A 123333-nucleotide genomic window follows, 5' to 3' on the forward strand; every position below is an offset into this window, starting at 1 on the left:
TTTGACTTTATAATTCCTCGATGGCCAGTCACATCACATTATTCTTAGTATAATAAACTTTAGTGTGCGTTTTAGATTTTTTAAAGTTTTAAATATAACTCAGTTCTGATTATCCCGTCCCAACACATCACAATGTGATCTTATTTTAAGATATTTTTAATATAATTGTTGCAGTGAGATTTAACGTTAATTTTTGTAAGTTTGTTTTATTTTGTTCGTGAATTATGGAATGTTTGTACCCCTTGTTTTTACTGTTCCTATGGTATCATTATAATTATAAGAAACGAACGACCAACTTGTTTCTTGTTATATTTATTTATATTTATATACAATGGCAGTACCTACTTTAAGGGATACGTGGGAATGTACGGGCAATGTGAATGATATGCTCACTCATACAAATGAATCTAGTCACAAATATCAATACTTACTTAATATAATTTGTAAATACTTATTGTTCAAAATATTAATTGATGTTTAAAATTATAAAATAAAAATTGTCTAAAACCTCTATTTTACTCATTTATCTACACTAATCGACCTTAATAAACGTGTTATAGTATGAATTATCTGAGATGATTTTTTCGGGCTCGGGCCCTAGTCTATTAAACAAAAGGTATTGTTTCCTTTATGGAGTGTGTTAGTCGTCCTCGTCTAATACGTGACAGCGTGATAAAACGGTGTCCGTCACTTTCTGTCCCGCTGTGTTAAAAAGTGACAGTTATTTTATCACGTGGATAAAACTATCCATAATACGCCTGCTGACTTTCCCTATAACAGTAGGTGAGGTAAAATGTGGAATAATTACAAACAAAGATTTAGTTTGCCATTTATTTATAAACGCTAATACATAAAATTTATAAATTATAACGCAATGCATTATCATTATTTACACAATTCTGAAACTGTCCGTAAGCCAAAGTTTACAGTAATACAAACGTTACAATTTGCGTTATATTTGTTATGATACACTTGGTGCCTTAATCTAATTTTTTTTACATAGACTACATCTGAACCTCATATCTCACCAATTTCATTCTAAAAGCTACCTTACTGAGCACCAAATACCGTCCACAATCCAACACAATGTGAGGTGAGGTACGAGGTTAAGAATTAGGTTTCTACGTCACATGGGAAAATTTGGATATGAACGGTAACTATGACCAAAACTGTGTTACTTGTGTTTCGGCGGTTCCTTGGCAACCTGTCGAGCCTACTCCAGAGAAAACGACTCAACGAAACCACGCCGTTTTCAGTTTTATTCGGTTATTTAGATAAAGTTTATGTAGTGGTCATAATTAAACCCTCATGTCAAATTTTCCCAAAGAAATGGTCAGTTCAGTTTCGAAATAGTTATTTACATGAAATAGACATCGAAAAATAGATCTGGAGATGTTCTGTTTAATAGTTCTGAGAAGTTAACAACTAGGTTTTGGTTAAAATAATACTTTCTTAAACTATACATTGGTGAATAAAAAAACTATTACTTAAAACATTACTTCGACAAATAAATCAAAAATGACTATTTAAAAAAATGTTTGGCCCTTTAAAGAACGTCATTGGCCCCATTTTTGTAGGAAAGCCATTCATTGGAGAGGGGCCATAATTGGTATAATAAGTTGGCTTACTTTCGTTATACTAAAGGTACAGAACCAATTAAATTTTATACGAAGTAAGGCCTTAAGTACATATTTTAGATGGTTATTTTTGTAAACTATACATATAAATACCTACTTATCAATTTGAAGTCAGTTCTAAGATACTAGATTTGGATATGTTAGTATCCAAACTCACTGTAATAGTTGCCTAGGTATTTGGTTTTGAAGACTGGTAAACTTATTTACGAGGAGTATGTTTTCCGTAATACAACAAAAAAATATTCACATGCAAACTGGTGATTGTTGATTTATTTACCGCCCGTACTGTTTTAAAATATTTACTACAGAATCCATAATAACTGTATGGCCACAGGTATGGCATTTAAAGTAAAATTTATATGAAACTATGACGTTTTTAATATAATGAGTATAATGGCACTCTCATTCTGTTCTGTTCAAGTTAGCTTTGTTAGACAAACTTTACGAACACAAATATTCGCCATCGAAGTCATAAAAGAAATAATTGTAAAAGTAAAAAAATGCCTTTCTATGGATGTTTTAAACAGACTTTCGCTTCGTCAAGTGGTAAATGATTATAATAATATATGTCTCTAATCTCTATATAGCAAAGACAAACGACTATATACCATTTGCATTCATAGCTAACAGATATATATTGGTATAGAGCTAATTAAAAATTTAACACTATCTTAAGCCCAATTCAATTTTTACCCCATTTATAAGGATGCACAGCCGCCACGAATGTTCGATATACAAAAATCCTTAGCTAAATTTATTTATGTTAAATTGACATATCAAGGCACGGACATAGTGCAACGCAAATTATAAAAACTTAACATAATTGACCATCATTTTCTATTTTTTTTAATTAAAAAATTTACGTTTGTTGCTAGGCCATTCAATTACAAAAGTTTCCATTGTGTTACGGAAGTTACTCAGTTTTACAAGAATATTTTACGTTACACAATGGAATCAATTGTCTATAGATAAGGCCTTAAATTAGGTAATAAAATGTACTTTATAATTCAAAATACTGCTAAAATATAAAGTAAGTATAGATCATATTAATGAAAAAATAACTTACGTCCTTATATATCTATGCCTTATTTGTCAACTGTAATTATTAAATAATGCAAACCGCTTTTTTACGCATTGCATTGTCAAAATACATATAGGCTGTCTCCTGTAACAGGAGCAATAAATTAACTATAGGCTGTACTCCTCAAACTAACCAACATTTGTTCAGCTAGTTTTAGAAATAACTTATTTTTTGATTTTTATTACACTTTAAAGTTTATTCTTAGACGCAATGTAGGTATTGCAAATTTTGTTATGTTTAAAGCGTGAGAGGGAATGTCAAACACACTGATGTCCGCGTACATTGAAGGCAATATTTATTTTGTATGAAAAAGAGGAAGTCTAAAGCTAAAGGCTTCATAATTTTTAAAAGTTGTTTAACAAAAGTTTTATAGTTTGAGGAGAATAACATATATATGTTTTAATTATTTGCTCGTGTTACAGGCAACACCCTTTATAACTAAATATTTAGTACATGTAACACCTAATAGCAGTCTATTTATGTACCTACATCGATTTGACGTAATTAAGAAAATATAAAATTGAATACCATTCCGAATACGTCCCCTAATCTTCTCAACTTATGCAACCTATCATAAGAATCGAGACAAATTTTCATTGACGTGCCATCAATGAAAAGTCATAGAATGCTCTAAGTAATATAGTTTTGTTTTCAACATAACTGCCTCATCATCACACAAAGCCTGAGAATTATCGAGTATACAATCGCCATTATACATATCTATACTATAGGCTCAAAAACATCTGAACACGCATTATTAAGGCAAAGCCGTGTACAGATGACTATGAGTAATCTTATTCGCTTTGTATAATGGTCACTGTACAAAAGACATGACACAACATTTTGTGAATCAGCTCTTCTTTTGAGGGCATTCCAAAAAGAATAATTTTGTCGGGGACGTGATCTGCAAAGCTTTATCAGAATGGTTTATAAAATTAGCGTCACGTACTTACCCAACACTTATCTGGAATGCCCCGAAACCTAATTTCAGAATAGGCTCAGAATATATTACAAAAAAATTGGCCTGTTTCTACCTAAGAAGACAAACAATATGTTCAATATTATTGTACATGTGTTGATAAAGCTAAATAATCGCCTAACAATAGCTTTAATTAAGACTAGTTTATACACAACATTAGTTTACCAGTCGAGCCCAAATCAAATCATAAAAAACTACGTGATTTTAAATTAGTTATTATTGGAAAAAACACTGTTTTCCACAAAAAAAAAAGATTAAAATGTAATATTACATAAAAATTAAACATTATAGAATACTATTAATAATATCATAGGGATAATATCATATATTTTATGTCAATATTATCATTAAATCTACATTATGATACATTAGCCCATTTTATAGGATGTCAAATTTACAAGGAAATTACAAAGACGTATATATAAATACTAAATATTATTAAAGTATTCTGTCATACTAGGTACAACAAATTGGTCTTTAGAATTTTCTTGTTTTCCATTAAAATACTTACAAATTTGTCTAGTACATAAACTAAACATAATATTGGGAGTAAAGTGACGCAAGGGCGTATTACAACTGTCTAAATTTAAAAATGTGCAATCGTCTTTAAAAAATTTTAAAGCATCTTAAGAAATACATAGAAATCCGGAACTGAATTACTTAAGTTTTATTAGTTACATGCATGTCACTCAATAAAATTCGATCTGATTTTGAATGAATTTTCGTGTTGCATTATAATTTTTTTATTCCATTGCGTAACGAAGCTACATATTTAAAACATGTTTCACCAACTTTCGTTACACAATGGAACCAATTAAATTGTCAAACAATTAAAACCTTTGGCATTGATGCCAGTAGGTATATTTAAATAAAATCTATTAATTTTGCGTCACTTTACTACGAATTTTAATTAACTACTTACATCGTACTTTTAGCAACTCTGCACTTCCTCGCCAAAAGCGATGCGTTAGGTCAGCTGTGAATCCTGATATGTCCCTCTTTGCAATACTTTAGAGAATACATATAACCCACTGCATCTTGCAGATCTTGCTATCAATAACCAATTGTTAATCTTATGGTATTTTACCCAAAAAGATCTTCTGAACACATATTTGTCCTACTCTAGTGTAAAATTAGGTACCTAGATGACAGGTTAAATCTGCACATTTAAATCGTAGTTAGGGTAAAACCGCCTAACACGTACCTGGTAAAGTAAGTACCTATCGTACATTATACATCTCGTTGGTGGTTTTGCATAGTGCGGGTGCCGTGCAGTTTCGCCTCCACCCGTAGAGTCTTGAAGTTTTACATCAGGGGCCCGTTTCTCAAAAGCTTGTAATTTGTAATACAAGCGGATGTCACTTTTTGACAGCTTTTGTTAGAAAGGGACTTCAACTAGTATTACAAGTTACTAGCTTTTGAGAAACGGGCCCCTGGTACCTATGGGTCCGGATCAGCCATCCAAGCAGGTGCAGAGTTACCTCTCACAAACATCGTTAAATTATCTACATTTCATTACAGAGCGGGTTTAAACTGTAGATTATCTAGGTACATCTAATTGGTGAGCGTGTGTAGAATAGCTACATGTCATCAATGAGCGGGTGTAGAGAATCTACACCTCATTAGGTGTACCTGATGAGCATTTCTTTTAATTTTTGCCATTTTTATATATTGTGAGTTGTGACCTTTTTTGCCACTTTTGTGTTATTTCTACTCAGAATCACGAGCTCTTTCGATCCTAATGGGATATAAAAGTATCCCAGTTTTTTTCCATTGTGTTACCATTTCCCCATATACTTTGAATGGCAGTAACAAAAAGGAAAGTTAGAAAAATGAATGGAAATCTTAGAGGACACTTTTTTTTCTCTTAAAAGGATGAAAAGGGCTCGCGATCTTGACCTGAAATAACACAGTGGCAAAAAAGGTCACAATATATAAAAATAGCAAAAAATAAAAGAAACGCTCACCTAATGTATCTACAACTCATTAGGTGTAATGTGTCTACACTTCTACAGCTCATTGGGTGTGAGTATCTACATCTCATTGGGTGTCATTTGGGTGTAATGTGTCTACAGCTCATTGGGTGTAATTTATCTACAGCTCATTGGGTGTGAGTATCTACATCTCATTGGTGAGCGGGTTGACGGACCCGCTGGTGTGCGCGCGCGGCTCCTCGTCTAGACTGCCGTAGGTGCCGTAGCGCCGGGACACGCGCCAGCGGCCCCGCCGGTTTCGGGTTATGCCTATAAACACTCGCCGTTGTAATCACGCTGAATAGGTTTCAAAAATGTACATAGTTGACGACTTTCATTCGTCCGTGTAAATGCCTACCATACCAATACGATCTCGATATAGCAGTTATCTTTGAAATTAAGGATTTTATATTTTTTATTAATTGGTCCTTAAATAATCCAATTGTCTAATAAGTATTAGTAAGCAATTTAATGCAAACTAACAACATAAAGTCTTACTCCGTGTAGCAGCGCGTTTATGATTCCCATGGGATGGGTTAATCAACCCCCTTCGGTTAATACTTTAAAGATCTGGTATATCGAGATTTTCTAAGTAGTTATAGTAGGTAGGTGCCTCAATGATACAAATTTTTGCAGCTAGGCACATGATGATACTGCCATGTTTAGGTCGGAATGGCACTTGTCAGCTTTACTTAGATACAGTCAAGTTCATAAATATGTATACATTTCACTACGAAGCTAGAATCTGTGCGGAAAGAGAAGAGTCGTGGAATATATAAGGGAACCAATACATTCTACGATTTCTACGCCTCTTCTTTCCGCACAGACTCCATTTGATAGAATAAAATAGGTACCTACAGATATATATTTCAAATTGAATTAAACTATAATCTGATATAATTACTTTCATTACGTAAGTAAAACTTTCAAGTGTGAAGTGTGATAAATGATTACCATGACCATGATTACCTAATACTTACCAAAATTCAGCTATGGTATAAGTATACCCACCATACTTATCGACCGACTGACGGATCTAAATCTAAGTATACATAATTACGAGTATAAGCAGTTATATTATGAATCAGTACCATAAAATAAGCTTTTTGATGAGTATAAACAGTAGCGGAGTACCTACGTGACCAGCTATGATTAATAGAAAATATGTTGGGATGTAGAGGCAATATAAGTAAATGAGATCAGGTGTCAGAATCATATTTAAGAATTTGTTACGGTTTTGATCTTATTTTGATACGACCTTGAAGATCGCTCACGCTGATTGGTGCATGCGAAATGAACTAAAACTCGTGTGTGAGATGCGCGCCAATAGGGAGTATTACAGCAATGTTCTGCCGCAAGAGTGCAGCACTAGCACCCATCGTAAACCATAAAGTAACTTTGCCTTAAACTGTTTTTGACAAGTTTTCACAGACAATAAAATATGTCATTGATAAAAAGGCCGTTTGTTTACAAAGGGCCTATATACCGGGAATCGCCAAAATAAAAACTCAGCTAACTGCCTCTTTGTCGCTCGAATATGCAAGTGACAGAATGGATAACAATTTTTCGACTTTCTCGTTTGACCCTCAGATTGTGAGTAATTGTGGTAGTGGCGCCCCCTACTCAGAGTTTCGCGTAATATTCCCTATTACCAAGACGATCGTCAAAGACGTATCAAAACCAGTTCAAACCTTTATAGCAAATTGTTAAATTATAAGACCTGTGGGTAAGGTAATTGCAAAGACTATATTTCAAATACAAACACCCTTTTCAATAAAGTAAAATAATATATTTTTTCAATATATCTCAATCATGTACCTAAGTACTTAGGTACCTACTCATATTTAAAGTAGTGTTGGTTGGACCATAATATTCGTGTTCATCTGTTCATACCAATACTTAATTAAAACGCCTATTTATAAGAAACAATATTGAAATCTGAGGGATGTTTATTCTGTATTTGAACAGACAAAAAAAATTAGCTAAAATAAGCCTTTACATTTACCTTTTTGTACCCAGTTGCTTGTACCATCAGACCATCACGCTCCGCGATGTTTGAGCCATTTAGGGTCCTAACTAAATTTGGTGTTCAATACTTACGCTATGGAAAGTCCGATTTAGCTAGAACCCTAAATGGCATAACAAGTCACGGAGCGTGACTGACTGACTGTACGTCCATTTTAAATTAACCTCAATGATCTGCCATGACTCAACCTGAAATGTGAATATGAATCCCATTTCATATAAAGATCATGAATGGGTTGAACCAGATTTTTATTTCCCTTTATGCTAGAATAATGATACTATATTTTATCAGCATCATCAAGCACATTTTACTAGTAGCTTTACAGGTAAAGAACAGCTTTACTATGTACCTATAAGCAAGCTACACTCCGAGATTTTGAAAAAAAATCTGAAATTTTTCGATTATTCCACAATTTTTGTGCACTTTATAACAAATTTGAGATCAGTGCAATCAGACTTGTATTGCAAAAACGATACATAATACCTTGTAATAAAGTGCACAACTTGAGTTTTGCCCATTTACTGTGCCATTTGGGCAGATTTTTATTTTGTCGTCGAAATTTTTTTTCGTCAGATTTCGATAAAATTTGGTGGAAAAAGTTTTCTATTATTTACAATATAAGCGTTATTTTACGTAAGGAAATTCTAGAAAATTCTTCCAATGAGGTACGAAAAAGTATGCCTAACTATTTTCAAAACTCAACGAAAAATTGCATATTTTTTGGGACAAGTTGTGATTTCTTATTTATCCCGCCCGGAACGAGCTCTTTAAACCAGCCAAATTTTATCTAAATGTAACGGAAAAAAAATCGACAAAAAATTAAAATCGGCCCATTTTGTACTATTCGTGGTCTTTCCGTGTATGCGATCTACTGTGACCTTGCTTTATATATTTTATAACGATCTTACGTTGCTTGGCCCCGGACTCGAAATTAGAGGTTCCTTCAAGAAAAAATCTTTCATTAATATAATACTTATATTTTGGACCTTGTTCTCCAAACTTATGATATATGAGTGACATGGTTTTGGCATTTGATGTGGCAATCCCATGCAACCGCTATAGGAAAGTCTAAATCATGATTCCGATGCAGTAAATTTTACAGAAACTCTCGCTTGCTCGTTATGCGAGTCAATCTCTTGGTTTTATTATGACCCCATCAGATAGATTTTGACTCCGCCATAGTAACACTGATGTCACATGCAAGGTGCTAAAATAAAAAATGAAACAAAACAAAATAAGAAAAACATAATTTATTGCTATCACAATATAAACTGTGGGTCGGTACATCATATTACCACTACCTTTGGACATTGCGGAAAAAATCCCTCTAAATTAAGTACTAGTTTTAAGTAGGAGATTCCAGTGTTTGATGAAATTCTCTAAAACAGCAACATTTGCTATATTTCCTAATTATAATAGGAACTTAGAGGGCGCCAACTAGAATAAATCAAAAAAACAATCTCATATAAACTCAAAGTTGTGGATATAATACATTGTAAAGTGATGACTAATAATTAAGAATTTGTTCATAATTTCCACGAGGTTAGAGTCGAACCTGCAAAGAGATGCTCCACTTTAAATTAACGTTACTGAACGGAGCCCGACCACCTTAAGTTTGCAACCCATTTCGCCAACAAGACAAATATCTCTTGACACCGACTATTCATATTATACTTCATGTTTTTTAGCATTAAAAATAACTCCATTGAAGTTAGGATCCTAGCTAAATTGGTTGTTCCATACTAACGCTATGAAATCTAAATGGCGTAACAATCACGGAGCGTGACTGTAGGTACATATAAAGTAATCTTACAAACATAATGTACATAAAGACTTATTTTCTGTTTGTGTGCATTGCAACTAAAAAATTACTTCAGGTGTTTTGGAATGGAGCGTAAAAAGTTACCTCTTATAAATATTTGGATTTATTAAGTAAGTACCTAATGATTAATCCATGGTACTTGGCACCTTCATGGTGTACGACAAATTGTCAGTGTCAAATGACAATTGTCATGCAAGAGAAATATAGGCTTAGTTAGTTCTACTCTCATGTACCCTTTGTTAGTTACTTAGGAAAATAATTAAAATATAAATTAATACAATGTGCACAGCAATAAAGCTTAATTATAAATTTAAACGTGCAAAGAAATTGACAATAAATTAAAACCTAATATTATGAAAATGATGTCAACGGTCATCCGAGCGAACGTGTCCTAAAAACCGCATGTAAGACCTAATAGGTATTTTATTCGGGAAAAAATATATCCAAATGTATAACCTACTCGCGTATTTCTATAAAAAAAAAGACAAAGCGTTGGTTTCAAATCGATTATTAGTAATATTTCTTTTGTATCTTGATATTTTAGAAAATGTCCGCTTAGATAGTAATAACGATGACTCCTTCTCCTCCTAGCACATTATCATTTATCGCGCGCTTATCTCTTTTGCACTCCACAGTATCTATTAAGTTAGAAAAGGACAGACTGCACACGATAAACGCTTAAGTGTTATGGTAGAATGACTTAAGGATATTGCACTACAAAAATTGGTCCTAGTAATCGACATGGCCATTCTGAGTCCTAATCCAACTCTATTGTGACCTAGGTAGTTAAAAAATTCTAATCCTGTCGACACCAATGGCCAATCTACTAATATTAATTCCTTTATATATAGCTTATAAATTTTCACTTTTTAAAAGTGGGATACCTAAATCCAAAACTAAAAAAAATAATATATATATTTATTTCAGGAGTAAAGTTACTCGTATAAGATTAAGGAAACTACAATTTGGTAAACATTCATAGCAAAAAGATTCTAATTTATTTCATTATTAGTCCATTTCTCGCTTTCTTTGGCAGTTAGGACTTCCTAACATTTACCAATACCAATACTTTTGTATATAAATTAAAGCACCTAAATAACTATCTATAGCAAGTTATGTTTCATATACATATACTTTTTGCATAATGTTTGGGCAGCCATTTTGTAAATGCACGAATGCTAAAAATGGCTGTCTGATAAATATTTGTATTGTGAATAAATAAATGTCTAATCTAACTGCAGATATTCATAATGAATATCGAAGGAAAGTGCACGACACTATTAACATAAAGCAAAATAAATTAATCTCGTTTGCCAGCGAGAATCATGTCTCAAACACGACATAATAATTACAATAGTCGGAATATGTTTAATAAAAATTCTAAAAAGCTTGAAGCCTAACATATACTATCATGGGGTCACCTACGTGCTTCTATCTACATACAGCCTTGGCGATGTTTTTATAATCTCGATTTTGTTTTATATGATAAGAAAAATACTACAAAAAACAAAGAAAACTTAGCACAAAATATAGTTTTTCAATGAATAAAATATTTTCATTTCTTATTATTGCCAATAAAATTGATTAGGTAGGCATATAATTACGTTTTATAAAATAAAAAAGGAACTAGTTTGAGCGTGGTCAAGGCTGTATGTCCTTAGCACGCGATGAGTGACCGACCACCTTTATTAAATATTTATCGTCTACATAATTATTAATTATTCCGTTGTCCACTGCCCTATATCCACACAATCTTAAGTACCGTCCAATACGTTTAAGTACCGCAAAAGTGCAAAAAAATCAAGGCAGTGTCAAGCACGCACGCAACATCCAGTACATAAAAATAACTTAAATTCGAAAAACAAATAGGAATGATCGTCATCTATACACATCTAAAACGATCGGTACATGCATTACAATAAAAAAAATGTGTTTATTATACATAGTAAAAAAGGAGGCCCGTGAACCATTCTTTGGTTAAACACCGTACCCGCAAGGAGAATTCACAATTTTAGAAACCAAATTTCGAATTGAATTGTGAATACTACTTTACACATAAATGCTTCAGAATATAATGTTATTGGGAAGAAAACCGCTTTCCCAGGCGATATACCTAGTAGGAAATAAAATATTTCACGTATGAAATACTTTATTTTCTTGTTACATTAGGACCAGCTCCGATTGGATGGTAGAATCCATCGTTTCAAAGGCACTGATCCTATTATGTGGGTTTGTCTATGAGAAGCGTTACCAGGCACTGAATTAACACAAGTATGGCGGAAGCAAGATTGTTACAAAGCTTTGTTAGTTGGAAATAACTACGTTAATTCACTTTTTTATTTAACGTTATATTGCACGGACAATACTGTTCAATTCTCTTTACAAATCACTCTAGATTTTACCTTCTAATATCAACATAAATAAGCCAGCTTAGGTAAAAGCTAGCATTCCATCTTTCGCCTCTAAGTTTACAATAATTTCTATCCAAATACTTAGTTATTTCAGTGTCCACCACACTTGTAGCAAAAAGAAAAAATATTTATGAATTACGATCAAGTCCGTTTACAGAACAAAAGTTTAAACTTAGAATTTTTATAAATCTACAAAGTCAGCCCGCCATTTCGTGTTTAGAATACGTGTGCTAAACAAAATGGCCGCCAACTTAAACATTAATGACATTATTCATAAACGACTGTCAAGTCTTATAAGCCGTTGATAATCGTTTGTCTCTGTCATTTTGACATTTGTGTTTGTTAAAAAGGGTACAACATTTAACAGAGGTTTGCTAAGTTTTATAAATAAGGAGGTAAGACTTTATAAGGCAGAGGGAATTCTCACAGTGAATTTGAACTTCATTATAAAGTGATAGGGTTCAATTTCGCATAAATTCTGTCACTCTTATTCGTAACTTTTTGGCTTATCAAATGCCTTTTTAAAACTATAGAAATGTTTAATTCCCTAGATAGAAATGTTTATTTAATTTTATGCACGTTTCGAAACGAAATAAGGTGCACTATTGAATTCAAATGTCATATTATAAATTATAAATAGCCAGTTAAATGTTTAAAAATCACGTAAACGGACCTCAATCAAGGTTTTTTTTCTTTTTGCCGCTCAGAGCCGGGCTTACGCCAGAAGCGTATCAAAATTATAGAGTCTAGCGGTGGGTCCTCCCCCACTTACTCTCGTGAGCGACGTCTCGGCCACCGCCTCCTTGCCGCGCTGCATCTGGTTGGCTAGCTTCTGCTTGTTGACGGGGGACCCTGGAAATTACAGCCCGTTCAACCTGCCTGACTTTGTCAAGTTAAAGTTCTAGGATAGAAGTCAATCAAGTTTTTTTTTATATTATAAATGGTCTTACTCATGGCCACAGACTAGCCGAGGCGAAGACGTGGCCTACGATGGAGCGAGCCTGCCCAAAAGGTGCCTGTTCACCCTTGATTTGAAGGTTGCCGGGTTATATGAGCTCGGAAATATAGACGCCGGCAAGGAATTCCATTCCTTGGCAGTGCGCATAAGAAAAGAGGAAGCAAAGCGCTTCGTGCGAAGTTTTTGTACGTCACGGTTAATCTATGTGTAAGTTACATGAAAACGGACGGATTTGTTGTAGTTTGGACGACAGGTACTCAACAGACAGCTATTATTATTTGACAGTTGATAAACGAGCGGGGATTGAACCCGTGATCTTGCACCACATAACTGTACTGTGTAGGTACTACGCCACAATGTCAAATCAAAGACAACAATTGCCAGTAGAAATAATTTAACCTCCCAAGACCCAGAGTCATACTCGTATTTGCAGTTTTGAATTCGGAACCTTTTATTTCATTATAGTTTCAAATTTGATTCGATTGTGTCCTTGTTTTCGGAATTAGGGACTTAGGACGATAAGTTTTACGATTGAATTTAGTTTTCAAAAAAATCTGGATTCGCTTCTAGCTAATAGACTTCTGACTTTCTCTGGGCCTGTTTGTAATGTATTTATGGTTTAATAACTTACTGTATCTAATGCTATACTAGAACTAAAACATTATTCTCAACTAAACCTACATCTAACATCATATCGCAAAAAGTACATATATTAACGACATTTAAATAAATTATATACTTTACCTTTATAATGAATTAGTACACTAATGATGAGTTACACAAAAAATGCGCATGGTTAAAATAAAACGTCAAAAGTCGAAAAAAAATCGAGAATCAGACTGACATAAACATGTAAACTTCTAATTCAAACTATTCTTTGGCAACACTACTTCTAAAATGCGTAAAAAAAACTAAAGTTCTACTAAGTTTGCTTAAATAACAGAATCCAGTGAAACATACATTTATCTCGACGTTTTGGGATATTTGTGTCTCACGCCGCCCATGGTATCGAAGGGATCCTTCGATTTAATTGATAATAAAAAAAAACGTGAAAAATAAGTTTAATTCGGTAGGAAAGTAAGACTGTCCAAAGTAACTTTCTTGATTAACCTTAGAACATAGACTAGGAATCCTCTAGACTGAGTTTAGAGCAAATATTTCATGAAACCGATGCTGCCAAAAATACGGGGGTGCGGGGGGACGAGGTGAGCGAATCCCGTGCCGTGATTGGTCCGTTCAAAGACACGGACCAATCACGGCACGGGATTGACTCGAAGATGGAGTAAAACTACCGTATAAGTGGCAGAGGGGGTAGCGATACTATGCTCAGTCTAGAGTCTTGTCTGTCCCTTAGAATAAATTTAATACCATCGATCGCAGACGTTTCTGCTTGTTAAAAATTAATAACTTTCTTGATTATTTAGAAGTTCACCAGTTTATTGCCAGCCTATAAAATATCATACACGAATCAGAGAACAAGGTCCAATATACAAGCAAGAAAAAATGTGCAAAATCATAGCATGAACGCATGCAAGGCGACTCTTCAAGATAAAAATTGGCCAAAAAAAGTGTAAAAATAAGTGAAGCCAATCCATTTGTGTCTCGATTTAAAATTAAATAAATGTGCTTTGGAATAAACTATTTTTTTATACTACCCCACAACATAAACGTAATGAAACGCCCAATCATATTTAAGAAAAATCGAAAACGAAACACAACACAAAAGAATACTTGTTAAACAGATCATAAAGACGTCTTAAAATATATCGGAAGCATTTGAATATTAGGATACTAAATGGCTGTTTGTTAAAAGCGAAAAACGTTAATGTAATATACTATACAGTCATTGTTCGGGTACATGAATTTATAACTAAAGTGGACAGTACATAAAAAGCCTGCTTTAGAATAATCAAACTAAACAATTGGAAGTATTTTCATTGTGGAATTAACCACTAATTTTGGTAATATTTTGACCTGACAATATGTCCATATAGTTACTTGTGTGACCAAGACCAGTCGTGGCTCACTCCGCGATTTCGTCGCTTTGCTACAGGTAGCTAAAAGTACATCCGTTTCGCCCCAATTTTGGGGAAAGCCATAAGCCGCGCGTGGCGCTGTCGCCACCTAGCGGCCATATCTGTGCTGATCGTAACAGACGCGTTTTGTTAGAGAGTGAGTCTTCTGTACTTAGTACTATTATTTATTCTGTGCCAAGACACAGTTTTTAGATTAGATGCTCTCTTTCGGACCTCTTTGACCTATGACGCCGGTAATGATGTTTAATGCTGGCTGATTTGTTATCATAAAAATAACTGTCCGCTTCAAGTATATGTTCTTGTTCAGAAAATAACATTTTACCCGAACAATGACCTAAACGTGTATAGACTAGGTGTTATATTTATGTGTATTGTACTCACCTATATAGCTGAGCATGACGGGCAGAAATATGAGTCCGTGCGCCGCGCCGAACAGAACGATGCCCAGGTACATACGGAAGTAGAACACCTGAGGAAAGGATATACTGTATTGTAATAACAACTTTTTGAACTTTTTTCTGTGAGCTGGGAGTTGTTTTCTTATGTAATGTAATGTATATTATGCTTGTGTGCTTTAGATTCCGAAATACGGTATTCTACTATGGGGTTACACAGTAGTAAGTAGTAAAGTAGATAATTTAATTAGTTCTTAGAGTAGAAGGTACTTTCTATCAGAATTGCTATTGGAATTTCAGATGAAAACATCCTTATTGCACTTTGATCATAAGGTCATTTTTGGGTGGAAAGCCACATTTACCGAGTTACACGCGAACAAGGTGATGGACATGCTGGATATGCTGGATTACCTGGAATATCTGACTGTTGGCGGTGGCCAGCACGATGATGCCGCCGAACTTGGTGAGCGTGATGCCGCTGAGCACGGAGGAGCCCATGCGCGTGAGCGCGGCGCTGGCGCGCGCCACGCGCGACGCGCCCGGCGACACGCTGAAGCTGTGCACCAGGTGCGAGCAGAACTCCACGCTATACCCACCGCCATCAGCTGAGATATTACCTGGAATATCTGACTGTTGGCGGTGGCCAGCACGATGATGCCGCCGAACTTGGTGAGCGTGATGCCGCTGAGCACGGAGGAGCCCATGCGCGTGAGCGCGGCGCTGGCGCGCGCCACGCGCGACGCGCCCGGCGACACGCTGAAGCTGTGCACCAGGTGCGAGCAGAACTCCACGCTATACCCACCGCCATCAGCTGAGAGATTACCTGGAATATCTGACTGTTGGCGGTGGCCAGCACGATGATGCCGCCGAACTTGGTGAGCGTGATGCCGCTGAGCACGGAGGAGCCCATGCGCGTGAGCGCGGCGCTGGCGCGCGCCACGCGCGACGCGCCCGGCGACACGCTGAAGCTGTGCACCAGGTGCGAGCAGAACTCCACGCTATACCCACCGCCATCAGCTGAGAGATTACCTGGAATATCTGACTGTTGGCGGTGGCCAGCACGATGATGCCGCCGAACTTGGTGAGCGTGATGCCGCTGAGCACGGAGGAGCCCATGCGCGTGAGCGCGGCGCTGGCGCGCGCCACGCGCGACGCGCCCGGCGACACGCTGAAGCTGTGCACCAGGTGCGAGCAGAACTCCACGCTATACCCACCGCCATCAGCTGAGAGATTACCTGGAATATCTGACTGTTGGCGGTGGCCAGCACGATGATGCCGCCGAACTTGGTGAGCGTGATGCCGCTGAGCACGGAGGAGCCCATGCGCGTGAGCGCGGCGCTGGCGCGCGCCACGCGCGACGCGCCCGGCGACACGCTGAAGCTGTGCACCAGGTGCGAGCAGAACTCCACGCTATACCCACCGCCATCAGCTGAGAGATTACCTGGAATATCTGACTGTTGGCGGTGGCCAGCACGATGATGCCGCCGAACTTGGTGAGCGTGATGCCGCTGAGCACGGAGGAGCCCATGCGCGTGAGCGCGGCGCTGGCGCGCGCCACGCGCGACGCGCCCGGCGACACGCTGAAGCTGTGCACCAGGTGCGAGCAGAACTCCACGCTATACCCACCGCCATCAGCTGAGAGATTACCTGGAATATCTGACTGTTGGCGGTGGCCAGCACGATGATGCCGCCGAACTTGGTGAGCGTGATGCCGCTGAGCACGGAGGAGCCCATGCGCGTGAGCGCGGCGCTGGCGCGCGCCACGCGCGACGCGCCCGGCGACACGCTGAAGCTGTGCACCAGGTGCGAGCAGAACTCCACGCTATACCCACCGCCATCAGCTGAGAGATTACCTGGAATATCTGACTGTTGGCGGTGGCCAGCACGATGATGCCGCCGAACTTGGTGAGCGTGATGCCGCTGAGCACGGAGGAGCCCATGCGCGTGAGCGCGGCGCTGGCGCGCGCCACGCGCGACGCGCCCGGCGACACGCTGAAGCTGTGCACCAGGTGCGAGCAGAACTCCACGCTATACCCACCGCCATCAGCTGAGAGATTACCTGGAATATCTGACTGTTGGCGGTGGCCAGCACGATGATGCCGCCGAACTTGGTGAGCGTGATGCCGCTGAGCACGGAGGAGCCCATGCGCGTGAGCGCGGCGCTGGCGCGCGCCACGCGCGACGCGCCCGGCGACACGCTGAAGCTGTGCACCAGGTGCGAGCAGAACTCCACGCTATACCCACCGCCATCAGCTGAGAGATTACCTGGAATATCTGACTGTTGGCGGTGGCCAGCACGATGATGCCGCCGAACTTGGTGAGCGTGATGCCGCTGAGCACGGAGGAGCCCATGCGCGTGAGCGCGGCGCTGGCGCGCGCCACGCGCGACGCGCCCGGCGACACGCTGAAGCTGTGCACCAGGTGCGAGCAGAACTCCACCGCTATACCCACCGCCATCACCTGCGGAACACGAACGTAGCAGTTATATTATCACTTCAGATAGGTTATACCCAGCTAGGCGTTCCTAAATTATACTAATGGGGCATTTCATATGAAGCGGACAGGAAAAAAAAGTGAGGTATACATACATATAGCAGCTGTTTAGCTTATAATTCTTATTGTAAAATAATAAAAATTATGAAATAAACTGGTTAGAATTGTTGACTTTCTTATTTCATTATGTTATGATTAGAATTTACCAGCAGTCTTACTGAATACATGTTCTTATAAGTAAAACAGCTGCTATATGTATGTATACCAGTACGGTACGTCGCACTCAGGGCGACATGTATGTACATTTATTGACCTATTGACTTAACCAATGGAGATCCCATTCTGCAACTTCTAGTGTATTTTGTACATACTTAGAGCTATATTTTGAGATAAAAATAAATAAAAAAAGTTTTCGAAAAATGGTTTCGAAAAGTTTACTTCCGGTTTTAACCATTATTTTTTATTTATTATTCAAAATTGATTTCTTCGCTAAAAAGATCATTAAAAATTCTATACAAAACGCTTGGTTTTATAATAAGTTATATATTTTAATTATTCGATATCCGAGTTTAAAAAAATCGGAATTTCAATTACGGTAATTTTTGAAAAGCTCATAATTTTTAAAATAAACGTCATATATAAAAAATATTTGGCGTCCGGTTTTATACCTACTAGAAGAAGAACTAAACCAAATATAAACAAATTCGGGAACCTCACTTTTTTTTCCTGTCCGCTTCATATGACATACATACATACATACATACATATAATCACGCCTATTTCCCGGAGGGGTAGGCAGAGACCACGGATATGAAATGCCCCAAATTGGACATTTGCTCTTTAGTCGCGCCGAGGTAAGTTATAACTGCGAATGGCTAACAAGCTCCCGCATGCCAAAAGAGACAAGCTTATGTTCAAACGTCAATTTACAAAATTGACGCTTTTATCGCCGACTACACATTACTGAGATTGAACACAGAAACAGAACGATTTTTTTTTAATTTACTGCTTTCATAAAAGTGTAATGAATATGCATGATGTATAGATGAAAGTGACTTACCAAATTGACTAGTGACACTGCATTCAAACTAATACCCCACCAGTACATAAGGCCACCTATATTGACTACGATCATTGTGATCGTTATTACTACCACCTGAAACAAAAAACACAACATTCAGGATTTACGGACCGCATCGCCTAGCAAGTGTGATGAAATAGTATTACACATCTAGTAGGCAGTAAAGCAAGAAATTTGTTCATATTTAATGGCCGAGGTTCAGTCAGCAGCAATAGTTGCTAAGCGGGCGAGGTGTTCAAAATGATCTTGACGCGACTTTATTGTTAAGAGAATAAGAGCACGTCAAGGTAATTTTGAACACCTCGCCCGCTTAGCAACTTCTGCTGCTGACTGTATGTATACTATTTTTCTGCTCAACGGAGCTGGTAAGTGGCAATTTCGGTTAGAGTAGCGGGCCGAAAGTGGACGATTTCATATAACTCATCCAGTCAAAGCTAATGACTTTAAAAAATGCATTTTGTATATTGCTTGCAAACGTCTGTCAAATATCTGGTTACAACAACATAAAAAATAACAAATTTAATGATTACGAAAGTCCTATGGCGTTATACATAAACGGCTGCTAACTTAATCAGTTGATGATCCTCGTTTGTCCCTATTTGTCGTTATGCCATAGAGAGGGACAAACGACGATCATCAGCTGATTCACTTAGTAGACGTTTATGATTAAGGCGGTTAATGAATAACTGAATTGGTAATCCGGTACTAAAGAATACAGGTTAACTAAATATAAAATTTGTTACATCAAGTCCTATTTCCACTACAATCAGGCGTGGCTCACTCCGCGATTTCGTCGCTTTGTTACAGGTAGCTAAAAGTACATCCGTTCGGCCCCAATTTTGGGGAAAGCCATAAGCGGCGCGTGGCGCTGTCGCCACCTAGCGGCCATATCTGTGCTGATCGTAACAGACGCGTTTTGTTAGAGAGTGAGTCTTCTGTACTTAGTACTATTATTTATTCTGTGCTACAATCTATTAACAATAAACAATCAGTACTCACCAAAGCCGAGAACAGGTCGAATCCCATCAAAATGAACGTGACAATAAATATAGACAGCACGCTAATGCCCATACTCTTCAACGTATCCGGCCACATCGTCAAATACTGCTCGTAGAACACGTAGAACACGGAATACGGAAACACATTCACCGTCGTGTCCTTCCCTTGTTCTTTTAGTCTAGAATTAATTGTGTATGTAAGGTTGGCAGCTACGTTCCTAGCCGCTTTTAGGGCCGAGTAGTAGTCTGAGCTCGTTTTTAGGACTGTGTGGTAGGTCTGGTAGTATGTAGCGCCTACTTCGCTAGATTCTGTCTTGTTTATGATTGTTGTTTTGTAGTTAACCGCTTGGGCGTAAGCCGCGTGACCGGCTTTAGGGCAGTCGCTGTCAGGGTTGTCGCGGAGGAAGAAAGAGACATAGCGGTCGAAGTCGGTAGGGCTGGGGCGTTGCTCTGGTGGTACTAGCGGTATATTGCACGGTTCGCAGTTGCCCGTCTCTGAAATTAAATATTACATTCGCGTTAGATTACCTATCCTCCTAAGGCCCAGCCATAGAAGAAAAAAAAATATGACAGTGAAATTCGAATTTATTCATGTAGGAAATATAGTTGATTTTGTTCCAAATTAACATGTTTAAAATTTCATCGAAAGGACCGTGAGCCTTAAGGAGGATTAAGTATGTAAATAACCCTAGTTTGTAAACATTTGATTTACTACTTTAACACAAACAGAATAAAGTCGAATTTAGACACGAATCTCGACACGTTTGTAGTCACTACATAGTATAAAACAATGTCGCTTCCCGCTGTCTGTCTGTCCCTATATACGCATACGCTTAGATCTTTAAAACTACGCAACGGATTTCATCCGGTTTTTAGGGTTCCGTAGCCAAATGGCAAAAAACGGAACCCTTATAGATTCGTCATGTCTGTCTGTCCGTCTGTCTGTCCGTCCGTATGTCACAGCCACTTTTCTCCGAAACTATAAGAACTATACTGTTGAAACTTGGTAAGTAGATGTATTCTGTGAACCGCATTAAGATTTTCACACAAAAATAGAAAAAAAACAACAAATTTTTGGGGTTCCCCATACTTCGAACTGAAACTCAAAATTTTTTTTTTTTTATCAAACCCATACGTGTGGGGTATCTATGGATAGGTCTTCAAAAATGATATTGAGGTTTCTAATATCATTTTTTTCTAAACTGAATAGTTTGCGCGAGAGACACTTCCAAAGTGGTAAAATGTGTGTCCCCCCCCCCCCAACTTCTAAAATAAGAGAATGATAAAACTAAAAAAAATATATGATGTACATTACCATGTAAACTTCCACCGAAAATTGGTTTGAACGAGATCTAGCAAGTAGTTTTTTTTTAATACGTTATAAATCGCCTAAATACGGAACCCTTCATGGGCGAGTCCGACTCGCACTTGGCCGCTTTTTTTTATAGATAGTGATTCAAGAGGAAGGTTTATGTATAATTTGTTAACCCGTGCGCAACCGGGGCGGGTCGCTAGTTATCAATAAAACGTAGAGAATGGAATTTATGATATAATTATACCAAGCCAAGTTGGCAGCGATTTTGATAGCCCAGACTGTGAAAAAATTATTTAAACGTCGTAACTTCATATAACACTTGTGCAGTCTGGCCTATGAAATTCGCTGCCAACTTAGGTCTTATTAGTGTTCCGTATAAAACTTTGTTCACGGAACACTAATGGGATCACTCTGGTCTTGCAAATCGGTTAAATGTGTTTTTCTCAGAGACCGTTTGACGTAGATTGATAAAATTTGGAACAGTTATAGCAATTACCACCACTAACATTATTGATAAGTCAAAACCGCTTATTTATTATCTAAGGCCCAGCCATACAAACGAAACATCCAATATTTGCCACTGAAACTTGAACCTATTTAGGTAGTTAGGTATTTGGGCTACGATTTTGTAGGAAATAGAGTTGAATTTGCGTTGTTTGAAAATTGAACGAAGCAAAGCAAAAGCGACTCTGTTCCAATTGAACATGGTTTAAATGATGATAAATTTCAAAATGTATATATTTTCAATGTAAAGTTTAGTAGTTTCAAACGACTGACCTTGAAGTGTATTAATGGGCTTTAATTAGATAGTTATTAGTTAACTCTAAGTGCACTTTTAGTTTGTTATTATTGTAACTTCAATTTCATTTCAACTTTGAAATCTATTTAGTTTAGTACTACTTATATAAGTTATATGGTTAATATATATTCTATTTAAGGAAACTGTAGGTCTATAAGTCTGATAACCCTTCATTGTAATAATGTATTACTATAAGAGACTGTTTGTTTCTAAATAAAGAAAATTAAATTAAAAAATTAAATTACATCGAACTGAATAGGTAGGTACTATAGGTAGGACCTTGGGCCTTAGGAGGTTAGAGAATAAATGCTCGTATACTCACGTATGGCGACGTCGTGCGGACAGAAGCTGCCGTTGTTGTATCTGAAGCAGCACTTGTCGCCGCCCGACCAGTCAAACAAGTCGTCGAGCCACGAGTTGGCCGGCTGGCCGACGTAAGTCTCGTTATGTGTGCGGTACGCTGCAATAAATGCTCGTATACTCACGTATGGCGACGTCGTGCGGACAGAAGCTGCCGTTGTTGTATCTGAAGCAGCACTTGTCGCCGCCCGACCAGTCAAACAAGTCGTCGAGCCACGAGTTGGCCGGCTGGCCGACGTAAGTCTCGTTATGTGTGCGGTACGCTGCAATAAATGCTCGTATACTCACGTATGGCGACGTCGTGCGGACAGAAGCTGCCGTTGTTGTATCTGAAGCAGCACTTGTCGCCGCCCGACCAGTCAAACAAGTCGTCGAGCCACGAGTTGGCCGGCTGGCCGACGTAAGTCTCGTTATGTGTGCGGTACGCTGCAATAAATGCTCGTATACTCACGTATGGCGACGTCGTGCGGACAGAAGCTGCCGTTGTTGTATCTGAAGCAGCACTTGTCGCCGCCCGACCAGTCAAACAAGTCGTCGAGCCACGAGTTGGCCGGCTGGCCGACGTAAGTCTCGTTATGTGTGCGGTACGCTGCAATAAATGCTCGTATACTCACGTATGGCGACGTCGTGCGGACAGAAGCTGCCGTTGTTGTATCTGAAGCAGCACTTGTCGCCGCCCGACCAGTCAAACAAGTCGTCGAGCCACGAGTTGGCCGGCTGGCCGACGTAAGTCTCGTTATGTGTGCGGTACGCTGCAATAAATGCTCGTATACTCACGTATGGCGACGTCGTGCGGACAGAAGCTGCCGTTGTTGTATCTGAAGCAGCACTTGTCGCCGCCCGACCAGTCAAACAAGTCGTCGAGCCACGAGTTGGCCGGCTGGCCGACGTAAGTCTCGTTATGTGTGCGGTACGCTGCAATAAATGCTCGTATACTCACGTATGGCGACGTCGTGCGGACAGAAGCTGCCGTTGTTGTATCTGAAGCAGCACTTGTCGCCGCCCGACCAGTCAAACAAGTCGTCGAGCCACGAGTTGGCCGGCTGGCCGACGTAAGTCTCGTTATGTGTGCGGTACGCTGCAATAAATGCTCGTATACTCACGTATGGCGACGTCGTGCGGACAGAAGCTGCCGTTGTTGTATCTGAAGCAGCACTTGTCGCCGCCCGACCAGTCAAACAAGTCGTCGAGCCACGAGTTGGCCGGCTGGCCGACGTAAGTCTCGTTATGTGTGCGGTACGCTGCAATAAATGCTCGTATACTCACGTATGGCGACGTCGTGCGGACAGAAGCTGCCGTTGTTGTATCTGAAGCAGCACTTGTCGCCGCCCGACCAGTCAAACAAGTCGTCGAGCCACGAGTTGGCCGGCTGGCCGACGTAAGTCTCGTTATGTGTGCGGTACGCTGCAATAAATGCTCGTATACTCACGTATGGCGACGTCGTGCGGACAGAAGCTGCCGTTGTTGTATCTGAAGCAGCACTTGTCGCCGCTCGACCAGTCAAACAAGTCGTCGAGCCACGAGTTGGCCGGCTGGCCGACGTAAGTCTCGTTTTGTGTGCGGTACGCTGCAATACAAACAACTCGTCAAGTATTACGCAAGACTCTGCGTAGGGGGCGCCACTAGCACAGAGGGCCTACCGCGAAACACGAAAATGGAAAGTTCGTTATCTGCCTCTGTATCACTCTTGCGCATAGATAGGATCCTAATAGATGTGGTATACGCGTGCGTCCGTGAGGGACAAAACATACGCAATGCGACACTATGATTGGTCGAATTTATTTGTTGCCCACCATAACCCATACTAATTTATGGTGGGGAATAAAAAAAATGTGAGACTGTGACAAGGACAAACAATAATAGCGCTTTCGCTGCTACTCCTACTGAAAGATACATAAGACTATCCCGTTCGGTCATTAAAAAAATTCTAGATTCATGCTCTTGCGTATTCGAGCGATACAGAGGAAGATAACGAAATATGTGCTAGTGCTGCACTCTAGCGCAGAACATTGCAGTAACTACCAGAGGTGCAATAAATAGATAGCTGTTGGAAATATTTCATACTAACCTGAATATATCTGCATAGAAACACTGTCATCGTTACAGAACCTAGTGCCGCATATCATGTTCTGTACATCCTTGTCGGAATAATCTATGCCGTTGGTCCCTTCAGTGACCACGAAGTATACTGGTGGCCCGATGTTGAGATATTTATTGAGGTGTTGGAAGTATTTCGTTTGGAAACTGTCGTGAGGCATGGATAGTTCCTGGTCGAGACCAATTTCTATGTGAGGTGCGACCTGGGGAAGAAGATAGAATATGATAATGACGGATATGTTCTTTTCACCTCAGCAGCTCGAACAAGGGTACTTTGCTACTTAAAAACAGTGAGCAAAATCGCATTTTGCTCACTGAGTGAGACAAAATGAGCAAAATGCGATTTTGCTCACTGTTTTTAAGTAGCAAAGTACCCTTGTTCGAGCTGCTGAGGTGAAAATTTAATTGTTGGTATATCTTAAGAAAACATGAGTAAATAGAGGTAAGTGATGAAGAAGGAATAAATTTTTCGGGTTCTCTAATATGTTCTCACTGCTGAGGTGAAAAATGTTGTGTACTACACGAGATCAAAGTTATTTACATCTCGTGCGCTTTTGAGTCCCTTACTACGCTCAAGATTCTAAATTAGATTCACTCGCTACGCTCGTGAATCTATTATAGAATCTTTCCCTTGCACGGGACTCAAAATAAGCACTCGAAGAAATATCAAACTTTGATCTCTTGTTGTACAAATAACTATTTATGCTATATGGATGAAGAAACAAGGAAGAATCGTCAATAGAATGAGTCTAAGCTAACTTCTGCACCACTTTGAAGTACCGTAAAATGGGGTGAGTAGGGTCAAAACTGAAATTCAAACCTCGATAACATTTTATTTTTACATATGAAAACTGAATGGTGTATATAATAAGTGTTCCGGACGTTTGTATTTTATTTTGGATAGTTCCATTACATAACTTTGACGATAAAGAGAAAAACCCACCTCACCCCGTAGTGCCTCGTATTTGGGGTGAGAGGGGTTTTCATACAAAGGTGATTTTGGAAGATTGTTGATCCGATTTTTTTTTATTATGCGTATTACTATAGTTCCATTTTAAATTGGAATACATTATTTTTGTAGCAGTAGCCTTAAAATCCCTTCTCACCCCCCTTTCAAACCTTCTCTCCCCATTCATAACCCACCTCTCCCCGCGAAACCTACTCACCCCGTTTTACGGTAATAGGGTATTTGACATTTTTTTATGAATGGTATCGGTCGATCAGGGGCCGATTGCATAACAACTTGTAACTAATAATATTAACGGAAGTATCTTTTCCGTTCCTTTGATTAGAAAGAGACTTTCGCTAATATTATTAGTTACAAGTTGTTATGCAATCGGCCCCAGGTTTGTTTTGAGGATCAACGTATGGACCCATTGTCTTAAAGCAATACAAAAGTCACAAATGATGGTCAAATTCTGGCACCCGCACTTTACTCACGAAACGCTTCTAACAAAATGGCAATACATCGTGACGTCATCATGTAACGTTAGAAGCCCTTTCGATGTATGGAAAACAAGAAAATTGCGATTTTGTCGGTGAAATATTGCGTTTATGTATATTGTTGAAGCCACACATGATCATGACCGAGGCTCGGACCTCTCGCTTCATGATGAAAGGCACGTAGACATGTTTGAACAAGTTGTACAGAAGTCCGTCGTATGCGTCTGGCATGTCCACCTTGTATATTAATTTTATATACTCACAGCTACAGACGAACAGAGCCAAGCGAAGAATATAATCATGACCGAGGCTCGGACCTCTCGCTTCATGATGAAAGGCACGTAGACATGTTTGAACAAGTTGTACAGAAGTCTGTCGTATGCGTCTGGCATGTCCACCTTGTATATTCATTTTATATACTCACAGCTACAGACGAACAGAGCCACGCGAAGAATATAATCATGACCGAGGCTCGGACCTCTCGCTTCATGATGAAAGGCACGTAGACGTGTTTGAACAAGTTGTACAGAAGTCCGTCGTATGCGTCTGGCATGTCCACCTTGCTGCCTTGCACGCAGCAGAACACGTCGTATCTGAAACAGAAAGAGGTTAATTAAACAATATAAACTTAAAAAAATATACAAACTTATTTTGGAACCTATCTGATGGTATACAAAAACTGCATTGTTATCACAATAATAGAACATAAATTTTAATACAACGAAGATGGCAAACTATCACGTGTCCCACTTGATGGTAAGCGGTCACCGGAGCCTATGGAAGCCTGTCCCCCACGGATGTTACTTACATGCGCGTTGTCGACCCTTTAAAAGCCTGTAACTTTGTGGAAGAACTCCATACCACAGAATAAATAATAGTAATAGGTAGTCTGTTCGGAAAGAGAAGGTTCACTCTCTAACAAAACGCGTCTATTACGACAGATATGACCGCAAGGTGGCGCAAGCGCGAGCAGGCGTCCGTTCCGTAGCAGTGTTCTGCAACTACTACTGCTAGACACCAAAAATGGTGTGGACCGCATGTACATGTAGCGACGCGACGAAATCGCGGAGTGAGCCACGCCTGCCCATACTGTAGTCGCTCGAGAAAACCAAGGCCCTTCTCTCACGAGACTATTCAAAAGCTACGCGACTGAGATACAAACCATGATCGCCTAATGGTATGCTACTCGTTTCCGCACACGGTGCTACGCAAATTAGACTATTTTGTATCATTTGCGGAACAACATTCGTACGACAATGTCTAGTGACTCCAGCGATGAAGACAATCTTCTTCTGTATTCTCAATTCTTTATTCGTCCAATTAATGTGTATACATTTAATTGAAATAAAAATATAATTCCTGACCTGACAAATTGTTTTTTTTTTCCAATCTCAAGCCACGCCTTTTTTGACACATCTTTTCTTACATAATCAGGCAGCTTATAATTATATAAACATGATTATTTTTCACCTCTTGAACGAAATTTATATTAAAAACTTGTTCCGCCGCCATCTTGTCGACTCGAGTCGCGTGCGACCAGTAAGGCAGTAGCGTGCGACTGATATCAAACGCGTCGTCGACGCGTCTCGTCGTGTGCGAAACGTAGGAAATAAATATGGCGGGTACTCACAAGCGACGCGTAGGATACGCGTACCAAACACAAATCGCTTGAGAGTAGCCTCGTGAGAGAAGGGCCCAAGGTGTTGAAGTGCACCGACCTGTTGTCGTTCTGTCTCCTGGTGTCGATGGCCATGAGGGCCACGAAGCAGGTGACCTGCAGCAGGAAGTCGACCAGCAGCGCCACGGCGGCGTACAGCGCAAACGCGCGCACGGCCGGCATGTCGCTCAGCGCTCCCAGGAAGAAGCACACCGATTCTGAGATGGATGTCAGGAACATTGAGGGGCCGACTTGTCCCAGTCTGCAGGGAAAAAAGTGTAATTAATTGTGACGTTATCTCTGAAAAGGGACCTCATTGTCGATGGCGCTTACGCCATTATTAACGATGCTCCGATATAAATACAATGCCGCGCGAAGCTGTGCGGCGTAAGCGCCATCGACAATAAGGTCCCTTTTCATAGATAATGCCCCAATTACACAAAGGAAAATCTTACACACGTCCAACAACCATTAAGCAAAGTTGTACTGTCGCTTGTCGAAAGCTTTCAGTCGAATGCCATGTTTAGACCACAGTTTGCTAAGTGGCCTAATTAAGGTACAAGATTGAAAAGCTTGATTATATTATATCACTATTGTATACAATATTGTCTATGATTTAACTGAAATAATACAACCTCAGGGAAGTCTCTCAGTAAATAAAAGGATAGAACAATGATACTGATGATGATATCTTAAGTCTACCATAAAGTTCAAGGTCGTTCAAATGGGGTTGGCAGCTGTCAAAGGTTTGCATAGATGGCGCCATCATAGCTTGCCCTTGCAGTCTCGTCCTGTCTCCTCGGCTCGCGCTGAGCAGTTTGCACCAGTATGAATATATTATCCACTCCGACAGCCAGTACGAGGAACGGTATGACTCGACTTCGATCCCGGTGCCACACGATTTTAGTTTCTATATACCCACAACAAGGTTTAGAATCTACTTACGTCCTCCCAATATGTTGAGCCGCGGTCTCATCCTGTCTCCTCGGCTCGCGCTGAGCAGTTTGCACCAGGATGAATATATTGTCCACGCCGACAGCCAGTACGAGGAACGGTATGACTCGACTTCGATCCCGATGCCACACGATTTTAGTCTCTATATACCTACAACAAGATTAAGAATCTACTTACGTCCTCCCAATATGTTGAGCCGCGGTCTCATCCTGTCTCCTCGGCTCGCGCTGAGCAGTTTCCACCAGTATGAATATATTATCCACTCCGACAGCAGGTACGAGGAACGGTATGACTCGACTTCGATCCCGGTGCCACACGATTTTAGTCTCTATATACCTACAACAAGGTTTAGAATCTACTTACGTCCTCCCAATATGTTGAGCTGCAGTCTCGTCCTGTCTCCTCGGCTCGCGCTGAGCCGTTTGCACCAGTATGAATATATTGTCCACTCCAACGGATAGTAGGAGGAACGGTATGACTCGACTTCGATCCCGGTGCCACACGATTTTAGTTTCTATATACCTACAACAAGGTTTAGAATCTACTTACGTCCTCCCAATATGTTGAGCCGCGGTCTCATCCTGTCTCCTCGGCTCGCGCTGAGCAGTTTGCACCAGGATGAATATATTATCCACTCCAACAGCAGGTACGAGGAACGGTATGACTCGGCTTCGATCCCGGTGCCACACGATTTTAGTCTCTATATACCTACAACAAGGTTTAGAATCTACTTACGTCCTCCCAATATGTTGAGCTGCAGTCTCGTCCTGTCTCCTCGGCTCGTGCTGAGCAGTTTGCACCAGGATGAATATATTGTCCACTCCGACAGCAGGTACGAGGAACGGTATGACTCGACTTCGATCCCGTTGCCACACGATTTTAGACTCTACATACCTACAACAAGGTTTAGAATCTACTTACGTCCTCCCAATATGTTGAGCCGCGGTCTCATCCTGTCTCCTCGGCTCGCGCTGAGCAGTTTGCACCAGGATGAATATATTGTTCACTCCGACAGCAGGTACGAGGAACGGTATGACTCGACTTCGATCCCGGTGCCACACGATTTTAGTCTCTATATACCTACAACAAGGTTTAGAATCTACTTACGTCCTCCCAATATGTTGAGCCGCAGTCTCATCCTGTCTCCTCGGCTCGCGCTGAGCAGTTTGCACCAGGATGAATATATTGTCCACTTCAACGGATAGTAGGAGGAACGGTATGACTCGACTTCGATCCCGTTGCCACACGATTTTAGTCTCTATATACCTACAAGGTTTAGAATCTACTTACGTCCTCCCAATATGTTGAGCCGCAGTCTCATCCTGTCTCCTCGGCTCGCGCTGAGCTGTTTGCACCAGGATGAATATATTATCCACTCCAACAGCCAGTACGAGGAACGGTATTACTTCTACGATAATGAGTGTGGCTGCCACACCGATGTAACCGAAAAGACCGATGGAACACACCACGGATACCAGGACTATGAGGACGCCTGTGGAAAAAAAGTGTATTTATTATTTGGCTTTGAGATGTTCACAGTACTTAATAATGGTTGGTAATTATTTGCCCTAAAACGGCCAAGACACATATTTTGACTAAGGTGTAGTTTGTGAAGTTAAAACTTGTGGAGCTAGGGCGGGCGTGTAGAGTTAGACGCTTGAGCCATATTATGGTCTCGTTTTGGCAACATTTTACATGAAAATGTTATTGGTGGGATCTAACATTTTTAAAAGAACTCACCTCCAAGTCCAAGAGTGACTTTGCTGTCAATCAGCAACCTCGCACACGTAGTGAAGCGTCCGAGCGAGATAGCAATATACGCGAACATGATAAAGTAAGACACCAGTATGGTGGACACGTCCGATTGTGATTCCTTGTATAGTTCGTCTTCTATCGTTCCTATTTCCAGTCTATATAAGCCAGCATTGTGTGCATAATCATTAATAAAATATTTACAAAATCTTACCTCCAAGTCCAAGAGTGACTTTGCTGTCAATCAGCAACCTCGCACACGTGGTGAAGCGTCCGAGCGAGATAGCAATATACGCGAACATGATAAAGTAAGACACCAGTATGGTGGACACGTCCGATTGTGATTCCTTGTATAGTTCGTCTTCTATCGAACGCTCGGAGGTGTAAGCGATGTCCATGTATGCTGGCATCTCGTTTTTGGTGTAGTGGGTCATGAACGTGATGAAGTCTTTCTCCCATTCGAGCGCTGGGCCCAACTGAAAAGAAAAAAGAATTAAAAATATCCTAAAATATCCATATGTTCATATTTCGTAAGAACTAGAGAACTGAGAATAAGAAACCATTTATTCCAACACAAAAAGCATATATACAGGTTACAAAACATAAAAAAAAAATTGTGCGGCAAAAGGAACGGGCTCAGCATACGCTGCGTCAGTCATTTCATTACAAATTGCCTGCGCAGCGCTGATTTTCAATCCGTCCCCTTCACTGAACCACATTGACATTTATGCGGGTTAAAGGAAATTTTCCAAACAAAAAACAACCACAAAGATACTGAACTGAAGGCATGCCATGTAATATTGCATTGGCAACAGCATCAAATATAAACAGCAGAGTAGAAAACATAATATTTCTCTTTTTATCAAGTAATGTCGCTGATTGTCTAAAGCTTTGGTTTCCTCCGATAGCGGTGCCGTCATATAGCGGCCGTCTCCATACAAATACTACGACATCCATATTTAGCCGTATTATTTAGTATGGAGACGGCCGCTATATGACGGCACCGCTATCCTAGGAAAACCGATCTTAAGGAAGGAACTCGCCCGTCGTAATGCGGGGCCTCTGTGGATAGACATACCTTGTAGTGGCATTTATTAACGACTTACCTTGGCTTTGTCGTGTTTGTTGTTGACCAGGAAGGTCAGAATGAGGGCTGTGGCCTCATTGAAGCGAGACTGCGAGGTGAGCTGTTCCTTTGTAGCCAGGAACCCGCCTAGAGCGACCGCCGGTAACACAGGGCCGTTGTACGTCGAGAGGCAGTCAGGGTCGTATGCGTTTCTGTATGTATGTGGGTAGACGACATACCTTGGCCCTGTCGTGTTTGTTGTTGACCAGGAAGGTCAGAATGAGGGCAGTGGCCTCATTGAAGCGAGACTGCGAGGTGAGCTGTTCCTTTGTAGCCAGGAACCCGCCTAGAGCGACCGCCGGTAACACAGGGCCGTTGTACGTCGAGAGGCAGTCAGGGTCGTATGCGTTTCTGTATGTATGTGGGTAGACGACATACCTTGGCCTTGTCGTGTTTGTTGTTGACCAGGAAGGTCAGAATGAGGGCTGTGGCCTCATTGAAACGGGATTTCGAGGTGAGCTGCTCCCTTGTAGCTAGGAAACCGCCTAGAGCGACCGCCGGTAACACAGGGCCGTTGTACGTCGAGAGGCAGTCAGGGTCGTATGCGTTTCTGTATGTATGTGGGTAGACGACATACCTTGGCCTTGTCGTGTTTGTTGTTGACCAGGAAGGTCAGAATGAGGGCTGTGGCCTCATTGAAGCGAGACTGCGAGGTTAGCTGTTCCCCGGGAGCTAGGAAACCGCCTAGAGCGACCGCCGGTAACACAGGGCCGTTGTACGTCGAGAGGCAGTCAGGGTCGTATGCGTTTCTGTAACAACAGTGTGTTTTAAGTATTCCGTCTGCTATATCGTCAAATTAGAACCAATCTATTTTACAGTACAGCACCATATGTGGTGCTCTCAGATCATAGAAGTAAGGAGATTTATAACGAAGCATAATTTCAACGAGACTCGGTGTCTCCGACTGTGCCCCACCACATCATTGAGGGCGTGGCCAGACAACCAACTCACGCGCTGTGATTGGCCGAACCGCGCGGGGTAAAGGACAAGAGCGGCGACGCTAGAGAGTAGGACAAGTCGATAAATTTACAACAGCTATCGATATTTTGTATTATGTTCTAAACATTATTGTTTTGGCATTAAAATATTTTAAGTAATAATTGCCATTGACTTAATTTATATACCTTTAAACATTTGACCTTATTTGCGAGCTAAGATTTTTAAGGTACGATTAAGGTAAGTACCTACCTATAATATTATTCGGTCCATAAAGTTCTGTCACAAAGGTTTCGACTGATAGAATGTAATACAAAGCTTTTAATAAAAAAATAGCAATAATTCGAAAGCTTGTTATATGTTTATCAAAACGTACCTACCTAACATAATTTGTACTTATAAAATTTAGTAACGATTTTATTTACTGTTTGTTTATATTGTTTACTTTGGGATTGTCGTTAGACGCGAGCAGTCGCCTGGATTGTGAAAAATTAAACTCCACAAAAAGGAGTAAAAATCAGTGTTAAATTAATAAAATAGTTACAATTTTATTTTTTAATGAACCTAATTTATTATAGCATATTTCGTCACCCGAATCCGAATATTAGGTACATAGAGCTATGAAGAACTGCGAAAGAAAATATGTTAAATTATATTGTAAGTTAGGTATGCACCATTATATAAGCTTTAAAATCATATACGAATAATAATAAACACTCTATACCTATATTTTTTTTATTAGTAAAAATCTTTGTGATAGAACTTATGGACCGACTAAGTATTTAATATACTATTATTTAAACTTATTTTTTCTACTCCAGCACTTAAATGTGTCAATTAAATGACTGACAGTGATATCTAAAGCAATGTCATTTGAATGATTTGTCTATAGGCTCATAAGATGACTGCTAGCAGTCATCTTATGAGTATAATACAACTGCTTTATTTTTTTTAAAGATACAAGTTCCGATCATCTTGATTGAAAGAGGTATGTTTTCATTTACAATAATAACTCTTTTTTTTTTAAATAATAACTCAATTTTTTTTAAATAATAACTCTTTTTTTTAATAATTTTTTTTTTTATTTTTTTTTTGCTGCAGCTGTCATAGAAAAAGTAATGTATGCAACAGCTCATAATTGGTTCTTAAAATTCTCGGGTCTTTTTTTACAAAACTCGACTACGTCTCGTTTTGTAACTTCGACCCTTGAATTTTGAGAACCCTTATTATATCACTGTTGCATAAACTACTATATATTCACTCGTCATATAAATGAGGAGGGGTAAAAAGTGTGTCAAGGATAATATATTTGACAAGCATGAACATATTTGATCATACCTAGTGCAGTTATTTAAATCGTTGCTAAGAACCTAACTTTAATACCTATACTTATAGGTATAAACTACAATGTAATAAATAATATTTAAAACAGTTTTTTCTTTAACGTACCTACCTACTGCATTTTTATCAAAAATTTATAGGTATACTAATAAAAGGTAAAATAATAGTAAAATTTTAATTGAAAAATAATTACATCCATACACACTACATCCAGATATTTTTATCGATAACGCTTAAACCTCAATTATGTACGAGCGCCACTCTAGTTCCTTGCGGAAAGAAGGGAACCGGTCGTACAAGAAACAATAATGCCGTTGTGGATATCGTTAGCGGCATAATGCATTGCGCCGTTGCCTAGCACACTACAAATAGTTTTCCATGCTAAGCCGTCAATGTAGAATGCATATTCAAATTGCCACGCGTTTGTTTGGCAAAATGGTCCGACTCAGTAAAATCATATGTCACTGGATTTATTTGTTAAAATGTGTTGTTTTATTGACTAATACGTAAAAAAAATGTACTCACATGTGGTATGTAACTCCATGATCCCTAAGCACTCCTATTTCTACACGAAACAACGCTACAAACCGGCATTTTACGTAAATTGACGAGCACATTTTTTAACCGCCTTCAAAAAAAAAGGAGGTTCTCAGTTTGACCCGTATGTATGTATGTATGTATGTATGTATGTATGTATGTATGTATGTATGTATGTATGTATATTTGTTCGCGATTATCTCGCGTTTGGCTGAACCGATTTTGATGCGGTTTTCAGAAAAGTGTTTCTTACATTCTGGAGAAGGTTTTAGTATACATAGATCTGAGCTGATGCTGAACCCTGGCTGTAGCTAGTGGAACTCAGGTTTGGTGCAACATAGGCTCACGCTGTTTTGGTCATCCGACACGCCTTGATGAGCACTTGGGAGAGCAGTACTCAAGATAGAGCTGATGCTGAACCCTGGATGTACCTAGTGGAACTCGAGAATCTCGAGATGTACCTAGTGGAACTCAGGTTTGGTGCAACATAGGCCCACGCTGTTTTGGTCATCCGTCTCATCTTGATGAGCACTTGGGAGAGCAGTGCCCAAGATAGAGCTGATGCTGAACCCTGGCTGTACCTAGTGGAACTCAGGTTTGGTGCAACATAGGCCAACGCTATTTTGGCCATCCGTCACATCTTGATGAGCACTTGGGAGAGCAGTACCCAAGATAGAGCTGATGCACCAAACCACCCTGGCTGGCAGGGTTCACCCTGGCTGTACCTAGTGGAACTCAAGTTTGGTGCAACATAGGCCCACGCTATTTTGGTCATCCGTCACATCTTGATGAGCACTTGGGAGAGCAGTACCCAAGATAGAGCTGATGCTGAACCCGGCTGTACCTAGTGTAACTCAGGTTTGGTGCAACATAGGCCCACGCTATTTTAGTCATCCATCACATCATGATCAGCACTTGGGAGAGCAGTACCCAAGATAGAGCTGATGCTGAACCCTGGCTGTACCTAGTGGAACTCAAGTTTGGTGCAACATAGGCCCACGCTATTTTGGTCATCCGTCACATCTTGATGAGCACTTGGGAGAGCAGTACCCAAGATAGAGCTGATGCTGAACCCTTGCTGTACCTAGTGGAACTTAGGTTTGGTGCAACATAGGCACACTTTGTTTTGGTTAACCGACTTGTCGTCGTGTGCCTATGTTGCGGAGTTCCACTAGGTGGGTCGATGAACTTTTTTCTAACTGCCTTTAAAAAAAGGACGTTCTCAGTTTGACCCGTATGTATGTACGTATGTATGTTCTTCGTGATTATCTCGCGTTTGGCTGAACCGATTTTGATGCGGTTTTCAGAAAAGTGTTTGTTACATTCTGGAGAAGGTTTTAGTGTACAGTTCATGGATGGTTTGAAAAACCAATTGGACCCGGTAGGTGGCCATGCTATCGGTATACCTACCAACAAATTTATGTTGCTAAAACCGATTTAGATAAAATAGTGGGAGTGGGAGTCGGACTCGGACTGGGACTGGGAATGGGAGTGGAAGTGGGAGCAATATACATACAAATCGTTTAGCACCAAAACGTCATATTATGTTGTGTCGCGATTATCATCGAGTTAGGCCATCACCAACATTAGTAGACTAAATGGAGAGCCTAACAAACTAGTATTTTAGTCCAAAACCTAAAATAAATAAAGTATCTACCTATCACTAAAAAGTAAAAAATAAAATAAAATTAATAAAAAATAATTAAAAAATTAAAAATAAACAAAAATAAAACCAAAATAAAATAACTTAATATAATATCTTTTTTTAAAAAAGGGAACCGCCTTCAAAAAACCAACTGAAAAGTACAAAATAATTTTTATATGGCACCCCTTTACGTGTCCAGTCCCTATCCCAAGGCGTAAAGCAATTTTTTGCCAAAAAGTAATTAATACGTAATAATAAGAAAATTAATAATCATCCTGGTAATTACTTAGTTTTTGAAGGCGGTGCCAAACCAACAAAAACAGTCTTTATTACCAATCAGAAAAACAATACGAGTACGTAGTACCTACAAGAACTAAATTAATGGGTAAACTAAGTATGTCTTTATAATGCAAGTAAGTACAGCGTTCTTCGTTGTCTAAAATATCGGTTCTCAAAAATGTTGGTTTGGCACCGACTTCAAAAACTAAGTAATTATCCGGATGATTATTAATTTTCTTATTATTACGTATTAATTACTTTTTGGCAAAAAATTGCTTTACGCCTTGGGATAGGGACTGGACACGTAAAGGGGTGCCATATAAAAATTATTTTGTACTTTTCAGTTGGTTTTTTGAAGGCGGTTCCCTTTTTTAAAAAAAGATATTATATTAAGTTATTTTATTTTGGTTTTATTTTCTACGACAGCTAAATTGCGACTGTCTTACCGGTCTTACGGCGGACCATGTTGCGGCGACACGCGCCACGCCTCCGTCAGATATCTAGTACCTTCTATGATCTGAGGTGGTGCTAATTTAAAGCACTAGTGGATAATTAGCACATTACGTAACTATGCCAAAAACATAAAAGGTCATATGTACTGTAAAACGTTGTACGATACTTGTGCTTTCCTCCCTCCCTCCCTTCGGTCGTGTTTTAATTTATCGCCACTCGTTTCTAATTTCCTATTTTGCGCACTTGTACCGTAATGTACCTACTATTACAGCACACTCTTAACAGCGTTTTCAGAATTGCATATAATATGAAAAATTTCGGTCGATGCCAAAATACAGTGTGTAAATCCAATACGGGCGAAAATTTAAACGGTGGTTAGCACAGGACCTAAGAAGTATATTGAGATAGATTTTACTTAGAAATACAATGAATTTTTTAACCATACAAAATAATTCGGCCCGCAATGTAATACACTACACAAGTTACGGGATACGAGCTTTTTAAAGTAACTGTGAACGCTTGTTGGCAGTTACAATAAAAAGCTCGTATCTCGTAATGTCATGTCATCTTATGTTTCTTAATGTTTGCAGTACATTGCTGCTCGGTACATCGGAAAAAAAATAATTACGGGGTCATAATTAAGTGTAACTTAAAAAAACTTCTTAATTACTGATTAGACGTGTAAATTCTATATCTGGTTTAGTTTATTGCCCGTATTGGACTTACACACTGTATACATCATTTTCGGAATCGGAATTGCGCCCCGAAAACCTCGAAATCGAGTACCATGTCGATTTTCAACAAATTAAATCTATTTTCAGTGTTTCAACTTACTGCGTGCACTTCAAGATCTTTCCCAAGTAGGCGTTGTCCTCAGTGTCAAAGTTGTCCTCTGGATCGTTCTGGAACCACCCCCACACGCTCTGGATGGCGCACTTGTCCACGGTCACGGTGGGGTTGATCGCGGACGCGAGCGGCGCGAAGCACACGTTCTCGAGGCGAGATGTGTTGCCGAGGTCTGTAACAGGTTTCATTGATACGTTTTGGAAAAAAAAGCCTTGGATATAAGATTTCATCGTCAACTTTACCTATCTTCAATCCCTTTGAATGTCAAAACTCTCTAAATGACAGGGCTTGCAAGTAATTATCAACCGACAGAATCGAGGACAGATCTGGGGCCGATTGCATAGCAACTCGTAACTATTTATATCAGCGAAAGTCTCTTTCTAACCAAAGGAATTGGAAAGAGACTTCCACTAATATTATTAGTTACAAGTTGCTATTCAATCGGCCCCTGATAGTAATCAATTTTCTCACTTAGGTAATGTATTGTGCTTTATTTAATGCGTTTAAATACCACCTAATAATCAACCTAAAAGTTCGCGGTCATAAATTGCATTGTAGAGTCAATGGAATGTATGGGGTCCAATACATTTCACGACTCTTCTCTTTCCGCACAGACTTTAACAGTATATTCACCAATTAATTTTTGCCTCTTTTTTGCCTGGCCATAACACAAAGGGAAAATACGAAAAAAACCGGCCAAGTGCGAGTCGGACTCGCGCACGGAGGATTCCGCACCATCAACAAAAAATAGAGCAAAAAAATCGTGTTTGTTGTATGGGAGCCCCCCTTAAATATTTATTTTATTTTATTTTTAGTATTTGTTGTTATAGCGGCAACAGAGATACATCATTTGTGAAAATTTCAACAGCCTGGTGACAGACGGACGGACGGACGGACAGCGAAGTCTTAGTAATAGGGTCCCGTTTTTTACCCTTTGGGTACGGAACCCTAAAAACAACATGGCGGTACATGAAACTCACCCATAATCCTCTTCTGCAACGCAAACACCTCCAGCATGAAGGTGGAATTGAACACCGCGCCAAATGTCGTGGTCTCGTTAAATTCATCCGTGTATTCTATCTTCGGGAGGCCTTTGGCGCTGGGAGCGAAAACAAAAATATATAGTGCGTCAAGCAAATCTTGTCAGTAGCAATGTACTGCAAATTAAAGTAGGGTAACACCATGTAACACTCAAAGAGCAGAATTGCGCTAACATAAGCAGCAATGTACATCGAACCAAAACGTGTTTATTTTTCCGCCCTTCATACGTCAGTTCGAGTGAATTATCATAACCTCAAATTTTAGTAATGTTTACCGTCAACGAGCATGATTGTACATTGTAGGCACCTTAGCTTTGCTTGAGGTCATGCATAATCTTGGTATTTAATGGTGACAGCAGAAATTTCTCTTGAAATAGAAACGATTCAGAATGTAAACAATAAGATGATGGCTGTCATTCACGATCCACATTCCCCAGATAACACACAGATGACACGCGATTTTGGAATTATTCGAACACAGTGTTGCTAACCCGCGATTTTTCAAATTTGCCGCCTTTTACTACTGACAAGATTTGGTTGATCCAGTATAGTTAAGCTATGTATATCACAGTGGTACTAAAATAAAAGTTCGGCATTTATAGACGGGTCTATCGCGAAATTTATTTTATTCGCGGCTAATTGATGTCCCAGCAAAATGTCAAAACAGACATCACACACATTTGACATTTTGCTGGGATATCAGTTAGCCGCGACCACGACCAGTGAAACCTGTGTCAAAACGTCGGTAAATAAAGGTAATAAAATAAATTTTGCGATAGGATAGACCCCGTCTATAAATGTGAGATACTGTGTTCAAAACGCGGATGTTTTAAATATTATAACATTTCGGCTCCGTAAATCTGGTAGTTATAAGGTTCTCGTGACAAAAAACATTTTCAACTGTCACACTCGGGGCAAGATAACGGCTGTTTGGTAAGGATCTTGACTGAATTTTTCAGTCAGATTTATAAGTGAGCGGAATTACTAAGAATAGGTAGATAAATTATATGTAAATACCTGATGATAACCATCTCAGTGCGGTAGAACGGCTCGAAGTGTGAGTCGAAGTATTCTCTCTCGATACGAGAGCGGGATGTGGGCGAGGCCCAGAGCTCGACGGGGTTGGTTGTCACTTGCATGTAGTGAATGCCGTGGCCGAGACCCACGACCACGCAGAGACCTTGAGGAAATCATTTGTTTATGTATATGAAGACAGATATACACAAATGAAGAGAGGCTTTTTACATGTGCTAGCCCGGCTGTAGGGTTTAAAAAAACGCATTAAATAATTGATTGACTTTAACAACTATTACTGTTGAAATTCATTTGTAAAGGTACATGTTTTTTTTTTTAGTTTAGTTCCAAATTCGGTGAGCCGTTCGGTAAAAGTCGTAAGGGTTGCTGGGTCGCAACAGATTTCAAATATACACAATACTCAAGAAGGAATTAAATCTCTTGTAGACTAATTAAAGTAACAGTACTGGTATGTTGATTTATGTCGCAATTTATTTTAAGAACGTATGACAAAAGTTTATTAATTCTCATTCTTTCTTGTCCTAAAAACCCTAAGCTTTTGCAAAAAGACATATTTTATGCCATCCATTTGGATGAATACATCGCCAATACTAGTACAGCTGGCGTCGGTGTATAAACTTACCCGCAAACAGCACGATCCAAGGTTTAGAGGCCATATGGTAGCCCCACCACTGGAAGAAGTCCTCCAATTTGGTTTCCGTGTCCGCCCCCAGCCTCTCGAAGAAGGTGGCTTCTTGTAGACCATCAGGTTGGTCGATGGAGCGAGGGTTGGTGGCCATCTCTTGCTCATTGTCTGAAGCCACACCTACGCATTGTGGAAAAGTTATTTTGGCTTAGGGCCAGTTGCACCAACCACGTTTGACAGACTGATCAAAGTCAACCGGCGCGCCCCGGCGCTTTACTATGAAAATTTCCATACATAAAAATTTTGCGAATTCAACGGTACGAACAGTTTGGTGCAACCGACCCTAAGGCCCAGTTGCAACGATCACAGTTGACGGACTGGTCAACTTCAATCAACAGTGAACTACCTTTTTTTGTGAGGCACGGTTTGGTGCAACCGATCCTAAGTATTGTAGCTTTATAGCTTCGTATGTTTATATTATAACTATTTTATTCTAGTACCTATTCAATAATTAATGGGTAAAGTTGTTCGTGTATTTAAAATTATTGTTTTTGTGCAGCTTGAACTATACGAACAAATCAACATGATTGCTCCAAGAACAGGAATTTCAAGTTTTTTTCTCGTAATAGAGCTAGTGCATATTGTTATGGATAAAAATAAGAGCCATGCTATTAGTATTTGTCCAAAATAAACATTTGGATAGCGTTGACCAGCGATAGTTATGTATTCATATAAATATATTTTTTATTCAATCATGCATTGACGTGGGTTAGACTTTCAGTTTGTTTAATCACATACAGATTAACTTATCATCTGCTTTGTTTTTCTTTTTTTTTAATTACTGAAACAATTGACAGCAAACTGAACGTCAAACCAATGTCATACTCCACAACCAAAGTAGTTCGATGATATTTCCCCCTTCTTTCCTTTATGAATATAAAATGTTACTAAGTAGAAAATGATAATATAAAATAAATTTTCCCATAAAAATAAAGACTGACGACTTTCGACTTAAAAATAATTTTACAGTCAATAAATTGTAGTACCTAATCGATAAGGTCCTAGGTTACCTTAAACTCCTTGAGACCAATATATGTAAATTTACCAGCCAAAAAACGACCTCGAAATTTTTATTGCCGTTGCTTACCTTTACTAACTTTATCCCTTATCAAAAAAGAATAGGGTCATTGTGGGCAAGATATTCGCTAGGTGCACGACTGGTGCTGCCCTCATTTTGTGGGTTTTTCTACGTTAAATCTTATGGAATAAAATTAGTTCCAACGGCTGCCGCTAGCATTAATGTGCGACATTCCACAACAAGCTTACACACATACAAGTAATACACACTCCTGTTTCTTTCCTAATTCCTATTCTTATGTTTAATATAATTATAAATTTTATTGACATGATATGATATGACTCCCGCGATACAGGTCATGCCTAGTGCGGGGTTCACTGTAACGTGCCTGTTAAACTTTTATTGTCAATAAAAATATTGTTATATTGTTATTATTGTGTATTTGTGACAATCGGCGCCACTTCTCCCTCTACCGACTTCGCATCTTGACAATACCTACTACTCATAGACTAGGAATGCTCTAGACTGAGTTTAGAGCAATTATTTCATAAAACCGATGCTGCCAAAAATACGGGGGTGCGGGGGACGAGGTGAGCGAATCCCGTGCCGTGATTGGTCCGTTCAAAGACACGGACCAATCACGGCACGGGATTGACTCGAAGATGGAGTAAAACTACCGTACAAGTGGCAGAGGGGGTAGCGTTACTATGCTCAGTCTAGAGGATTCCTAGTCTATGCCTACTATTATTTGAGTTTCGACGTAAAAAGAAGGAGGAAATATATGTAGTGTGTTTGTGTGTGTGTGTTATACGTACTAGATCTGTGGCTGTGTAGTGGGCTGGTCTCCGGGCCGCCACCGCGCCGCTCGCCGCGCCACCCGTCTGCCCCACAAGCACCGAGTTAGCACATGCCACCATACCACTTATTGACTAGTGCATAACCACAGTGTAAAAACTAACAATGAACCGACGTCTTTGATGTTTGCATAAATGCCGACAGCGGACAAGAACCCAGTAGGTTGTCACAGACTTTTACACAACTACCCAAAAATTACAAACATTTCAAATAAGACACGCTAGCCCTGTAAGTAGTACCGAGCTACTAACAATGGCGATGTATGCAGCTCGGGTGCGTGCGACTCATCAATAATTTTCAATTAATAAGAAAATAACGGTCCCTATTTAAAAAGTCCTCACCTATGGAATGCACTAGTTAATAACTGTTAAATTGCTTTGCAGATTCCCACACCGTTTCATGACAAAAGAAACGTTATGGATATAAATACATAATATGATTACTCATCTTGCAAACAATTTTGAATCTTAGCGTGTTGGCGTAAGCTTCAAAATGTGTGCACGATAAAACCTTCACCCTACGAAACATAACACAAGGTTTCATGCAAATAGAATGACGGAAGCGGTGACAAAATAAACCTTGTGCGCAGTTAAATTGATATTACACTGCATAATTCAACAAAAATGTATAAAGGGTGTAAACGCATATGTTTGTATCGCCTCTATTTCTAGTTTTAATTCTATTTTTATAGGAATAAAGATATTAAAGAGTTAAATATTTGTGTTATGATTAGAACATAATTATTATGCAGTGTATAGAACGAACGTGTATTTGTCTTCAGCAAATTAAATCATACATTTATCATATATGTATTTATCACATATCATTCAATTATAGAAAGACATGATACTATTCGTGAAGGTGCAGAGCAAAAGGGTAAAACTTGTCCATAGGGCGCATTTTTTCTTAACCTCGTGCCACCATACAAAATTATAGCCAAGGAAGTTAGAATCTTGTTGTATTTTCAATAAAGTTGAATTTCATTTGTTCGAAAATTTTACGAGACAAGTGAAATGCTACCCACTTTGTTTTTAATTACGGTTGACATTCCATCGAAACTGAGTGTACATCCTAATGTACATTGGGCGGCACGAGGCTAAGAATCCGATCTAAAATCGTCCATATGACAATCAACATAGTGTATATATTACTCTGCACCAACACGTTTAAGGCAAGGTAGACCCAGGTTAATTCGTGATGAAGCAATCGGGATGGGTATACATTACCTTAATAAATAGTAGGTATAGATTTAGTGTTAATAACTTAAAGAATTTATCCGTCACCACGTAACTACATATTTAAATATCTAGGTATAACCTTACTTTGTCATATTTGGTGTTGTAATGAAAAGCGAACTTTATGTCTTATAGAATAAGATTTATTATGAATGTGCAATTGTAAAATGTTCAGCTAAGCGCGCGTGTCAAAACTCGTGTTTAAAACTGCATAAAAAACCAGTCACGTTCGATATTGAGCTTTGTTTGTTTGTGATTAAAGTCTATTTTAGAGTGATGAATTATCTTATCTCTGTGTATGATTACTGATTAGTCATGTTATTGTTTAGAAATGATTTAACTTCGTCTAAATTGAAATGATATTGAAAGTATTTTATACTGTGTCAGTATAACAAAACCAATAATTGGACTATATGTATGTGGATATCAGTGTCAAAGGGCGGGTGCCCTTACCAGGTGGTAACGTTCAGCAGGTACTAATAAAACTACAACCAATGATAAAAGACCTTTAGAGCTACCGATTGGACTGGATTGTTGGTCTTTTGAGTCTAAATTTGAATAACTCTATTCGTTTTTGAGACTGCATTTAAAAAACTTTCAAGTTTTTAACTCCGCGCAAATCTAAAGTACTCGAGTATCCGAATAAAGACTCAATAATTTTATAGGATTTAATATAAAATGAATTCGAGTTGCAACATAATTACAAACTGTGTGATGTGTGCAATAAAGAGTATTGTATTTATAAGTCTGAAAAACTGAGCCAAGTCTTAAAAATACAAAATCGATTATTTATCCGAAACATACATAGGCGTCAAATCGGTAGCTTTCGAGGTTTATCACTGGGCCCCGTTTCTCAAAAGCTTGTAACTTGTAATACAAGCGGATGTCACTTTTGACAGCTTTTGTTAGAAAGGGACTTCCACTTGTAAATATTACAAGTTATAATCTTTTGAGAAACGGGCCACTGTGCACTGGTCTTCGTTTGATCCACGACGATATGTATACCATCATAGCATCCATTTTTACGAACTCACCAACAGTATTCTCCTGCTGATTGCAACAATAGACTCCGCTGAGGAACAGCGACGTGAAAATGACGAACACGATAGCCATAATCACGGCGTAGCCGTCAGCGCCGTGGATACTGAAGGGCTTGGGCGGCGCGGGGGTCGGGCGCGGCGCGGGGCACGCGTCGTCGCAGTCTAGGCAGGAACATCCCGGGGTATCCTGTAGTGTTTTTGTAAATTAGACTTTATGTAAGAGCGGTAAGGCTCAATTTCGAATAACGAGTTGTCCAGGCGTTCGGTGGCGCGAGACATGCGGCATCGCACTGTTTCTATGGCAGTGATTGTTAGTTGTTAATTAAACACTAACGTTAGAGTGATAAGGTTTAATTTTGAAAAACCAAAGACACTAAAAAATCTTAGTCGTCTCGACACTTTCACAAATGGAGCGAGTTGTAAGTAGCCATATGATTTAATTTTTAAGTGATGCGTGATCTGAGGCTTCTGGTCGCAATGACCTTTCCGCCAAAATGCCGCCAATAGGCTACATGACTAATTTTCATTTATGGTATCAATCGATCGGGTTTGTTTTTAGGATCAAATGTCTATATGGGACCCAATTGCATTAAAGTAACACAAAAGTCAGAAATTGTAGTCAAAGGCAGACAGTCGCACTTCACTCGCGAAACGCTCTATACAAAACGGCCAGGGGCCGTGACGTCATCGCCCATCTTGTAGTATGGACAAAACAAGAAAATTGCGTTTTTGTCGGTGAAATATTGCGTTTATGTATATAGTTGCTATACAATATTTTTTTGGATGAAATGTAAGGAATCGAATGGTACCCTTACTTTTATCGTTTTTGGAAGTTAAAAAAAATTAAATTTTGAAACTTCAGGTCTTGTATTTTTGTAATTTTTCAATATTTTATTTTAATATCCACATTATTGTGATAAACTGCTCGTTTGCTATCTATTTTACTAGATTTTGTTATAAAATTCAACATGTGGCATCATCCCTATTCTGGTTGATGTCACCGCTTCTTCCATAATGGCGCCCCTCTGTGCCCTAGGACCGCCCCTGATGACACTCGTCTCCGCACATTTCGAACGCATCATCTCAAAAGATTTTGTTTAGAAGCAACAAAAATGAATTGTCTTACTCGACACAGCGGGGAAGTGTCCGGATTGAATAACTTGTAATCATCGTTGGGCACAGGCTAAAGTTAGTTAACTAACAGGGATGTTGCGAACATCCGCATCCGCATCCGCAACCGCGGAACTTCCGCATTATTTTCAACATCCGCATCTGCATCCGCATCCGCATAAAATCGATGCGGAGCTTATGCGGATGCGGATGTCGAACAAGTCGGTACAGGAACGTCTTAGCGGCGGCGTAAGTGCTAGGTAATTTCGTCATTACCTATAACGAAATCGTCTATATCCAGAAAAGTCGGCGAAGTTACTGTTTATTAAATATAACGCACCTATATTCTTGCTCAAATACTAAACGTTTCGTTTTTTTTAATAAAAAAAAATACTAAAAATGTAATATTTGACGTTTTCTAAGTACCCACAAGTACCTAATCTTGACATCCGCATCCGCATCCGCATCCGCGGATGTGAGCCTTTAAATATCCGCATCCGCATCCGCATCCGCGGATGTCAAAAAATCTGCATCCGCAACATCCCTGTTAACTAAACCTCAAACAACCCTTCGCTGTGTTTTGGTTTTGTGGGTATCGTCTTGGGTTGTCCCATTCGTTTTTCGTCAAGTTCTTAAATTAGTCCTATTCTGCTTTCGTCACCCATTCTACATTCGTCACAATCGTCGGTGGCTTTAAATGTAGAATGCGTGACGAAAGCAGAATAGGACTAATTTAAGAACTTGACGAAAAACAAATGGGACGACCTAAGACGATACCGTTTTGTGTGACCATGCTATAAAACTGTCTTACCTTAGTTAGGCCGACACTGCAGGGAAGGGTGGGCGGATTGAACAAGGTGTAGTTATTATTGGGCACAGACTCGATGTAGTTTATCTGGAAGGGCACAAACGGGCCCTTGGTGCCCATGAACTCGAACCAGCGCTGCGCCGTGCAACGCTGAGCGCCGTACTTCAGGCACAGAAAGTCCATTGCTAATTTGTTCGCTGACGGCATTTGGACCTGGAAAGGAGGTTTTGTGTTATAGAATAGAATAGAATAGAGAGCGTTTATTCGTGACAAAAAATAAAAGAGAACAACAAGTAACATAAAACAACATAATAGTCACGAAATGGTCCCGACTCAGCATGGTGCTAGCCTGGCTAGGCTAGCGCTGGTCTTCCGTCGGGGCCATGATCTTTTACAGCACGAAGTTATAAAAAAAGCACACATTATAAAAAAGAAAAATTTAAAGACACCATTATTATAACATTAACAAAACACAACAAATTTTAGATTACAAAATTGAGATAAGCTTTCATCACCGTCTGTTCAGTCAATGGATTTGATTTCTGTGACTTCGTAACTTTGTCACAGTGACAATCGATGTGTAAAGCAACAAGTACCTTTAGTACGTTTGGCACTCTTGAGGTAAACGTGTCACTATCGTATTGATTGAATCAAAATATTGTACGCCTTTGCCTTTGCAAGAAAAAATACGTAACTTTAGATTAGTAACTTGTATTTCCACCACCAGGGACGCCGAAGATCGGGCAAAGTGGACACGAAGGAGTCTGAAGGCGGACCCCGGGTCCTCGCGCCCCGCGCGGGTGCACAGCTGGGATTGACGCCAGGATGATGATGATGATGAGATTAGTAACTTGTATTTACCTGTTTGCACGAGTTATATGTGGCCTCCTTGTATGTAGCTGACAGGTAGTAGTCCAACTCCACAACGTTGAGCGCAGTGCCTGATGACAAATACAACCAAATTAATGTATTATACAGTGTCACATCAATATTGTATAGAATTTCACGTCAATCGGTACATAACAAGGTCAAAACTTGAAAACAGAACCACTTTTTAGGATACTGAATGCTAAATGCGTCTTTTAAGCAGTGGCGGATTTGCCCTAAGGCCGAGTAGACCCGGGCCTAGAGCGGCCAGATATTTGGGGCGGCAGTATATGAAGGGGGCTGAGAAAGGGGCGGCTAGTGCTTACTGCAGGGCCTGGGGCCTAGGGCGGCAAAGACTGTAAATCCGCCACTGCTTTTAAGACTTAAGGGTCGATAACACCGCTGCTTAAAAATGGTGACGGTACGGAATCGCAGTGACGTGCCGTAAGCGTACCGTTTTTATCGCATGATCTACACACCGCTGCTCAAAACATGCTGACGGTGCGAAATCGCAGTGCGGAATTGTGAGTCGACTTTCTTGATCCACGAGTTCCACGACTACTCTTCTACTTTACTCTTCTTCTTGATTTTGTCGGCGGATTACCAATATCTTAGTATCAACTTACCAGTGTTGGTGGGGCGACAAGTCGCTCTGCCGCGGCGAGCACGTGATGGCGCAGAAGTATTTCAAGAAGTTGTTGAAACACGTGGGACAACTCGACATTAACTGCTAGCCAGTCTACCGGTGTAGTTATCAATCAGTTTGTATCAACTTACCATTCTTGGTGGGGGCGACGGTCTTAGCGACCATGAAGTCGCTCTGCTGCGGCGAGCACGTGATGGCGCAGATGTGTTTCAAGAAGTTGTTGAAACACGTGGGACATCTCGACACCAACTGCTCGGCTGTTTTGATCTTGTTGGAGAAGTCCTTCAGCTGATCATTGTTGCAGCAGACGTTGCCGCCGAGGTATTCGGGGCAGTATTTCTCCAGGACCCACTGGAAAGAAAAAAAGAAAAGTTAATTAAATTATATACCGAAAGATGTCATATACTATTCAAAAAGTGGCGTAGCGTAGCCTGGTAGTGGCTCGAGACCGGATTTAAACCGACGTCTTCAGCTTTCGCGACTAACGCCATAATCTCTAGGTCACAGCGGTATCCGTCGCTATTGATTGAACTAAAAGTATTATCAATCAAGATAAACCCAATTCTATTGACATAATTGTTTTATGACTCGGAAGCCAGGCATATTTTTAAAAGTAACATTTCCCTTATTAACATTTAAAATGCATATACTTTAGAAAGTTCACAAATCGCTCAATGTTAACTTTATGTCACAAAATCCTTTTTGTAGAGACTACGCGAGTGTTATCTTATCTGTACTCGTTATCGGCCAAAGACAATAAAATTGCATTCCTAACAGATTGCACAATCGACAACGCAAAGTCGATATTCATTCATTCATTTTTTCAGGATATTAACGCACGTTTTTATTACTGTGATAATGAAGATAATTTGTGTAAATCCCGCATGATTTATATATTTATAGTTAAATGATTCCTTTTTCGCGTAAAACCCTTTTGAGTCATTCCAATGCAAAATCACATCTAGGCGCAATACAGGAAATCTTCAATTTCAACAGGGTCCTAAATAGCTACATTTCATTATCCTTTTCTCTGCATTTAAGCTATTTTAACTATTAACCCCCATATATATCGATATATTTGTTCACCTTGTATACTGTGTCAGCAACTTACTACTTTCATTCACTTTGTTGTCCGACCGGTAGCCTAAACCACGTTATGTTATCACTCATATCACAATGTTTTGCCTCGTCTGTTCGTCTACAATAACAAACAAGTACGTTTTTGTTTTACATATGAGGTTATCTCCTACCTCCTACCGGATATTTCATAGTTTCGATAAATAACTTTTGATCTGTTTTATTTATATTTCGATCAGGTTTAATAAATGTTTACTTATTGACTAGGTATTTCAACCATACTAAAAGCAATTGGTTTTGGATTGACCCTGTGTCAGATCTAATATGAAGGTACTACATAACTCGGTATATATTACCTATATATATACTCGTAAATATTCATGGTCTACGATGAGTCATTGTTAACCCCGAGACCTATTCATGCTTAACTTGGTTGTCCGTCTCATTTAACATTATCTTAATAAATAAAGACAAAGCGGTTACTGACTCACGTCTACAGTTTTAGAGCAACTTAACTAATAGGTATATATGTATTGCGTATGCTAGCTTGCTCATACGAATAGATAACTAATGATTGCACAAGAAATAAATGTAAAGTGTAAGTGTGTGTGTGCCTACCAGGGATGTTGCGGATGCAGATTTTTTGACATCCGCGGATGCGGATGCGGATGCGGATATTTAAAGGCTCACATCCGCGGATGCGGATGCGGATGCGGATGTCAAGATTAGGTACTTGTGGGTACTTAGAAAACGTCAAATATTACATTTTTAGTATTTTTTTTTATTAAAAAAAACGAAACGTTTAGTATTTGAGCAAGAATATAGGTGCGTTATATTTAATAAACAGTAACTTCGCCGACTTTTCTGGATATAGACGATTTCGTTATAGGTAATGACGAAATTACCTAGCACTTACGCCGCCGCTAAGACGTTCCTGTACCGACTTGTTCGACATCCGCATCCGCATAAGCTCCGCATCGATTTTATGCGGATGCGGATGCAGATGCGGATGTTGAAAATAATGCGGAAGTTCCGCGGTTGCGGATGCGGATGCGGATGTTCGCAACATCCCTGGTGCCTACTAACATTAGTTGTAAGATTAAAATGTGTCACTAACGAAATTGATCCTCTGTTGGTCTTGAATACATTTAATTTAATTTTAATTTAATTTAAATTCGGTTGGAGCAGAGTCGCTTTTTCTAGAAATACGAAATATGGATCCTTTATTGTTTATCCTCTCCTTGCGTTATCCCGGCTTTTGCCACGGCTCATGGGAGCCTGGGGTCAGCTTGGCAATGACAACTAATCCCAAGAATTGGCGTAGGCACTAGTCTTTACGAAAGCGACTGCCATCTCACCTTTCAATCCAGAGGGTAAACTAGGCCTTTTTGGGATCCTCACGATTTTTTCCTTCACCGAAAAGCAACTGGCAAATATCAAATGATATTGATATAAAGTCGCCAGTCACAGTGTAATTTTTTGGAACATTTCAGGGGAAAATAAAATTAAGCTTTATCAACTCCACCAAGGCCTCTGATCACTAATCGTTTGTTTTGAATGATATTTGAAAGAGATCATATCATAATGGTACAAATCATAATCGACTGTATCATTAAATTCATAACATAAAATACCTAACAATAATTTAACCTGAAATTTTGGTCGGTTACATGTTTTATATTAAAATATTTTATTTATGTACTCACTAGAGTCATAAGTTTATACAATAAAAGTCAGTACAAAAATAAAAATACATACAAACGACAATAACAACTTAAGACTAGCTCAAGCCTAAGCCTGCTTTATATTTAATTAAAACATTAAAAAATATTTCAATAAATATCAATATCAATATTTGTATATTCACAGCCAACAAAATATGAGAAATGTCCGAAATTTTTCAAGTGGAAATTTGGGAATTTTGGAACATTACCGGCACATCAGTAGTTTTAACTGCCCATTAATGGACCTTACGTCTCTGCAATATGGTTTATAATCGACAGTCAACGACGACGATGATACATTTGAACGATATGCGAAGTCGTATAAATGCAAATGCTGTGTACAGTCAGCAGCAGAAGTTGCTATGCGCGCCAGGTGTTCAGAATGATCTTGACGCGACTTTATTGTTAATAGTAGTTTATGCAACAGTGATATAATAAGGGTTCTTAAAATTCAAGGGTCGAAGTTACAAAACGAGACGTAGTCGAGTTTTGTAAAAAAAGACCCGAGAATTTTAAGAACCAATTATGAGCTGTTGCATACATTACTTTTTCTATGACAGCTGCAGCAAAAAAAAAGAGTTATTATTAAAAAAAAAGAGTTATTATTTAAAAAAAATTGAGTTATTATTTAAAAAAAAAAGAGTTATTATTGTAAATGAAAACATACCTCTTTCAATCAAGATGATCGGAACTTGTATCTTTAAAAAAAATAAAGCAGTTGTATTATACTCATAAGATGACTGCTAGCAGTCATCTTATGAGCCTATAGACAAATCATTCAAATGACATTGCTTTAGATATCACTGTCAGTCATTTAATTGACACATTTAAGTGCTGGAGTAGAAAAAAGAATAAGAGCGTGTCAAGATAATTTTGAACACCTCGCCCGCTTAGCAACTTCTGTTGCTGACTGCACCTGTACCTATACGTTTAAATAGATTAGCTATGCATGGCTAATGTAATATCTATACCAGTAACCTGTAGAGCTAGAGGCCAAGGCTATCATGTGTCTAGAGGCAAAGATATTCTACGAGGTAATAAGGAAACCCTCTTCTGTTGTATACTAAATCAACCTTCTATGCCACTCAGATGTACTTATCATATGATGTCATGAATGGTCGTTAATCCTGGTTAATTCTAAGGCATGGAAGAAAAGTGGACACTGAAAAGGAAATTCGGTTACGAGTACCCAACCATCTAATTGGTGAAGATGGAAATGTTGTCGCGTAGCGCGATGGTGGAAAGAAGCGGCACGGATTATAGTACGTTTGATGTCAATTTAAAGTTATTTATATGTCTGATATATTTACGGAATAATCGCATGAAAACACTATGGTGTGCGTATTCGCGTCCAATGTGAAGACTGCTTTAATGTAGTTCTCAGAAATAATAAAGAAATCATTGATTTAAGAAACACTTATGACCAAATGCAACTTACTCTGGTATCGGCTGACCATTGGTGGTATCAGAGAATGGATGAATGCAGCTACTTTCACCAGCCACTTGTACAGATGAATTAGAGATAGAAAAATGTATAAGAATCTTAAACATACGACGTATAAATGTTTGTTTATGAATATTCAAAACCTGAATTATTGATGTCAGGGTTTTTACTCATTATATGTATAATAAATATGTATAAATAAAACATATATTACTTAAGTACATAAGTGATCTCATGACACAGTAAGTGATACTTTTTCCATACGCTCAAAGACAATGACATCACTATTTATTTACGTAGTTCGTACAAAGGTATAAACACATAATTATGCACTTAACATGACTTAACTAACCGCTTGTGTTGTTACGTTAATAGTCATCCGTTAAGGAATCCTTGCTCAAAATACTATGTAAGGTATGAAATGGCATTAAAAAACTTACAACCCATATTAAGTCTTATATAATATGCACATACGTCCTATAATCCTTTCGGCTTGTGTAGGTAATTATAGTTTCTAAACAATTATATAAGAAGTAAGTTATCCGTTACGACTCAGCGAATCCCTTAGGAGCTAGAGCAAGTATACAAAGTGTGACATAACAATTGGAAACCTCAGACATAAAGATTCCGTCACACAGGCGCATTTTCCGGGCGAGGCGTGGGCATATAAAACGCTCACGCCCCGCCCGGAAAATACGCCTGTGTGACGGAACCTTAAGGACAAATCTATAAATTGAGTTTTTTTTTTCGGTAAAAAATAAACGCCGGCTTTCTGGAAAATTTCCGGCCTCTGCAAAGTATAAAATACTGTTACATATGATTCACTAGTATTTAGTAGAATTACGGATGTATCAAGGGCGGTGCGTAGATATGATAATCATGATACTATGATGCTGTGATCAAGTTCTTTGGACTTCCTGATTTGCAATCACTCGGGTGTAACTAATGTAAACACTTATTGTAAATAGCACGTGACAAACGATGGGTAAAGATACTAATGATCTAAATTAGATATGTATTTTGTTTTAATTTTTGTCAAGCAGAAACGTCTGCGAACGATGCTATTAAGCTTAGCATAAAATTAAAAGTGGAAAAATTACTGTCCTGGGTGAGACTTGAACTCCCAACTCCTCCAACACCAACTCCTTGAACTCTTGATCCAGAGAGGCCGTGAGTTCAAGTCTCACCCAAGACTAAGCTTAATTATTTTGTTTTGTTTTTAGATGCTAAAATAACATTAACAAGTACTTGTGAGAAATAAGAGGTACTAATGAGACTAAAATATAATAATATGTCATACACCAACTGCTTAATTTTTCTTTGCACTTATTAAGGCTGTATGTCTGATAACTTGATAACATTGCTGACAACAACAACACTAGAGTCACACGAATCGCACAAACCAAGCCGCCGTCATACAATCGAAAGTTACGCTCTCATTTTAACACATTCGGTGCCGAAAATCCGACTATCGGGTATTTTATGATTTCGTTCCCAGGCCGGACGACCCGATAGTCGGGATCATGGTCCTACAGCTTTATATGAAGAATTGTTTGTGGCCTGGCGCGGGTGTCTTGATTGGCTTGGTGACAATGAATGTGTTAAAATGACATTCTGGGAATAACATGAAATGAAAGAAGAGCCAAAGGAGAAATGTCATCGAAATATGCACTATGGACATACCTACAATTAATTAATCATGGCATTTGACATAGAGAAAAAAATACATAGATTGCTCACTCCATACATCAGTTTTGGTACCAAAAAGACTATTAATTTCAGTGTCTACATCTAGCATCAAGTAGCGGAACTATCAGTACTTCTACATCTATTGTCAAGTAGTACTAATAGTTCCGCTACTCGATGCTAGACGTAGACGCTGAAATTAATAGTTTTTTTGGTACCAAAACTGATGTATGGAGTGAGCACTCTTGTCTTAGTATATTTCGCTATGCATTTGATTAACCATAAAAGTCCTGACGTCTCGTCTAGTTTGCCAATGAACCTCACACACAACAGGTAAACCGTGACCAGAGACAACATTGAAACCAGACGACATATTATTATGTCACGGGCACCGGAGAAACGATTCGTCCATTTTTAGTAGTTTATGCAACAGTGATATAATAAGGGTTCTTAAAATTCAAGGGTCGAAGTTACAAAACGAGACGTAGTCGAGTTTTGTAAAAAAAGACCCGAGAATTTTAAGAACCAATTATGAGCTGTGGCATACATTACTTTTTCTATGACAGCTGCAGCAAAAAAAAAAAAAAAAAAAAAAAAAAAAAAAAAAAAAAAAAAAAAAAAAAATTAAAAAAAAAGAGTTATTATTAAAAAAAAAGAGTTATTATTAAAAAAAAAGAGTTATTATTAAAAAAAAAGAGTTATTATTAAAAAAAAGTTATTATTTAAAAAAAATTGAGTTATTATTTAAAAAAAAAAAGAGTTATTATTGTAAATGAAAACATACCTCTTTCAATCAAGATGATCGGAACTTGTATCTTTAAAAAAAATAAAGCAGTTGTATTATACTCATAAGATGACTGCTGCTAGCAGTCATCTTATGAGCCTATAGACAAATCATTCAAATGACATTGCTTTAGATATCACTGTCAGTCATTTAATTGACACATTTAAGTGCTGGAGTAGAAAAACATATAAATAATATCGTTATCTGATTTACAAAATTTTAATACTTGTTTGCTGAGTGTCATTAGTGTCATTATAATATTTGATGTTGTCAAGCTGCGCGCAGTACAGATGCGTCATTTTTAGGGTTCCGTATCCGTACCCAAAGGGTAAAAATAATACCTATTACTAAAGGGGCCCACTGATTACCAGTCCGCCGGCAGATATCGGCCTGTCAGTTGTTCGGAACTGTCAATTTTTTGTTCTAACTGACAGGCCGATATCGTCCGGCGGACTGTTAATCAGTGGGCCCCTTCAGACTCCTCTGTCCGTCCGTCTACGTCTGTCTGTCCGTCCGTCTGTCTGTCTGTCTGTCACCAGGCTATATCTCATGAACCGTGCGTGATAGCTAGACAGTTGAAATTTTCACAGATGATGTATAGTTTGTAGCTTTCTAATAGACCCCGAAGGCTAATCCTATTGTCTATTGTTCAGTAAAACCGCACGTGCTACTTACCTGCAAAAAAGGGTCCTAATTATTCTATTTGGCACCTGAGCGCGGGCTAGTCCAACGCTCAAAAAACCAGTGTAGGTGCGCTCTCCGATAACGCGCCTTTGTTACGCATCTCGATGACACATTTTAGACTGGTTCTGTAGCGTTCGACTCGCCGGCACTCAGTAACCGAAGTACCGATTTTTTATGCAGGTGGTTGTGGCACGTGGCACGAGCGGTTTTTCTTAACAATAGACAATAGGATTAGCCTTCGGGGTCTATTAGAAAGCTACAAACTATATTTCTGATGATGCCGCAATATAATATATAACAAAAAATACTAATAACAAAATATAATAAATATTTAAGTCCCATACAACAAACGTGATTTTTTTGCCGCTTTTTGCGTAAGGGTACGGAACCCTTCGTGCGCGAGTCCAATTCGCACTTGTCCGGTTTTTTTGAGCTCTAGTAAGACTTCGATAGTTATTCTAGTTCGTAGTTATCGCCACCTAGAACGACCTCATAACTTCAAGTTCCCCACAACGCACTTCGCACATAAATAGCCATTAGAACTTACTGAACAAAACTACTAAATTCTCAGAATGTTTGTTTTGCTTAAAATAGGTACACACGGATATCGGATCTTGGCACGTTTTATCCAAATCAAATAAGCTCTGCAGGCGTATGACGGATAACGTTATCGCGTCACTTTTTAATACCGCGCGCGATTGAAAGAGACGGGTATTGTCATTGTCATGTTGTCACGTAGACAAGAGCGACCGTGCTGACGTATCTAAGCCATAGGATTAAATGTGCCTTTCGGAGGGAAAAGGTACCGTCTGTCCACCGTACAAGCTTGAGCAAAGAGTAAGGTGCCGCACTTATTTTCTCTGACAAAGTCACAAATACAGTTTCCATAATACCAACCCAGTAAATAGTCAAGTAATCAAAGCCCTTCATTGATTAATTACGTACTTGAAACTTTAATCTTTTTGTCAGTACGTTTGGACTATGGAATCTATTTTCACCATAGTGCGAAAACTCCAACAACATGGCAAAACTGTTATAAACAGCATTCTATTCGGCCGACGTAACCATAATAATTGATGTTAAAGATCCTAACAACGAAGGTCGAGTAAAGAGCAGATTTATTTACAAACATACCTGCCCAATGTAGGGCTTATCTCGTCGCAATACGGTTCATAAATGATCAATTGAGTGTGCTATTGGTCAGTACCACCAAATGATTAATGCTAACCCTTATTACAAGCACGTAAGGTGCAGGAATGGTTAGTCGAGTGTATTAAATGGTCAGTATCACGGCGATTCGCAAACCGTTTAGACAATTAGCGTGAGGTCGGAACTTGAGGCGGCGTGGCAGTGTTGGCATGTGATGTGAGGTTGAAGCAATTTAATAGTACTTATTGGGGAATTGAAGAGAACAATTGATTAAATGTAGAGGCAGACAGCAGGCGGTCTTATCGCTAAAGAGCGATCTCTTCCAGACAACCTTTGGGTAGCGGAAAACAGAGAAATAATCGAAAAAGTAGAAGAATCTATTGTTAATGTACAGTTTTAATTAAGCGTAATGTACTGTTGCCATAGGGCAAAATATAAGAATATTTACTTCTGACGGTCTCAATAAAAATCATCGGAAGATCAGCGTTGTAAGTCGCCAGCATCAAGCTCAGATTCAGACAATTTCGTGGCACTTTCTCTTTCCTATGCTTTTTCTGTTTTGTATAATTTTCTCTTCGATGTTTGTGCTATTACGAATAAATTATTTCCATAAATTTATCAGCACCATGCTAAGTTGGGGACCAGTTTGAAATTTCTATACTTCATTATATAAAAATATTTCATTTTAATGACTTTGTTTTACTATTTAATCCAGCTTAACGATTAAGTATAACAACTCGATTGTACAATTGTCAAGCTGTTAGAGTGCGTGTTCAGATATTTTGAGCACCTCGGCCGCTCCGATACATCTGATGGCGACTGTATATACCTAAAACCTCTCAGTAGCTTCAGTTTGCAGTAGGAAATAACCAGTTTATTTGTAAACAAAATCCGCTGACCTTTTTCCCCAACCTTCACTTAACCCCGTATCTTTTATGCCTTTAATTGCACGTAATATGAAAGCCTGAGCTCCATAACTACGTAGGTAGAGAGAGAGAGAGAGAGAGAGAGAGAGAGCTCCAAACTACGTAGAAACAGAAGCATAGTACCCGTACTTGTAAACAAGATGGGTGAATATTAAAATTAGCACGTTCATCAAATTCCAGCTTTGATAGAATGGCGTTATGGTTCAGTTTGGCTTGGATGTTTTGATGTTGGCAGACCGCCGGGGCATTTGTGTGGCGAATTCAACATCACCATATACTAAATACATCAGGACGTGACTTGTGACATGTTAGGTCATGGTCCAGCGAACCTGTGCTAAATACTGACATAGGTAAAATGAAAAATATGGTGTAGGAGCGTTTTACCGACTCTTAACTTCCTGCCACCGTAGCACAGTCGCATTTTTATCAGTTATCACGTTCTACTTCTAACAAGTATGTAAGTGCGAAAGTGACAAGCATAGTCACAGGCGATAAAAATGGAACCATGCTGACACTCCTGGACTTTGTCTACCACGCCGAACATTGCCTGGCTAGGGCTCATTTAGACGGCGCGGCGCGCGAACTCGCATGCGATTTTAGTTACATTGCGGACTGTTGGTTACGTCCAATTCAACCGACCGATCAAAACCCGTAATGTAAATGATCCGATAAATAACCCGTAATCATAACATGCGAGTTCTCACACCGTCTAAATGAGGGCCGTTTTAGACGATGCGAGTTTCATTACATTGCGGTATTTGACCGGGCGGCTGAATTGGATGCCTCAATAGTCCGCAATGTAAGTAACTATCATGTGCTAGGCCTACTGATCTATACAATACATATACAATGTATATAATTCCTAATATTGGACATGTTTCTCCTAGGTACGAGTAATATGTTTAAGCTAGGCAATTTTGTGGAAATTTCCGGTAGGACCCAGTGTGTTACTGAAGACCTTTATTCTAATCGAGTTTTTTTTAATCTTATATAAGTATAGTTATTTTTTGAATTTTTTGAATGAGTTTTAACTGAACCATGCGTGACATTATGAATATTTATCAGAACCACAAAGACTCTGAGTCAGTGATGGAACTTCAATTGGTTTTTTAATGTCTTTGTTTATTAAGAAAATGAATATTTTATGGTATGACACCATATTTCGTAATGTTTGACAAAAATTACACCAAAACAGCCGGATTTCACAAATTCCTCATAATTTTTTGTAGGGCTACATCGGTCGCAAACCACCGTATAGCCTGCCTAATGGTAATAAGTGGTCACCGTAGCCATTGTAGCCAATCTATGTTTTGTAACAGGGGTGACTACAAAAACTAGTAGGTACTTATTACTCTTGAAAAACCCCCAGTTATGCTTTGAATAATCTATAAATGGAGTAACACCTGCCGCATTATATATTCGGTTCGAGCATTCTTAATTTGTTAGACGATTTGCCAGACGTTCATGTTCAGAGGGCGATGAACTTGAATGTAACAAAGGTGATGAGGATTATAGGTTTATTTCCCGCGGTTTGAAATTGAAATCTCTCGAACGTGGAGTTAGGAAGGTAAAGGTATATAAGGTTCGAATATATAAATTAAATAGAACAGATTCTAAGCAATTCTGGAAGGCAGCGAGCTAAAGTCCTAAATAATATAGGCTAGAACTACCTTATATACTTAAATCTCTTGAAACTTTATCACTATATAGATACTAGATTTATAACTGCACTGAAAATTCGCACCGAGATATAAATAACCAAACCTGATGTCGACTTGTGCATAAAATGTGGAGTTAGTTCTGTTAGTTACACTTAATCGTTAGTTAACAGCAATTAAAGAGTCGGTATTCAGTATAATAGTGTATAATTGTAGTATGGTAATATTGGTAATTAATATATATGCCCAGTATTCAGGTAAGGGAATCAAGGCGGACAGGAGAAATCTGTTAGGGCCTATGCACACCGCGTTTTCGAGCGTTTTAGGAATTTATATAGTTGGTCAAATCAATTTGTCAGTAAATAAGAACCAAAAAACTATACTCATCGTTTTCTTTTGGGTGCTAGTACTAGTGTAAGACAAAGATAGTATGATTCTGTCTGTCTATGTTTGAAATGAGACAGTCCTTTGACAAACTATGTGTAGTTTGCGACGTTTGCGTATCCATCATAAAGGCCGTTATCAACATTTTAAAATCTTCTATTTGCTCTCTCTATTGCTCTTGCAATTTATTTATTATATTAACATAAACAAAGCAGAGATTTCGATCGACTTACACGAAATTTCGATCTTTAAAGATCGTCATAGACTCTAGGTGATCTAGGGTTGTCTTGTCAATGCCTCTGCCTTCTGAGCATAAAAGAACAAAAGAATTTGCTGCGCAAACGTCCAGCTAGTTTATCGCATAGCAACAGCTGTAAAGGGGCCCACTGATTAACAGTCCGCCGGACGGTATCGGCCTGCCAGTTGTTCGGAACTGTCAACTTTTTGTTCTAACTGACAGGCCGATACCGTCCGGCGGACTGTTAATCAGTGGGTCTCTTAATGGAATGCCCCGTATATCCTAAAAGCCGGCCGATCGTTTGTGATAGCCTCCGGCCTCCTGGTTACAGCTTGTCCGTATATTTGACCTTTGAGAGCTCGTTCAGATAGGAACGTTATGTCCTAAGTTTAAATAACATTGACGAGTTGATGACTGTTTAAACGGCTTATTTTTGACGCGATAACTTTAGTTGAAGTATACATTGTTGTTTAATGGGGTGATAAGGTTGTGATTTTGGTAATTGAATGAATCTTTACTTTGTGTCAAGCGGAATAGTCAATGCTTATATTGTATGAATGTCGATATTGATATATCATAGTTCTTCGTAATGAATTTGAGCAAGTATTATAGTAGTTACTTCTTTGTGGCTTTGACATGTCGAGGAAAGGGAATCACAAGCACAACACCATAATTTCGATAACAAGACACGGAAGACCGCCGTTAAAATCATCTTCATAACTATTTAGGCGACAACGGTCTCACTCACTTGAATTTTTAGCCGCTATTGGCGACATGTACCGGGCCCTTCAGGGGTCCTTCCTCAGGCTCGAGTGAGCGGCGGCTGCCCTTCGTGCACTGAGTCTCATCTTCATCAGTAAATTTTCGTCAGAAATTACCAAACATCTTATTTGCAGGTCCATTCAAAATGCATGAATGATGAATTGATGACGTTGGCATGTTTTATTACAAAGTTCCTATGATCATCTTCTTCGATCTCCGAAACCATTCTAATTAGCTAATCATATTGGGTCAAATTGGTAGCTTTTAAAATCGTCTTACATTAGCCTTCATCTATCCATATCAACACGACACCCCGTATAATCGCTCCAACCTCACAACGCTCCAATAATGAAACAAGGCCTAGTTCAATGCAGTCTAAACTAGGACTCTGTGACGTCACGAGCACGTGCTAAATATAGCCACTAAGTACGGGTGACCCAGTTCACTTGGTTACCCTTGGTGGAAAACACAATGCTTATTCCAGCTTGGATCTATGCCAGGACCTTGAAGGGTGGAATTCGAATATGCCTGATTTTCTGAAAACATGCATTTGATTATTGTGAAACAGATTTTCATTTTGTTGTTTTTTATCACGGAGGCGTTGTCCTAACTTATTACTAATTAGTAATAATAAATAAACGTAAGTTCTTGCCATCAGATTAATCTGCATAAATGTGAAATGTAAAGGCATAAATTTACTGGCATCATACTGGTATAGACGTTATTTGATTACATCCTTATCCTTATTTACAACTGACTAATCAGTAGGTTTTATCCAAAATAAATTCGTCACAATGGTTTTACATAACGCATGATTATATATCGTGTTATTGTCGCTTCCCGCTGTCTGTCTGTCCCTATGTGTGCTTAGATCTTTAAAACTACGCAACGGATGTTGATGCGGTTTATTTTAATACCTAGATAGAGTGATTCAAGAGGAAGGTTTATGTACCTATAATTTGTTAACCTGTTGGCGGGTCGCTAGTATAATATATATTTAATACGCGTTAACATCACAGTTTCCATCGACATCACATGGTTGAAGTTATATGCCAAGCCTGTCAAATTAGTATGTCATGTTATGCTTAATTGTTTATTGTTTATTGTTTATTTATTTATTGACTAACTTACATTTACAGTTAAACCAGACATGTAAGTTATTAAACATAACAAATTATTTAATTACTTAGTACTATACTATAATATACATGACTAATAAATTTAATACAAAATTATGAGGGTATAGTCGTGGGTGTGGAGATTGACTCCAAATACCGAGTTGCAGTGGCTAGGAGTCTCGGTTCCTTCTGTGAGAATATGTCTGTCTGGGGGTCGAAGAGAAGAATATTATTTATGTGGTTCAGTGCTACATACAGAGGGCTAGTGATTAAAGTTACTGTGTTGGTGTTGGGAATTATAAAAAGAAGTGTGGGGCGAGGTCGAAGAGTAGTTCTCACAAATGGCGTAGGTACTTTAAAAGTGACATATTGCAGTAACCACGGATTTGTGATTGATCCACGTATTAATCTAAGGAAGTATTTTATGACTGCAAGTTGTCTCCGTACCTCAAGACTTTGATGACCGACCATTCCTAACACAAACTGCGTAGGATACATATAGGGATAGTACCCATACTGTTTCCAGTACAAGTATCTTACGAATGATTTCTGAACCTTTTCAATCAGAAGTACGTATTTCTTTTCGTGTGGGCACCAGACAATATAGTTACTTTCCAACAGGCTACGTACAAATGCATTATATAATAGAGTAATGACGTGGTGGTTATGAAAGTATTTGGATTGACGTACTACGAAACCAAGAGCTTTTCGCGATTTTTTACAAATTTGCACTAAATTTTTATTAAAAGTTATTTCAGCGTCAAAGCATGTACCCAGGTCACGAATAGAGTTTACCTTTTGTAGGATTTGGCCGTTTAATGTGTAGGATCTAGCAATGGTCTGAGAGGTTCTTGAATATGTCATTACTGCACATTTACTTGAGTTAAGGTGTAAACTATTAATAGCACCCCATCGATATACGTTATCAATATCCGTTTGAAGCTTACTTACATCAGATGGATTTTGTATGGACATAGCGAGCTTGACATCATCAGCAAACATTAATATCATCGAATGTTTTATATATTCTGGAAGGTCGTTTATTGTTATTAAAAATAGTAAAGGTCCAAGACTGCTACCTTGACCAATGCCTGAAGTGACGGAGTACGTTTCTGATTTAGCTGTATTGTACATAACATATTGCTCGCGTCCAGATAGATAATTGGCAAAGAATGTTAATAATGGCTCAGTAAACCCAGACCTGGCCATTTTCTGCAATAAAACATCACAGTCTATCCTATCAAAGGCCTTTCGGAAGTCTAAATATATTACATCCACTTGCTTTTTTTCGTCTAACTGATGGGTAGTGTATGTTACAAGGTTAAGAAGATTGGATGTGGTTGATCTATTTTGTAAAAATCCATGTTGTGAGTCAGTAAACCACCTCCGTAACTGCTGATATATTTTTTTGTATAGAACAGTTTCAAACACTTTGCCGAACACAGAAAGGACTGCTACCGGTCTGTAGTTATCGAAATCAGATTTAGAGCCATTTTTGTGAATTGGAAGGACTTTTGATATTTTCCAGAGCAAGGGATAAGTATTGGTTTTGATGGACAGATTAAAAATATATGCCAAAGGCTTTATAAAAGCTTCGCAACAATCGCGCACTACATATTGTGGTATAAAGTCTGGGCCCTGAGTATTCTTAGGAGCTAGTCGTTTTATGGCTAGACGTATATCATTGTCGTCAATGTGGTCTATTGATATGAGTTGATGGGAGGTATCCCAGTGTTGAATGGCTGTCTGAACATCTAATGCAGGAAGATCAGGTAGGAATACACTACTGAAATAATTCGAAAACTCTTTTGCTACTTGATCTGAAGTCATGTCTCCAAATATGGCTTGTTCATTGTTTTTTCTATGTTGTTTCACGTAAGACCAAAATGACGTAACGTCTCGTTTAATGTTTAATTGTATGCGTCTATTGTATATTTCAAAGTCTCGTTCTGAATGTATTTTTGCTTGACGTCTATAGTACGTAAAAAAGCCATAATCTAATTGATCGTTACTCAATTTATACCGCTTATGGTATTGATTTTTTATTTTATTTAACTTAATAGTTTCTGGTGTGAACCATACTGGATATCGGGCCTTAGGTATTTTATGTATTTTAAATGGCACAGAAGAAGCGATATTTTGATTAAGTAAGTTGTAGAAAGTGGAAACTGCATCATTAACTTCATTATTAGAATAGGTATCATTCCAGCAAGTGTTAGCTATTTGGGCGTACAAAAGATGGAAATTGGCTTTGGTGAAATTTCTTTGGGGTGTTGAGGCTTCAGTGGTGAATTGTGGTAGAGTAGTGATTGAGGTTTGTTTGGTGCTAATCTGTAACGTTATTTCTAATGGAACATGGTGAACTTCCTTGGAAACAATACCCTCACAAGTGGATACCGATGCTCCAGCCACAGCATCATTAACTAATACTAAATCTAACATTCTACCGAGATCATTGAACACTGTATTTTTTTGCTGTAGATTGCATTCTGCTATAAACATTTCAAATTCATTATTTACCGTTGTACTTGTGGAATGTAAGTTAAAATCTCCTAAGATAATTACTGGTAAATTCGAGTTATTAATTAATCTTCTTATACAATCAAAAATTGAGTAGTATCTAACATCTGTCACTTTAGGCGCTAAATAAACAACACAGCAAATAAATCGTATGCGACCTCTAGTGACTATCGCACACACTATCTCGTCATCTTTACTCGGCTTACAATCGAGCCGCGAGACGGAATAGGGTGCTCGCGCCGCAAGCAGCACGCCGCCGCCCCGCCCCCCGGCTCGGTCGCAGCGCAGTACACTATATGTCGATGGGAACACCTCGGAGTCGAAAACGCTATCATCTAGACGAGTTTCAGTAAGTGCTATTAGACTACCCCCATTTATTGTTTCTAGTATATTTCTTATTTCAGTTCGCCTGGATTTTAATCCCCTTACATTTTGATACAAAATTTGGCCAACTGATTTTGTGTTATAGCTCATAAGTATTTTTTTACTTGCTTTATTATGCTTATGCTTACCCCTCAAAATTACATTACGTCCGAAAAAACGTCTTATTGTTATTACAATCTTGTGGCAAGTGAGAGCTATTAATGCACTCAGAAGCGATAGCTGGTTGGTTGCGAGTATTACATATGAAATCTTTCAGGCTAACGAATACACTCTTAATACCATATTTTGTAATCTTGCCCGAGTAGTCAGAGAACATATCATTAGTTAGGTCCCGGTTTGTGTCGAAGATATATGCATAACTATTAGTTTGCATGTCCATTGTCAATAGGTTGTTAAACATTTCTACTTTATAATTATATATGGGAGCTCCGCAAATATAAGTAGGAACACATAATATTTTATTTGTGTGTGTTATTTTTTGCAGTTTCTCTCTTATATAATTTACCAGGTCAATACCGTTATCATATTTGTTTATGTCACTCTCACCCAAAAAAATAATACAATAATAATTTTGAGTAAAATTCTCCAGATTGCTGTCTAATGTAGCAAAAAGTTCTTCTAGTCCTCCATCTGGCGCGGCGTGATGGAAGTAGTCTACGCTCTGTTCGAATGAGTTCTCTATGGCTTGCAGTGTTCCCAATTTTTTATGGTTGCTCAAAATACATAATTTTATCTTATTCTCATTAGATTCCGTGGTAATATTACAGCCGCATGCTTCATTCGTCTTGGTTATAGTTATATTAGTTTCCGAGTTTGCCGTAGATATCGCTGATGGCGCATTATTTTTGGTGGGTAATGGATGCTTGGTTTTCTTTTGTTTTACTGTCTTTATTTGACTATTCGTTTCCGATCCTGTTGATTTTTTGTCACTCGTCTGAGAAGTGGAGTCTTTAGTTTGAGACGGTTCTGGGCAGGTGAGAAGCCTCTGATCACGTACACAGGGCGATGCAGTAATAGAAGATGGTAAGAGTTTGTTTTCAGTGGCATTTAATTTTTGTTTCAGAAGATAGAGCTCGGAGTTTATCTCATTTTTGTTGGTTTCCAGATTTGCGATGCGCTTGGTTATATTTTGTATTTCGGCTGTGTTTCCCACATATGCCAGCAGTTTATCCAAATCTCCTTTAAGGTCTTCGTATTTTGAACTTAGGTCGTTAAGTGACGTTTTTAGACTTTGAAAATTTGATGACATTTCCTGTATGTTCAATTCTTGGGCCAGTAATCTCGTCATGGTTTCTTTCTTGAATGCCATTAAGTCCAATAGTTGGTGGTCAGCGGTGCCATTTCCGACCATACGAGCTGGGGATGGTATTAAGCTATCGTTTGATGAAAGCGTTGATAGGTTTCTTCTTCGCAATGTCATATTCGCTTCATCTTCGATCTCTAGATCTATGACAGTATCATCTTGCAATGGATCCGTAACTTTATCACTGGGGTGCCAGTGCGATATTGGACTGGCGGGGGTATCATTATTAATATTTTTAGGCATTTTAGCTTTACATTCTGGACAAACCCAGTTAGCTCTATGCTCTGGGGTCATGATGTTGTCAAAACGACGATCGCTAACATTGGCACATTCTAAATCGTAGGTTTTGGAGCATTTGGAACATATAAGGTAACGTCTCCCCGGAATCGGTTGAAAACATCCTTCACATGATCGGGTCATCTTGCAATTCTTGCATAAATATTACGCAAAAGCCAAAGGAATGTTGCACTAGCGATAAAATTTACCAAACTTCGCGGCGATTCCTGGAAATCCCTCGCGGTCACTAAGCAGCTAGCTTCTACCGTTCTACGTATACTAAAGGGCGTAAGTGCGGCGGATTTTGAATACACTTACGCGTTTCACTGAGTCGGTCCGGGTTTTTTGTGTTTAGTACTTTATTGCAACTTATATTTTTAATTACACTTACTTATATTTAATCACTATGTTATTAGGGATATTTTGGTATATGTTTCGAGTCAGAAATCACATTTTAAACCAGTAAAACTAATTATTATTTACGGAGCGTTTAAAAACGCTGTTGATGCGCGGGCAGCGTATCTTTGCGTCGTAGCGTATCTTAATGTGCATTATATGTAAGCATCTTTGCAGCGTATCTTAATGTGCATTATATGTAAAATCAGATCCTATTGAATCCGAATAACGTCACTACACTCTTATGTGAATGTTCCCGAAACTGAATGATTGAAAAACTTGCATCTGTTTTGCATATGTAATATTGAGTTTTTTTATTTGTAAATAAAATGCAATCGAATAGAAGGTCAAAATTTAAGTAACAAGTTATTTTTTTAGTTAGAATCGGATCAAGCTAACTTAGACATCATGACAAAATGTGCCAATATCATCAACTCATCATTAATGTCATGACTCTAAACGACAACCATCCAACACTACACGGTAGGTGTGTACCCGGTACCCGCCAACGTTAATATTCTCAAGGCATCTGTTCCATTTACCTCTACTTTCCGTAAAACAGGTCCCCAAACATGATCACCTTCGCCGCTGAACTTGGAACTACAAACTGTATATGCCCAGACGGCTTTAACGACCTATGACGTGGCAAAAGAGGAAAGATAAAAGATAACCCAGATGGTACGATAAATATGTATGTTTTTATTATTTTTATTATCCAGCTTGTATAATACCAAACATCCACAACGCAGGCTTCGTCAGGTGGCCACAAATGCAAATCAGCAACATGCTTCGTCCAAAACGATTATTATATACGATAAATTAAAATATATGCACATTGAAATACCAATTCGTACTAAATATAAAGCTAATTTAGACGGTGCGAGATATCGCATGCGACTTTCGTTGCCGTATTTCATCGATCGGTGGAAATTGTGCTTGAATTAAGGTAGAAACCTCAGTAGTCGGCAATGTAACTAAATTCTCATGTGAATTCTCGTATCGTCTACCTATATGACCTTTAAGAATTTAATAAAAACAGACTTGCAGAACATAAAGGTTACATGGACTAAGAAAAGAAAAAATTTAGTTGTGTTGTCTCAAATACTAAAAGCTGCCAGAAATTAGAGAAATCCGGTAGATACTCCACCGACAAGAGATAAGTTGATGATGATAAGGGCTAAAGTCTTTAATATCAACTTCAGACGATTTTTGAAGTCGGTTAAAAATATGAAAGAAGTCTGGCAATGTAAGTTGTTTACATCTAGATCTAGACAAAGGCTCCTCCCACCTAGTCAAATTGCCTCGTGACTAACTGTTATTAGGTTATTGTAGGACTTCCAGCAAATCGATTTCATCAAACAGTTAAAGGGAAATACTTGGTTGTAAGTGTTGAAAGTGTTGAAACTATGTAGGTAGACCACCTGAGATCAACCACTGAGTGATTAGGATTATTTAGAGTCACAATAAATAGTTGTCTCTTCTACTTTTCATGTAAACTGAGGATACTAACAGCGTCTTTTAGTAGACTTAACTTTTCGGTTTGGGCTGGTGGAGTGAAAAAATTCCACCTCATACTAACTCGACTATATATCCGCGGCTCCCTTAAGCATAGGGAGAGATATCACGCATTTCCCCGCTAGCAGAGGCCGCTCCTTATCTTCAGACTGTGTCTTAGTATGAAACCTCTCTCTAAGGTCTTAAATGTAAACTTACCTTGGTCTCTTCCTGTATAGGTTTAGCCGTGCCATTGTAAGCGCAGTTGTACGGCGTGTCACACACGCCGTACCATGTGCAGTGACCTTCGGCGGACGTCAAGGGTACCTGGAAGGACGAATACATTTAGAATGCGGATTTTTGGGATGTTTGAGATCACGGAGGTTGCTTGAAAGTGAAACTTGTTCCGGAGGATTAAGGTTGAATTTATTACGACACGGTGTCTACTTAACAGTGAATTTCTTTCTTGGGAATTTCAAGTTTAATTAAGAAATAAAGGCTGGGACTGTTCAGGGAGTGAAAGAATTTGTATCACAAAGGTTGGACTTAATAGTAAGTACCTAGTAGCAGGAATAGGTAGACCTATATTTTAGATTTTTACGATTGTTTGGGGACAGGTTCAGTAGGTGAATGCGTCGAAGAAAAGGCTTGACTATGAATACCTATCAATCCTGTCTAAAGAGTCCTATTTTATCCCTCTACCATCTTTCATCCAAGCTTAATTTAATTTAGGCTTCAGCCAAAGTTAAATTAGGTAATTCACAGAAATCTACGTTGTTTCTGAACAGTTACGCATTTAGTTGCGTCAGCCGGTCTAAATCAGTAGTAAACTCAAAGAGGGTTGGGGTTAAGCCAAGTAAGCTAAAATAAACCTATTTACAAATATGTACAGAGCTGCTTTTAGCTTTCGCCGGCTTGGGCGTTTCGATTGAGCAACCCAGAATTTACCTTTATTGACCTAAACTTATAGAACGGTCTAAACTACTCTTTAGTCTGAACTCCATGAGGTTAGGAGGCACGATGCTCTCTCTCTCTTCTCTTCTACTGATTTTAATTAATAGGAGCGATTTTCCTCCAGTGTGTTAGACTCGACCCAAAAACTAATATAAATAGACAATTGCTAACCATGAGCAGACCTAATCTCGTTGCAATAAGGTTGACAGTTGGTGAGTTAACTGTGTCAACAAAAGGTACGGTATTGCCAAAAAATAATTCCATACGTGCTATGATTTAATTCTACATGGACAAATTATTTTAGGAAATCCATCTAGAATTTCAAAGGCATTATGTATAAATACATAAACATTTGCATTAAAATAAACAAATCCAAACTTAATGCGCATACAAAATTTTAGAAAACCAAAATCGAACACTGACGTCAAACCAAATGCGATTTTGAACCGGACATACATAACATATATTATTGTAGAATAGAAAAGTTAATAAGCTTTTATATTTAGATGTATTTCATGTCGTGTCTATTTTAAAGTAACATTTTGCATTTCCATGTATGTATAAGGTTATGCCGAGCTGCACCGCATACATTCTTACATTAAATTTTTCCAAAATACAACACGACAAAAAAAATCACAGACACATTAACTCTCCAACAACATAAAAATGTAAACCATAACGGGGCCCAATGATTATCAGTCCGCCGGACGACATCAGCCTATCAGTTAGAACAAAGTTGACAGTTCCGAACAACTGACAGGCCGATATCAGGCCGACAGGCAGGGCAGTGGGCCCCTTTACAAAATGTTAAATCTGAAGCATGTGAGCCGGGCTCCTGGTATACAATTGAGAATCTATATGAAATGCGGGCGATATTAGTTAGTCAAACGGGCGCAAATAGGCCACAATACGGGACCGTTATGTCCCAATATTAAATAGATGAGGGTCGGGACTCGGGACAAACAAACAGATGTGTGAATCCGGGAAAATACGGTTAAGGAATTCCCTAACCGTAACCTAGATTAAATTTCAGATTTGTAACAATAGATTGATTGTTAGTCTATTATTAAATTGTACAACGGGACACGGGACTTAATCGCGTATTTAAGTTTTAAGATTTACCTCCAACGTTTCGAGGACGGCGTTGCCCACGGGGCAATGTGTCGACAGAGTAACATCCCTATGTAGTGCGCAAAACGTTCAAGCTGACAAACAAGACCAAGTGCGGGTAGTTCGAATACCTCGCGCGGCTAGTAGATGTAGATGTCAACTTTAGCCAGTTTTCTCCGAGACCACGGGGACAACGCCGTCCTCGAAACGTCGGATGTCAATATTTAATAATGTGTAAAAATCGTGAAAGTTCAAATCGGTGATTGTTGGTCTGTTATATACTGGCTGATTTAAGGGTCTTGATCCCGAATGCCAACAATGTGTTAAGATGGTTATACTAAACAAATTTCCCCATGGGACAAAACACAATTAATCAATCAAATCAAAATTAATCGGTCACCAATATTAATGTCAACAATTATTGGGTATTTTAATCTATTAGTACCTAGCGTAGGTATTTTTAATATCGATTATGGTCAGTTGGTCATTCACCCCAAATTCCAATATCAGGTTATTCCAATATTTATACCGACATCAATGTTTATGTTTATATACCTAGGTACATCAGGGTTACTGACTTTCGAGGCGTGATAATATATGTGTCGACACAACAAAGGCATCTAGCAATAGCAATATTAATAATCCCCCAAAATTCCGATGTACAGTCACCACACAGGATTGTTACGCCATTTAGGGTCCTAGCTAAATCTGGTTTTTCCATACTTACGTTATGGAATGTCAAATTTAGCTAGAACCCTAAATGGCGTAACAATCACAGAGCGTGACTGTACGTAAAGTAAATATCAACATTTTAGGTAATTTATTCCGTTCTAAGTTCTAATCTAAAATTGAGATAAGTTACAATTTTGCGTGAAATTAAGCAATATTAATAAGCATTGACACATATTCTCTAACATTACATGACCAGACACAGGATAAACCATTTCAAACCACGCCTCCAAAAACATTATCCTCATTCCAGCCTAACATGAACATTTAGACTTATTTATTCTATGTTAACACAATGGTATCGTCTTGGGTCGTGCCATTCGTTTTTCGTCAAGTTCTTAAATTAGTCCTATTCTGCTTTCGTCACTCATTCTACATTGAAAGCCACTGACGATTGTGACGAATATAGAATGGGTGACGAAAGCAGAATAGGACTAATTTAAGAACTTGACGAAAAACGAATGGGACGACCCAAGACGATACCAATTGGTTTCCTTCGTATTTTTACGGAAATGTACGAACGCGTCTTGCTATTTCAGTCAGTCTCGGTACAAAAAGTATTGAGGTTGATTGAAGTAGCATGAAAAATACTAACGTTTCGGAGAAAATGCGAACGAAAACAATTAATGTTCAAATTATTATCATTATTATTTCTCTTAGCCTATTTGTGTGTCCCACTGCTTAATAAAGGCCTCTTTATTAATTTATTAAAATAAAATAAAAGTTGCAACTAAATACAATAACAATGCTTCAAACAAACAATCTTTATCTTTATCTCTTTAGAGTATTCATGAGATACCCTTTTAAACGGTTTTTAGGGTTCCGTAGCCAAATGGCAAAAAACGGAACCCTTATAGATTCGTCATGTCTGTCTGTCTGTCTGTCTGTCCGTCTGTCTGTCCGTCTGTCTGTCCGTCTGTCTGTCCGTCCGTATGTCACAGCCACTTTTCTCCGAAACTATAAGAACTATACTGTTGAAACTTGGTAAGTAGATGTATTCTGTGAACCGCATTAAGATTTTCACACAAAAATAGAAAAAAAAACAATAAATTTTTGGGGTTCCCCATACTTCGAACTGAAAGTCAAAAATTTTTTTTTCATCTAACCCATACGTGTGGGGTATCTATGGATAGGTCTTCAAAAATGATATTGAGGTTTCTAATATCATTTTTTTCTAAACTGAATAGTTTGCTCGAGAGACACTTCCAAAGTGGTAAAATGTGTGCCCCCCCCCCCCCCCCCCGTAACTTCTAAAATAACAGAATGATAAAACTAAAAAAAATATATGATGTACATTACCATGTAAACTTCCACCGAAAATTGGTTTGAACGAGATCTAGTAAGTAGTTTTTTTTTTATACGTCATAAATCGCCTAAAAACCCTTCATGGGCGAGTCCGACTCGCACTTGGCCGCTTTTTTTTAATCTTTTATCAGCCCTCAAAAGAACCTCTCATTTCATCAACTTTGCGGTAAAAAAGTAAATTTCCTGTTAAAAATAACATTAAACGTTCATCTTTCACCCTCAGTTCGTCGACCGCTTTGTTCTAGATTCAGTCTACTACCCTTTGCTATTCAATAACTTGTCCTTACTATGGAAAGGACTACTGAAAGGTTCTTTCAAAGGATTTCATTACGCATTCAGTTCCTTCACCTCGGTTATTGATGATTGAATGAATAGTCTGCAAGTTTTCTGAATGGCTGTGAACTGTTAGTTTCTAATGGAAGTTCAAAGGACTACATCAGGAATCTATTCATAACTAAAGTTAGCTTGCGAGAACTATGGGTTGTATTAGTGTTTCTGAGCAATCAATTTAGGTGCAGTCAAGTCTAAAAATATGGTTGCATTATATTTTTACACTTACTCAAAAATATGTCCCATAGTTCTTAATTCGCTGACATAAGAGCTATGGGACATATATTTGAGTAAGATAAGTGCACACATATTTTTACAGTTGACTGTACTGTAATAGTCGAATTAATTTTTGTTGTTTTAAGCATAAACACATCAACCTTAAAGACGAGGTCATAGTCACGTTCTTTCGTTTCTCTAGCTGTCCATAAACCAAAAGATGCCTAATAGAGTCTGCATGTGCGGAAAGAGAAGAGTCGTGGAATGTATGGGGCCCAATACATTCCACGACTCTTCTCTTTCCAAACAGACTCTAGACAAATGCAAATTTGATTTGTCAGATTAAAAATACAATGGAATGTGAAGCCTTTTTATAGGTTTATGAGCAGTTAAAGGATATGTGGATATTGTGGATATAATATATATCACTTAACGCAATAAATTGGCATTGCTCCATTAAAGATGAAGATTACTTGAAAACACTTGAAGTTTGATAAAATTCTAGTGGATACTAGTGGACAACTGATTATCCGAAAATGATAATGAAAATCTAATCAATTTCACAAACAGGTGTGAAGGGATAACGTAATGTAAGTACGTAAAGTGTCATTCTATGGAACTTGCTAACTATGTAAACAAAAGTCACTAGTAAATTCATCATGGCAATGACAATTTCAATATGGCCGTTTTTTTACATAGTTAGCAAGTTCCATAGAATTACACTTAATGTGTTAATATGTTTATATTAGGGTTCTAATAAATTACTCTAGTTGTTGTCGATAAAGTCAATTATTTTACACACCCGACTGCGGGATACAATACCTAACCTAAACTTATGAGGTAAGGTTTACTCATACCTAACATAATCGAAGCAAGGCGGAGAAGAAAAGGCCAATACATATACTGTACAGTGGCCATCAGATATATCGGAGCGGCTAAGGCGCTCACAAATATCTGAACACGCCTCTATTGTCAAGGCGTTAGAGTGCGTGTTCAGATATTGTCAACACCTTAGCCGCTCCGATATATCTGATGGCGACTGTACATAGATGTCTTGTCTTATCAAAGGTTTCAACTTGCACTGCATATGGTATATTAGAAAATGAAGGACCTACTTTGTGCTTCGTAAAAAACAAATACCAAATATATTTCTTGGTACGATCTACAGTCTACACTGTATCCATCTATGTATACGTAAAATAACGATTTCATTTTTACGTTTTATTCGTCGCTCATGAGTCTCATGACAAAACGAACTCCTATTGTTTCCCAAAAGTCGAAGACAAATCATAATTGCCCGAATAGAATGTAAAACTTTACGCGTCTCGATTCGGTGAATAATTAAACTGGCGACATTGACCGAAGCCTCGTGGTGCCACGGATCGATACAAGCTCGTGGTTCTGGATATTACTATAGGCCTGATGACAGTAACAAAGAATCATGGAAATAATGGTTTCAAAGCAACATATATGTTAATATGGTTCTAAAAAACCGGCCAAGTGCGAGTCGGACTCGCGCACGGAGGGTTACGCATCATCAACAAAAAATAGAGCAAAACAATAAAAAAAACAAGCAAAAAAACGGTCACCCATCCAAGTACTGACCCCGCCCAACGTTGCTTAACTTCGGTCAGGAATCACGTTTGTTGTATGGGAGCCCCACTTAAATCTTTATTTTATTCTGTTTTTAGTATTTGTTGTTATAGCGGCAACAGAAATACATCATCTGTGAAAATTTCAACTGTCTAGCTATCACGGTTCGTGAGATACAGCCTGGTGACAGACGGACGGACAGCGGAGTCTTAGTAATAGGGTCCCGTTTTTACCCTTTGGGTACGGAACCCTAAAAACGGCCCAATCTCAGTATAAACATTAGGATTATTAATATATTCAATAAAATAAAAGTGCAAAATTCTCCAATCAGCCATTTTGACTGAAACGCCAATCAGCAGCGAGCAGAGGAGTGACGTCATCGATCCATGACATATTTCTTAGAGCAGCATAGACAACCTCATTGACCGTAATCCATACATCCTCACCAAAGAGTTTAGAGGTTTAAAAAAATATTATTTCGCCACTAAACATTTATTACGTCCAAAAAATATTATTACACGATGTAAAGTAAATATTTATTTGTTATTCAATAAATAAAATGCTAAATAATACGATATTTCACCAAAAACTTTTTTAATTATTTAGCTGAATGGAACTATCATTGCCATGTTGGCTGTCGTAACCAGAAAAAATAAAAAATTAAAAAGTAAAAACGGCGCTCGGTGATTTTCACTCAGAATTTGCATGTATCTAAATAATTCATCTTAAATTGCAACCGTGTGAGAGTTTTTGTATAAAATGAGTTATTGTGATTAATGTTTGTAATGTATTTATCATCCCTAATCGTAATATATGGTGCTGAATTAACAATATCATTCGGATTCAAGAGAAAATTCGTCACTGTAAGTATGTAAACAATGTCTATCACCCTTCCACCAACTAATTAATGACGTCACAAATGGCTTGCAGGGCGTTTTCGCGCGAGGTTTAAACTAGCTATAAAAAATGCAATTATTTATGTTAAATCTTATGAGTATAGCTGAAATATTGTGTTCTTCGGAACCAATACAAGTGTATTGACAATAATAAAAGGGATTTCAAAATTTGTCATCAGGCCTATTACTGCCCCATTCATTTGTGACCGACGACGGTTATTTTGGATGACAAGAATTTACAGCACTCTACTTAATCTGCATATAAGCAGTGGGGCGATAGCGACACTCCTCGGCTCAGCATTGCTTCGAGCAATTATTAGGGTTGACACAACTTGACGTCCCTTTGGTACACGACCACAGATCAGATCAGATAATGACTTGAATTTTGACAATCCTAAATAGCCGAAAGGGATAGTGCCATACATTAGAAAGAGACAGCATGATTCGTCCCTGAATCGCTGTCAAACTTCGGTTTTGTAGGAAGTGTCCTTTCTGTAGGTTAGTAGGTGTACTATTATTTATTCTGTGATATAGGTAGCCACGTAGCTAGTAGGTAATGCTAATGACCTTTTATCATTTGGATGACGACTGCCGTGGGCGTTGTCACTGTCAGTTCCTTGATAAATTACGATGATGTCTTTGCCGCATTGCCCGCGTTGCTACCGCCATTAGAACGTTCAATCCGTTCCTGATTGTATCAAGGGGACAGTAAAAACGCCCGCGTTAAAGCTGCAACAGTAATGATGTTGCAGTCGCCCGTAACTAGTAACAAGTAACTACGTAGCTAGTAACAAGAGTCATCAACTGAAATCGTAGTTAAATTGACTTTGACCGAAGGCACCGAAGCCCTGTGCTACAGGCATAGATCGATACGTGTGGAAAAACATCATTGCCCCGTTCATTATTTGACCGAAGAAGTCGGGCCTTTGCGTGACCGGACTTTAGAAAACCAATTTAAATAGATACGCGTATTACATTCTTAGGTAAAGAAAGTTAGTGAAACTTTTACAATTCAGCGGTTTTAGTGACGATAAATATGTTTACTTCTCGCTGTTCTATTCATCAGTCTTTCTCTTGAAGCGGTTAGGGTTGGGAGGTTTAAATTAAAGTCCCAAACGCTTTATAACAAATACATTTATTTTTAAAAAATAACCCGAGCGGTGGTCGTGGTAGTGGTCCGTTAAATTTTTTAATTAGCCTGTCTGATATCACTGACGTAGGTGGGTACTCCCCTGACGTGGCAAGGTGGTCGTGCGAGCCCTGTGTTCGGACGCCGGGACGTCTCGGGAAGCGCCGAGGTCAGCTGGTGCGTGAAGCCTCTGGAGGGCCTCCTACTCTGCGGTCGGATCGGCAGGTCCCCCCTGCCGCCGTAGTTTTTAAGCCGTCTAATTGCACCCCAAACGGGGTGCGGGACGGGTAGTAATTAACTAGTATTGAAATCATTTGCTTATAGCAAATTTTACAGATTTAGCTACACTTGGCTAGCATTGCCGATTTAAAAAATATTATTTAGACTTGCGCCGGCGCGTGAGAGGACACGGCACACGGCCGTGAACGCGACCGGCAGCGTCTATCCCTAAAGACGATCGAGCGCAGAGTCGGGCGCGGAGTGATGGCCGGTGGTATAAGAAGGGTAAAACTGCTGACATCGCCGTTCGGCGGAAAGTACAGTCGCGCACAGAAATGTTATGTTAATTTCTTAATTTCACATTATTTTAAATAATACTTTTGATTTAGATGCCTATAGTAACGTGCATCGTTACACTCTAACATAATTTTATTCATAATGTGGTCCAACGTGCGTGTTGTTTCTTGTTTATCATTAATCAATAAAACCATAACTGCTCGCCGGATTCGTATGACATATTTGTCACGCAGATAGTAACCTGGAACCAGATCAGATTTAACCATTTTGAACTGATTTTGATATGACCTTGAAGATCGCTTACGGTTCGCGTACGATTGGTTCATGCGAAATGAAATGATTCATGCGTAAGATGCGCGCCAATCGCCAAGACGATCGTCAAGGTCGTTTCAAAACCAATTCAAACCCATAACAAATTGTTAAATCTGAATCATGCTCCGGAATACAAATAAAGGGTAATTTCATCCCGAAAATCAGAGTAAAATCAGGGGATGAACTTTGGGACAGGCGTTTAACGAATCTTAATTGCTCAAACGATGTCTCTGGCCGAGGCTAGTAAACATACTCGTATAATTATTACACTGGATATACAGATACTTACAGAATGGCATACTTAAAGTAATTATATATTGGTATCAGGTCCGTAAACCGCAACTACGTTAGTATGTTACGTGACGTGAATAAGACCGGACGGGATGAATCATGTCAATCATCATGTTTCCTGTTTTTATTAACTTTATAAGTCTGTAAACATAAATCATTTTATGATTGAACAATGTGTGTATTTTAGTCACAAAGATTCTAAATAGCTAGTTTATAAACCTTAAGGAAATAGTTGTTGTTGTTCAGACAATAGTAATATCTTGGACAACGAAGAGCACATAAATATGGGTTCAACCTTATTTAGAGCGTAATATATAAAATATAGCTTCAGCAGCAGAAGTCGCTAAGCGGGCGAGGTGTTCAAAATTACCTTGACGCGCTCTTATTCTCTTAACAATAAAGTCGCGTTAAGATCATTTAGAACACCTCACCCGCCCTCTTAGCAACTATTGCTGCCAACTGTACTATAGTTCCAATTTTTAAGATTTCCAATTATGGCAGGAAGATCTTTAACACATTCATTGCCACCCAGCCAAACAAGACATCCGCGCCAGGCCACAAAAACTTTGTCATATAAAGCTGTAGTACCACGATCCCGACTATCGGGTCGTCCGGCCTGGGAACGAAATCAGAAAATACCCGATAGATAGTCGGGTTTTCGTTAAACATCGGAAACCTTAAAAAATTTAAACTATACCATACCGCTCCAAAAAAAATCCAGACTAACGTACTCTTCTTACGCACGCGTATGCGTAAGTTTGCCCACGAGGTTGATAAGTGACTAAGCTACTGGAATAAGGTGAGTCACCGAGTTTAGTAGCGAGTTCAATAACTGTACCGTATTTGTTTGTCTCCGCGGAGAACGTCAACAGTGACCCACTTCTGCTGTTTGGATGCATTCTATTAAGAAGTTATTTCCCAAGTTGAAAATCGAGCCATCGCGGTTCGATTACCAATTTTAGCGGTCAGGCGAATCTTTAAGGCTTTGTCACACAGGCACGTTTTCCGTGGGGGGCGTGAGCGTGGCGCGCCGCTTTTACATATAAAACGCTCACGCCCCGCCCGGAAAACGCGCCTGTGTGACGGAACCTTTAAACTTCTTAGCGCCACTTGCACCATCCCACTAACCAGGGGTTAACCGGTGTCAATTTGTACTGGTAACCATGGTAACTACAGGTTTAACCGGTTAATCCCGGGATTCCCGGGTTAGTGAATAAGTGAATGGTGCAAGTGGTCCTTAGCATCATTATTTAAGTACTACCACCATTATTACCACAAATGACAGAAGCTGTTATTCACGTGATAATACAAATGTCACTTTTTAACACTGCAAGACTGAAAGAGACAGACACTATCATTATCAGCTGTTACGTAGATAAATGATCCCATCATATACGTACGTACTGATCAGCAGTAGAACTATAGTTACACGATTGATTGATGTGCATAATGTCATAACAATGCTCTATTGTCATAGCTTCCGAAGAATTTGCACAGATTATTTTGAGAAGTTTGCAAGTAGACGGGTTTAACTACCTAATATCTGGAAGACCGAGCTTTGCTCGGAAAACATATAAAAACTCAAAAATGCACGTTTTCCTAGAGATAAAACCTAGCTAGATCGATTTTTCGCCCCCGAAAACCCCTATATAGCAAATTTTATCTAAATCGTTAGAGCCGTTTCTGAGATCCCCGAAATAAATATAAATAAAGAAATATACGAGAATTGCTCGTTTAAAGTATAAGATTAACCGCACTAAAAATATCGCTACAATGATGCGATTTAAATAACATGGCAAGTTTACGAGTCTGCTAATTAAAGGATGTTAAACAATAGACCGTTGTATCTAATTGCCATTTGTTCGCCAATGTCAAGGCAATGATGATGCCAAGTTAAGATATTTATTATGGAAAAAAATATCAATAGTCACTAAATAATCTAAGATCTTAGTAAGTTATTGAAATTGATTAGAACTGTAATTATACAATCTTTGGCATAGGTATTATATTTCTTTTCGATGAATTTTTAGCTTCTCTTGACAAAGTATTTTACAAAAGTTAATTAAGCAATGAAGATATATTATTCATGTTTACATAATAATTATGTATTTGTACATACATCACATGTCAAAATTTACATCGTAAAATTGTTGTACGTATGGAAATAACTGACAGCTAAAATATTTACATATTTCAATTTATTTTTACTATTTCTATATTTGTTTCACTGTGCGTCATATTTACTCATTTATTTAAATATACATACCAGTAATACCAGTATAGGAGAACCCATAAAATAGTGACTGTCAAGCATGTAGCTTTGTACAGTCAGCAGCAGAAGGTGCTAAGCGGGCGAGGTGTTCAAAATTACCTTGACACGCTCTTATTCTCTTAACAATAAAGTCGCGTCAAGATCATTTTGAACACCTGGCCCGCTTAGCAACTTCTGGTGCTGACTGTATGGACCCGGCTATGTCCTTAAACTACGTCTAAAAGAGAGGTATGGACACTGTGAGTATCATCTCGCTTTGTGTGGTAGGGCACAGCACAGCGGATGTTATTCCAGATCTAGAGCAGAGCCCAACTGGGGAAGTACCTCCACCTTACAGAAAACCGCAGCCAAATAACACTAGACCCTACTCTTGTGTTGTGTTCCTGCTGGTGAGTAATAAGGTTGCCAGAGCTCAACGAGGGTGGGTGAGGGTAAAAAGTTGCAGGCGTCCATAGGCTACGGTGACTGCTTACCATCAGGCGGCCCGTATGCTTGTTTGCCACCGATGTGGTATAAAAAAAAAGACTATGGTATTTGTTAAATACTTTGCACAACAAAAGTGTAGGTACACATTTATGACTCACTCTTGTGGCATTTGTAAGATTATGTCAGATATTTTTAAGCGCTTTGTTGATTGTTGTGCAACATTTTATTGCAGTTGACTGACATACGCGTTAGGGGGCGTCCATTAATCACGTAGTACGAAGTACAACTAGCCAAAAACATATGACATGATCAATGGACGCCCCCTTGCTACTAAATCATTATAATCATAGTAATTATCAAATAAATCGCCATTGTTCTCCAAGAAAGTACTAACTAAACACAACACGCATGATAATAAAATAATATATAGAAATTGATCCATATAATGATTATCATTTATCAGTAATCATTTTAACATTTTATTGCTCCCATTTCGTAGTCTAGACTAGACAAAGTTATCAAGCCTATAGGTCCAACACGCGACTAATATCTGAACCCGAGCTCCAAACAAAATTACGCTTTAACAACACATGCTAGGGTACAAATTCCAACGTCTGTACATCACTGCAGTTATTTCATTGGCAATGACAAAGGCAAATTGGACTTTAATTTAATTGTTATTAAGTTCAATTTCATTGTTAAGGGTCAGGAGGGAGGGATTCAATGAGAGTTTTCCGGTTGACAGTGTGAGTCATCATATCCTTGGAAACAAAACAATATACATATGTGACGTTATCTATGAAAAGGGACCTTATTGGCGATGGCGGTTACGCCATTATTAACGATGCTCCGATGTAAATACAATACCGCGCGACGCTGTGCGGCGTAAGCGCCATCGACAATAAGGTCCCCTTTCATAGATAATGCCCCATATAGGCATGAGCTCCGCTGCTTAAAATTTAACATCCATACTATTATTTTTTCCTGGAATAGGTATGTATAGGTAAAACCCGACTTAAAAAACTAACAAAATGCGAGGTTATCATTATCATCAAGTAAAACTGGTAGCTACCTACCAGTGAAGAACTCAAAATGCATTCGTAGATGTTGTAGCGATGTATCCAGGGATTTCAGGGCCGCGACCTTCCGACCCGCCAGCCTTGACCGGCGTCGGGGCGTTTTGTCTGATGATAGTCTGATAGGTACGTATTTATTTATTTGTATAAGTTTTGATTCAGGCAACAAGGTAGCTCAATCATATCTTTTAACACTACGTCCTTATATCTTGATATACATTTTATAGTATTAAAACTAACCAGTTATAGGCGACTGTATGGGATTATTGTAGGTATACTGTACCACTGTATCTATTGCTTAATTTTATTCACAGAGCTTATGTCATTTCCAGACATAGTTTCAATCATTTGGAAAAGCCTGTAAGTAATAAAATTAAGGTTTGCAAACCGATTATTGACTGAGAAACCTAAAACAGTTTCCTTTACGACTGGTACTAAATCACGAGTTATGACATCACCATGTTTACCCCGGTGTATTTAAAGCCGCGCCGCGAAATGATGACGGTCAACGTATTTGCAACGATACGCATCATAACAACGCAGGAAGCGAATAAATCATACGCATTATTAATACGGGTTCGGTAATAAAGGCTTCGTCACACATGCGCGTTTTCCGGGCGGGGCGTGAGCCGCGTGAGCGAGGCGCGCCGCTTTTACATATAAAACGTTCACGCCCTGCCCGGAAAACGCGCCTGTCTGACGGAACCTTAAGGGATCCGTTTGGCAAGCTATAGAACCTTCTTCTTTTGGCAGTCGGTTTAAAAAGTTGCCAATATTTCCGGGCGATAAAAATGAATCGATTGACATCAAATTAAACAAAAACCGCTCAGTAGTTTGGACTTTTGGAGGTTTGGAAACTACGGTTGAAGTGGCACACACGACCAAAAGATAGGCACACCGTTACAACAAATGCTTTTGACTTTTGTTACATCCACATTGACCACATTACAAGAGAAGACATAACTTTAAGACCTTATAATGTCGACATAAGATTCACAAACGGACAGTAATCGGCGATATTTTATAGACTGCTAAATTCAAAATCTTTTTGAGATTTCGGATAAAAACAATATCAAGAACCCAAGAACTTGCCTGAACGCCATTTCCTAAAACATTTGAACCATATTATTATATTTATATTGCTCGCATATGATAGACTAAAGGGGCCCACTGATTAACAGTGGGCCCCTTTACGCTGCTACATGTAACATTTTAGTAACGTATTTCTCAATTCGCCTTGATTCCATAAAGGAAAACCAAAATAATTTATATTCCGGTCATGAGCCCTCAATGACGTATCGTGCCAACCTTGGTGCAAATGCAACTGTTTATAACTATTATAAGCATACCTTTATAATACATACACGACGTATAGTATACGTTTCCGTGTTGACTCTAGAAATCTGTAAGTATTGTGTGATCGCTATTAGTTTTTTGCTATAAACATTGGCATGTTTTGCGTCATAACCTGTGGCTAGTTGTTAATAGTAATTATTTTCTATTGGTTAGTCATATGCAGACATAGGAATCTGCGGGGCAAATTGTGAATTAAGACTATGTTTGGCACTTATGGTACTAATTACAACAAAATTTAGGCTGTTTGAGTAATATAAGTGCCAAACATAGTCTTAATTCTCAATTTGCCCCGCGGATTCCTATGTCTGCATATGACTAACCAATAGAAAATATAATTATTACTATTAACAACTAGCCACAGGTTGTGACACAAAACATGCCATTGTTTGTAGCAAGAAACTAATAGCCATCACACCTTTACTTAGAGATTTCTAGAGTCAACACGGAAACGTATACTATACGTCGTATAGGTTATCATAAAAGTATGCTTATAATAGTTAATAGTTATAAACAGTTGCATTTGCACCAAGGTTAGCACGATACGTCATATGTCTGGTCATATGTATAAGTGCCAGTGACAGAATATACTTATGCGGTATCGGTGGCAAACAAGCATACGGTGGTAATATAGTAAGTTGTTACCGTAGCATGTAGACACCTGCAACTCCAGAGGTGTTACGTGCGACGGTAAAAATGATTTCGTATGTCAGTATGTCCGGATGTTCTCCTCTACAATTCTCAACCGATTCTCGTGAAATTTTCTAAGCAGGTTAGATGCTTAAATACATTTTTTTGTTATTCAATTATTGGATTTATTTTCAACATGGGAGTGCCATACATTAATAAATAGGTTTTAAGCAATTCTCGCGTATATAAATTAAATTAAAATTAAATTTATTTAAGACCAACAAAGGATCAATTTCGTTAGTGACACATTTTAATCTTACAACTAATGTTAGTAGGTACACACACACAAACTTATATAGTTTCACCATCAACGACTTAGAAACACAACAACAATAAACTAGAACTTTCTAAAACTGTTTAGCGACAATTATAAGCAAACGTCTGCTTGAGATAAATTAATCTTAATTGTCCGTTTGATTGTTAGTCATTGGGAATGATTGACGTACATGCAACTCCATACTGGCAAGTTCAAAATGATTATATAAGGTTATGGGCCCATATAAGACAATCAGCATTGATTAGTGATGAAACAGTTTCTTGTTGACCAACAAACCATTATAAGTATGAACTCTGCTTCCGCATAATTGCTATGTATTTAGATATCAGATTATATTGGCCATAAAATGCTTTAAAAGTTGAAATAGGCAGTTGTCAATATAGTAGCTTCTTTGTTTAACCACACATGTGATTGATCATTCAGATGAGTATTTGTCTTGATTGTGAATTGAGTCAATGATTACATATGGTGATGTGAACAGATTTTATCCTACTGACAATGAGTAGAGCGTAATGTTTTACAGTATTATTATGAAGTATACTACCTCTGACCGCGGCTCGGCCCAAGAGGGATTCTCTCTGATTTGTCATTTCAACAGAATTTGGATTGATGAAAAAAATGCTATATCCATCCCTGGGACTTCAGAATAATTTAGTCACAAAAATATGTAATGTTACCTAAATATTACTACCAAGTTTCATGTCATTTGAAAATGAGAGTGTAACTTCAATGTGAGCCGTTTTTCTGCAGCCGATTAATGTAAATCTTAATCACAAATCATAAAATCAGTTATTTCTACAAGTGCCCCTCTGACCAGAACATGTTTTGCCTAACAATGTTATCAGTTCCATACAAGCCTTATGGCTGTACGCATCACTTGCTTATCACAAAACATAAGTAATTTGCTAAGACTGTAGATAACAGTGCTGTTATGTTTTTATTTGCAGTATAAAAGCTATTATTATGTTGCCTAATAAATAAAATCAGACATTTTTAAGGTTTTAGACTCAATTCTTCTATTTTATTTTATCCGCCATCGCCAACAAACTGTTTCGCAGTTTGGCAAAGTTTTGTAATAGTTGTGTTTTTTTTGTTTATTTAATTAGCAATAAATTAAAAAAAACCTTTCTTAATGCTGTTAGGTGCCTTGAGCCCTTCTTGAGCCACATGTTTCCAGTTATTGCTACCTACTTGTTACTTCCTATGAGGAATAATATTCTGAATAACATAGTCATGACTTTGTTTCAATTAATATCATGACTCGGCGACATTCAAAACAAATAGTAATTATAAATATACTAAATCAAATCCATTAAGTACCTAAATAAAACTTTCATATCATTAGATAGGAGAAAGATAAACTAATTTAGTCCAAACACTCAAATCATTTGATGTAATCACAAAACAAATGTGTTCACATGAAACATATTTTCACAGATTACTATGTATATCAGTGATAATTTTCCATTTGTCATTCACTTTCTTAAAGTACAAAGAAATAAAGTGAAGACAAAGGATTTTGATTTTCCTGCAACTCGACATTCAATAGGGCAATTAAAATTGTGATAAATATGCAAGATGTTTACTTACTATTAACACCTTAAGGCCTACTGTCCACGGAAGCGTAGCTGCATAGACACGTATTCGTCATTGTATGCTTGGTGTACGCTTGCTTGCAGCCTACATACAAAACCAAGCAAGCAAGCGTACACCAAGCGTACAATGACGAATACACGTCTATGCAGCTACGCTTCCGTGGACACTCGTCTTAAGGCCCACTTGCACCATTCTACTACCCCGGGTTAACCGGTTAAAACCTGGAGTTACCATGGTTGCCAGTACAATTTGATACTGGGTTAGCAGTTTAACCGCTTAACCCCGGGTTAGTGGGATGGTGCAAGTGGGCATAAGTGTGGCAATTAGGTTAACTCATAGTGATCCTTGTACAGTCACCTGAAATATTATGTTACTCAACAAAGGCTACAAAAATATCTGACAATCTTATTTGTAGAGCCATAAGAGTGTGTTACATATTTTTGTGACTTTCGAAGAGTAACATACTATTGCTGGTGACTGTACAGGATGACCTGTGTGGCACTGAATATCTTAATAAACTTAAACCAGTCAATTTTCATGTCTTTCTAACAGTCACAATACTTAGAGTACTTATTAGAGACAGACCAACAAATGCCAACCTTCTGAATTGAATCGATTTAGGACATAGTAGGATATTTTTTTACAAAGTTTTTATTATTCTACTTTGTTATGCAATCTTTATGGTATTGCAAAACACAATAACAAAATTATTTTTCGCAAAACATGTCTGTGACAATAATGGGATCATAGGTGGAGAAAGTATTGTTTTATAAATATACTTTTTTTTGTCAAGTGATTAATTCAAGCATTTTTGGAAAAGCAGAAACCAAAATGTGTGAGTGGATGAAAAAATTATAAAACAGGAACTACAGTAACTTATGGAATGAAAAATATAAGCAATTACGCCAGTAAAGAAAGTATAGGTATATCAAAAACTATTTCCGTCATTGTACTTTTGTTTACTTAAGTACATGAATGTGATTTATCATATTTCAAGTTTAAAACTTTCCTAATAACTAATGCTAATCAATTAGTCACGTGCCCGATATTATAACTACGATTAGGAAAATGTCTACTCGTTTCGCGAATGTAGAATTGTTTTGCAAACAAAGATGTAGGTAGGTTTGTACGTAGTAAATCACGGCCACAATCTACCTGAGATTACAAGCAATTAACGTCCAATTTTCCTTAAGAATAGCTTTCCAGCAAGATATTCAGTGCGGAAAAACATTATTATAATGAAACCATCATAACTACTTACGTATTGCGCTAGTTGTGCCAGAAGCAGAAATCCCAAGGAGGCACGCAGAAAACGGTGCAAACATTTAGCACTGTAATCAGCCATTGCTTATAACCGTCACTGTTGTCCGTTTATCACCAGATTTGTCATATCATAATTAGTCACCAAAATAACGTTTTATCTATAAATTACGCGGGTTGCGTAGTTTCCTTCCTATTCCATTGAATTTTATTGAGTGACTGATTTCGATTCGCTCGGATGACAGGCAACACGCAAATCAAAATGGATGGATTTATTGTTGCCATTTGAAAATGTAAAAACATCTAAAACCTTATAAACCCACAAGAATTAACGTTTAAATACAAGCTTTGTTTCATAATTAAGCCTACTATTCCTCGGACAATTGAAATGTTTGTTTATTCTGAGTCTAAAACTAGATTTTTGTTAATTTATGTGTAAGGATTTTCTACCATAATTTTTTACTAGCAACCGCAACCATGTATTGTCAAATGGCTATCGTTCAGAAGATAGACAATACATATGATTATGTTACATTCATATAAATTGCAAGAAAATCTTTTTATTTGTTTAATACTGAATTGAAGCTTCAATAATAGCTATCATGAAAAACATTAAATATTTAATATAATAATAATATAAGATATGTAGATTCTATCATTTTCAACCAACATATTGATTGACAGATTTATACATTCATTATGTATTACAGTTTAGGAACGGTCCTTCCCTTCCCTTCATGCGGTTAAATGGTCAAATACTTATTTATGTCATTATTATTAAAATAAAATAGGTAAACTGTGTGGTTTCGAAAATTCACAGTGACTGCCGTTTCGAAAACCAACCGCTAATTGCTTAGTTCTAATCGACTTAAGAACTCACCGGTTATGGGGTGACCGCATCCGTATTAAAGTAATGGAAAGACAGAGGCAAAGATGTGTTTACGTTACAGCGCGCCAAAAGAAGAAGCTTCTTGAGCTAATACGGAAGAATCCAGAGTTATTATCCACCAATATTCGGCAAGGGATTTCATACAAGGAATGTCAGAAAACATGGCAGAACATAGCAACTGAATGTAATTCCATAGCTGGCGCCAAGAAGACCTGGAGACAGTGGAGAAAAGTACCTATTACTTTTGAATTATCTTCTTTAAAGCAAAATACACACCTATAGCTTATTTGTATTATCGATTTTCAGACTTGGCAAGATCTTCGGTCAAAGACAAAAAAGCGGAATTTGGACGCTTACAAACAGTTACCTGCAACAACCAACAATTACTTGACACCTGAACAGGAAGCCCTAGGAATAAAAAATTCTCCTACAAAGAGTGAGAGCCCGCTGCGAGAGGAGACCCCGGAATTTATCCCATTAGATCAAGACATATTACCGGACCATAGCTTTAATAACGATATGGAATACACAGGATCAATTAGTGAGCCCGAATCTCCTCCGGAAACAAAAGTTTTCACCTCAGAACGGAGAAAAGTTAAAGTCAAGAACAATAAATACAAAAGTTCAAAGCATTCTAATTGCTACTTCAACTGTGATGCCTTAACCAACATGGAGGAGCGGAAGCTGCAGGTGAAAGAGGACTATCTTAAATTCAAAAAGGATTATTTGAAGCAAAAATTAAAATTAATCAAGGAGCAGACGGAGGCCTTGAAGAGCATAGCCAGAGAACTTTCTAAGTGATCATTAGTGATAATTTATTGTAAATCATAAGTTTTTTTTTTGTACAATGCCGAGTATCCAAAAAATTATAATAAATCATTAAAAAATCAAAATAATCAAGTTCCTCATGTTTATTTATATTTATATTTATTGTGAAAACCAACAGCGATACAGAGTTTTTTATTTCCTTATGCTAATTTATACAATAGTATGGCCAATTACAGGTTTTCCTGTGTAACTTGAAATTGTATACAGAACATCGAACGGACTTATATCTAGTTAGTAATATAAGTTATTCAAGGAAGTTAGGTACATTGAGTGCAGATATATATATAATATATGTTGGGAACATGATGTGATTGGTGAGAATTGGAATAAGAAGTAAGAATAAGTTGTGTAATGTTACAGAGACCATAGCAAATACTGAAATTTCGCGATCTGCTTCTCTTATTGCAATGGCTGTTTTCACTATAGGCCAGTATATGTCCTTAGGTCAGATGGTTTTCAATATTTGCCGGAATCGGCTTTTATCCAAAGAGTAGTATAATATATAGGATAGTAGTTATTTACCTACGGATCGGTGTTCGGAAACCCTTGAGTTATTGCTTATAAATGTTAATTGAACATGGCGCATATAACAGGTGCAAGTAAATTGCGGGTTACACTACCGCTGTCACTGGCCCTAGAATAAACGATACATATAAATGCCTTAAGGCAATAAGTCCGCTTTTTGTATTTTTTTTTTCTTACTGTTCCATTAAGTTAATAAATGTGCAATTACAAACTTTATTCAATAAAGTATTCACAGGATTCACAGTCTATTGCATTCTCTATAAACATAATGTGCTGTCATTACACTTTGACGTCGGACGTCGATGACGTTTTTATTGTCATTGTCTCATTCAGCATTTTATTTTTTTCCCCAGATTTTTCTACGTATTTTTGATAATGGTGTAAGGCTTATTTATTTGGTTTGTGAGCAATGCAAGAATAATGTACCTAATAATATCAACGTAACATCAAGTTTCAATTTTATACGCCTAAAGAAGAAAAATGTCTAACAAGAAATACAGTAACTTTGTCAGGCCTACTTCGCCAACCGAAGAACTAATATCCAAAAAGAAGTTCCATATCAACACATCGATAAGTGGAGAAGAAGCGAGGAGAATATATTTAGAAGAAGTAAATAAAGCGAATAATACTCAGCCGACATCAAGTAAAGACAATCCTATATCAAATACAAAGAGACGTGCATCTAAACGTAAATGTGGTGATCCAATTTCAAACAAAGACTTGTTTATAGCTGTACAAAATAATGATATTGATACTACTAAAGAAGCTTTGGACTTATCTCCAGATAAAATAAATATCATTGATGATTACGGTTGGAGCTTACTCATGATAGCTTGTCAGGCCAACTCCATAGATACTGTGAAAGAGCTATTAAAAAGAGGTATTGACACTACAGTTCGAGATAAAGCTGGTAACTCGGCCCAGAGTCTTGTTATTCAGAATAAAAACCTAATATTAGCTGATATACTGATAAGTTATAAGCGTAAAAAAGAGGAAATGAAAATTAAAGTTGAATCACAAACCAAAGTGAAACTAAAGGTATTTCATTGTTCCGTCTGCAACCAAGCTTATCCTAATGAGCAAGAGCACTTGTCATCTACAATACATAATATTATTGCCAGCAAAGGAAAGAAAATACCAACAAATTATGCCATTCCACAAACTAATAGAGGATACCAAATTATGCTGAAGACCGGTTGGGATAGAGATTCCGGACTAGGTCCCGAGGGAGCAGGAAAGAAATATCCCATTAGGACTGTACAAAAAAAGGACAGGAAAGGTCTAGGAAATGTGAAAAAAGAAGAGCCAAAGGAAGATACAGTCAAACATAAAACAAGGAAGTCATTGGTTAGAGATTATGAGAGTAATAAAAAGATGGAAATCAATTTCAGAAGAGAGTTTTACTAAAATTGTCATGATAAATAAATATTTGCAAATATTCACATGTTGTTTGTTGTATTTTTTTAAAGTTTTGTTTTAAGTAGTTTGTGCATTTACTGAGACTATAATAGACAAGAAAGATATTAACAATAAACAAAAATTTGTTAATTAACCTCAAGAGATATAATCTGTCTGTGTATAATAAGGAATTAAGGATCCTGACTAAATTTTTAGTCATCTTTTTGTAGGTAATTTTTCGCGTTTTTTTTCTGCTCTACACAGCAAAACTGAGGTTTTTAATTCAAGATTTTTGACCTCCACACACATGAAAGGTTAATATATTGATAAGTGTCTTTATCTGCACAATTGAGATCTCTAAATTATCTGTGGTCCAAAGTATAAGGAGTTAAAGATACACAATATCTTGGTAAATATATATAATACAAGGCACTTATACCTTATCTCTGTCATATATGTTATATTCTATTGTCTGAAATAACATTATATAAACACTAAAGAAAACAACTACATACTTACATTAAAAATATATCACTATATTTGTGGCTTAGGTTGACACCCTTATAATGCTAAGCAGTTTCATTCCTCAAGTACTAAGGTTATATACTTTAGTATACAATAGAATCCTAGCACTGAGGGTATTATTTATCAAAACTGATAAGCTTTATAAGGGAGACAAATGAGATTGAACACAACTATGTATTAGATTGTGTAACAAAAAATCCACTACATCTGTGACAATTTTTTTACTGGATTCTGCAGTACTTATAGTAGATGGACACATTTCAAAAGTTTTGTTTTACGATAAAAAAAATGTAAAGTAACATTACATGTAGAATGGTTTAAAACCAGGGTAAACAAATATCAGAAATTATGCTTTTTTATTGTAAATTTTTAGATTGATTGTATATAATTTAGATTGATTGAGTGGCTACTGAAAAATCGAGACAAAGGATTCGAGAGATTTTTTCTTCACTGATCAAATCTGATTAGCAAAGTTCAGTTAGACAAAACTTAATGCAGACTCAGATTACATTAAAGTATTCAAACTCATACATTTTTCAGATTTTATTAGACAATGAACTTGTAAACAAATCAAGTAATTATATACATTTTCTTTTAAATTACTTCTTATAACATTACATTAGGCAGTGATGTAAACAACTTGTAATAAAAAATAAACATGATCTCTTACAACTACTATTTACCTGCCAAATAAAGCTTAATTATTTTGGCATCAACTGCAAGTAGCACTGTCATCATGAGTCAAGCCAAAAAATATATCTGATTAACATCTTTCTATAGATAGTTAGATTGCATTTAAAACTTAGAGGAATCTTACACTAGTATACTGTACAACTTCAACTTCAAAAGAAAGTAGGCTTAATAATAAGCACTTTTGACAAATAATTCTTGTTGATCTAGTTCCTTATAAAACTATCAAAGGTTTGGTGCAACCCAATCCAAGAAGTTGATAGCTAGCTCAAAGCCTACAAAGCATGCTGCGTTTGCCGGGAACGCTCGAAGCATGACGGGAGTTACACCTTTGTACAGGGCTGTCGGGCCTTCTCGTTCCATGAGCTGCTTGAACACATCTCGCATACCGTTAGGATATGTTCCCTCTGGTGCCGTCTGCAGCCTACTCTTCAACACATCAGCTGGCATGCCTACAAGCCAGTTAGCTATCCCAGCGCAACCACCAGCAACTACAGTGGCCAGCATTTTCAGTTTAGAGCTCGCATCGGCCGGCACCAACACTTCTTTCACCCATTCATAGGTCATGAAGTACATACCACTGGCTGGCACATCTCTTAAAATAGTTGCTACACTGCCCTTGTAGATGCTCCTCATGCCGCCCTCCCGGTATAACTGTCTGGCGCAGTCAACCATGCCAGCGTACTTCTGCGGCGCGTTGCCACCCTGCTGGATCTGCAGCAGGCACTTGATCCGCTCGCCGGGCGCCATAATTGACGTCGTGAAGATCCCGGAGAAGGCGCCCGCAGCGAACAGCTCTGGCTTAGAAAGCACCTGGTCGTCAGAACGAGCTATTAGCCTCTTACCGAGCCCGAATCCGAAGAAACTGATCGCAAAAATGGGCGCAACCCCGGTCAAGGGCGCTGACATGCCCTTGTACAAACCACGAAAACCTTCCTTGTTGATAGTCTTCTTGAAGCAGTCGAAAGTACCGCTGTACAAAGGCGCTTCGCCTGGCTTCGGCAGTGCCATAGTTTGCAGTCTTACTTTCACTGTATCCATGGGATGACCAGCTAACACTGTGCATACACCACCGAATCCACCACTTAAAAAGTATTTAATCGGGCTGCTTTTTTCAGACATTTTTAGATTTGTATCGTTTTGTTCGAAGGGAGAGTAGGAACTACAAGTCTACGTTGGTTCAGGGTCAACAGCTATAAAGCTGTTCTTGTCCTGATTGTCTCAATTTCCTACTCGATTACAGTTTAAAATCTAGTTGATTGAAATGTCAAAGTCCAAGTCCGCTTTCGTCTTTCGTGTAAAGCTTTCCAATTTACGTATGAAATGTTCTAAATTGTTAGAAAACTATGGTCATAGTCGATACTTTCTACTAAAATGGAACGTTTTGCTATTTAAGACAGCGTTTTTACTGTTTTAAGATACATTACTTAAAAAAATTATTTAATGAAGAAGCGTTTTTCTATGTTACTCAAATAATGGAGACATCTGGTATTTGACACTTTTGACAGTGACAATGACAGCGTCAAGAAATCAAATCAGTTGATAAAAATCTGTGCGCGGTTTTGCTGTCTTTCTTTTTGTATTTAGAAGTTAAAAGAGAACTACTTTTCCTAAACACTGTAGAAAGTTTATAATCAAGCTGAGCTAGCCATGTGATATGGCTTGCACAAAGGAGGAAATAGAAAGAAAGCGCCTCGCTGCATTACAAAAGCGGCAAAACAAGACACAGGATCAAAACAAATTCATCGTGTCTTCCGCATCTCCAATCAGCACATCGTCACCTCGGACCCCTTTAAGGCAATCTTGGGCTGGTCCCGTACGAAATTCTAGTAACTTTGGTAATGGAATTAGGAGTTTCCATCCTTATGCAAAGCCTGAAAGCAGCGGGTCAGAAAGCAGTGTGCCGGTCACTAAAGTTGTGAGTGGTACTGTGTACCTCATTTCGGAAGAGAGGTTCGAGGTTAATCCGTCGGAATTCTGCCCTCCTCTCATAAATGTCTTCAAAACTATACCTTCTAAGAGCTATGGTAAGATTTTTTTAACACGACTTACGATTTTAATTAGTTAATACAAATCTAAAAGAAAAAGTAATACAATTAAATTGACCACCAAATTGCAGCTACAGCCCAATATCAGCATTAGTGCATTCCGACAAGGTTCACGATGATGCACTGGGTACGATAGGCGTGGCGTTCAAAGGGTTAAACATATATTGTCTAATTTTATTCTAGATCCCTCATCCAAACTATGGAATTTTTCTATAAATGACTACCAAGAGTTGATGTCCAAGGTGGCTCCCCTAGCCCCCCACATAGTGCTTGGAGCCCTGCCGCAGTTTGTGCTGAAGATCCTACGGACTCAGATCACAGACCCAAGGACTCTGGACTTGTCTCCCATTGAGTCTACACTTAGGAATAAGCTGATGCCGTTCCAAGAAGATGGAGTTAGGTAATTGTTTGTAACTAGTATTATTGTGGAACTCAATTCAATGACGAACTTTTCTATAGTTTAATTACTAAACTACATAACACTAACATACACTAGAACTACAACAATGTGAATTCATTCATTAACAAAAATTAACAGTCACACTGAAACTTTAATTTCTAGATTTGGCATAGCACATCGTGGCCGCTGCATGATAGCTGACGACATGGGCCTCGGGAAGACCTTCCAAGCCCTGGCTATAGCCAGCTATTACAAACACAACTTCCCCTTGCTCATCGTTACTACTTCTTCTATGAGGTAAGCCATTTGGCATAGACAATGAACTAGAATTACTATAGCCTTGTGCCGCCCACCATATAAAATTAGAGCCAAGGAAGTTTGAATCTTGTTGTATTTTCAATTGGGCATAGAACACACAGTTGGGAAGTCATTTGTTTCCACATTTTTTAATAATTTCAGAGAAACTTGGCAGAGCAAGATCCATGAGCTCCTGCCAACTATCCCGATGATGAATATCGTCACACTGAGCAGCAACAAGGATGCTCAGCTAGTTGCTGACAGACAGGTATTTAAAGTAGTCACACTATTTAAATTATAAAGTTCAATATATGTCATATACTACCAGCTATAGAGACCAAACCAGCGTTTAGCATAAGTTGAGGTTACGCGGCTAACACCCTTTCTCTCCCTGAGTTAAAATGCATTAAATTTAATCTCTGCTTAATTTTCAGACGCAAATAGTGATAGTAAGCTACAAGATGGTGACAATCCACAAGGATCTACTCAGAGACAAGAAGTTCGGCGTCGTTATTATAGTAAGTTCAGGTACTTACCTACTAGCTAATTAAAAGGCATTTGTTTTTATAGTAAAATGAAATTGAATGGTTTATAAGGCTGCGTTTCGACCAGAGCGTTAAGACTGCGTTAAGAATGCGTTGCGAGGGATGTGTTTTTAAGAACCAATATAATCATTGCGCGCTGATGGAGGAAAACAAATGAAGTGATTCTATTGGTTGTTAACAAACACATCCCTCCCACATCTCTGGTCGAAACGCAGCCTTAGTCTTGGTGGAAAATGGACAAGAGAAGCTGAGCTAAAAATAACATTTAATTAAAACACGTGCAATAATATATAGTATTTTGACTTGTATAGTGTTACTGTTATTAATTTATTATATTTATGTCAATGTCCCTTGTCTTTGTGTAACATGTTCTTATATTTTTTATTTTTAGGACGAATCTCATCAAGTGAAGACCCCAAACGCCAAATGCACGCTAGCGCTCAAAAATATCTCAAAATTGAGTGCTAGAATGATTTTATTGAGTGGCACACCGGCTCTGAGCCGACCTATTGAACTTTACACTCAGCTTGAGCTTATTGAGCCTAAGCTCTTCAACTCCTATAATGAATATGGTAAGTATTTACATATTATTATGTATACGCGTTAGCGCTCAATAATCTCGTTGAGTGTTAGAATGGTCCTATTGAGCGGTACACCGGCTCTGAGTCGGCCTATTGAACTTACACTCAGCTCGAGTTTATTGAGCCTAAGCTCTTGAACTCTTATAATGAATATGGTAAATAGTTAATTATTCAAGCTAGCGCTCAAGTTGAGTGTGACAATGGTACTTTTGAGTGGCACACCGGCTCTGAATGGACCCATTGAGTTTTACACACTCAACTTAATTTTATTGAGCCTTAGCTCTAACTCTTATAATGAACTAGCGACCCGCCCCGGCGTCGCACGGGTTACACAAAACCTTAACAAATTATACATAAACCTTCCTCAAGAATCACTCTATTGATAGGTGAAAACCGCATGAAAATCCTTTCAGTAGTTTTCGAGTTTATCGCAAACATACAAACAGACAGACGTGGCGGGGGACATTGATGTTTTATAAGGTGTAGGACAATCATACAATACGATACCGATATAAATATGACATTGATGCATCATCAATCCCATATATGCTATGCATCAATGTCGTATTACTGTTATAAGTTACCTACTCTATGGTTTACGGTTTGTGTTGGGGTGGTATTCCACATGTCCACTTTCTTTGTCCAATGTGTATTGCGTCTCACATTTTACTTAATGAGAGAGTGAGACTGCAATTGCAAATTGGATAATAGGTAGAATACCAACCCTTATAGTTCGTTTTTTTAGCATTAGAAAAAATTTAAACAACCTTGATGTGTCTTTTAATTGAAAAACATGTTTTAAAAATAAGTCACGGCAAATATGTAACAATTATGAATCTAATACGATCATTTATATTCTTCTGCTTTCATAAATATAAGTTACTGGTTTTTAAAAAGCGTTTTTCAATTAAAAGACATGTCAAGATAGCTTACCTTCTTTCTAATGCTAAAAAAAACGAACTATAGTGTTGCCTCTGGCTGCAGATCATTACAGTATTATTTATTTTATTTTTTATTTATAGCCTTATTTCAGAATACATTTTTTTTTATATCTACAGTTTTCCTTAATTTACTACGGTAACTGATTCTGTGTGCCTCATTACAGTATTACTCTCTATTGAATGATCAAGTAATGAGAAACTGTTCTTTGTGTAGGTAAAAGGTACTGCGCTGCCAAGCAAACCAATTTCGGGTGGGACATGACCGGGCAATCAAACTTGGCTGAACTGCAAGTTATACTACAGAAGCGGTTCCTCATCAGGCGCACCAAGGAGGAGGTCCTTACTGAACTGGAACAGAAGACCAGGTAAATATATATTATAGGACATTTTTACACAGATTGACTGAGTCCCACAGTAAGCTCAAGAAGGCTTGTGTTGTGGGTACGTACTAGCGATGGGTAGGACATCAATTTAAAATGAGTTTGTATGAGTACCTCATTTTCTAAAATGAGGTGTTACAATGTCTTACTGCAAATGAGGTGAGGTACTAGCATATTTTCAGCGTCGACTATTCCATTAATTCCAACGGCGACAAAAATATTTAATGTATATACATATTTATGTATTCATCACTTCCTCTAAAAATAAATAAATAGTAACATTTAATTGGAGTGCAATTCTGGAGGTTAAGAATAGAACTTTTAGGAGAAAGATAATTTTAGAATCAAGTAAAATGAATAGAGGAGTGAAGTAAGACATTTTTGCGGTACGAAGTATTGCGACAAATTAACAAAATGAGTGGTACAAATGAGGTGCCTCACGAGTGAGCAACTCAACACTAGTACGTACTCAGACAACGATATCACTACATAGTATAAAACAAAGTCGCTTCCCGCTGTCTGTCTGTCTCTATTTATTTATTTATTTATTTAGAGGTTTAATTCAGGCAACAAGGCCCATATTACAAATACCTTACAGACTAACATACATATATATTTTATAAACTTAAAACTAAACACTAGTTATTTAGTAAAAAACTAAACACTAGGCGACAAAACGGCGTGGCTCCGTTGAATCGTCTCCTCCTATGTATGCATAGATTTTTAAAACTACTCTAACGGCTCTAACGATGACATTTGATATCTGGGGGTTTTTGGGGACGAAAAATCGATCTAGCTAGGTCTTAATAGCTCTAGGAAAACGCGCATTTTTGAGTTTTTTTTTAATATGTATTCCAAGCAAAGCTCGGTCTCCCAGATATCGAATCTAATACCTTTAAACGAGCAATTCTTGTATATTTATTTATTTATATTTATATATATTTCGCGGATCTCGGAAACGGCTCTGTAACGATTTCGATGAAATTTGGTATATGGGGGTTTTCGGGGGCGAAAAATCGATCTAGCTAGGTCTTAGCTCTAGCAAAACGCGCATTTTTGAGTTTTTTTTTATATGTATTCCAAGCAAAGCTCGGTCTCCCAGATATTATTATTTTATGTACTTACGTACTGCATTCTATTATAGTGACGATTATTTGTGAAGTTTGTGAGTCGTGTAAATGAACCATCTGTTTCCAGAGAATCAGTGCTCCTAGACGAGACGCTCCTAGAATTCAGCAAGGAAGATAAGACGGGTCTCACCCAGATGGCTGAATCCTACCGCTCGTGCAAAGCTTCGGAACGGCATACTGCGCTGTTGAATTTCTTTAGCGAATCGGCCCGTGTCAAGATACCAGCCATATGGTGAGTATTGTCACTAGAGTTAGTCAAGTCAGTAAAGAAGACAAGGTCTCACCCAGATGGCAGAATCCTACCGCTCGTGCGTGGTTTCGGAACGGTATACTGCGCTGTTGAATTTCTTTAGCGAATCGGCCCGTGTCAAGATACCAGCTATATGGTGAGTATTGTCACTAGAGTTAGTCAAGTCAGTAAAGAAGACAAGGTCTCACCCAGATGGCTGAATCCTACCGCTCGTGCGTGGTTTCGGAACGGCATACTGCGCTGTTGAATTTCTTTAGCGAATCGGCCCGTGTCAAGATACCCGCCATATGATGAGTATTATCTTTAGGCACAGACAAGACATCCTCTAGACTGAGCATAGTAACGCTACCCCCTCTGCCACTTATACGGTAGTTTTACTCCATCTTCGAGTCAATCCCGTGCCGTGATTGGTCCGTGTCTTTGAACGGACCAATCACGGCACGGGATTCGCTCACCTCGTCCCCCCGCACCCCCGTATTTTTGGCAGCATCGGTTTCATGAAATAATTGCTCTAAACTCAGTCTAGAGGATTCCTAGTCTATGTCTTTAGGTTAACCAATGCACTCTTAAGGGGCCTACAGATTACCAGTCCGCCGGACGATATCGGCCTGGCAGTTGTTCAGAACTGTCACCTTTTGCGTTTAACTGACAGGCCTATATCGTCCGGCGGACTGGTAATCTGTGGGCCCCTATACTTCTAGTGATACCGACTCGCTTTAGGTAAGTAATCGTTTAGAGTGATATTATTAGAAGTTTTCGTTTAAGCTTGGGCAATAATGCTTTCGTATATCTGTCCGGTCGTTGTCTTGTTCTCTACAGGAGCCTATTGCATAACATTTTACAACTCATAATACAAGCGGACGCCTCTTTTCATTCCATTTTATTATTAGACTTCCGCTTGTATTATTAGTTGTAAAATGTTATGCAATAGGCCCCTGGTCGTATTTTTAGGGTTCCGTACCCAAAGGGTAAAAACGGGACCCTATTACTAAGACTCCGCTGTGCGTCCGTCCGTCCGTCCGTCCGTCCGTCCGTCCGTCCGTCCGTCCGTCCGTCCGTCCGTCTGTCACCAGGCTGTATCTCACGAACCGTGATAGCTAGACAGTTGAAATTTTCACAGATGATGTATTTCTGTTGCCGCTATAACAACAAATACTAAAAACAGAATAAAATAAAGATTTAAGTGGGGCTCCCATACAACAAACGTGATTTTTGACCGAAGTTAAGCAACGTCGGGCGGGGTCAGTACTTGGATGGGTGACCGTTTTTTTGCTTGTTTGTTTTTGCTTGTTTTGCTCTATTTTTTGTTGATAGTGCGGAACCCTCCGTGCGCGAGTCGGACTCGCACTTGGCCGGTTTTTTTGATATTTTTGTTTTTTAAGGCGCTAGAGCCCTTAAAAATTGCCAAAATGGCCGAATTGACTATGCCGCAATGAGAGGCGTGCTATTCAAAACTGATATCAATTAGTCAAAAAAGCAAAACGGTCCGACACAGATAATGTCATAATCATTTAGATTTCCAAATTTGGTTACGATTGGTTAAGTTTTGGAGGAGGAAACAGTCGAGTACGAAACCTCGATTTTTGAGATTTTTACGCAGGGTTTTTCGCCTTGTCCTTATCGCACTAGTTTTAGGAGCCGCTTCCGTTAGCGAGACGGGTATATTTACCTAAAATATTCAAATCTTAGCTCCTGTTGGCTCTTAAGCTTAGGAAACGAGGTGAGGCCTTTGCCCAGCAGTGGGACACTAAATTAGGTTCACAAAAAAAAGTCTAGTTTTTTTTAAGTGCCTTAAGAGCCATACAATTATTCAGTTCAAGCTATGTAAAACCGCTCAGACACTGGGTACTTAAATTTTAACTTGGATACGGAATGATACACTTCCGTTCGCTTTATTTTTTGTCAATTTTTGTGCTGTGTTCCATCATAACTAGTTCAATCTTGTTTATTTGTTATTTTTGTTATTTTTCCCAGTAAATACATCCGCCAACTGCTAAGTTCGTCCACGGACAAGTTCCTGGTGTTCGGCCACCACCGCGCCGTGGTCGACGCGATATGCTCCACGCTGGACGAAGAGCAGGTCCATTACATCTGCATCACCGGCTCCACTCCGACTAACGCCAGGGCCGTAAGTACCTAATACAGTAAAACCCGCTTAATACGATCACGTTTAATACGATTTCCCGCATAATACGCCATTTCACGCCGGTCCCTGCAGCTTTGGGCCTGTATTCATACAAATTTTCACGGTTAATACGACTCGCGTCCCGCTTAATACGGCATCTAAAATGTATATATTACTTATCCGTCCCGTTACGCACCATCTGCACGTTTGTTTTTTGACATAAACGGCTTATTATGTAATTCGTTGTATTTAGTATTGTTATGCAATACGCCGTTAGCCAACATTTCAATGTGTTTATTACCTACCTTAGGTTTTTTGTTTTATCTAATATCTTTTGTCGGGTCCTTATCGGGGTGAGAATTTTATGTCAGTTGCTTGACCATTATGGACCACGGAGTGCAAGCTATCGCTCACAGATTTATCTGCAGGCAGTTACTGCACGACTTTCTAGTTGAGCCTGTCGTTAGGGTTCCTAGATTATTTCACTGCGTGTGAACTTATACCTTACCTACACTAAGATTTAATTCGCTCATTATAACCGTTATTATATATTTTTTTTGTTTACGTTTAATACGATTTCCCGTTTAAGACGCTTTTTTTGCTAGGTCCCCTCAGAATCGTCTTAAGCGGGTTCTACTGTACCTATTTTACGGTGTTTTAAGGGTCGATGCAATATTATGATATGTACCATCGAGCTGATCTGATGATGGAGACAGCAGGTGGCCATAGGAACGCTGTGATAAAACAATGAAACCTAATAGGGTATTTGACTACTCGTAAAAATAGATAGATAGATAATATCGCCGGGTGAAAAGTAAAAGTCACTAACTAACATCATTGAAATTATTGGACAATAAACCGTGTTACAAGTGTAATAAAGTGCATTGTTACTTTAATTTTTTGATAGTACTTAGTGACTTTTACTTGTCACCCGACGATATATGGAAATAATACAAAAATACAGGACCTGAAAGTTTCAAAATTTGTGTTATTTTAACTTCCAAAAAGGGAAAAAGTAAGGATACCATTCGATTCCTTACATTTTATCCAAAAAAAGATTGTAAAGCAAAGCAACTATATACATAAACGCAATATTTCACCGACAAAAATGCAATTTTATTGTTAATAGTCCATATTTCAAGATGGGCTCTCAGTGACCTTGACGTCACGTTCACTTATCGTTTTGTTAGGAGCGTTTCGCGAGTGAAGTACGACTGTCGGACTTTGACTATCATTTTTGACTTTTGTCATAGAGAAATATAGTAAGACAAGAGTGCTCACTCCATACATCAGTTCAGACTATTAATTTCAGTGTCTACATCTAGCATCGAGTAGCGGAACTATCAGTACTGCTACTTGACAATAGATGTAGCACCGACCGGAAAGTCTTATCTCAACAGCATAAGACTTTCCGGTCGGTGCTACATCTATTGTCAAGTAGCAGTACTGATAGTTCCGCTAATAGTCTTTTTGGTACTAAAACTGATGTATGGAGTGAGCACTCTATGTATTTTTTTCTCTATGCTTTTGTGTTACTTTAATGCAATGGGTCCCATATAGACATTTGATCCTAAAAACAAATCTGTTGGATTGATACCATCAATGAAAATTTGTCATCTATTAGCCTGTTCGCCGTCGCGATTTCAGGAGGTTATACTGGTCGAATTTAAACTGTTGTGAGACATGCTAACATTGAATAATTTTACGGTTTAGAAAGGAGACCTAGGCTCTCCGAAACATGTCGCGCGAGTGACTTAAAACAAGTGAGTCTAAATGCAATATTATGATATGTACCATCGAGCTGATCTGATGATGGAGACAGCAGGTGGCCATAGGAACGCTGTGATAAAACAATGAAACCTAATAGGGTATTTGACTACTCGTAAAAATAGATAGATAGATAATATCGCCGGGTGAAAAGTAAAAGTCACTAACTAACATCATTGAAATTATTGGACAATAAACCGTGTTACAAGTGTAATAAAGTGCATTGTTACTTTAATTTTTTGATAGTACTTAGTGACTTTTACTTGTCACCCGACGATATATGGAAATAATACAAAAATACAGGACCTGAAAGTTTCAAAATTTGTGTTATTTTAACTTCCAAAAAGGGAAAAAGTAAGGATACCATTCGATTCCTTACATTTTATCCAAAAAAAGATTGTAAAGCAAAGCAACTATATACATAAACGCAATATTTCACCGACAAAAATGCAATTTTATTGTTAATAGTCCATATTTCAAGATGGGCTCTCAGTGACCTTGACGTCACGTTCACTTATCGTTTTGTTAGGAGCGTTTCGCGAGTGAAGTACGACTGTCGGACTTTGACTATCATTTTTGACTTTTGTCATAGAGAAATATAGTAAGACAAGAGTGCTCACTCCATACATCAGTTCAGACTATTAATTTCAGTGTCTACATCTAGCATCGAGTAGCGGAACTATCAGTACTGCTACTTGACAATAGATGTAGCACCGACCGGAAAGTCTTATCTCAACAGCATAAGACTTTCCGGTCGGTGCTACATCTATTGTCAAGTAGCAGTACTGATAGTTCCGCTAATAGTCTTTTTGGTACTAAAACTGATGTATGGAGTGAGCACTCTATGTATTTTTTTCTCTATGCTTTTGTGTTACTTTAATGCAATGGGTCCCATATAGACATTTGATCCTAAAAACAAATCTGTTGGATTGATACCATCAATGAAAATTTGTCATCTATTAGCCTGTTCGCCGTCGCGATTTCAGGAGGTTATACTGGTCGAATTTAAACTGTTGTGAGACATGCTAACATTGAATAATTTTACGGTTTAGAAAGGAGACCTAGGCTCTCCGAAACATGTCGCGCGAGTGACTTAAAACAAGTGAGTCTAAATGCAATATTATGATATGTACCATCGAGCTGATCTGATGATGGAGACAGCAGGTGGCCATAGGAACGCTGTGATAAAACAATGAAACCTAATAGGGTATTTGACTACTCGTAAAAATAGATAGATAGATAATATCGCCGGGTGAAAAGTAAAAGTCACTAACTAACATCATTGAAATTATTGGACAATAAACCGTGTTACAAGTGTAATAAAGTGCATTGTTACTTTAATTTTTTGATAGTACTTAGTGACTTTTACTTGTCACCCGACGATATATGGAAATAATACAAAAATACAGGACCTGAAAGTTTCAAAATTTGTGTTATTTTAACTTCCAAAAAGGGAAAAAGTAAGGATACCATTCGATTCCTTACATTTTATCCAAAAAAAGATTGTAAAGCAAAGCAACTATATACATAAACGCAATATTTCACCGACAAAAATGCAATTTTATTGTTAATAGTCCATATTTCAAGATGGGCTCTCAGTGACCTTGACGTCACGTTCACTTATCGTTTTGTTAGGAGCGTTTCGCGAGTGAAGTACGACTGTCGGACTTTGACTATCATTTTTGACTTTTGTCATAGAGAAATATAGTAAGACAAGAGTGCTCACTCCATACATCAGTTCAGACTATTAATTTCAGTGTCTACATCTAGCATCGAGTAGCGGAACTATCAGTACTGCTACTTGACAATAGATGTAGCACCGACCGGAAAGTCTTATCTCAACAGCATAAGACTTTCCGGTCGGTGCTACATCTATTGTCAAGTAGCAGTACTGATAGTTCCGCTAATAGTCTTTTTGGTACTAAAACTGATGTATGGAGTGAGCACTCTATGTATTTTTTTCTCTATGCTTTTGTGTTACTTTAATGCAATGGGTCCCATATAGACATTTGATCCTAAAAACAAATCTGTTGGATTGATACCATCAATGAAAATTTGTCATCTATTAGCCTGTTCGCCGTCGCGATTTCAGGAGGTTATACTGGTCGAATTTAAACTGTTGTGAGACATGCTAACATTGAATAATTTTACGGTTTAGAAAGGAGACCTAGGCTCTCCGAAACATGTCGCGCGAGTGACTTAAAACAAGTGAGTCTAAACCGTAAAATTATTCAATGGTTATACTGGTATTATTATTTGTTTTGACATAAACCCAATTTTAATGTTATTGTAAAATCAATACCCAATGGTTTTGTGCTTCACCAGGATTTAGTAGACAAGTTCCAGTACGTGGAGTCCTGTCGGTGCGGCGTGCTGTCCATCACGGCGGCCAACAGCGGGCTCACACTCACGGCCGCCAAGCTGGTGCTGTTTGCCGAGCTGCACTGGAACCCTGGCGTATGTGTCCAATGTTGTCCAAGTATAGAGTACCACAGGATTTAGTGGACAAGTCCCAGTACGTGGAGTCCTGTCGGTGTGGCGTGCTGGCCATCACGGCGGCCAACAGCGGGCTCACACTCACGGCCGCCAAGCTGGTGCTGTTTGCCGAGCTGCACTGGAACCCTGGCGTATGTGTCCAATGTTGTCCAAGTATAGAGTACCACAGGATTTAGTGGACAAGTCCCAGTACGTGGAGTCCTGTCGGTGTGGCGTGCTGGCCATCACGGCGGCCAACAGCGGGCTCACACTCACGGCCGCCAAGCTGGTGCTGTTTGCCGAGCTGCACTGGAACCCTGGCGTATGTGTCCAATGTTGTCCAAGTATACAGGGTGGCGCATTCAGATCGGTCAGTATGGGAAAATCTGAAACTATAAGACATACGACGATCTCTTCTTAGGAACCATGTCATCGATTTTAGTAACAAGAAAAACTGCATTCATACATTTAAAAAAAATGTGTACTCAGCTCGGGAATCGAACCCGGACGTTTTGAAGAAAAAAATCTAAAATTATTTCTATTTAGATATCGATTGTGTAGTAGTGATGGGTGGGACATCAATTTAAAATGAGTTTGTATGAGTACCTCATTTTCTAAAATGAAGTACTACAATGTCTTACTTCAAATGAGGTGAGGTACTACAATTTTTTTTGCATCGACCGTTCCTCCGGCTTCAAAAAACTCCAACGGCAACAAAAATTATTTAATGTATAGACATATTTATGAAAGACATATTTAAAATGTATGAAAGCCTGCAGCGCTTACGCTTGTTGTCTTTCGTGTGTCATTTTCGGCGCGGCGACATTGAAGTTGGGCGTGTGTCTGTCTCACTCCCTCTTTGGATAAATATAATTCATTGTTTCATTTTGAAAGGATTTTTGAGGGAATGTCCCAGTCAGTGACGCGTGAGGCGGTGAGCGAAACTTCAACGAGTTTCTCGGTGGACCTTTTGTCTTTGCAATAAGGTTTGTAGTTCGGCAGTTAACAGACTCATTTGAGACTCAAATGAAGGTTTGGAAGGTTTTTTCAAATGAAGTGTTTGAATGATTTGTGTGGTAAGACCTGTTGTGATGCGTGCGAGTAAATGAGTAAAATGAATAGAGGAGTGAAGTAAGACATTTTTGCGGTGTGAAGTACTGCGACGATTTAACAAAATGAGTGGTACAAAAGAGGTGCCTCACGAGTGAGCAACTCAACACTATTGTGTAGGTCTTAAGAAGTAAATGTTACTATGAAACATGATGTCTGAAATGAATAAAATGCATTGTTTTCATATCCTTTAATTTACTTTAGTATGTTTTCGAAATGGCCACCATTTTTTTCAATACATTTTACATAAAAAAAAATTAAATGTATGAATGCAGTTTTTCTTGTTACTAAAATCGATGACATGGTTCCTAAGAAGAGATCGTCGTATGTCTTATAGTTTCAGATTTTCCCATACTGACCGATCTAAATGCGCCACCCTGTAGAGTACCACAGGATTTAGTGGACAAGTCCCAGTACGTCGAGTCATGTCCATCACGGCGGCCAACAGCGGCAACAACCCTGGCGTATGTATCCAATTTTGCAGAAGTATAGAGTACCAGTGGAGGCAGTAGACTGTAGAGCTACCCATTCTTTGAATTGTCAGTCGCTGCGGCAATAACTCACATACTTGCATATCGGCACAGAATAAATAATAGTACTAGGTACAGAAGACTCACTCTCTAACAAAACGCGTGTGTTACGATCAGCACAGATATGGCCGCTAGGTGGCGGCAGCGCCACGTGCGGCTTATGGCTAGCCACCAAAATTGGTGTGGAACGGATGTACTTTTAGCTACCTGTAGCAAAGCGACGAAATCGCGGAGTGAGACACGCCTGGCCCAGCATACAAAATTATAGCCAAGGCAGTTTGAATTTTGTTGTATCTTCAATTAGGTTGAATTTCATTTGATCGAAAATTTTACGAGACAAATGAAATGCTACCTACTTTGTTTTCAATTAAGGTTGACATTCCATCGAAACTAAGTGTACATCCTAATGTATATTGGGCGGCACGAGGTTACAGTTCAAACACGATCCCTAATTTCACTGTTACTAGGGATTTTTTTTCCTTGATCTACCTATATAAATAATAGATTCTTTACCTATATCGGATGGAACAGAACGAAGGGCTTTTAAGCACACGGGGAATTGTTTATTACTTAATTTTTCACTTATTAATCACGTTAATATTTCTACCCGTTTTTAAGACAGAGTTTGTTAAACAACCGTGCAAAAATCTGTATGTTTCAACCCTAGGAAGTAGACTCTATGAATGACATGACATACTGTGTCAATTTTAAATGTAAATAACTTTGTAGGGTTGTCACTGATACAAAAGTATTTCATTTTTATGATTATATTTTACAATTTCATCCAGCTTTACGATTATAATAACTCGATTGTAGATGACTTAGATAACAATATCCTTTCAGCTCAGTCTCTAGAAATGTTCCACCCTGTATATGTCTATACATAACGAGGTTTTTGTCTGGTATCCTATGATACCAGACAAAAACCTCATATGATTTCTCTTATAGATCCTGACGCAAGCGGAGTCGCGCGCGCATCGCATAGGGCAGCAGGGCGGCGTGTGCGCGCGGTATCTGTTGGCCAGAGGGACCTGCGACGACTATATGTGGCCCATGCTACAAGGAAAACTCAATGTAAGCACATTTTTCAATAATAGAGATCTCTTTTTAGCGATAAGACCGCCTCTTGTTTAATCTCTTCTTTTCTGTTTTATTTGTATTGTTTTCTGTAATGAGGTGTGCAGTGAAGAGTACATATTTGTATTGTATTGTATTTTTTTACCCGATTGCTCAAGAAGGATTTCTCAAACGTACGCATGTATTATGTATACACATCGGTAACTCGTTGCATTTAGGTAGCACTTAAAGGCTTTTGTTAGAAAGGGACTTCCACTTGTATTACAAGTTACAAGCTTTTGATAAACAGGGCAGTGGTCTGGTTTAGGTGATCTTTCATTATTTTTGTTTGTGTTATGTGCACCATGTTATTATAAAGACTAATATCTGGGAGACCGAGCTTTGCTCGGAAGACATATAAAAACTCAAAAATGCGCATTTTCCCAGAGATAAGACCTAGCTAGATCGATTTTTCGCCCCCAAAAACCCCCATATAGCAAATTTCATCGAAATCGTTAGAGCCGTTTCCGAGATCCCCGAAATATATATATAAATAAATAAATAAACAAGAATTGCTCGTTTAAAGGTATTAAATAGATAGATAGATACAAGAATTGCTCGTTTAAAGGTATTAGATAGAATTTTTTTATTAACTTCTATATTTCACTAACAGGTACTGAACGACGTTGGTCTAAGCGGGGACTCGTTTGAAGGCACCACCACCAAACACCAAGTAAGTACCTAATTTACGGTACCCTTTACGGGACCCTATTACTAAGACTCCTCTGTCCGTCTGTCTATCTGTTACCGTGACAGTTGAAATTATCACAGATGATATATTTCTGTTGCCGCTATAATAACAAATACTAAGAAGTACGGAACCCTCGGTGGGCGAGTCCGACTCGCACTTGTCCGGTTTTTTTATACCATGATACTATTAAAGTGACTTTATTTACTTTTTAAGCCATGGATGTTACTAATTAAACTTTGTTCTAAAATTATTTAGATTGCTCTGACCCTGTCTTTATTGACCGGAAGAGACTTGTCTAATCGACTTGCGTCCAATCAAAGAATATTCTTTTCAGGAAAGCAAAACCAACATAACCCAGTACTTAAGCCCAAAATGTCCGAAGAACCCAAACGACTACATCCCAGGCACCAACATAAGGAAGGACTCCCAATATACACAAACCAATCAAAATAACAACAGTTCATTTAACACATTAGGCGTTATTGACGCACATAACCCACAGACCAATAAAAATAATAACAGTTCGTGTACCATATTAGGTGATATTGGACAAAGTTGTAGTACCACATTAGGCGATTTTAACGAGTCAAAGTATCCACAGACGAATAAAAATAACAACAGTTCATTTACCACATTAGGTGATATTGGACAAAGTTGTAGTACCACATTAGGCGATTATAACGAGTCAAAGAACCCACAGACTAATAAAAATAACAACAGTTCATTTACCACATTAGGTGATATGAGACAAAGTTTTGGTACCACATTAGGTGATTTTGACGAGCCTTTTGATACTAGTGTTAATGACGCTGATATGACTAAGTCGTTTCTAGATGATGATGAAGGCGATGAATTGTTAGCTGCGTTGGATTTATGATACTAGATTTAGACCACTACATAGTATAAAACAAAGTCGCTTCCCGCTGTCTGTCTGTCCCTATCAGGGATGTTGCGAATATCCGCAACCGCGGAACTTCCGCATTATTTTCAACATCCGCATCCGCATAAAATCGATGCGGATTTAATGCGGATGCGGATGTGGAACAGGTCGGTACAGGAACGTCTTAGCATGCTAGACTGCTAGGTAATTTAGTCATTAACCAAAAAAACCTATTAGAAATGAGCAGTCAAGCGTGAGTGGGACTTAATGTACGGAACCCTTGGAACGCGAGTCCGACTCGCACTTGGCTGGTTTTTTGAAATAAAAATTCCTAAAATGTAATATTTGACGTTTTTTATGGTACTATCTTGACATCCGCATCCGCGGATGTGAGCCTTTAAAAATCCGCATCCGCATCGGCGGATGTCAAAAAATCGGCATCCGCAACATCCCTGGTCCCTATGTATGCTTAGATCTTTAAAACTACGCAACGGATTTTGATGCGGTTTTTTTAATAGATAGAGTGATTCGAGAGGAAGGTTTATGTATAATTTGTTAATCCGTGCGAAGCCATGCAGGGCGGATCGCTAGTGTTTTTATAATTATTTTTTGGATCAAAAATAACTCTGCAGGAACACAGAATAGATAATCAGTACGTACCTACAGAATTTTTACTGTCTTACAAAACCAAAATTGAAAGAGAATCACATTATCCCTCTTTAACACATGAGTCGCATGACACGGTCTCTTTCTCGCTCATTAGACTGTATTAAAATGCCTTATATAGTTTTCAAAGGACTGTCTCATTTCAAACATAGATAGAGATAATCATACTATCTTTGTCTTACACTAGTACTAGCACCCAAAACAAAAGGATGAGTATAGTTTTCCTGGTTCTTACTGACTGACAAATTGGTTTGACCAACTATACCTTAATGACAGTTCGCCGGTCGAAGTATTTTACAGATGGCACTGGCATAGGTTTACCTGTCAATCCCTAGAATTGTCAAACTCTTTTTTTTATATATTATGGCCTGGATGCCTTAAGCCAAATCTCAGAACAAAACTAGAGACAGGGGAAACCTATGCTGGCGCCATCTATGCAAACCTTTGGCAGTTGACAGTTTGATCGTTCTACTTATGACCTGTTTTCTCAGTTGCAATTTTTTGATTTATGATCTTTTGAGCCGGATAAAATCTTTGTAAAGACAATAAGACTGAATACAATATTTATCGGATAAATATCAATTATCCAAGCGTGATTGTGAAGTTTTCCTCCAAATCGATGTTTCTCTATATGATGTCTTGATTAAACAGATATTTTTTGTATTTTTTTTCTACAACTGATTTAATATTTTGTACTTGATAATTATAATACAAACATCATCTTTAAATAACAAATGAGTTATTGTTATTCTTGAGTTGAATGAAGCAGAGGGTCTACCCCGAACACCGATGTTCGCAAAATGCGGGCATCTTTCTCTTCTACTGCAACTAAGGCGTAATTAGAATGACAAAGAAAGATGCCCGCAATTTCCGAATTTCAGTGTTCGCGGTAAGGCATCTGAGTCAATAGCTATTTATAATTTGGATTCTCTTTACATTCTACACCTACACGTAAGTACATACAGTCAAGGTTTAAGATTATCGAAACGCCTAATTTAGCGTAAAATTACTAAATGCAGCCAGCAACAAAACTTAATAGCTAAGCGGGCAAGGTATTCAAAATGATGTGTATAAAGGTGTATTTAATTAGTACATTACGATACAAGTGTGGTACGTTGGTCATTTGTCATATCACACGAGGCGATATTGTGCGCGCGAGCTGTAGGGCTGAGATGGCCGACTCTTTATCATTTGTCACCATGGCTGTCACGTTCACCAGGAATTGTTGTTTTTACAACATACTTGCGAGAGAAAAAATCAAAACTTACATAATATTTTTGGTGCATTAGTCGCATCGATATCTTAGACCTGGACTTGACTGAATACTTAGGTTATACAATTGTAAATATTCTAGAATAAAGTATTTACTGAACTACATAGTTGTTTATTTATCTTTCTAATAATAGAAGTAAGCCTCCATAAATATTATTACTTGAACCTACTGTTTCAAAACAAGAATGAGAAAACAAGATAATGTACTAGGCTTGTTCGGACTGCGTTAGTAATATAGTCGAGTAGCGAGTATTTTAGTTACTAAAATCGATCAACTGACCAATAAACTTTCGCAATACAGACGAACCAGTTACAAGAGTTGTGATATTTATGCAAATGTGGTAATTGTTGATGTTACGTACAGTCAGCAGCAGAAGTTGCTAAGCGGGCTAGGTGTGTAAAATGATCTTGACGCGACTTTATTGTTAAGAGAATAAGAGCGTGTCAAGGTAATTTTAAACACCTCGCCCGCTTAGCAACTTCTGCTGCTGACTGTACCTATATATTGTGTTGATCTTGAGGAAAATCGCAAATTTATTATAACATGTTTATTTATAACAATATATAAAACTACGCTCTTATACAATTACGTATCAGACATAACAATACGATGGTCGATGACATACTAACTAACTCATTGGGACCTTAAATATATTCGTTCTTTGGAAGCTTTATTTAGCAGGGACCATTGTGAGCCACGCTCACTCCGGGGCTCCTTTTACTCGAGCATCCCAGCACACAATGGTTAGGGTACGTTTTCCCATCAGACCCGCACACAGGCATATAATTCCTGAAGCACACACAGCTTTTCTTAGGTGACTCTTTTGAATCCTCCGCTACTCTAACCGTTAAGTCCTCGCAGGGACCGTCGTCTTTTTTATCCAAAGGCTTGTTCTGCGCCGCACATTTCAACAGACACGTGTTGCTGTAAGTGACGCCGTCGGTTCCACAGACGGGCTCAAAGTTCCTAGTGCAAGTGCAAGTGGGGAGTTTAGCTACTTGTTCGGATAAGGCTTTAGTTTCGCAAGGGCCGTCGTGTTGCTTAGTCAAGAGTGGGTTTCGAGCTCTTTCGCAGCCGAGAGCGCATTTGTTAGGGTAGGTTGTGCCGTCGATGCCGCAGACTGGTTTGTACTCGTATGTGCAGAAGCAGGTGGGTTCTGCTTGGCAGGGGCCCCCGTGGGCGAGCTTGAGGTCCTGTTTGGTCTGGGCGCTGCAGTCGAGCATGCAGCTGTTGGGGTAGGTTTCGCCGTCTGTGCCGCAGACCGGCGTATAGTCGCGTGCGCACACGCAGGGCGGGAGAGCTGCGGTGCTGCTTATGTAGGATGCGATGAGGAGGATGGCTGACAAATAGAAATAGAAAGTTAGTTGCTGTTTATATTTCGAGTTCGTTTAAATGGACATTTTCCGTACCTATGTAACAAATATTTTTTTCTAGAAGATGCCGCCACACGTGCTTGTAGGGTGAAAACAATAATAAGGGCCCGGGCACACTTAGCGTCTTTCGAGCGTCGGCGTCTATATAGTCAGCGTTATGGAAAATGGCGTTGCGCCGACGTTGTGTCGAGCAGCAGCCATAGAGTCGGGTGAGAATACGTTTCTGCCATACGCCACTTTCACTGGTTTACAAGAGGGCGAAAAGAAGCAAAAACATTTTTTTTTTCGAAAAGTTTTACAGTTACGAAATATTGAACTTAATATCATTTAGGCAAATATGTTTACTATGTCTAGTACCATACAAATATTGTGAATATAGGGGTAATCATGAAATAAAAGCATTTTTATGATTGCCATATCCGTTTTTGATGAGTAAATGTTAAACGTAAACTGTTATGATATAACACAAAAGTTTTGGATATGTCACACTTTTGAGATAATTTTCTGTTAACACAGTGTAGTTCTCCTATAGTAAAATGCGGATATGGCACAACATTTTCGTAAAATATATTTTTTCAAAAACCGATTAGTGTCAATTATAGCATATTTTTTGTTATTTTAGTAATCATTAAAAAACGATTTTGCTCAGAAATGGATACACAAACGTATTCTCAGCCGGCGATAGAGTTGGCTAGACGCCGACGCTCGAAAGACGCTAAGTGTGGCCCGGGCCCTAATGTAGGGTATAATGTTATGTAGGTATTTATTCCCAGAATAAAGTTATCGGTTTCCGAAGACGACGTAGTAAAAGGACATTATAGGTAATTAAAGTGAGCGACAGGTACTTCAGTCGGGTTGTTATTGCAGCAATTAAGTTCATTACACGATAAGGATTCAGATTTTCCCGCCCAGTAACGGCAAATAATGGTGCTAAGACAACGCAAGGATAATCGTCAGGATATTCCGATTTTGTTAAAATATTGACAGACTGTAAGAATCATTATGATATTGGTATCCTTGAATGCTATTTTCGATACCTACATTGCGGATTGTTCTGCAAGTGCAGGTTCAGCTCGATTAAATCAATGCCGTATTGTATCGGAAATCGCATGCGATTGATGGCTGCAAGGCCGATATAACCCAAAGAACCCCTTAGTGCTTATATTCTGGCAAACTCACTTCGTCAGTAGAAAAAGGAACATTTTTCTCCTTTTTCTTGTGACGGAAACGGCCAGACAAAATCGGATTATCTAGGGCGTTGGGGTTTTTTTTTACTTATTATAAAGTTTTAGGTGGGGTGGGGTGACTATCAAAATTTTTTACACTGGTAATAACGATACAGTAAAAATCAGGCAATTTTATTGTTTTATTTGTGTATTTCAAGATGGACTTCGTAAAATGGTCGTCGTAGTGTGGATGTCGTAAATTTCTCCATAATTTAGCAATACACGGATACGGAGTATAGGTAATTAGGTTAGGTACGCGCAAAAAACAAGTACCTACTTAGTAGCTACGTACTTAATGCATTAATGAAATTCTGCTATCGGTAGAAGTTACCCTTGACATTTCTGTTGATGTCTGATTTGTAAGATAAATTTTTCTACATATTGTTATTGTACCCCATTTTTTTAAGCTACGTGCATACTACACATTTTAAAACTCTTATGTATTAAAATGTATGTATATTTTCTAAATTATGTGCTTTGCGTCAGATTTTAATGCAGCCAAAATCAATCAAAACAAGATATGTATAATATTTATAATACTTAACAAAACAAAGTTTTAAAAGTCTATGTATCTACTACGTTTAAAATTGCAACGAATTATCGCAAAATTATAAAGACAGTAGTTTAAATAAAATACTTACCAAACTTATACATCTTGTTGTCGTTATATTATAAATCAGATTCCACTCAATCGAACTATGATCGCACTGTGACAGTCAGCCTCCGAATGATGCCCGCCGCTCAACGCCGTCCATATATATTTAGTAAGGTATCACAAGAAGTTTCGCGCGTGGTTCCCCGCGCGGTGCGTCATCGTCAACATGACATTCTGTGAAGTTGTTTTTGACCTAAAGCTCTGAAATGTCTGGGAAACACTGTTGTACTGTTTACATCACGTTTTCACTGTTACTTTTTAACGTAAAAGCTGTTACATCATTTTGTGACGTCGCGTGACGCGAGAACGCATGCCATATGACATGTTTGTTTAACTAAGCGCTTTCTAGGCTGTGTATCTACGTCTTCAAAGCACTTCACCTAGCCTAGGCACACCAATATACCAAGAGTCCGCCTAAGCTAACTCAGAACCGACTTGGGAGCGACTGGTCAAATGTCATTTCTTCATAGGAATCGGACGTTTACGGGGCTAGAATGCTGAGGGGCTACCGAGAAAACCGAATTTCGCAAATTGCGCGCATTTTTCTCTGTCACTCTAATAACGCCTTCATTGGAGTAAAAGAGAAAGATCCCCGCAATTTGCGAAATTCGGTTTTCGCGGTAAGCCCTCAGATCGTGCTGGACAGATCTCTCGCTTAGACGTTTTTGCTGCTGACTGTACATAAAGTGGTACTACACATGGATAGTTGTAACGGACCACGAGGCCAAGTTATTTTAGCGAATAAACAAATATACAGTTATCTAATTAAGGGATCACTATTTTAAGAATATTTGTTTTCGTTAGAGATCTGTGAGTGCTGAAAAATTTGTAAAAACTCTCCGATTCATATACTATGATTCATATACAGGGTGTTACCTGTAACACGAGCAAATAATTAAAACATATTATACTCCTCAAACTATAAAACTTTTGTTAAACAACTTTTAAAAATTATGAATCCTTTAGACTTTCTCTTTTTCATACAAAATAAATATTGCCTTCAATGTACGCTGACATCAGTGTGTTTGACGATGCTTTTCACGCTTTAAACATAACAAAATTTGCAGTACATTGCGTCTTAGAATAAACTTTAAAGTGTAATAAAAATTTAAACAAGTTATTTTTAAAAGTTGCTGAACAAATGTTGGTCGTTTGAGGACTACAGCCTACAGTTTAATTTATTGCTCCTGTTACAGGATACACCCTGTATGATAGACTATATCAGATTTTGGGCTAAGGTACCAGTCAGCAATTCTCTGCCACTGCCACCCCACACATTAGTACACATGACATTAGGTTTCGGTTGTCGAATTAGGCCCCAGTTTACAGGCGTTTATAAAACGGCCCCGACGTGATCTGAGGACCTACCGCGAACCACGTTCAACGTGTTGCCTCTCTGTCGCACTTGTAAATTCGTACGTAAGTGTGACATGGAGGTAACGTGTCGAACGTAGTTCGCGGTAGGCCCTCTGTTTGCTTAGGTATTCATATGAAAAAAATGTTATTTCTTGCGATTTTCCTTTAAGTAACCGAACGTGACGTAACTGATGATATATTTTGAGTTCACTGGAAAGGCCTGAAACGGCGATCAACAGTTGCACCGCAAGCGTAGGTATTAGGTCAAAGTTAACGTCTTACATGACTTGTTATTTATGTAGAATTACACTGTACAGGCGTCACCGATAATTGCACGCAATTTATTTATTTTATTTTTATTTTATTTTATTTTTTCCACACTTACATCTTTACAGGTAAACCTAAGACAATAGTGTGACAATATATTTAATGTTGATATTGTGAATTCAGTCAATGAGCATGAGAATATGTCAATATTTTCCGCTATTATATTGAGGGTCCGAATAGCGCGCGTCAGTGGCGCCAGACCTAGCAGGTTGGAGCGCCCGCGCGACTCGGCCAGCAGTCGCGGCCGACGCCTGCGCCCCACATACCTGTCCGGCACATAGACACCCACATAACTTAATACCTGACTGTTGTACAATTTGCCCCTGAGTAGCTTAAAAATATATGTTACCAGGCACAGTTCCCTGCGCACCCGCAGCTCGTTGTACCCCACCATACCAAGCACAAATAAGGTTGGATACATTAAGGGGTAGAACGGGTATACACCATGTTTCCGCCAGTAAACAAAACGAACAAACTTGTTCTGGATCCGCTCCACTATCAAGTTATATTTCGCGTCATGGGGAGCCCAGATCACTGCATTGCATTCAAGCCTACTGCGGACTAATGCATTATATAAGGCGATAATAGCGCCAATATCTGTAAAACCATGCGACCGCCGAAGCACAAACCCCAGCATTCTATAGGCTTTCTTACAGATATTGACGATATGATCCCTAAACCTCAGATCAGCAGTAAATTTAACTCCCAGGTCTTTAACTTCTATCACTCTATTTAAAGTCTCAGAGTTAATGTGGTAGTCATGTACAATGGGGTCACGCGCTCGAGTGAAAGTAATAGTCACGCACTTGGACGTATTAAAATACAACTTATTAGCTTTACTCCATGAAACCACCCTATCTATGTCACTCTGTAATTTAGCACAATCCGAAGTATTTTTAATGGGTAAATATATCTTTAGATCATCAGCAAAAAGCAGGCAAGCCGCATTTTTGATAACCTGAGGCAAGTCATTGACCATTACTATGAATTCCAACGGACCAAGGTTACTTCCTTGACTTACGCCAGATCTCACAGAATAAGACTCAGACCTGAATCCCGCGTACTCAACATACTGTCTTCTGTCGGTCATGTAACTCGCAAAAAAATTTAGTAAATGAGGGGTAAAGCCGACGCCAGCTAATTTTTACACGACTGCCCCAAAAAAAGAGTGTATTGTTTTCAGGGTTCATGTTTGTATGTGGGTATGTAAGTTTCTTTGTTACACCGTAACAGCTAAGTGCCTGAACCGATTTAGGTGTTTGATATGTCATTGGAATCCTTACGTCATCCCGAGTAACATAGGCTATGTGACGTCATCACAAAACCAATATGGCGGATTATGCACTGCAAATTGTGCAACCGAAACAAAAATAAAACTTATAAACCTATCGAGTTGGGTATTAAAATAAAGGATTTTGAAAGACGATTCTAAAACTGTACACAAAATATGGTTTAAACTATTCATTTGGTAGGACAAGATTTTACAAAATGTAAGTATAACGCAAAGATAAATGAATTGTCTAAATCTATTGAATGGGATATTAGAAGAAAGGATTTTTTAAGGCGATCATACGAATATATATAAGTTATATGTTTAATTGTATCGTTGGAGAGAAAATACGAAATGTTCTACATCGCGCTAATGACATTTCTCTTTGCAGCTATATACGACAACGTCATACGTGGCGCTTACGTTATTTTCAATTGCGAAAGTGTCAAATACGAAAGCAACGGTTTGAACGATTGACTAGGTGAGCATTTCTCAAAAAAATTGTACATTTCGATCACATCTTAGATTTCTATAAAAATTGGTATGCTGGTAAAGTACATGAAGCTGAACAATTTCCACCATATTTCCCAAAATGTCCAAGAAAGTTTGTATGAAACATTCCTTTTTTGTTACCAAATGTGTAAGGAAATTGTTCAGCTTCACTTTACCAGCATACCAATTTTTATAGAATAAGAAGAATTAATCTAAGATGTGATCGAAATGTACAAATTATTTGAGAAATGCTCAGGTACTCTGAATTGATTTTAAGTTTGCACGACAAATTTTGCAAATCCCGGAGCACACGTGCTACCTACTGTTGTGAAACAATATTTTAGAGAAGCAAAGACTGGGAGCTTAAGACAGATGGGCTCTTCCTGCAACTTCCCCGAGTATATTAATAACGAAAGCCGAAGGCCGAACTCCGCATAGGGTCGACGCTCCGAAGCGTAAGGCAGGTGCGTGCTTCCTGTAAATTCCCCAAGTATCTTAATTGCGAAGGCCGAAGGCCGATCGAGCTCCGCGTAGGGCCGAAGGCCCGGAGCGTAAGAAAGGTGCACGCTTTTTGCAGTTTCCCCAAGTTTCTTAATTGTAAATACCGAAGGCCGAGCTTCGCGTAGGGCCGAAGGCCCGGAGCGTAAGAGAGACGCACGCTTTCTGCAGCTCGAAGTATCTTAATTGCGAAGGCCGAAGGCCGAGCTTCGCGTAGGGCCGAAGGCCCGGAGCGTAAGAAAGGTGCACGCTTTCTGCAGCTTTTCCAATTTTCTTAATTGCGAAGGCCGAAGGCCGACCTTCGCGTAGGGCCGAAGGCCCAGAGCGTAAGAAAGGTGCACGCTTTCTGTAGCTTCCCCAAGAATCTCAATTGCGAAGGCCGAAGGCCGAGCTTCGCGTAGGGCCGAAGGCCCGGAGCTTAAGAAAGGTGCACGCTTTCTGCAGCTCGAAGTATCTTAATTGCGAAGGCCGAAGGCCGAGCTTCGCGTAGGGCCGAAGGCCCGGAGCGTATGAAAGGTGCACGCTTTCTGCAGCTTTTCCAAGTTTCTTAATTGCGAAGGCCGAAGGCCGACCTTCGCGTAGGGCCGAAGGCCCAGAGCGTGAGAAAGGTGCGCGCTTTCTGTAGCTTCCCCAAGATTCTTAATTGCAAAGGCCGAAGGCCGAGCTTCGCGTAGGGCCGAAGGCCCGGAACGTAAGATAGGTGCATGTTTTCTGCAGCTTCCCTAAGTATCTTAATTGCGAAGGCCGAAAGCCAACTAATGGGAAATAATTATGTAGTTGCAGCGATATTAAGCCATAGCACTTTTCAATACGTCTGGTTTTTGGGTCCGACCTATTTAGGTTTTTAAGCACGTTTTATGCTAACATATCAAATATCAACATGATGAAAGCTCCTTGAAGCAACTTAAGTTCCTTAAATCATATAAAAAATGTGATTGGTTTGTATGGTCACTAAAATGTATAAAATAAAATAAATTAATTAAAAATTAAAAAACACGACTGCAGTTTAAAACCGAACTGAAAAGCTAAAAATAATTTTTAGTTATGTTAGTTACTCAACTTAATGAATGTAAAATATAATATATAAGTGTCCTGTCAGGGTCGTAAACAGCAAACGGAAAAGCTTAGGCTCATTTAGGATCGTGATTGTACCTGTATATTTTATTTCGATGCAGTCGGGGACCTTGATATATTGAATTTCTCCCATTCACAGGTCCCCGACTGCATCGAAATAAAATATACAGGTACAGTCACGATCCTAAATGAGCCTAAGCTTTTCCGTTTGCTGTTTACGGCCCTGACAGGACACTTATATATTATATTTTACATTCATTAAGTTGAGTAACTAACATAACTAAAAATTATTTTTAGCTATTCAGTTCGGTTTTAAACTGCAGTCGTGTTTTTTAATTTTTAATTAATTTATTTTTTCTGTGTTATTAGTTTGTATTAGATTTGTAATTATTTCCTCGTGAAACTTTAGTTCACCTGGCAGCAAATATTGTTAAGCTCCCATTCCTCCAAACTTTCAAGATTCCACATTTGTACCTAAATCTTTCGTGAACTAGGGGTTGCACTTAATTTAACAAGTAACAAATAGTTAAATACATGAGGTAACAACACATTTATCATGCTGACTGTAATAGTACAGTCAGCATGATAAATATGTGCTATAAATATATGCTAGAATCTAGCATATACTTAGCTAGATAGATAATTTTTTTATTGCAAAACATTACATCGTATATAAGTGTTGGCCCCTAAAGGTGACGGATGAAAAGAGATTGCATGTAGCGGAGATGAGAATGTTAAGGTGGATGTGTGGCGTGACAAGAATGGATAGGATAAGGAATGAGTATATAAGAGGAAGCCTGAAAGTTGCACCCATAACAGAAAAAGTAAGGGCAAACCGCCTAGCCTGGTACGGACATGTGATGCGGAGGGATGAAAGTCATGTGACGAGAAAGGTATTACGAATGAATGTGGAGGGAAGTACAAGGAGAGGAAAACCGAGGAAAAGGTGGATGGACTGTGTGAGAGATGATATGAAACGAACGCAAGTGAATGATGAGATGACGGGTGACAGAGAGGTATGGAAGAGGAAGACATGCTGCGCCGACCCCAAGTAAATGGGACAAGGGCAAGAGAATGATGATATCGTGACCAAAAGTGACCAAAAGAAAATTGAACTTATGATAAGAATAAAACTAAAACTTATGTCTAGAAGTACTATGCTAATGGTAGCATTAAGTCCTAGTCAACATAATTGTACGCGCACAGCGTAAACTGTTCACACAATTTATAAAAATTGTGCTCGGATTTTTAAACAATTTTAGACAATTGTATAAGAATACGTAAATTGTGACAAAGATGATGGTTGAATTTTAAAATTGCTATAGAGCGGTTTCGCACTACGTCCGATCCGAATCCGATCCCAATCCGTGAAAATATGGTCCGAAGTAGCCTTAGAACTATTTCTATGGTAATTTACGCACTCCGTCATCCGATTTCGGAAAGAAATCAGACGGATCTAATGCATAAATTACCATAGAAATAGTTCTACGGCTACTTCGGACCATATTTTCACGGATTCGGATCGGACGTAGTGCGAAACCGCTCTTAAACTGAAATAATGGCACAGAATTATTTAGGTAGGTACATGAGTATCTGTTCATAGCTTGTTCACCATTCTAATATAAGACCGTATTGTACCTATGAAAACAATAAATTACTGAATGACGTCACTTTCGAAGTAACCAGGAATCACAGCATCGCATCGGTAAACAGTCATGTTGTGCCAGTTCTGAGCTAACAGACTGTAGTATGTACAAACGAAACAGACAACATGAGTGTTGGTACAAACAGAGTTGTCCATTATTTAGTACATATAGGTACCTAGGCCTTAAAAACCGTGTAAGTATTAAGTTCACTACATTTTTGCAAATAAATATATCTTTATCTTTTAAGACCAGTTGGGTAGTAGATGAAACAATTGAACAATCATAATTTAAGTATCTGGGGGCTTATCCAAGATGATACAATCGTACTTCGATAAACGTCAAGCGAAAAGAAAAGTGTATCGGGATGACAGATGCTACGAAAAGTGACGTGACTATTGTTAAGAACCATATTGTTCTTGGCTAGGCCCCCTGGGTTTTAATAAAAACAAAGATAATAATGATCTATGGTCCAGTGGGTATAAGTTTTGTACTCGACCATAGAGAAATATAGTAAGACAAGAGTGCTCACTCCATACATCAGTTAAGACTATTAATTTCAGTGTCTACATCTAGCATCGAGTAGCGGAACTATCAGTACTGCTGCTTGACAATAGATGTAGCAGTACTGATAGTTCCGCTACTCGATGCTGATAGTTCCGCTACTCGATGCTAGATGCTATTAGTCTTTTTGGTACTAAAACTGATGTATGGAGTGAGCACTCTATGTATTTTTTTTCTCTATGACTCGACACAAATAAAGAAACTCAAGTGACTACATATATCTACGCCTGTATCTGCCCTGTACTGTGTCACTGCAATAAGCAGACAAGTATTTGTACCTACTTGACATAAGTACGTCACAGTGTGACTTATTTAGTTAGGTAGGTATTGCCTTATTTTTTTCCTCATTTGTACTAATATAAGTGTGATCTCCTATATCGCATAGTTGTTACGGATATCAAGTACTAGATACGCCTACGCTACGGCCTACCGCTAATATCGAAAATCATGCATATACATACATATATTTGAGCGACAGAGAGGCAGATTAGATAAAGTTTTTCGATTTTGGCCCTCAGTTCAAAGTACCTAGAGACCCTATAGTTAGACCCAGCTAAGCTGGCAGCGACTTTGATAGCCCATGCAGACAGACTAGACAGTAGGTAATTTCATAGAAGTTTGACATTTAAAATAACGCAACTCTAACTAACTCTACCTTCCGTTCAACTCTTTTTGTTGTAAAGCTTCTTTAAAAGCTAATGCGAATTACGCAATAATCGTGACAACCGCACCTTTATCAGTTCGATATAAGGATGTCGGTTAATACTGGACGGGGCTAGACAGTAGGCACTAATTATTTTCCTTATTTACAGAGATCTGAAGTAGGCAGCTGCATCATTGTTTACCTACTCAGTCTTACAGATCTTGCATTATAAAGCCTGACCAGGAATATATGATCTTGATCGCGCGCCATGTTGCGGAATTTCGCTGGAACTATTTTTTTCATACTATATTAGGTACTGAACTGCTGTCACCCTATACCTACATGAGAATAACAGCGCCCTCTTGACAATGATCATATATTACTGCATATGCCATCGGAAAGCTTCCATTGCAAAATTTCCACTCGGAGGAATTTCGGAAACTACTGAATCTTCTCACATTTTTGTAAAGGAATCGAAATTCTCCATTTACGAAATGAAAGTTTCCTTTCTTTCCTGTTAAATTTTCCTGGAATTTCTGAGAACTATTCCAACTTTTTGATAACACTCCGCAACTTGCACATCTGTAATTGAAAGAAAGGTTGGCCATGTTTCCATATTTGGCCCTCACGGCCTAAAACATAAAAAAGTGTGAAAACCCATTATTCAATTCCGACACGCAGACACGACGATTAACATCACGATGCGACACGACACGACCTCACCGGAACCGGCCACTTATTTTAATTGTCGGTGAAAAGGGACATTTATCGCGTATTTTACCTGTTGCTGTAGTTTTTTTTCTTTACGTAAATATTTATAAAACAAGTCTACCTTCAAGAATGACTCATGATTCCAACGTAATGCAAATATTCCTTTTTCGTGTGCCCTTCCTGGGATTCTTCAACTGACGTTCAAGTTAACCTTACGGTTGTTTTATTTCTGGCACTTTCTTAGCTTTATATACTATACTTTTCATAAACATGCAAGGAAATATCGTCAACTTTTGGATAAATTGTGTTTTTCCCGTTTTGCAAAGTAGCAGATCTATTAATTACTGGATCCAAATAAGGTGTGATATATGTGCCTCTACCCTAACAAATGCCGTTATTTCCAAAAAAAAGTACCAAATCCAAATAAGTACTAACTTTTATTCCGAGTTATCAGACTAGGTACTCTGTGAGCTTATAGACCACTCCACACTCCACCATTTCCATGGATTGACAATGTTTATCACTCCTGCTCAAAAACAAGCAACAACGGTTGCACTCCGGGAGTGCCGATAGAAGTGAAAACTCACTTCACTATGTTACCGACGCCCGGTAACACGATACATACGTTTAGCGGAGGTATTCTATTTATTTATTATATATTATTATCATTCTCAAATAAGATCACACTTTTTCATTAACATGTTTATTTACATACTGCCATGACAACGTCAAATTATTTGAACATAGGTAAAGAGTCTTGAAAAGGAGTCCGCAACATAAATGTAACACAAATAACATTGAGTTTTTCTTTATTGATTTAAATGCCATTTAAATTATGACTGGCCACCTTACGGGGCTTACTGTCACGTGATCGCCTTACGCCCCTTACGGTCACGTGATCGCCTTACGCTGAATAAAAAAAATAAACTATTGAAATTAACCTGTATCCTGTGGGCTATAATCGCGAAAATCGAAGTTCGCGATTTGCACGCATTTTTCTCTGTCACACTAATTAATTACGTCTTAATAAGAGTAAAAGAGGAAGATCCCCTTAATTTGCGAATTTCGGTTTGCGCGATAGGCCCCCGGAGGTGGGGTAGAGCAACGGGGAAACAACTTAATTCACTGAATTTACCTGTAATATAGGAACTCTACATTTAAATACTTACAGTAACTGTAATCTAAAAAAATACAGCAAGTCTGGTAACTTTAACCATTATCTCACCTGTTATATCTGCATTATTCCAGTAAAACCGGTCCTCGCTAACCACTACAGCAAGCACACAGTTTGTTATTTTATTTTACAGCAAATATAAGTTGTATAAATATTTGTT

General features: G+C 38.5%; 6 protein-coding genes across 6 annotated transcripts; 3 read left to right on the forward strand and 3 right to left on the reverse strand.

Annotated features, from left to right (window-relative positions):
• Positions 1–5815: 5815 nt before the first annotated feature.
• LOC134653935 (NPC intracellular cholesterol transporter 1) lies at positions 5816–86342 on the reverse strand. The gene is made up of 23 exons (XM_063509305.1): positions 86109–86342; positions 67996–68103; positions 47901–48120; positions 47118–47197; positions 46260–46469; positions 44333–44525; positions 42024–42089; positions 40128–40310; positions 39488–39650; positions 38411–38529; positions 37419–37602; positions 31971–32142; positions 30482–30743; positions 29806–30007; positions 27623–27823; positions 26329–26497; positions 24433–24664; positions 23794–23931; positions 19892–20385; positions 18872–18967; positions 17584–17778; positions 15305–15392; positions 5816–5940 (listed from the first exon to the last, which is right to left on the reverse strand). Exons 1-23 carry the CDS (start codon positions 86190–86192, stop codon positions 5816–5818), a joined length of 3984 nt encoding a protein of 1327 aa, XP_063365375.1. The 5' UTR covers positions 86193–86342.
• Positions 86343–86925: 583 nt separating this feature from the next.
• Positions 86926–87821, forward strand: LOC134653793 (uncharacterized). Its single transcript, XM_063509159.1, has 2 exons — positions 86926–87227; positions 87303–87821. The coding sequence occupies exons 1-2, from the start codon at positions 87021–87023 to the stop codon at positions 87795–87797; spliced, it is 702 nt and encodes a 233-aa protein (XP_063365229.1). The 5' UTR covers positions 86926–87020; the 3' UTR covers positions 87798–87821.
• A 903-nt stretch (positions 87822–88724) lies between these two features.
• LOC134653886 (G patch domain and ankyrin repeat-containing protein 1 homolog) lies at positions 88725–89764 on the forward strand. The gene has a single exon (XM_063509247.1). The coding sequence runs from the start codon at positions 88830–88832 to the stop codon at positions 89754–89756; it is 927 nt and encodes a 308-aa protein (XP_063365317.1). The 5' UTR covers positions 88725–88829; the 3' UTR covers positions 89757–89764.
• A 1391-nt stretch (positions 89765–91155) lies between these two features.
• On the reverse strand, positions 91156–92266 carry LOC134653887 (congested-like trachea protein). The gene has a single exon (XM_063509248.1). The coding sequence runs from the start codon at positions 92082–92084 to the stop codon at positions 91188–91190; it is 897 nt and encodes a 298-aa protein (XP_063365318.1). The 5' UTR covers positions 92085–92266; the 3' UTR covers positions 91156–91187.
• Positions 92267–92512: 246 nt separating this feature from the next.
• On the forward strand, positions 92513–108232 carry LOC134653942 (SWI/SNF-related matrix-associated actin-dependent regulator of chromatin subfamily A-like protein 1). The gene is made up of 14 exons (XM_063509312.1): positions 92513–92989; positions 93194–93410; positions 93573–93707; positions 93870–93975; positions 94142–94225; positions 94644–94824; positions 95989–96139; positions 97352–97516; positions 99509–99662; positions 103752–103883; positions 106490–106615; positions 107271–107330; positions 107683–107986; positions 108020–108232. Exons 1-14 carry the CDS (start codon positions 92620–92622, stop codon positions 108223–108225), a joined length of 2391 nt encoding a protein of 796 aa, XP_063365382.1. The 5' UTR covers positions 92513–92619; the 3' UTR covers positions 108226–108232.
• Positions 108233–110838: 2606 nt separating this feature from the next.
• On the reverse strand, positions 110839–113492 carry LOC134653794 (serine protease inhibitor dipetalogastin-like). The gene is made up of 2 exons (XM_063509160.1): positions 113408–113492; positions 110839–111506 (listed from the first exon to the last, which is right to left on the reverse strand). The coding sequence occupies exons 1-2, from the start codon at positions 113418–113420 to the stop codon at positions 110842–110844; spliced, it is 678 nt and encodes a 225-aa protein (XP_063365230.1). The 5' UTR covers positions 113421–113492; the 3' UTR covers positions 110839–110841.
• Positions 113493–123333: the final 9841 nt, after the last annotated feature.

Source organism: Cydia amplana, chromosome 14 (genome assembly GCF_948474715.1).
Source record: "Cydia amplana chromosome 14, ilCydAmpl1.1, whole genome shotgun sequence".
NCBI lineage: Eukaryota > Metazoa > Arthropoda > Insecta > Lepidoptera > Tortricidae > Cydia > Cydia amplana.

Bases quoted from the DNA above. Each gene is read 5' to 3' on its own strand.
- LOC134653886 (XM_063509247.1), top strand. From the start codon at position 88,830: ATGTCTAACAAGAAATACAGTAACTTTGTCAGGCCTACTTCGCCAACC.
- LOC134653942 (XM_063509312.1), top strand. From the start codon at position 92,620: ATGGCTTGCACAAAGGAGGAAATAGAAAGAAAGCGCCTCGCTGCATTA. The intron at 92,990-93,193 runs GTAAGATTTTTT...ATTTTATTCTAG, and splicing joins TATACCTTCTAAGAGCTATG to ATCCCTCATCCAAACTATGG. The intron at 103,884-106,489 runs GTATGTGTCCAA...TTTCTCTTATAG, and splicing joins AGCTGCACTGGAACCCTGGC to ATCCTGACGCAAGCGGAGTC.
- LOC134653793 (XM_063509159.1), top strand. From the start codon at position 87,021: ATGGAAAGACAGAGGCAAAGATGTGTTTACGTTACAGCGCGCCAAAAG. The intron at 87,228-87,302 runs GTACCTATTACT...ATCGATTTTCAG, and splicing joins CCTGGAGACAGTGGAGAAAA to ACTTGGCAAGATCTTCGGTC.
- LOC134653887 (XM_063509248.1), bottom strand. From the start codon at position 92,084: ATGTCTGAAAAAAGCAGCCCGATTAAATACTTTTTAAGTGGTGGATTC.
- LOC134653935 (XM_063509305.1), bottom strand. From the start codon at position 86,192: ATGGCTGATTACAGTGCTAAATGTTTGCACCGTTTTCTGCGTGCCTCC. The intron at 32,143-37,418 runs GTAAGTTGAAAC...CTGTTGTTACAG, and splicing joins AAGATCTTGAAGTGCACGCA to AAACGCATACGACCCTGACT. The intron at 20,386-23,793 runs GTGAGTATACGA...ATTTAATTTCAG, and splicing joins TCCGCACGACGTCGCCATAC to AGACGGGCAACTGCGAACCG.